The sequence below is a fragment of the Cinclus cinclus genome, chromosome 26 (genome assembly GCF_963662255.1).
Source record: "Cinclus cinclus chromosome 26, bCinCin1.1, whole genome shotgun sequence".
Classification (NCBI taxonomy): domain Eukaryota; kingdom Metazoa; phylum Chordata; class Aves; order Passeriformes; family Cinclidae; genus Cinclus; species Cinclus cinclus.
The window spans coordinates 4154806-4290265 of record NC_085071.1 but is presented as its reverse complement, the minus strand read 5'-3'; the positions used below and the strand labels follow the sequence as shown (position 1 = coordinate 4290265).

At 54.3% G+C, this 135460-nt stretch overlaps 11 protein-coding genes across 22 annotated transcripts; 4 read left to right on the top strand and 7 right to left on the bottom strand.

The window, feature by feature from the left end:
• Positions 1–8476: 8476 nt before the first annotated feature.
• Positions 8477–13941, bottom strand: TRAPPC3 (trafficking protein particle complex subunit 3). 4 transcript variants are annotated; one of them, XM_062509177.1, is made up of 6 exons: positions 13810–13936; positions 12327–12374; positions 11279–11376; positions 10983–11082; positions 10543–10725; positions 8477–10079 (listed from the first exon to the last, which is right to left on the bottom strand). In XM_062509177.1, exons 1-6 carry the CDS (start codon positions 13849–13851, stop codon positions 9960–9962), a joined length of 591 nt encoding a protein of 196 aa, XP_062365161.1. In that variant the 5' UTR covers positions 13852–13936; the 3' UTR covers positions 8477–9959. The 4 variants fall into 4 exon arrangements, with proteins under 4 accessions (XP_062365161.1, XP_062365162.1, XP_062365163.1 ...); XM_062509178.1 differs by lacking the exon at positions 12327–12374 and having other exon boundaries at positions 10983–11106; positions 13810–13941; XM_062509179.1 differs by lacking the exon at positions 12327–12374 and having other exon boundaries at positions 13810–13940.
• Positions 13942–15944: 2003 nt separating this feature from the next.
• LOC134053917 (uncharacterized) lies at positions 15945–20043 on the top strand. Its single transcript, XM_062509268.1, is given in 16 exon segments — positions 15945–15971; positions 15973–16233; positions 16236–16490; positions 16558–16718; positions 16822–16981; positions 17124–17294; positions 17379–17470; positions 17562–17719; positions 17800–17903; positions 17998–18222; positions 18331–18416; positions 18604–18740; positions 18898–18987; positions 19101–19309; positions 19443–19649; positions 19756–20043. Coding segments are annotated over 16 exon segments (2631 nt in total).
• A 3386-nt stretch (positions 20044–23429) lies between these two features.
• MAP7D1 (MAP7 domain containing 1) lies at positions 23430–37774 on the top strand. The gene is made up of 18 exons (XM_062508951.1): positions 23430–23481; positions 29269–29928; positions 30034–30102; positions 30837–31000; positions 31360–31474; positions 33199–33309; positions 34731–34853; positions 34983–35125; positions 35246–35379; positions 35470–35819; positions 35896–36070; positions 36136–36295; positions 36562–36666; positions 36789–36842; positions 36918–37002; positions 37085–37202; positions 37277–37467; positions 37541–37774. Exons 1-18 carry the CDS (start codon positions 23430–23432, stop codon positions 37549–37551), a joined length of 2820 nt encoding a protein of 939 aa, XP_062364935.1. The 3' UTR covers positions 37552–37774.
• Positions 37775–38658: 884 nt separating this feature from the next.
• On the top strand, positions 38659–65084 carry THRAP3 (thyroid hormone receptor associated protein 3). 7 transcript variants are annotated; one of them, XM_062509298.1, is made up of 14 exons: positions 38675–38715; positions 43829–43887; positions 47455–47682; positions 47966–48049; positions 51589–51749; positions 54670–55575; positions 56964–57704; positions 58252–58424; positions 58838–58949; positions 59226–59310; positions 61600–61784; positions 62377–62569; positions 63199–63348; positions 63599–65084. In XM_062509298.1, exons 5-14 carry the CDS (start codon positions 51613–51615, stop codon positions 63818–63820), a joined length of 2904 nt encoding a protein of 967 aa, XP_062365282.1. In that variant the 5' UTR covers positions 38675–38715; positions 43829–43887; positions 47455–47682; positions 47966–48049; positions 51589–51612; the 3' UTR covers positions 63821–65084. The 7 variants fall into 7 exon arrangements, with proteins under 7 accessions (XP_062365283.1, XP_062365281.1, XP_062365282.1 ...); XM_062509297.1 differs by lacking the exon at positions 47455–47682 and having other exon boundaries at positions 38672–38715; XM_062509302.1 differs by lacking the exon at positions 47455–47682 and having other exon boundaries at positions 38683–38715; positions 63967–65084.
• A 2213-nt stretch (positions 65085–67297) lies between these two features.
• On the top strand, positions 67298–68555 carry LOC134053699 (SH3 domain-containing kinase-binding protein 1-like). Its single transcript, XM_062508840.1, has 5 exons — positions 67298–67567; positions 67704–67765; positions 67840–68155; positions 68250–68313; positions 68387–68555. The coding sequence occupies exons 1-5, from the start codon at positions 67359–67361 to the stop codon at positions 68423–68425; spliced, it is 690 nt and encodes a 229-aa protein (XP_062364824.1). The 5' UTR covers positions 67298–67358; the 3' UTR covers positions 68426–68555.
• A 1060-nt stretch (positions 68556–69615) lies between these two features.
• Positions 69616–71601, bottom strand: EVA1B (eva-1 homolog B). The gene is made up of 3 exons (XM_062509242.1): positions 71523–71601; positions 70112–70228; positions 69616–70028 (listed from the first exon to the last, which is right to left on the bottom strand). The coding sequence occupies exons 1-3, from the start codon at positions 71599–71601 to the stop codon at positions 69616–69618; spliced, it is 609 nt and encodes a 202-aa protein (XP_062365226.1).
• A 349-nt stretch (positions 71602–71950) lies between these two features.
• STK40 (serine/threonine kinase 40) lies at positions 71951–95081 on the bottom strand. 2 transcript variants are annotated; one of them, XM_062509083.1, is made up of 12 exons: positions 95021–95081; positions 89167–89279; positions 87113–87232; positions 86030–86115; positions 85408–85551; positions 84015–84242; positions 83198–83250; positions 80218–80333; positions 75987–76131; positions 75603–75722; positions 75244–75328; positions 71951–74579 (listed from the first exon to the last, which is right to left on the bottom strand). In XM_062509083.1, the coding sequence occupies exons 3-12, from the start codon at positions 87222–87224 to the stop codon at positions 74361–74363; spliced, it is 1308 nt and encodes a 435-aa protein (XP_062365067.1). In that variant the 5' UTR covers positions 87225–87232; positions 89167–89279; positions 95021–95081; the 3' UTR covers positions 71951–74360. The 2 variants fall into 2 exon arrangements, with proteins under 2 accessions (XP_062365067.1, XP_062365068.1); XM_062509084.1 differs by lacking the exons at positions 89167–89279; positions 95021–95081 and adding an exon at positions 87345–87361.
• Positions 95082–96084: 1003 nt separating this feature from the next.
• Positions 96085–97192, bottom strand: LSM10 (LSM10, U7 small nuclear RNA associated). Its single transcript, XM_062509217.1, has 2 exons — positions 97159–97192; positions 96085–96625 (listed from the first exon to the last, which is right to left on the bottom strand). Exon 2 carries the CDS (start codon positions 96618–96620, stop codon positions 96249–96251), a length of 372 nt encoding a protein of 123 aa, XP_062365201.1. The 5' UTR covers positions 96621–96625; positions 97159–97192; the 3' UTR covers positions 96085–96248.
• A 454-nt stretch (positions 97193–97646) lies between these two features.
• OSCP1 (organic solute carrier partner 1) lies at positions 97647–108153 on the bottom strand. 2 transcript variants are annotated; one of them, XM_062509118.1, is made up of 11 exons: positions 108042–108153; positions 106290–106319; positions 102737–102891; positions 101430–101597; positions 100991–101071; positions 100349–100452; positions 99877–100005; positions 99297–99366; positions 98677–98816; positions 98071–98134; positions 97647–97763 (listed from the first exon to the last, which is right to left on the bottom strand). In XM_062509118.1, the coding sequence occupies exons 1-11, from the start codon at positions 108151–108153 to the stop codon at positions 97647–97649; spliced, it is 1170 nt and encodes a 389-aa protein (XP_062365102.1). The 2 variants fall into 2 exon arrangements, with proteins under 2 accessions (XP_062365102.1, XP_062365103.1); XM_062509119.1 differs by lacking the exon at positions 106290–106319.
• Positions 108154–110283: 2130 nt separating this feature from the next.
• MRPS15 (mitochondrial ribosomal protein S15) lies at positions 110284–116601 on the bottom strand. Its single transcript, XM_062509182.1, has 8 exons — positions 116471–116601; positions 115586–115648; positions 114897–114972; positions 114101–114149; positions 113475–113559; positions 112503–112561; positions 111165–111356; positions 110284–110429 (listed from the first exon to the last, which is right to left on the bottom strand). Exons 1-8 carry the CDS (start codon positions 116544–116546, stop codon positions 110289–110291), a joined length of 741 nt encoding a protein of 246 aa, XP_062365166.1. The 5' UTR covers positions 116547–116601; the 3' UTR covers positions 110284–110288.
• Positions 116602–117213: 612 nt separating this feature from the next.
• Positions 117214–123380, bottom strand: CSF3R (colony stimulating factor 3 receptor). Its single transcript, XM_062508961.1, has 16 exons — positions 123309–123380; positions 122397–122492; positions 121798–122097; positions 121589–121712; positions 121327–121496; positions 120477–120631; positions 120138–120297; positions 119928–120010; positions 119621–119834; positions 119255–119443; positions 118919–119020; positions 118517–118663; positions 118176–118316; positions 117950–118040; positions 117709–117790; positions 117214–117598 (listed from the first exon to the last, which is right to left on the bottom strand). The coding sequence occupies exons 2-16, from the start codon at positions 122464–122466 to the stop codon at positions 117215–117217; spliced, it is 2412 nt and encodes an 803-aa protein (XP_062364945.1). The 5' UTR covers positions 122467–122492; positions 123309–123380; the 3' UTR covers position 117214.
• Between the last annotated feature and the right edge of the window lie 12080 nt (positions 123381–135460).

The following is a 135460-nucleotide window of genomic DNA, read 5'->3' as shown; positions in this document are numbered from 1 at the left end:
GGAACCCTGGGACATGGCTTGTGCCAGCATTGGGGAGGGGGTCTGGGGGCCTGTGCCTGCCCCAGTGCAGCACCATGGCCCAAGAGCTCCCGGCAGTTCCAGCCCCTATGAAATAATTTGTTATTTTAGTTGTAAAACAGTAAGTGGCCCCTTTCCAGGAGGAGAAGGGAAAAGCCAAACAGCCCCACTCCTGCTAATGACTGAACCAGTCAGTCAGCATGGGCAGGACTGGCATGGGAGCAGGACCTGCCTCTCCTGTGCCCCCTCTGACACTCCTGTCTCCTCTCTGACGCTCCTGTGTCCTCTGACACCCCCGTGCCCTTTCCATTACCCTGGAGGGGCATAAGGGCTGAGCTCAAGATTAATTAGCAGGGCTGCCGCTTCTCAGAGGAGCTGGTGTTCAGGGCCATGCTGCCACAGTGCTGCAGTGCCATGGTCTGCAAGGATACAGCCTGCCTCACCATGGTGTTCATCACAGGCTGCAGGCGATCCTCTGTTCCAGAGGTGACAGTGGAAGTCCAGTGTGCCCAGTGTAGCATCAGTGCCCAAGTCATTTCCCAGCCATATTCCCAGGCACAGCAGTGAGGTGACAGCAGCACAGCATAAGCCAACCAAAGCTGTCACAATCTCAAACCCTTTATGCCCCATGTTTGGTGCAAAGTTTCCCCATTTGAGCTTCAAAGAGAATGGAAAGCCCCAGGAGGGAGGTGGGGATAGATGGGACCGTGTTGTTCCCTAGGCCAGGTGTGGGTGTAATTTGCTCTGCTCAGGGATTTGACACCACAGCAAAAACAGTGCCTGCTCCGAGTGCTGGGTACAGACAAAGAACCCAACACCATTTCCTCATGGTCATTCCCAGCAGCCCAGGGATCTTGCAGCACTGCCAGGGCAGCCAAGGCATCACTTCCAGAATCTGGCAGCATCGTGCAGAGGGCTCCAGGGCTGTGCAGGCAACACCCCTCCCGCTGTCAGGTTATAGACTCGAGTCCTCAAAAATGCAAAAAATGCACCGGGAATCAAGGTTGGTCTGAAGAGTTTTGATCTTTCCGCAATTGCTGCAGTATTGCTGTAAGTGCATCCAGATGGCTCAGACCACACAGACGCAGCGCCCACCGCCACCGTCACCTTCAGTCACCCTGTCCCACCCCCCTGCCCCGCTCTGTCACCTCAGAGGCTGGGGGGATGTACCAAGGGGCAGTGCTTAGGACACACAGCAGGTCGAGCTGCATGTCATTAGGGTCAACCTGAAGGGGTGGCAGTGAGGTAGTTGGTTCCTTAGGGCTGGTGGCTTGTCATATGGCTCCCAGGGTGGCAGGGCCATCGCCCCAGCTGGTACCTGGAGTGAGGGATGTGACCTCCCATTTTTTGCTAGATGTAACAGAGACCTGAGCACCCTGCAGACAAACTTTAGAGTGGCTGCTGAGAGGTGATGCCGAACTTGTCTCAAAGCCACTGGCTTTGAGAGGCTTTGTCCCCTTGGCTCCAGGGCAATCCCTGCACAGCCCTGATGGGGCTCAGGTCTCTCAGTGTGTCAGGTCCCTGCCTGGCTCTGTGACTTCATCATTTCAGTGAGCGTTGCCATTGCCAAACCTTCCAAGATGAGGGAAGATGGTCGTGGTAGTTTATAGCAGGTGAGTGTTGTGCCTACAGTAAGCTGGGGCAAGGCAGACCTGAGCTTATTTTGGTGCTTTTACTGCATCTCAGAGCAGTAAGGAGGGAGGGATGGAGGGATGGAAGGATAGATGAAAGCTGGCAGACACCCTGGCCTCGAGTTGTTCCCCAGGAATGCCTGGTTCCAGCTCAGTGCATCTGTTCTGGCCTCACTGAGGGCACTGCTGCCCATCCTCCTCTTCCTGCTCCCCAAGATCTGATAAGCAGGTGATGCTAAATCAGACAAAGGCTCATTCTGACCCGCCAATCACATTACTCATGCTCAGAGCCACAGTGGGAAAAGGGCTGGCAAAACAGCACAGGTGCTTGGACTTGGCCAGGGGTGCTGGAATGGGCAGAGAGGCACAGGCAGGGCTGGGGGTCCCTCCTGCCCATGTGGGGGCCTTCAGAGCACCCTGGTGCTACCAGTGCTGACTCCCGGTCTTGTTCCTTGCAGAAGTGGGAATGTGTTTTTCCCAGAGCTTGCCCCTGAGGGAACAAACCCGCAGTGGCTTTTGTCAAAAAGCAAGAGCATTTCTAGGGAGTTTGGAATTTCCTTTCCTGAAAGCCAGTTCCCAGGAAGGAAAACATGTTTTGACCAAAAACTGATTCCCAGTTCTGTGTGGTTTTTAGCCAAGTACACAAGATACAGTGTCAGCAGTGAGAGTGCCTTGCCCAGTTCTGGTCCTCCCCACCAAGGACACCAGGTCCCCCCGTGCAGGAGACAAGAGGATGCCAGCCCAGCTGCCAGCATGAGGCTCATGTGGTACCTGGTGGGGATGCTCCCAGCATCCAGCACGTTCCTCTCCCATCACCTCCCATCACCTGGAGCAAGGTCCTGGTCCCATCCCTGCTGGCCTCCTCGCCCCTGGTCTCAGTTGAGCCCCCGCAGGCCGGTGGCCGTGCTCCCCCTCCCCTGCACTGCCCACCAAACCGAGGAAGTCGCAACCGCAGAGCTCTTGAAAGCATTTTTTTGGTGGAGACCACCGGTACTGAGAGATTAAAATTGCTGTTGTTTCTTCCATTACTCAGCTTTCCTGAATTATGGGGTGTAATACTCAGGGAGTGGGAATAATTAGGGGAGAACAATGGCAGGCTTGAAGGCTTAACTACGCCTGTGTGGTACTGCCGGCCAGGCCAGCCTGCTGTCACATTTCTCTAGGCCTCCATTTTCCACAACCCGTGCCAAGCCCTTTCCACTACGGTACCCACTCCGGCTTCCTCATTCCTGGGGCTCCGCTCCCCGGCCCGGCTGTCCCGGTTAACACTCGGTTCCCCGGCTCCTGGCACAGTGCTCTGTGCCCTGCCCAGCCAGGATGAGGGAGCCTGGGGGGTGCAGGACAGAGGGATGCTGAACCCTGGAGGAACGGGATGAGGGAGTTCAGGGGATGTGTGGGAGGCTGGGGGGATGCAAGAGGCCAACGCAGCCCCATTGCCTTTCTGTCCCCTCCAGGCTCCTCAGCACGAGGCAGGCAGAGGTCCCACCAGGTCATTTCAGTGTTCCACGCTCAAGGAAACCGCTGAATTTCTCCCCTTGGCAGGGAACACCCTCCAGCTCCTCGGTGGCATCTTGCTCAAGAGCCTTCCCAGCAATGGCTCAGCGCTGCGGGGCCTGGGGAGCAGTGACAGCCCTGGCCGAGAGCTTGGGCAAGGAGCCACAATGCTGGTCCCAGCCCCGGGCAGCCGCTGGCTCCAGCCGGGGCACGCGGGCAGCTGTGGGGGGCTCTGTGCCTGCAATGGGACAGGGACAAGGAGACACAGCCCAAAGCAGAGCCAGCCCAGTGCCTGGCAACTTCTCCCTGAGCTCTTGGATGTCAGCGCTAGCACTAATTAAAATAAAATCAATATTTTTTTGCTGTAGAAAGAGACATTGTTCTGGCAAGCACTTTCCCCGAGTCAGCTCCTGTGTCTGTGTGACAGGCAGGGAGAAGCCAACGGGATCCTGGGGCTGCAAGGAACGTCTGGGCCTTCACTTCATTTGGGGAGGGGATTGGTTTTAAATTTTCGATTTGTTTTCTCGTTTCTCTGTTAACTGAACTGTATGGAGTTTGGAACCAGGAATGACTGCAGCCATTCCTGGTCATTCAGGTATCTGGTTCAGTCCTGCTTGTGGTAAGCCACTTGCCGTGGCAGGGACAGGATGGGGCTGTGGATGGGATCAGGGCTGTGGGACAGGATTTGGATTGTCCCTGCTGCCAGGGACAGCTTGACTAATTAGGCCTCCACTTTAATTAATGTTTTCTGGGCAGGTGGCTCCCCTTGAGCTTATCAGAAACTCGCTCTGATCCCAGAATTCCTGGTGTCTCAGGAGCTCCTGTTTTCTCTCACAAACAGCCTCAAGATCTTGTTTTTCTGCTCAAAAACAGCCTGAGTGGAATCATATTTTAGTTACTGGACACTTCGAAGAAAATTCCCATAGCTACCAACTGGGATTGTGGCTAGGATGGGAATTCACTGATGCCTGAAATCAGTCATCTCACAACCCTGTAACCAGTGGTCCTGAGTGACACCCTTTGAACTCTCCTGTGGCTGTGCCAGGATCTCACTCAGAGCAGAACTGTTCTTGGAGTTCATCCCCTCTGTGGTACCCAGAGGACCTGAGCTGATATTGCCCACCCCATTGGGCTCTTCCCTTCACCATTGAGAAGATGCATCAATGTGAGTATTTTGCTGAACTCGAGGGGAATTTCTCACAGGTCTCTCCCTTTGTTCGGGCTCTTTATGCCCATGTGTGCACGTTATGGATGTCTCTAGATTTATAATTCAATTAGACTGATGGTTATAGAAATTCCCATTTGAGTCATTTTGTATGAGTTAAATTATTCAATTGATCAAGTGCTGCTATTGCTGTGTTAATGAGGTATTGTTATGATTAAGTGTTGGTAAATCCTTTAGACTTAATCCACTGATCCAATCTGAGGCTAAATTTAGTAACGGGATCCTCTCTGTGCCTGGTGACTCAGCTTGGGAGTGTCCCTTACCCCCTTGCTTTCCTGAATTTTTCCTCCCTTCCTTTTTCTCTCCCCATTTCCACCTAAACCATTGTAGACTGGTTTTAATCCTATTTTTCTTGGTGTGATTTATCTACATGATAGGGAATAGAGTGACAAAACTATATCAAACCTGCTTTTGCCAGCAATTCAACCCCAAACCCCTCATTCACCACAGGCTCAGGGAAAGAGCCACCATTCCAGAGGCTCCCTTACTCAGAAGCCACAATTAAAACTATTTTAAAAGAAAACAAACATTTCTCATCGAAATTCCTGCCTGTTTCTGGCTCTCGTTGTGGGCCAAGGCCACTCAGCACCAGGAGCTTCCCGAGCTGCCTCTGGGCAAATCCACCATGCTGGGCTCTTGGAGTCCTGGCTGCAGCTGGGAAGATTGAAATTTTCCTGTGGAAATTCGGGAAGGCTGGAGCAGCACCCCTGAGGTTCCAAAGGTCCAGTGAGCTCACGGCTTCGGTGTTTATGGTGCAAAGCTGAAGCCGGAGCTGTTCCGAAGCCCACAGGCACTCCAGCGCAGTTTTGGGTGGATCCCAGTGCCACAGGACGCTGTGTCCCCGTGCCACACCCTGCGCCACCTGCAGCTGAGGGTGGCTTCCAGCGGGGAATGGAGGTGCTGCTGGTGGGACAGCGGTGCCGTGGTTTGGGTTATTGGGGTTTGGGGGTACGGGGGGACTGGACTGACCCATGCGGGGAGAACACCGGCGTTCTCACTGGGTCATGCCGTGGGGCTGGGAATGGTGGCGTGGCCGATGTCACCCTCCCTACCTGCGACCGGATCGCCCCGTCTCAGCTGCCGCTGCCTAAATGGCTGCATAGAGGAACAAAGCACCAGGGAGACCAGTGTCCCTGCCGCAGCCACTCGTCATCCCTGCACGTGTTCCTGGTGGCCTGTCTGTGCTGGAGCAAGGACGATTCTCCCTGAATTTCGCTTGCCCGGGACTCAGCAGCCGCCTCCGGCACAGCAGCGTTGGCTTTCACGGGGCTGGATCCGCTCGGCAGCCGGGCAGAGCGTGGGAGGAGGGTGCCGATCCCGCTTAGGAAACACAAAACAATAAAAGAGGAACAATGGAGCTTCCTTCCCGTCACCCCAAATACCAAACGCCACCAAAATGTGGCTCGGCTCCGAGCAGCGCTGCCGGGGCTGCTCCTGTGTCCCCTGACCCGAGGGAGGAACTGCAGACTCCTCTTCCTCTTCCTCGCCCTGGCAAGGGATGCTGAGGGAGGGCGGGTGCCAAGGAGCATCGCCAAAGGCCTGCCCTGACCCGGCGCTGCTGCCAGAGGCATTCCCAGCTTTGCAAACTGCGTTTGGGTCAGGGCAGGGGGGTGCAGCGTGGCTGTGCCTTGCGAGAGGATTTTGTCAAGCTGCCTACGTTTCCAGGGTAGCCAAACACATGCTGCAGCGGGCCCAGGGGCCCAGGAAGGGTGATTAAAACATCCAGGTACCCAAATTCGCCAGATCATTATCAGCTAGAGAACATGTTCTGGTGGATTTGGTGCCCATGTGGTGCCAAGCATGGGGAGACGCTCGGCCAGGTCGGGGCAAGATGTGGCCAGATGGGCAAGTGTGGGGAGCAGGATCTGTACTTGAGTGATATCCACACCCCGAGTATCCCACAGCTGGATGTGACAGGTGCTTGGGGACATGGGGCCTGAGCTCCCTGAGGGGCTGGTACCCACCTGCCCTGCTGGCTCCACCCTCACCTTGGCTGCTTGGGGCCACCAGCACCATGCCAGCCATGCCAAAAAACCCCGTCCCCAGCGCACGAGCCCTTGTGGGTGAGACATCCTTTGCACGGCCTCTGTGAGTGCCCTGGCCAAGCACATCTGGCTGAAAGCTGTAGGAGCTGCCCCAGCAATGAGGACACCAGCCCGGAAACACTTTTTTCCCAGAGAGATTCTCTTGTCCCATCCAGGATCCTCTCCCACACCATCCCTGCCCCTTCAGCTAGTGCTGGATTCTGCAGGCTGGATAGTGCCCAGGGAGATCACTCACCCTGTTTTGGGTGACAGGAGCAGGGCTCGGAGCTCTGCTTCCCACTGGAGAGTAGAGAAAGGACAACCTGGCTCATGACTGGTGCAAGAGTGGGGAGTGTGGCTGGGGCTCTCCACCAGCCAGGAGCAGCAGCCTGGTTGCCCAGGTTTTCCAACACTGGCCAAGTTGCCCCCACGCTGGAGACATGAACTGTTTTAAACCCTCACACTGGACCCTGTGAGTCACAAATTGACCTTCAGCTCCTGCCAGCATGCTCCATCAGGACACCAGCCAATGTCCCACTTTCCTGAAGGAGGGGGACAAAGGCTGGAAACCTCCTTCTACCTCTGCAGGCACTCCACCAACCAAAGCTTTTGCAGCCTGCTGCTCTGGGAGCCTGGGATGTCGTTGGGATAGGGTGCTGTGGCCGATGCCATCATAGGGTGCTCAGGCTGGTGGGAGGCTCACCCCAGGCACGGGGGTCCCACAGCATCGCTCTCCGGCACCGCTCCCACCCCATGTCCCACATCCTCCCTCCCTTGACTTGTTGCTATTGTCATCTCCGATATCACGCAGGGATGTGAGAGGCTGGAAGTCGCCTCTTTTCCTGCCAGGTTAAATCGCTCACTAGGAATGTCTATTATTCCCACAAGTCAACTTTCCCCTCCGCGGTATGTGTCAGGGGTCAGGGCTGGCACCACATGAAAGCAACGGGTATTCAATAACCAAGAGCTGTGGAAAGGCTTCAGTCCAAGCCCAGCCACGTTGGGGTTTATTGATGCAGATGCCTTTCCCCATTTGTTTCCTATAAACAGCACATGGTAATATTTAGTAGGTTTCAAACAGAGCTTTTTGCATATTCTCCCTGGTCTGCAGCAAGCTGCTCAGTAGTAGACAGTTTTAATTTACTTAATGCAATTTCTGCTTTTTGTTCTTCCAGAAGGTCTGGGCTGGTTTTGACCCTGTCGCCCCAGCAAATTACTGTAATTCCCGAGGGGCTGGGAGCAGGAGTCCAGGATCCACTCTCTGCAGGGGTGAGGACAAGGGATCTCACTCCCCCCAAAACCCTCTGGGACACAGCCTCAACAGCTGGGTACGTGTTAGGGCTTGGGACTGCCCTGCTGGCTCCCACTCCTGGCCAGGCAGGCAGCACGTGGTGCATGCAAGCTCGAGAGAAAAAAAACCCAACACTTTATTGCAAAGGCTGCCACTTCCCCATCCTCAGGATTGGCAGAGGTCGGGGCACAGCCCTGGGCACTCTGTGCCCGGGATGGAGCGTGACTGCCGGGTGACCCCAGAGCAGGGAATGTCTGTGAGCAGAGATCCCACCAGAGCAGGGCTCCTGGGGAGCACTTACACAAAAAGGGAAGCATGAACTGCTCCTGGAGAGCAGCTGCTGCTGTTCCTTGTCTCCACGCTGCTGGCAGCAGCACTACATGGCCGATGCCATGAAGCAGCACAGAGCTGGCAGCAGAGGAGGCTCAGATGCTTCTCCAGGTGATTTTTTGCCACTCCAAATGCCCATAGAGAGTCTTGGCTCTGCAACAGCTGCCTTGGGCTGGCAACAGAGTCCCAGCCACTGAGCGCACAGTGGACTCACAGAGCCCAAGCCAGCCTCACTGAGTGCCTACCCCGAGTCCCTCCGTGTGTGGAATACTGGGCAGGTTCCTCCAGGCAGCAGCTTCCAGGCCCACTGGCAGCCAGGAATTCTTGGTGTAGTGCTACCGTCACCCTGCCAGCCCTGGGCACCCTGTCACCACTGTCACCTTGCCACCTCAGGGGTTGAGTCCCTGCTAGCACTCCCCACCAGCACCCGCCACCAGAACACAGGCAAGAGGAGACCAAAGAATTGACACCGCGATTCTTTTAATGCAATTGCTTCTAAAATGCAGTTTTAAAGTGACTTGGAATGGTCAACAATGAGAAATAAGGGATGGTTTTGAGCTCTGCAACATGACCATGTGGCACCTCTGCCACCAACACCCACCTGCCACCGCTGGGCCACCACCACACCTCTGACTGCTCTTACAGCCACTCACTGTCCCTTCACAGGGCACATGTCACACAGGGCATCCAAAGGGACTCTTAGGGGCCGAAAAAGAGAGAGGGCAAGCCATCCAGTGTCAGATGATCCAACATTCCTCCAGAAAAGCCAAAAAAGAGCAGCACAAGCAGTGGGTTGCTCCCTCTCACCTCACATTCGGGCACCAACCAACACAAACTCTGGAGCTCACAAAGACCTCGAGGGGCTGTGCCTTCATGCTATGTAGTGATTTGGGAATCCAATGCTTGACTGTGCTCTCTGGCTCCGGGTGGCAGACGAAGCTGATGTTCCAATCTCTTGCTTTTTGCTATCTAATACTTCCTTATGTATTAATTTTTCAGACCAGCAAGTGCCAGAGGTCAAGTAACTGGGAAATTCTGCTGTAGCCTGAACACTGGTGAGAACAAACCCTGGCACTGCCCTCACACCATACAGCCTTTACATCCCCCAACAGCAGAACAGAGCCTGAAATGTCTTTAACACCTCCCAGGCTTCAGCCTGAGTTTGGCTCTCACTCCATTACTCCCTCCCATGCAGCCCTGGGCTGTGTCCACTGAGGAGCACCAATCCCATTTTAGCCCACTCTTTTTCCACGTAAAACAGTTCCTACTGCTCCACTGCAGTTTGGCCTCCTCCCCTCCTGAGAGGGGAGTGAGTGATGCTTCTGGAAAGGCCATGGGACTCCCAGATTTCTGTGGTGCCACGGCCCCTGAGCAGAGCAACCCCTGTCCTGGTGCCAGCACTCCAACAGCTCTCCCCAGTCACCCCTTTGGGTCAAGCCTGCATTTGCCAGTGATTTCAGAATCAAGTGCAGGAAGCCAGTTTGATCTACAGAAACACTACACACATCTCCAAATAGATTTTAAACACCTCATTTAAGGAAGGACAGGGTTTAGCAGGGAATCAGTGGGCTCTTGCAGCTTGGTCTCCAATTCTGGCCATCCCACACCGATGCAGATGTGAAGAGATCAGAGCTCTCCTGGAGTCTGAGCAGTTGTTCTCACACAACTCGGGTCACAATTGGAAACTGAGCATAGGAAGCCTCCAAGGGGAGGGAAAAAAGGACAGCACCTGATGAACAAGCTTCAGAATGAATCTGGGAAATAAACACCAACCAGACAATCATCTTCTACAAAGGATGGAAGTGAGAGTAGAAGAAAATAACATCTGAGACAGTCAGTGAGTCAGTCTGAGTGTGCAGGGGCAGGAGATCCCTATGGATCTGTGAGAAAAGCTAATGGCCAAACCCAGCTGGTCCCTCCAGTCCCCACAGAGATGGGGCTGTGGTTCACTCTTCCCCAGCTGGAAGGTTGTCTTCAATCCTCCTGATGAACTTCATCCGTATTTCTGTGACGTTGTCACCCTTCAGCGTGTCCTGAACAAACTTCACATCAACAGCCATCTGCACCTAAGTGAGGGAAGAACAGAGAGGAGCTTGTAACTCCCTCTTCACAGCAGCTTCTCCAGGGACTGAGGGATCCCAGCATCAGCGTAAGGGCTCTAAGGGCATGGCATGACATGGCTCTACATAGTCCTAAATCTGAGACACAACTGTTCTCTTCTTCCAACCAATTCCCAGCTAGGGCTCACGGCAGTTGCAGAGTGAGGATCTTGGAGCTTCATACAAACTCAGGGAGATCCAAGTCCTTGAACTTGGGTTGTGAGCTGAAGGGGCTCAGTGTCACAGACCTCTGGGCCTCAGCTGCCACACATGACAGCAGCCAAGTGCTCCTGCAGCTCTGCCCTTCTCCTGGGAATGCCTTTCAAGTCCAAAGCAAACCCAGAAGTCATGAACAGTGACCAGAATTCAAGTATCTGCTGATACCTGGCTGTCCATAAACCCATCTGAAGGGAAGAGAGTTGTGGCTCACCATTTCCAGGGCACCTCGCAGCACCCCACAGAGCAGGTTGGAGTAGATGAGGGTTGAGTGATTGTCAGGGAGCTCCACAAAGTCCACCAAGGGGTTGTTTTCCAAGATCAGGGAGAACTCATCACCCCCAGGACTCCAGTTGGTGATGCTTGGAGTGATGCCCAGGTACATCTTAAATGCAATCTGTTGTGGCAAACAGGAGGAACAAGAACAGGTGAGGCAACAGCACAGGTTTGATACTTTTAGAATTATTCAAGGAGTTCGCAAACATCTCTCCTTTCTTACAGTTCCCACCAACCAGCAGTACTTGTGCTAAGGCTTTTTTTTCCCTTCCCCAAAATGTTCATCAAACTCTCAGAACAGCCCTATGAGTAGCAAATATTCCATCCTCACATGCAAAACCCCCAAAAAATCTGACAAAGCTGTGCTTGGACATTTACCTTTGCAATAACATCTGCAGTTTCACGGAAATCGTGGCATCTCCCAACATTGGAACGGGCCAGGAAGTCCTCGATGAGCCGGACACCAATGTTGTAACCCCTGTGAAGGGACCAGAGCAACAATTTTAGAAAGACAACAAATATTTATAAAAGAAGACAGCGAAGAAGCAAAATCTAATCTGAGAAATGTCTCAGCCTGCCAGGATTTTGCTCCTGGAGCAGCGCACAGGGACGTGGCCGTGATCCCTGCTGTGATCCCAGCTCCCACACAGCTCTGGCATGGCAGATCCACTCACATTTTGTCCAGCTGCTTGTTGACATCGTCGTCGTTCTCGTAGTCCTTGCAGAGCTGGGTCACCAGGGCACCGTAGGTCAGTGTGAACAGCTCCGAGTTCTGTGCACAGGAAAAGGGATTCACCCAAAAGAACCCACCCAGGCTCCGCTGCCTCCGTGTCCAGCGCCGCCACCCTCGGCACGGAGAGGGGAACAGGGACCTGCTGTCTCAAAGGAATCTGGTGCTTAACAAGGAGAGATCCCAGATCCAATTCTGGCAACAACTGCATTCTCCTCGGAGCAGGGCCTGGAGGAACCTGGTCTACTGGATGGTGTCCCTGCCCTTGGCAGGGGGTGGAACTAGCTGAGTTTTAAGATCTCTTTCAACCCAAACCATTCTGGGATTTTGGGAAAGAGACCAACACCTCCTGGATAGCTGGAGGTGCCATGCCAGGGCCTTGAATTTACCTCTACCACTGGCCTAGAGCTGAGATCTGACTCAAACTCTTCCCTCTGTTTCAGGAACACATTACAGTGCCCGTGAGGCTCCAGCTCTGGTCATTCCAACAGGCCCAAAATGCTCCTCCAGTCAGGGATTTATGAAATTCTGTACCAAGAAAAGGAGCTCATCTGGTCCTAGAAAGTTGTTCAGGCACAGAATTTGCTTCACAGATTGAAATCAGCTCCTCAGACCCAGAACAGGCCCAGGGAGGCCAAACCCAGGCCAGCTCAGCACTCAGGTGCTGTGCATGTCCTCTCTGGGACTGGCCAGGACCAAAGTCACTAATATTTTCTTTGCACAATTGTCAGATTTGCAGAAATTTTGCAAAAAAAAGGGAAAAAGTTCTCTCCCATCCACCACCTTCAAACCTCACACTTAAATGATGTCAAAGGGCATTTTTTGGGAGCCAATAAGCCAGACCAGTGATTAACGAGGTCATTACAGGCTGCAGAACAAAACTCTGCAAAAGGAAGTGTTTTGGGGAACAAACAAACCCCCAGCATTAGTTTCTGCTGTCAGTTTTGGCATGCAGAGGGATCACAGGGGCTGACCTGGGATCTGTCACCTACCATGAGCTGCAGAGAGGCAGAAGGTGAAATGAATGGCAAATACCAATACTAGAGAATGAAAGCAGCAGCAGGCAGGGAGGGAAAAGAGACAAGATCAGAGTTAAGTGACAACACAGATCACCATAAGTTCACATAAAGCCACAACACAGAGGAAACACCCCCAAACAAATAGAAATTGGGTTTGTAGAGGACACAGGGAATTCCACCTTGTCTTATTCCTGGATTAGGAAAAAATTCTTCCCTGTGAGGGTGGTGAGGTCCTGGAACAGGGTGCCCAGAGAAGCTGTAGCTCCCCCTGGATCCCTGGAAGTGTCTAAGGCCACGCTGGACAGGGCTTGGAGCAACCTGGGATAGTGGGAGGTGTCCATGGCCATGCCAGAGGGTGGAATGAGATGAATTTTAAAGCTTCAGGTATGAAAACAACTAGTCAGGCTGGCTGGAGCGATTGCCCCACTTTGGATCTAAAGAACTGACACATTCTTTGAGGGTTCAATTTAAAAATTTGCTTTCCCCTCTGAAAACTAAAGGTTGGGCGATTCACATCACCAGAAGGACAAGGTGGAAGTTCCTTTGGCTCAGCTGGAATCAGAGACTTGGCAGAGAATTTAACAGACATGCAGAACAGGTAGTGTTGGTTTTAGGGGTTTCAGTCGTTTTAGTAAAGACAGAGGTGGAGAGGGGATGGGGATGGATGGAGGGAATCCAGTTGTCCCCAGCCAGAGGTGCTGTCACCATGTGAGGCCATGGTGGTGTCACCTGCCACCATCAGCCCCAACACACCCAGAGTTGATCACACTTATTGCTGAGACATTGTTATTAAATACAACTTAAGCTGTTACAATAAGGCTAACTCCTAAATTCAGATTTGGACCAATTGTTTTCGTTTTCAGCCAATCTGATGTAAATGAAGTGCCCAAGGCTTTCCCATTATTTTTATTATTTGACACAGCAGAGCAGTCTACAGTCTTCACGCTGTGCATCTGTTCAATGGCTACGGAAGTGTCAGAATTCCAGTGAATTAACAAAATTCTTCAGATAATCGCTGTATTTAAGGAGCTAAATCCCTAGAAAAGAATCGCCTGGGGCGTGGAAAGGCAGGAGGGAGCAGATAAGCCCGACCAGCCCCTCCTCACGGCCAAAGAGGGAGAAAATCCCCAGGTTTTATTTTTTATTACTTATTTTGCATTAAAAATTAATGAATTCGACCTGGTTTGACCCAGCATTAGAGCTCAGCTTTGGGCTCCATCTCTCAGTTCCTGATTCAGCCGGGCTGATAACGCGGAATGTGTTGGAGAGGGGAAGCGAGACACGCCAGGGAAGCGTTTTGGGGGTGAACTTCCCATAAAGGAGAGCGGTCGGTGCCGCTGATGGCTGCCCGGCCCCGCCGCACCGGGCGCCGCGGGCCGGGCCCGATCACCGCCGCCCCCGGCCGGTTCCCCGGGTGTCCCACGCCATGCGCTCGCCGCGCCGACCCCGCCGTTACCATTTTCTTGCTCTCGGTGCCGCGCCCGCCCTGTCGCGACATCGTGTCCGCCCGGCCCGGCCCGTCCCGGCCCGGCCGCTCCGTCCGACGCGGAGCACCAAGGGACCTCCGGGACACCGCGGGGCACCACGGGACACGCAGTCCCCGCCGCGCCTCCGTCCGCACCCTGCCTGCCCGGATGAACTACAAATCCCTGAGGGCATCGCGCGCCCGCAGGGAGCGCCTGTTCCGCATCACGTGATCTCCAGGCACCGACCAATCCCGGAGTGTAGGGTGGGTCAGGTGATGGCCGCGGTCGCCGCCAGGGGGCGCTACCGCCCGCTGCAATGGCGGGGCCACCGCTGTCGAGGCCGCGCTGGGCCCGGCCCGGGGCCGCCGCTCCTGCTCCCCCCGGCCTCACGTTCCGGGGTGTCCGCCGGCAGCGTGCGGCCCCTGCCCGGCCTGTTATGGAGTGGTGGCCCCGGTGCTGCTCCCTACGGTGCTGTCTGTTTCCTGTAGGCCTCCCCGCGGCCTCCCAGCCCCGGCTGATGTTGCGGGGTGAATAACTCCTCATGAGCCGTCGGCAGAGCAAGGGTCTCTCCACGGGAAGCGTGCCTTTCCCGGTGCACCTTGCCTGGGCTTCTGCCCCCGCCTTGGTCCCACACTGCCACCTTGGAATCGGAATAGACTCGTGGAATATCCTGAGCTGGAAGGGACCAGATCAAGTCCATCTCCTGGCCCTGCACAGGACGTCCCAACAATCCCACCATGTCCATGAGAGCATTGTCTGAAAGCTCCTCGAGCTCTGCCAGGGCCAGGCCCTGGGAAGACTGTTCCTGTGCCTCCCTTGCCCATCTCCAGGGGCTCAGCAGAGGCTGATTCCTGGGGAAAGAGCAGTTGGTGTCTGTGGGTGGATGAAGCAAGCCCTGTGCTGGCAGGATTGGGCAGGCTCAGAGCCTTAAGACAGCGGCTCAATGTGGAACACAAGCAGGTTTCCACCCTGTGAGGCCTGCAAATGGCCCCACAAGAACAAGGCAAAGGTGTCATAGAAACCAGCCTGGCTTGAGGCTTCAGGAACTGCAGGGAATATCCTCTGGAATAACCCAGCCTACCTTAACCCTCCCCAAGCCAGCATGGCCCCCGGTGCACCAGGTTCTGCTCCCAGACAGACTGGCGTTGTTTACTTATTTATTTAATCTCCTGTGGTTTATTTATTTATGCCATTATATCCCTCTCCCAGACTTGTCACTGAGTGAGTGCTGAGCCCTGACCCAGCTGGGTTGGTGTGCCGGGGGCAAGACACGCTCTGGGCACAAGGGAACTCCCCCACTCCTGCTGGCTGCTCAGGAATCCAGCAGCTGGGAGCTGGCTCACTGTCACAGGCCGAGCAGGAGCGTGGGGACCGCAGCCGGGCTGCGGTGACCTGCTGGCATTGCCTTACAAGGCTGCATCCCCAGGACACTGCCAGCTGCGAGGCACCGGGCCTGGCACTGGGGCGTGGTGTGGTTGTCCCGGGCTGGGGGACTGCCAGCAGCACCTCCATTGTGCCAGTGAGCTGATGGGATGTCTGTGCTCCCTGTCTCCAGCTCTGCAGTGCCAGGTCCTCTCCTGCTCCAAGTCCTAAATGTTACCTTGTGCTCTCCGCCACAGTGGCTTCAGTGTGCTGGTGGGCGATGGAGATCATTGAATCCTACAACACTTTGAGTTGGAAGAGACCCACAAGGACCACGGTGTCCAGCTCCTAGCCCTGCAAAGGACACTCCAACAATCCCACCATGTTTCTGAGAGTGTTGTCCAAACACTCCTGGAGCTCTGGCAGCCTTGGAGCTGTGACCATTCCCTGGGGACCCTGGTCAGTGCCTAGCACCCTCTGGGGCAACAGCCTCAGACACATCTCAAGACACCGTGTCCCTGATCACTGCAGTGTCCCTCCGTGCTGATCTGGAGGGCAGGAGTGGCACATAAGGTACCCGCACTGGCATCACTCCGTGTCCTGCCATAACGCTGAGTGAGTGAGCACACGGAGATCCCGGGTGGAGCCGTTACTGCTCCCCGGCCCCGGGCAGGGGCCGAGCCGGCCCCGCTGCAGCCGAGGGCACCGAGAGCCGGTCTGACGGCGCCGGGCGGCTCTGCCAGTTCACGCCCGCACAAGGGAGATGTTCCGGGAGGCGGGTGGAACCGAAACGCCGCGACCTGTCCCCGCGGCGGAGCCGAGTTGCACGGGGCTCGGGGCTCGCCGACCCTCGAATACAGACCCCGGTGCACGGGGTGAATCTCGCAAATCCGCCCGGGGAGCTGCAGGGACTTGGAAAAGCCTCGAGACCCGCTTACCCGTCCCGTCCTACCGCGCTCCGCCCCGTTCGGTGAGCGCAGGACCGACTGCAGCGCGCTCCGCCCCGCCGCGCCCACCGCGGGGGTTTCGGAGCGCCGGGGCCGGGCCGTGCCCAGCCACCCTGAGCAGATCGGGGGAGCCTGGCTAGGCCATGCCGTGCGGATCGAGAGGGCCGAGCCGTGCCGTGCTGCGCGGGGCTCTCCCAGCAGCGGCGCTGGGGTTGCGCGTCCTGGTGCTCAGCGCGGCGCTGGGCGCGGGGGCGGTCCGGGCTCAGTCGCCCCCCTTCCCTTTCTGGGACCCCTCGCTGCCCTGGCACCGCCGCCTCGACGACCTGCTGGGCCGACTGAGCCCCGCCGAGCTGGTGCTGCAGGTGAGGGGGCGGCGGGACCCCCCCGGGGGCCCCCCGGGACTCCCCGCTCAGCGCCGCTGCCCCGCAGGTAGCGAGGGGGGGAGCGATGGGGAACGGTCCCGCGCCCCCCATCCCGCGGTTGGGCATCGCGCCCTACAACTGGAACACGGAGTGTCTGCGGGGGGACGGCGAAGCACCCGGATGGGCCACAGCTTTTCCGCAGGCGTTGGGGCTTGCCGCCGCCTTTAGGTACCAGCACCGGGGACCGGGAGCCGGCGGTGTGGGATGGGACCTTGTGAGACAGGTTCCGCCTTGCCTACGCCGTCCTGACACCCCTGTGCTGTCCCCACAGCCCCGAGCTCATCTACCGTGTGGCCAATGCCACGGCCACCGAGGTGAGAGCAAAGCACAACAGCTTTGCTGCTGCTGGCCGCTACAGTGACCACACCGGGCTCAGCTGCTTCAGCCCTGTTCTGAACATCATGAGGCACCCACTGTGGGGAAGGAACCAGGTGCCAGCTTGGGCGGGTGATCCCTCGCTGGGATCAGGCCACAAAGGACCGTGGCTGACCAGCTGGATGTGGCCATGGCTTGCAAAGCTGTGGGGATGTGGGGATGGGGCTCCCAGAGGTGACCTGCCTGTGCCCCGGACAGGAGACCTATGGGGAGGACCCATTCCTGAGTGGGGAGCTGGCCCGCAGCTTTGTGCAGGGGCTGCAGGGTCAGCACCCTCGTTATGTCAAGGCCAGCGCTGGCTGCAAACACTTCAGTGTGCATGGAGGCCCTGAGAACATCCCTGTCTCCAGGCTAAGCTTCAATGCCAAGGTGAGCGCAGCAGGGCAGGGGGTGTTAAGAGGGCAGGGGACAGACACTCCAGGTGCTGAGCCCACTCTGTCATGGTGCTTGCAGGTGCTGGAGCGGGACTGGCGCATGACCTTCCTGCCCCAGTTCCAGGCATGTGTGCGTGCTGGCTCCTACAGCTTCATGTGCAGCTACAACAGGTGTGCAGCGTGGCGGGGGCCACGTGGGCCAGGCTGCCCTTGGCATGGCCAGTGCCCTGCTCTCCTGGCTGCCCCATCCCCTCTCCAACAGGATCAACGGCGTTCCCGCTTGTGCCAACAAGAAGCTGCTGACGGACATCCTGCGTGGCGAGTGGGGGTTTGATGGGTACGTGGTGAGCGACGAGGGGGCTGTGGAGCTCATCATGCTAGGGCACCACTACACACACAGCTTCCTGGAGACGGCGATTGGTGAGCTCATGGGCTGTGCATGGGGTCAGTCCCGAGGCGTTGTGCAGCCATGATGTTCTTCCTTCTCTCTGGCATGGCAGCGTCAGTGAATGCTGGCTGCAACCTGGAGCTCTCCTATGGCATGAGGAACAACGTCTTCATGCACATCCCTCAGGCTCTGGCCATGGGCAACATCACGCTGCAGGTGAGCTGAGGGGAGTGGGACCAGGGGTGTGAGCAGAGAGCCTGAGCTGTCCCTGCCAAGCACAGCTGAGATGTTTGGGTCGGGGTCTCCACAGATGCTGCGTGACCGAGTCCGACCTCTCTTCTACACACGGATGCGGCTGGGGGAGTTTGACCCCCCAGCCATGAACCCCTATAGCTCCCTGGACCTGAGTGTGGTGCAGAGCCCCGAGCACCGCAACCTCTCGCTGGAAGCCGCTGTCAAGAGTTTTGTGCTGCTGAAGAATGTGCGGGGGACACTGCCCTTGCGGGCCCAGGACCTGTCCAGCCAGCACCTCGCGGTGAGCCCCTGCAAGGTGGTGGGCAGAGGGATATGCTGGCTCCTCACCCATGGCACACAGGTGTCATAGGGCTGCTGGTGCCCATCCTCACCTGTCTGCCCTCTGCAGGTTGTGGGTCCCTTTGCTGACAATACCCGGGTACTGTTTGGAGACTATGCACCAGTGCCAGAGCCTCAGTACATCTACACTCCACGGTGAGAGCATGGCTGCACCTCATTGTCCTCTTCTCCTGGTCACTGTTCCCTTCTTCTGGGCACTGTCCAGGGCTGCTGCTGGAGCTGCTTGGCCTTTGGCTGGTGGCCAGGGCAAGGGGGCTGTCCCCATTGTGCCCTGACCCTGGGGCACAGCTGCCCCTGTGTCCTCTGCTTTCCCCTGGTGCAGGAGGGGGCTGGAGATGCTGGGAGCCAATGTCAGCTTCACAGCGGGCTGCAGCGAGCCACGGTGCCGGCAGTACTCACGGGCAGAGCTGGTGAGGGTGGTGGGGGCAGCTGATGTGGTGCTGGTCTGCCTGGGGACAGGTAGGTGGGAGTGGGAGGGCACTGGGTGGGCACTGCCAGGGGAAGGGGAGTGCTCTGGGATGGGAGGGGTGCCCATGAGCCACCTCTGAGGTGGTTGGTACCCCTCTGCCATGTCTGCCCACAGGGGTGTAAGGGGCTCTCTCTTGGCTGTCCCCAGGGGTAGATGTGGAGACAGAGGCGAAAGACCGAAGTGACCTGTCCCTGCCAGGGCACCAGCTGCAGCTGCTGCAGGATGCTGTGCAGGCGGGTAGGGGCTCTGTGGGACCTCAACCTGCCCATGTGTTCCCCATCCATGGGACACCCCAGGGCCATCCCAGCAGTGCCACTACAGGGCTCTCAGTAACAGCCACCTCCCTGCAGCCGCTGGGCGCCCTGTCATTCTGCTGCTGTTCAACGCGGGGCCCTTGGATGTGAGCTGGGCACAGGCACACGACAGCGTGGGGGCCATCCTGGCCTGCTTCTTCCCTGCCCAGGCCACCGGCTTGGCCATTGCCAGGGTCCTGCTGGGCGAGGCAGGAGCCAGCCCAGCTGGCCGGCTGCCAGCCACTTGGCCTGCAGGCATGCACCAGGTAAGGCCAAGGCTGCTGGTCGCACTCTTAGCCTTTCCCTGCCTTGGTGGCTGGAGCAGCTATGGGATGCAGGGCTGGTTCTTGCACATGCCTGCCCAGCCCTGCCCTGTTCCACTGGCCCCTTGTCTCACAGGTGCCACCGATGGAGAACTACACCATGGAGGGACGGACATACCGGTACTATGGGCAGGAGGCCCCGCTCTACCCTTTTGGGTATGGGCTGTCCTACACGACCTTCCGCTATCGGGACCTGGTGCTGAGCCCCCCAGTACTGCCCATCTGTGCCAACCTCTCTGTGTCTGTGGTGCTGGAGAACACAGGCCTGCGGGACAGTGAGGAGGTGGGCACAGCTCCTCTGCACTGAGCTGGCTGGAGGGGGTACAGATGTGCGCGAGCTCTTCCCTGCCGTGGAGTCCCATTGTGCTGACTCCCGTCCCTCTGCTCAGGTGGTGCAGCTGTACCTGCGCTGGGAGCAGTCATCTGTGCCGGTGCCCCGCTGGCAGCTGGTGGCTTTCCGCCGTGTGGCTGTGCTGGCGGGCCGGGAGGCCAAGCTGTCCTTCCAGGTGCTGGCTGAGCAGCGCGCGGTCTGGGTGCAGGACTGGCGCCTGGAGTCCGGCGCCTTCACCCTCTTTGCTGGTGGGCAGCAGCCGGGCCAGAAGACGCGGGCGCCGTCGGAGGTGCTGAGCGCACGGTTCAGTGTCACTGGCATGGCCCGGCCCTTACGCAGCTGTTAATGGCAGCGGTGGCTGCGGGGTGCTGGCAGAGGGAAAGAGATGTGAGGTTCTCTGTGTCCCGTGGGCAATGTGGTGCATCTCTGCCCTGCAATAAAGTGTTGGTGCTCCGTGGCAGCTGTGTTGGGGCCTCCACTCCATCCTCTGCGGAGCAGGACAGCGCTTTGCTCGCCCTGCTCAGTGCTTTCACCCTTCTCCCGTTGCTGTCCCACCCCGAGGCACTGCTGCAGCCCCACACCCTGCCTGTGCCCCATACCGGCCACAGGACAGCGGCCGCTGGGACCCGCGTGTGCTGCGGCCACACGTTCCTGCGCCTCCTGCTCTATTTATAGCTGCTGGGCTGCTCCAGCGCATTCCCTGCGCCGAGGGAGAGGGTGACTGGCAGCCCTGGGAGGCTCAGGAGGGCAGGGTCTGGCCCTTCTTCCCAGGCAGGATCCAGGGAGTGGGTGGGATGCTGCAGGGAAGGTGGCAGAGATGCAGTAGTTGGAATGACCAAGCCCTGCGCTGGCCCGAGGGACAGATCCAACCCTGCAGCAGCTCAGGGGCTGTGGAACAGCACTGGGATGTGATTCCAGCAGCAATGCTGGCAGGGAGCCGGAGCTGAGCAGAACTCCTCCGGATGGTGTTGGAAGACTGTGATTTCCTCCAGCCCAGAGGCTGGAGGCCAAGGTGGGGGTGGCGGGGAGCACGTGGGGCTGCCCAGGCCTGACCCCATGACATCAGGACACTAATTACAGATGCGGCTTGGGATAATTACAGAGCAGGCACGAGCTGTGGCAGGGCAGGGCACAGCCCGCTGTGGCTCAGCCCATTGCTGGCCCATTTGTCAGACACCCACAGGGGATTGTCCTGCAACAGCCGGGATTTGCCATGGGCTGTGGTGTAGCCCCACGGCAAGATGCTGGGGGTCTGGTTGCTATCTTGACATGCTGCTGGTGATGGGTACCTATTGCATCCATCCACCCCAAAACAGGAAACAGGGACAGACACTAGTCCTCAGGATCCTGTTGGGTCATTGCCCCACGGCTAGTGGGAATCAGCTGGAGTGATCTGGGGACAGGGATTCAGATCAGCCCTTTGCAGGCACCTTGTCACAGAGCAGCAGGGTGGGAGCAGCCTGGAGAGCAGCAGATCAAAGTCCTGGGGTTGAAGAGAGAGGTGGGAGCACAGGGATAGGGAGCAGGTGGAAACGGGTGGGATGGGGTGTCCCGCACGGTACTTTGCTCAGAGGTGCTGGTGGGGTTTGTTTGCTGTCCTTATCCCTGTTTACTCCCAGACTTGCATAGCATCTGCTCCTGCTGGCAGGGCTGAGCTGTGGCTGCAGTTATCCTTTGACTTTGGGTGCTGATCCCTTTGGGTCCCTACAATCAGTGTCAGTGCCAGGTGTTGGGCCTCGGGGTGCAGCCCCCTGCCCAGACTGGCCTGATGGAGCCATGGCACTGTTGAACACTACGCTGCAAGCCTGAGGAGCACAGGGAGTGCTGGGGCATGCAGCAGCCAGGGCTGGGTGCTGTGCTCATCATGAGCTCATCGGATTTTCCATCAGCACAGGGAGGGCAGCTGTTTCCAGCACCATGGGAATGGTGGGGCTGGACCCAGGAACCCCAACACAGCGGGGCTCTGCCTGCAGCAGAGTGATCGATCAATCTCTGCTTGTATAAGCCCATCGACTTGGGCTGGCATGGCATTCACAAGCTCTCTCATGTTGCGCTGTTGGAGCACGGCCAAAGGCCCTGTACACCCATGGTTGCCCCTTCCTCACCTTGCCTCCTGCTCCAGACCTCCAGACTGATCCCACTGTGGGGAGAAGGACCATGGATGTGGCTGGATCCAGTACCAGGCTGTCCCAGAGCCTTGAGATGCTCATCTGCTCCAGGTGATGCTGTGGGACCCACGGGCAAAGAGGCTTTGGAGCCGCCCACAGTCACCCTTGGAACATGTCATGGGGTGGCTCCAGTCCTGCTCTGCCAGATCCCTTGTGTGCCATGGAAGTACAGGGCTGGGGGGATGTTTGCAGCTCCTTGGAGGCTCAGCCATGCAACAATGTGTGGGGGGGCTGTTCCCCTTCCCTGTCTTTGTGAGTTTGCTGGACATTGCATCATCCATCCTCCTGGGGTGCCCACCTCCCAGAGCTGAGGCTTGGCTATGCAACATTCCCTGGTGGGGAGTCAGCTGACAGGTGAGTTCTGTCTCTGCGAGTTTCGGGAAGCCTCTGCTCTGTCTGAGCCGGGTGAGAGAGTGCAAGGCTGGAGGCTGTAGGAGGGTGATGACTTCAGGGTGATTTGGGGTGTAGGGCTACCCCTACAGCATCACAGAGTGGGGCCACCCTGTCTGCTGAGGAGCTCCCCATCCAAGTCAGGGGAATGCAATTCCAAGGGAAAGGGCTGGGATTTCGGTAAACCTGTTCGCCTGGTAGGTGAGGGAGAATGAGTGGCAGGGGATCTCCTGGCCTGCGGTGACATCATCCCCAAAACAGGCACCTCTGATGGGTGCTGCCCGCAGAAAACTTTGTTCATCCACACACCCAGAGCCGGGCACTCTGCGGGATGCCTGGAGCAGGCTGGCCACGTGGTGGACAAGGACACGTCCCTGCCTCCCGGTGCCCCTGCAGAGCCTGGAGCTGTGTTCCTCCCACTGCTAGTGCTGCCCACTTGTCCCCTACCCTGGCCGTGCCGCTACATTCCCGTCCAAGCAAGGCCGAAAGGGATTTCGTCGCTGAGCGGGGCCGAGCAGGGGCCGCTGCTCCTGCCTGGGGAGCGGGAGAGGCCTCTGTTGTCTGCCGGTTACCGGGGCAGGGTGGGATGCGGGGAGGGAGCCCCGCGAACGGGGGCGGCTGCTGGCGGTGACTAAGGCTCACGTGTGACGGGGAGCGGGGGAGCAGCAGCTCCAAGGCCTCTCCAACGGCTGAGGTGGGGCTCGGAAACGGGAAATCGGTGTCTTTTTGGGGTGCCTGAGGCTGGGGGAGCAGGTCCGGGTGGCGCTGGCTGTGCGTCGCGGTGCTGCTCGGGGCGGGGCGCGTTTGCTGCGGGGCCAGAGCTTCGCGCGTGACCGGAGCATCGTAAAATGTGCGTGCGAGCCCCAAAATCTGGGAGAGCGGGGTCTGGAGGCGGGCGAGTGGCCGAGCAGAGCTGGGGGATGCTGAGCACTGCAGGGACAGGCAGAGGGGCGGGCCCGACACGGAGGTGACGGGCGCGGGGTCCCAGCCGCGGCTGCGGGAGGAGCGGCGCCGGGTCCGGGCTGCGGGGCCGCGTCTGCAGCCGGGGCGAGGCGGAGCATCCCCCGGCCGCTCCCCCCGGCCGGGGCCGCGGGGCCGGGGCGGGGAGCGCTGAGCGTCCTCCCCCGCGGGCCGGGGGGAGCGGGGCTGGGCCAGCCCCTGCGCCTGCCGCGCCATGGAGCGGAGCTGCGCCGGGCGGGAGCCGCAGCCCCGACCCCAGCCCCTCGGTAAGGATCCGCTGCGGCACCGGCGCCGGTACCGGTTCCGGGGGGCGCCCGGACCCCCTCCCGCACCGCGGGGCTGCAGGGAGTCAGGGTGCGGGATGCGGCCGAGAGCTGCGGGATGCGGCCCGGGGGTGCGGGGTCTGCCGGGGGTGCGGGATGCGGCCCGCAGTGCCGGCGGAGATGCGGCGGCAGGGTCCGCGGAGTGCGGCGGAGCGGAGCGGGGCGGCGGCCGGGAGAGCCGGGGGGGGAGCAAGGGGGGTGGAAAGGCGCAGCCAGGGCCGGGGCGGCTTCCCGGGAGGGACAAAGCCCGGGCAGGGCCCTTCCATCTTGGGGAGGGCCGGAGCGGCCCCGGCCCCGCCGCCGTAGGGGGTGTAAGGGAACTGCCCTTGGGGAGCCCCGGGGGTGGCGGCGCCGGCTGGTGGGTTGGTGGGCTGTACCCCCTGTGGGAGGCACCCGCTTCCCCCCGCACCCCCGGAGCCGCCCCCTCCCCGCCGCGTGGACTCGGGGATTGTCCCGGCAGGGCCGGTCTCGCTGCCCCGGGATGAACCGGGGAGGGCGGCGGCGACGGGGCCGCGCTCGGGGTCGGGGTTGGCGCTGCCTCCCGGGGCTCCAGCGCAGCGCTCGCTGTGACTAAGCAGAGCTCGGTGGCGAAGCCGCTTCCCACCGCGGGAGGAAGAGAGGCGGCTCCCCTCCCCCTCGGCCCCAGTGCTCCGTCTCCCGGGCCCGCTGACAGGGAGGGATGTCTTCGGCTCCCGGCGATGCTGAAAACCGGCGGTTCCTGCACCAACCGGCCGCGGGTCCTGGCATCGCTGCCGAACGACGCGTTCTGCGCCAGACATGTTGTCTGAGTTCTGCTCTCTGCCTCTGCCGCCTTCCCGCCCGCTGTGGCTTGCCTGCTCGATGCTGTTGCTGCCCGGGGAGCAGGGTTGGCTGGTCCTGGGCACCCTGCACACCGGGTTGGGTCATTGGCTGCTCTACTGTGGGCACAGAATGGTGCTAAAGGAGCACGGGTGGTTTTGCACCATGTCCTTCTTCAGGGATCCTCCCTGACCTGTCTCATGTGGGTGACCTGTGTGACTGGGCAGCCCGGGCTGCTTCCTGTCTTGCTGCCTACAGCGGGTCGGAGCCACCATCAGGAACAGGATTTCACTCAAGGGGCCAGGAACCACCATGTGTGGGGCAGCCAGTGGCTCTGGATGCCAGAAACTCATGAAGGGCAGCCAGGTCAGGGTGTGACCTGCGGAGCTGCCCAGGTTGGCAGAGGGATGCAGTGAACAGAGGGATGAGGACCAAGGTAGGGAGCAGGCAGAGGTCTGTCCTTATCTAGCTTTCCCCCACCTTCTCCAGCTCTTTTCCCTTGGCACACCAGAGAGGGAGGGTGAGCTGGTTGCCCGCCAGTGCCTGTGTTTGGGAGCAGCAGCTTGGGAGTTCTCCCAGTGCAGGAGCTGCTGCTGTGAAACCGTCAGAGCAACGTGATGCGACGTGCAGAGTGGTGATGTGACAGTCCCGTGGTGCCATGTCCAAAATAGTTAGTACAGCTCTTGCTCCTTGGAGGGCTCTGAGCAGGGCTGGGCAGCCCCACAGGCAGCCTGCCGGGAAGCCCCAGCCCTGGTAGGTGCCACATCTGTGTTATGAGGCACAGGACCTGTTTTTTGGGGGTACTAACCTGCTCCCCCAAGGGGCTGGATGCTGGCAGGCGCAGAGCCCCATGCCCTGCCTTCCAGCCAGGTTTCTGTTTCCCAGCGTGATGCTAGCAGACAGGTTTTCAGGAACGCGGCTGGGCTGGCTGCCCTGGGCACTGGTGGCACCGCATGGGTCGCCCCAAGGACGAGGGCACCTCCTGTCGCCACTGCCAGTGCCAGATGGATGGTGGGCAGGTGTTCCTGCCTCTGCCCTCTGGCTGTTTGGGGTTGCACTGTGACCACAGTCACAGTTTGCTGTGGGGGTGCTGGGGCCAGCAGCAGCTCCAGCTCTTTCCTTCACATGTGTATTAAACTGTGGAAACCCACTGGCTCTGGCCTCTCTCTCTCCACAAGATCCCAAGTTCCTCTTGTTGCTCTCCAGCTCGGCACATCACTGCTGGCTTGGCAGTGCTGTGGGAAGTCAATGACCTCTGCCCTGGCTGAGGGGCTGGTGCAGTTCCCCCATGGCTGTCCCCCATACTCCTATCGCAGAGCCTTGGCAAGACATGAGCCCTGGCAAAGGAGGCTGGATATGCCTCTTTTTCCTTCCTGGCACCTGGTTGTGCCCTCCCAGGGGGCCCTGCTGCCTGCCCCCTCTTGCCCTGCTCCAGCCTGTCCCCAGAGGCCAGTCTCCCAGAGCGGGGCTGGGGGCAGTGGTGGGGCACTGTGGGCTGAAGCCCAGCCAGCTGTTTCAGTGTCTCCAAACTGGTGGGGAGAGGCGCCAGCCAGGGCTGACAGTGCCCGTGTGCCTGGGGACAGGCTGCAAATGGCTGTCCCCTTTGGGACAGGGTGTCATTGCTGATGGCGGCTGCCAGGGTGGCACTGGCCACCCCCGAGGCAGGAGCTGCTGGCATTGCCCATGTCTCCCTGCCCAGGCATGTGAGCCAGCACTGAGGGTGCGTGTCAGTGCTGTGCCGGCAGGCAGGACATAGTGGGGACGTGTTGGGAATGTGCTGTGGACGTTCCAGGGATGTGTCAGGAGCACTTGCTCATTGTCCCTGTCTCCAGGTGTGGGGGTTGCTGCGGCACAGGGGAATCCCAGGAGGTGGGTGGGACAGGGCAGGGCTCAGACCCAAGGTACATCTAAATATTGAGGTGGGGGTGGGATCAGGGGCAGCAGTGGGGCTTGGAGCAACCCCAGGGCTTGGAGCATCCCGGTGCATCCCACAGCGCTCGGGTGGCCTCAGGTAGAGTGAACACCCGCACCCACAGAGCAGTCCCTGCTCTGCGGCCACGGCTGCCTTCCTGCTCTGCACCAGGACCTGCTGGCAACAAGAGACCCAGGGACCCATCCCCGTGCGGCTGCTGTCAAGGCAGGGGAGGCAGCTGGGAACAGCTGCACCACGGAGGGTCTGAGGGTGTATTTCACACATGGATGTCCCCATGGGCTGTGGGGAGCAGCCTTGCCGGGGCAGCAGTGGCTCTTTGGGCTGGCCTCAGGGTCTTATACTTGGCAGAGCAGGGACTGATGCACAGTGACACCAGCACCTTTGGGTGGCTTTCCAGTGCTCACCAGTGACCTCCGCTGCACCATGAGCCCTGCTCTCCTGGTCCCCCGGGGCCAGGGACAGGCCCTGGTTGATGTCCCCTGCCCTGCTGAGCGCTGCACGCGGAGCAGCCTGTGGCTGCTCTGGCTGTGCTGCGGAGTGGGAACACGAGGATATAGAGCTGGGGCGAGCTGAGGTGACATCAGGAGGGTGCCCCCCCGCCCCCGATCTTATGGGCAGTGCCCTGCAGGGGTGTGCGACAGACAATTAACGAGGGCCGCTGGTCCAAGCAGCACCCGAGGGCCTTGATGTGCTCTCGCTTCACAGCACCAAGGATCTGCCTCTGCCTGGCTGAGCATCCCTGGCCATGTGCTGGACAAGGAACCGTGCTGCACCGGGCACTGGCGGGCCGGAGGTACCGCCGGTGCTCAGTGGCACAGGCAGCAGTGCCAAAGGGATCCATGGGAGGAGCAGGATGGACTGGGTGATGCGGCGTCGAGGGCAGCACCTCACCCTGTGCTGGGCACGGTGCTGTCCCGGTGGCAGCCGTGGGGCCGGTGCCATGTGGGCTTGCCTGGGCTGGGTGCTGCAGGACAGCCGTGCCTGCATGTCTGGGGGACGGGAGCTAATCCATGTGGAATGCCCTGGCCGGGGGAGAGGGGACACCCGCGCTGCCTGGGCGCAGGCAGCGTTGGGTTTCAGGGCAGCTGCCGTGCTGGAGCAGCGACAGGGACAGATGGCGGCAGGGCTGGACCTGCCCCACCTTGGGGGTCTTGGCTGGGCTTGGAGGTCTTGGCCAGTCCTCCCCTGGCCACAGGTGCTGTTGTCTCTCTGGCTAGTGGGGCAGGGCAGATCCTGCCCCAGGGCTCTGTGCCTTGCTGTGTGGGGTGCCAGGAGGCACCCACTGTCCCCTGCAAATGCTCCCCACATGTCCAGGGCTCTCCTGAGGTATTTCCATCTGCTCAGGGGATCAGCCTGGCCTTGACTTGACTGGCCTGGCTTTCATTTGGCCCTGTGGGCAGCACTTGGCTGTGCCACCACAGTGGTCACCCCTCCCAGCACGGTGACACTGTAGGTGCCATCCTGGGATCTGGCAACGGAGGGCTGCCAAGCCCTGCTGCCTATGGTTGCCCATCTGAGGCAGCCCTGGGGGGACAGAGCAGGGGCCCCCCTTAGTCCCAGTCCCTCATCAGACCGATGGCTGCCTCACAGGGCGCAGTGCTGGGGACATGGGATGTGCAGGATCGGGGCCAGGGGATGGGCCGGCTTCCTGCAGCAGAAAATACCCGGAAAGTCTGCGGGGGGGCCAGGGCTTGCTGTGTCCCCACAGAGTCCAGGGTGGGGGAATCCTGTTGGCACAGCCCTGGCCTGGGGTCTGCAGCAGCACCCCCAGCCCTTTTCTGAGAACCAGGGGACCTGGGGTGTGCCCATGCTGTCAGTGCAGGGGGCTGGCAATGCCTCTTTGGGTAGCCTGGGCTGACCTTGGCTCAGAGTGCTCCAGCATGGGGTGGACGAGGGCATGGGAAGGGAGAGGAGCCGTGGGGTGGGTGAGAAGCCATAGGGTGGGTGAGGAGCGGCGCCGGCTGTGTTTGCAGAGCCCACACTTTGCCCCTCGCTGAGGGCTGTGGAGAGCTCTGCAAATATGGCTGAGCCGGCGTGTGACATCAGCTGGTGGTGGGTGCTGGTCACTTGGGTTCTGCCATGGTCCCCCTGGAGCTGGGGGCTCACTCTGCAGTGGTGCCCATGGGGCTGGAGCTGTGTGTCCTGGGCTGGGTCTAGCACCATTCTGGCCAGGAGTGATGGTGCTGCTGCTGCGTGGGGGTTGGAGTTGGGATCCTGGCAAGTACTGAAGAGTTTGTTTGCAAAGGGCTGATAATGAGGGCCGGGGGAGTCAGCACCACTATCGTCACTGAGGACACTTCTGACACCACTTCTGCAGAGGGCACGTGCCATGGCATTGCCAGGCACTGGCACCGTGTCGGGGTGTGCTCAGGGCTCCCTCGGGGTGCCCAGTGGCCATCCAGAATGGGGGAGATCCCCTGGGCTGCCCCACGGCCGGCCCCACGCGGGGAGGGGGCTCTGTCTGGCAGCCTCGTGTGCATTCCTGGGCCATGAGTTCATGGCTGCGGGTCCGTGGCGCATGGGGGCCATGGGCTGTCACGGTGACGTCAGGCCACAGCCCGCGCCCATCCTGCCTCTGGCTGTGCCGACTGTGCCGCGGAAACTCTCGACATCCTCGTCCCCTCAGGGAGAGTGGCAGGGGAGTGTGTGGGTCCCTGTGCCCATGGGGGGGGTCTCTGGCCCTGTGTCCCCCCATGGCAGGGCCAGGCAGCAGCTGCCAGGGTATGAAGGGCAGCTTTGTGGTGGCAGTGCCTGGTGGAGCCCGGCTGTCCCTCTGTGCATTGTGTGCCCAGCGCCTGGCACCCACTGTGGGTGCCCCCCAGGATCGTGGCAGCAGCAGGGCTGAGGTGGGGGTCCCACTGCCCTACCCAGCCTTGCTCCTGAGGGCTGTGTTTGGGGGGACAGGGCTGTGCCCCCTGAGGACTGTGTTTGGGGAGGATGGATCTTCCACAGCCTTCCCCAACTGAGTGACCTTGTGTTCTGCTCTGCCTCTCTTGCAGGGAAGCCACCATCCCCGATGGGAGACAGCATCCCCCCACCCTCCGTGCCACCCCCTTCGCCTGGGGATGCCCTGCAAGGAGAGCACAGCCCACCCCAGCACAACCGACCTGTCCCTCCAGATGTCATCCCCTTGGAAAAGACCGTCCCACCTGTCCCTGCAGCCATAACCCCCTCTGGAAAGATCGTCTCGCCTGTCCCTGCAGCCATGCCCCCATCCCGGCAGCCCGTCTGCCCTCCGGCCGTGATGTGCCCCTCTGAGAGCAGCCCCCCACAGCGTGACCAACCCAGCCCTCCAGCCCTGGCACTGCCAGGACAGCCTGTGTCCCCCAGCCCTGCAACTGTGGTCCCCTCAGCACAGAGTGTTTCCCCCCGGTGTGACCGGTCCCCCTCCGGACCCCCCAAGCAGCCTGGGATGGAGCACCCCAAAGAAGAGTCATTGCCCCACACCACTGGCCAGCCTGTCCCCATCCACGCTGCTGCCCCTCGCTCTGTGGAGATGCTGCCCCATGGGAGCCAGCCCCCAGCCCCGGATGCCACTGAAGGGGCTCCTCCTGATGCCAAGAGCTCCCTGGGTGCCACAGCTGGGCCCTCAAAGGACGTGACCCCCCGGAGCAACCGCCCCTCACTGTCTCCTGCTGCCAGCACCCGGCCCAAGCAAGGTGGGTGCCAGGAGGTTGCAGTACTCCAGTGATGCTGCACCCTGTGGGCACCAGTCAATGCCCGGTGGGACCAGGCACTACCCTGTTGGTGTTTCCCCTCTGCAGATGCCCAGAAAGCCCAGGCAAGGCACAAGCAGGCGAAGGAGCGGCGCGAGGAACGGGCCAAGTACCTGGGTACGGGGCTGGGAGGGAAAGTGGATGTGGGGGGAGGCAGGGGCTAAGGAGCTTTGCTGGGTCATGGGCAATCCCATTAGCTGTGGTGAGCTGAGCCCAGGCGGGAACTGCAGTGCTGGCAGCTCTGCCCACCAGGCACTCACTGATTCCCCAGCACACTGCTAACTCCTGAGCACACCACTGACCCCTGGGCACACCGCTGACCCCTGGGCACATTGCTGACCCCTGGGCACACTGCTGACCCCTGAGCACACTGTGCTGACCCCTGAGCACACCGCTGACCCCTGGGCACACCGCTGACCCCTGGGCACACTGCTGACCCCCAGGCATGCTGTTGACCCCCCAGCACACTGTTGCTCCCTGCTTTGGACACTCCCCGGGTCTGTGCAGGTGTCACCAGCCCTGGTGCCCGGCTCTGCCATGTGCAGGCAGCCCCACAGTCGCTCAGGGCAGCGGGCGAGCGGGGCCCCTGCACTGCACATGGGGCCTCCTTGTCCCCGCTCTCTTTCCACCCTCATTCCCCCATTGTTCACTGCGCGGCTCGGCGGGCTCCCGGCCTTCCTTTTGTCCTGACCCAAACCCCTCCCTCGCCGTGATGCTGCAAGCCCCGCAAGCCCGGCCGCGTGTCCCGGCCACAGCCAGCCTGTGGCCCCACGCCGCCGGCATGGGCACGCATTCCCACCGTGGGGCTGCCCCGGGCTGTGCCTCCGGTGCGACCCCGCTGCCCCCCTCAGCTGCCAAGCGGGTGCTGTGGCTGGAGAAGGAGGAAAAGGCCCGGCTGCTGCGGGAGAAGCAGCTGGAGGAGCGGCGCAAGCGGCTGGAGGAGCAGCGGCTGCGGGCGGAGAAGCGCCGGGCGGTCCTGGAGGAGCGGCAGAGGCAGAAGCTGGAGAAGAATAAGGTGAGGATGAGGATGAGGATGGGTATGATGGGTGCAGTGGACTGGGGGCTGGGGCGGCACATGGGATGCAATTCCTGAGGAGTTCTCACGGCTCCAGCAGCCCTTCAGGAGATGCTTCATGAGCCGTTCAGGAGCTGCCCGCTCTGCCTGTCCTCTGCTGCCCCTTCTTCATGGTGCAGAGCCTGCGCTGTGCCTGTGCCCAGCTTCTTGGCATGTGTGCCCTGGCCAGGGCAGGCATCGTGTCCTGTCTCCCTCTAAGCACCCCCATTGCTGCGATGGCCTCATGCTGGGAGGCTCTGGCTGGCCCCAGCCTCACTCCCGCAGCCACCAGGCTGAGCCTGTCCCTCTCCCTCGGGCAGGAGCGCTATGAGGCAGCAATCCAGCGGTCGGTCAAGAAGACGTGGGCAGAGATCCGGCAGCAGCGGTGGTCCTGGGCTGGGGCCCTGCACCACGGCTCCCCCGCACACAAGGACGGTGAGTGCTGGGCTGGGCACAGGCACCTTGGGATCCTGTGGCTCTGACAGCGGTGGGGGCAGCTGGGCATCTCTCTGCCAACCCTCAAACCCAGCTCAGCCCCACTTGGTGGGGTCATGCTGCCATCACTCTGGGCTGTGCTGGGGACTGATGGGATCCTGTGGCTGTTCCTGCTCCTGTGGGGCTGGGTGTAAGCCAGAGGGTGTGCGTCACTGTCCCTGTTCCGCTCAGAGACCTGCCTGGGGGCAGCCCTTGGCTGCCTTGGCATGCCATGGCCACACTGCCAGGTCTCCAGCAGCCTCGAAGAGCCCCTGGCTCCTGGGGCTGTGGAGCTGCACGAGGCCTCTGCAAGCTCTGTTTGGGGTCTGTGCTGTGGCGTGTCCCCTTGTCTGCCAGCTGGGTGGGGACAGTGCTTGACCCCTCCAGGTCCAGTATGGAGGTGATCGTAGCTGTATGCGTGGCTGCAGAAGCTGGTCCTGCTCCTTGGGGGCTTCTTGGGGACACTGTGCACAGTTCAGCACTTGGACATGTGGAGGTCTCCACTGTCTCCTGACTGCTGTGCTGTGCTGGCAGGTGCTAGCACTGTCTGGCATGGATGGTGACACAGAAGAGAGCACTGTGTCCCTGGGAACTGTCTGGCCTTCGCATGCCATGGGGCAGCTGTGCTGGCCCCAGCTGTACCTGGCCAGACTGTGTACAGGTGTTGTGTTCCTGGCTGTACTTGACTGAGCTGTGTACAGGTGTTGTGTGCCAGGTTGTACGTACTGGCACCGTGTGCCCACTGCCATGTGCGTTCAGGTGTTGCGTGCCTGGCTCTACCTGGCTGGGCTGTGTGTACAGGCTCCCTGTTCTGGGTACGCCTGTCTCAGTGCTGTATGTGCCACTGTGGCTCATGGCACACTCGTGGTACAGCACCTGGCAGGGTCTGGCAAGAGGACACCTTCCCCTGCCACTTCCCATCAGGATGTGCTGCTGGAGCTGCTGCCAGCTGTCACTCACAAATCTGCCTCCACCAGCCCTAAGCTTCCCTGGCTGCTTTGTCCAGAGGAACCCAGCCACGGTGGGGAGATCCCAGCTACCTGTGGAGGTGCTGCCAGCCACCAGCACTGTCCTGGCAGTGCCATAGTGACCCAGCACCGGTGTGATGTTGTCTCGTGTGTGTCTGGACCTGCTACCCTCACCCTGCTCCCCCAGGGTGGATGCTCACCTGGTGCTGCTGAGGTCCCTGGCCAGCTGCTCCCGATTCCCAGGACTGCCTTTGGGAAGGCTGTTGTAGTGGGGCCTGGGAGCCACCCTGGCTCTCTGAGGATGAGATCCCTGCATGATCCCAGCATGACCCTGCAGGGTTCAGACACTGCTATACTGAATTTCAGTGCTGTGTATCGTGTCCCCAGACACCAGTATCTCCTCTGGCCCCACTCAGTGCTGTGTCACTGGATTCCAGCATCTCTTGTCCCACTCTGTGCCGTGTTCCCAGACTTCAGCGTCACCTGTCGCATTCTGTGTCGTGTCCCCGGATTCCAGCATCTCCTACCCCATTCTCTGTCGTGTCCCTGGATTCCAGTATCTCCTACCCCATTCTGTGCTGTGTCCCCGGACTCCATCATCTCCCCTGGTCCTTCCACTTCTGCCCCAGTGCCCTGGCACGGCCGTGCATGCTGCATGTGGGGGGCCCGGCCCCAGCCCCGGGACCTTAATGCCCTTGTGTCTTTTCCCTCCTCCAGGTGCGAGCCGGTGCTCGGTGTCCGCTGTAAACCTCCCCAAACACGTCGACTCTATAATCAACAAGCGGCTCTCCAAATCCTCCGCCACCCTCTGGAACTCTCCCAGTAGAAGTAAGAGCCCTTTGCATTTGCCCCAGCGCAGGGGGCACAGCCCGGCCCCCGCCCAGCGCTGGGGACTCCCGATGCCAGGGTCCCCCATCCCCAGGTGCCCGCGGAGAGAGGAGAAGCCGTTTGCTGTTTGCGGGAGGAGGCTGGAACCGGCCGGTGGCTCCTTGAGGCTGTGTGGGCTGGGAGGAGAAGGAAGAGGAGGAGGAATAGCTGGGTGGTGGCAGCCCCATGGGGCGCCAGGATAGGGATGGGAGCCTGGCTCCCTGCCCCAGGGCAGCTCCGGTGGGTGCTGGTGCAGCCACAGAGGGGCTGCCTGTTGCCAGCCCTCCTGGGGCTGGGCATGGTGCCAGCAGCCCCACAGGCTCCTGGGGCTGGGTGCCACCATGGAGCTCTGTGGTCGTGGTGCTGTAAGGTCATCCTGGCCCTGGGAGCACTGCCCAGGGCGGCAGCCATGCTGGAGGGATGTATCCAACAGAGGGATGTGTCCAACAGAGGGATGTGTCCAGTGCTGGGGCTGCTGTTGTGTTTCAGGGTTGCCTGGTGATGGGTGCCTTCCCGGACGGGTATAAATAGCCAGAGCAGCTGATGCTGGTGGCTGTGGTGACGCAGGCATCTCCCACCGCCCAGTGCTGGGGCTCAGCCCAGGGACAGGCACCTGGGGGCTGTCAGCACTGCCCAGGTGGGAGCAGCATCTCCCTGCGTCCGTGCCAGACCTGCCACCCTGTCCCCCTGCAGCACCCATGGCTCTGAGCTGTCCCCTCCCAGCAACCGGTGCTGCCCTTGGCCTGACACCCAGTGGAGAGGGGCAGAGGGGCCCTGTCTCCATGGGTGTTTCCCCTGCGCCATGGGGTGTTTGGTGACATGTGCTGCAGGGCAGCCATCGGGAGCTTGGTACCCAGCTGAGCCAGCTGTGTGGCCAGGCATCGCCGTTCTGTGAGTGCTGTGAGCTTGGCCTGGCTCCTGGGGCACGCTCGGTGGTTCAGCACAGCTCCCGTGTGATGAGGATACACTGTGGTGTCCCCCAGGCAGCTGGCACATGCCAGGGCCTCGGTCACACAGGGCAGGGACACAGAAGGGTGCCATTGCTGGCCACAAGGAGAGGGCAGGTTGGGGAGGCTACTGTCACCGGGGTGGCACCTGACACCACTGGATACGGTGACTGTGGTGTCCACAGGACACAAGGGCACCATTGTCGTCATGGCACAGCGCCGTCCACAGGCACCCAGGTGCCCACCCATGCCTTCATCCTGCTCAGCTGTGCAGGGCCGTGGGGACCCCTCCCCAGCAACGGCCAAGCTCTGGGCACTCCTGGAACTGTGCATGCGCCGTGGTATTGCTGCAGACACACGGCTGCTCCCTCCCAGTGGTGGCTGTGGGAGCAGGACTGGGGTTTGTGGTGCACTAATGGCCCTCTCCCTCCCCAGACCGGAGCTTGCAGCTGAGCCCATGGGAGAGCAGCATCGTGGACCGGCTGATGACGCCCACCCTGTCCTTCCTTGCGCGCAGCCGGAGCGCCGTGACGCTGGCTGGGAATGGCAAGGAGCAGGGTGAGCCCCCGGGGGCCAGGGACATGCGGGTCCTGGCACAGGCAGGGAACCAGGATGAGGGAGCCTGAAGTCACTGGGGAGCTGGTGTTGGTGCTGGCTCCATCCTGACCCTGGTCACTCGTCCCCCAGTGCCCGTGTGCCCACGGTCAGCCTCCGCCAGCCCCCTCAGCCCCTGCCACAACCACCGCCTGCCACACCGCTGCTGGGAGCGCCGGAAGGCGGCTACTGCCAGCCCTGATGTGACACCGCACCGCAAGACCGAGCCCTCACCCGTAAGTGCCATCTCCTGCAGGGGCCCTGGGTGCCAGGGCAGATGTGGGACACGGCGTGGCTTCTGGCCAAGCCCAGCACCCAGTGCTGACACCATCTCTGTCTGTCCTGGGCCGAAGCAGAAGAAGAAGGAGAAGAAGGAGAAGGATCGGGAGAATGCCAAGGAGCGCAGCGCCCTGTCCCGTGAGCGCAGCCTCAGGAAGCGGCAGTCACTGCCGGCGGCACAGCCCCGGCTCCTGCCTGCAGCTGACAGCAGGTTGGGACCCCCGTCCCTGAGGTGTCCCAGTCCCTGACCCCACCCACGGGCTGCCCCAGCCCCACTAACACAGTATCTTGCTGTTTGCAGCCCCGGCCCCAAGAACCGTCCCTCATCCCCTGCCGCTCCCAAGAACCGTCCTTCATCTCCTGCCACCCCCAAGAATCGTCCCTCATCCCCTGCCACTCCCAAGAACCGTCCCTCGTCCCCTGTCACCCCCAAGGCCCGCCCGGCATCCCCCAGCCTGGCCCTCGGCTCTCCCCACAAGCCACCTCTGCCTCGAAGCGTCCATTCCTCCCCCAAGGTGCGGGCCAGGACCCGGGAGGAGCGAGGGGAGCAGGAGGGCCAGGTGAAGGTGCGGGAGAGGAAGGAGGAGGAGCGGATTCCGGCACCCCCAGCCCTTCCTGAGCCCCCCAAGGTGCCCGCAGAGCCAACAGCAGGTGGGTATGGTGTGGTCGGGGAAGCCGCAGGGCTGGAAGAAGCCAGAGCAGCACTAATGCTGCCTGCCTCTCTCAGGCCCCCCAGTCCATGTGGCTCCTGGCCCTGTGCCAGCCAGCCCCCCAGCCAGACCCTCCGCCGGCACCACGGACCGGGAAGAGGCTGCCCGGCTGTTGGCAGAGAAGCGACGCCAGGCCCGGGAGCAGCGGGAGCGGGAGGAGCGGGAGCGCCGGGAGCAGGAGGAGCAGGAGAGGTGGGTGTTGTCCCCCTGGTCCCTGGCCCTGGTCTCCTGCCATGCTAAGCATCCCCTCCCCGCAGGCGGGTGCAGGAGGAGCGGGCGCAGCGGGCGGCCGAGGAGCAGAGGCAGCAGGAGGCCCTGGCGCAACGGCGGGAGGAGGAGCGGCGTCTGCAGGAGCAACGAGAGGCCCGGGAGAGAGCCCAGGCTGAGCGAGAGGAAGTGGAGCGGCTGCAGAGACAGGTTGGGGTGACAGAGTGTGGGGGAAAGGGGATGCAGGAGATGAGGGACAAAGCCAGGGATGGAGGAGGAAGGCAGGGATCTTCTCCTGTGATTCACTCTCCAGGGGGATGAAGGGGTGAGAACCAGCCTGGTGCCTCAAGGCCCAGAGTGGCAGGAGGGAACATGGGGCAGGGTTGCAGCACATCCCCACAGTCCCTGTCCTGGTCCCTGCCCCATCCCTTTCCTCCCTGTTGCATCTCATCCGTTCCTGCCCTGCTGTGACACAGAAGGAAGAGGCCGAGGCAAGGGCACGTGAAGAGGCTGAGCGGCAGCGCCTGGAGCGGGAGAAGCACTTCCAGCGGGAAGAGCAGGAGCGGCTGGAGAGGAAGAAGGTGAGGGTGGGGGCATCTCCAGCCATGGGGCACGGCAGGTTTTTCCCTGGATGGGATCCTGCCTGGCACCAGGAGCAGATCTGGGTGTCCAGGGCATTGTGTGAGTCCCTTTGTGACTGCAGCGCCTGGAGGAGATCATGAAGAGGACGCGCAAGTCGGATGCAGCAGACAGCAAGGTGGGAGCTTGTCCTCTGTCCTGAGGCACTGGGGACTTGGGGCACTCGACAGAGCCCTCCTGCCCCTGCCTGCAGACCCTCACAGCTCTCTTGTCCCTGCAGAAGAAGGACGACAAGAAGGTGGTGAACGGGAAACCAGCCGAGCAGGAAGATGTCCCAGGTGTGTGGGCACCCGGGGCCTGCTTCCCCCAGCCATGGTCTTGCCCGGACCACGGCTGAGCCAAGTTCCGCCATGTCCCCAGGCCGCGAGAAGCACCTGGGGCCGATCCCGAAGGCAGAGGAGCTCCCGGAGACGGAGACCCCAAGCGCAGGGACGCCGGGGGGAACGAAGGGCTTGGTGGGTGATGGGGTGCAGCCAAGGTGAGTGCGGGGACACCGCGGGGGGGCCGGGGGGCAGCGGGACCGAAGCTGATCCCAGCACTCCCATCCGGCAGCTCCAAGGAGGCAGCAGCCCTGGTGAATGGCATGCAGCCCGGCAAGCATGAGAACGGCTTCTCAGGCACCGAGGGCTCCAAGGAGCTGCGGGATCTCTCCCACCACAGTGGTAGCCCCAGCAGCATCATCCCCTTTGGCGACAAGGAGCCCTTCCTCAAGCAGGCCGTGGTGAAGCCCCCGCAGGTGACAGGTGAGCAGCGTGAGGGATGTGGGGGGACGGCGCTGTGTGCACCCCAGGCTCACACTGCTCTCCCCACCCACAGAGGTGCTGTGAGGGTCTGGCTGATGTTCCCAGGGGCCACTGCCCATGCCCTGATCCTGGCGGCCCATGCAGAACCGTAGCTGTCGTCAGAACACGACCCTTGCTGCTTCTCCCGGGTGCCCGGGGGCTGCAGGACCCCGGCAAGGACGCCTGGCTCCTCTCTTTGTTCTCGTTTTTATTTCGTTTTGTTGGTTTTTTTTAATTTTAAATATGCACCTTATCAGACTGACAGCCCACCCTCGCAGCCTGCCGGAGCCGCCCCAGACGTGTGGTGTAATGATGTAGTTATTTAACTCGCTGGGTACAACGTCTGTGAATACTGTAAATAGAGCCGGCCGAGCGTGGGGATGCTCTGGGGGGCTCGGGTGGGGGGGGTGGGGGGGGAACCTTGTCACAGCTCCCTGTCCCCACATTCCCCCGCATGTCCGTGTGTCCAGTGTCCCCGGGCCCGGCCGGCACCACGCTGCTCTGTGCCCTTGTGACAGTGTTATGCATCCAGACAACCTTTGACAACGATTAAAAGTGGACAATGCCCTCGGCGTGCCTCTCTGTGTCCGGGGAGGGGACTGGGCGGGTCTGTGCCCCCAGGGTTGGGCAGCGCCGGGCACTCTCTCGGCCCCCACAGCAGTGGGGCAGGTTCGTGCCCGTTCTCGGACTCGCTCCCCGGAGCCCCCCGCACTGCCCACTCCATCAGCTCCGTCCCGGCGGCCCCACCCACAAGCAGGGCCCTGTCCCTGGGCCAGGCCCTCAGGAGCCGCACGTGGGACAAACCGGGAGCCCGGGGCCCGCACCATTAGGGCTGGACGGGAGGGAACCCGCGAAGCCCCTGCGGTGAGGGCCGGCGGAGGAGGCGAGGCCGGGCCGGGCCCGGCCGGGTGGACGCGCCCCGTCACCGCCCCCGCCGCCATTTCCCGCCCGCGGTCCCGCTCCCCGCCGGAAAGGGCTGCGTGTAGTGCCGCGCCACGGACGGAGGCGGAAGTGACGGAATGACGCGCGCAGAGCCCGCTGGGAGCTGTAGTGCGGCGGAGCTGACGGGCAGGCGACGTGCTAAGTGGGCTGGACTACGGCTCCCGGCGGCCGCTGCGGGCGGGGCAGAGCGAGCGCGCGGGCCGGAAGTGCGTGAGGCGGAGGCGGAGGGGGCGCCTGGTGCGGAGGGGCCGCGGCGAAGTGGCGCCGGTGAGTGCAGGGGCCCTGGGGGTCCGCGGGGGCCCCGCTTCGCCCCGCCCGACGTTACCGGGAGCCTCTCTTACCCCTCCCTCCTCCCCGGGCCCTCCCCAGCCGCCTCGCCCCAACTATGCCCACTTTCCCCTCCCGCCCCTCCTGGGCCTTACCGCGGCGCTGCTTTGCCCGCCCCCCCCCCCCCCCCCCCCCCTTCCCGGTGTCCTGGCCCCGCATATCCCAGGGTGAGGCTCGTTTGCAGCTCTCGGGACCGCTCTAGCCCGGCCCCAGTGGCGCCTCGTGGTGGGCCTGGGCCCAGCCAGGCCTTGGCGCCTCCTCGCGGCCCCGGGGCTGGTTGGGCCTGCTCGGCCCTTTCCCGGAGCCGCTCGTGTTACACTGTAGTCTTCTCAGACTGTTCCTCAGTCCCATTCCCGGAGATCCCTGTTCCTCGCCCGCGCCTCTGGGCCGTGCCCCTTTGGTTCCCCGTCCCCCGCCGCGTCGGTCTGTCCCGGAGGTCCCATCCCGGTGTCCGGGACTCCGCGTGCTGTTGAGGCTCGGGAGGCGCTGCCAGGGCCGCCGAGGAGGCGGGCGGAGCCCGGCAGCCCGAGGGGTCCGCAGCCATGACCCCGCGTCCCAACCTTCGCTCCCGTACCGGCGCTCAGCACCGTTCGTTTCCCGGTGCAGCAGGAAGGATCGGTGCTCTCTTATTGCCTGCTTTGCGTCTTGCTTTAACGTGAAATTTGGCTGAACTTCAGACGATGTGACAGAAGAGGTGGTGCGGTGGCTCAGACCCACGTGTGAAGCCTGAGTCTTCATTTTCCTTGGACTGATAAAGGCTTTTTTTGCTAGTTCGTGTTGTTTTGGGGAAATGAACGTGTGTTTGAGTTTTCTACAGATGCATTTCAAAGCCCAGCCAAGGTGATTGTCACTGTATTTCCTCCTGAATGGGTATCTGGGTGTTTTTGTGGAAAGTGACATGGTAAGTCTGGAATAGGCAGTGCTCCATAGAATCACTGAATCGTGGGATGATTTCATAGGAAGGAACCATAAAAGCTCATCCCATCCCACCCCTTGCCATGTGCAGGGACACCTTCCGCTATCCCAGCTTGGACACTTCCAGGGATGGGGCAGCCACAGCTGCTCTGGGTAACCTGTGCCAGGGCCTCACCACCCTCATAGGGAGGAATTTCTCCCTAATCTTCAATCTTAACCCACTTCAGTGTGAAACCATTCCCTGTACCCTACTTTGGGAGGAGCAGATGAACTTGTGTGTGGTGTGTATGCAACAGCATCCTCTCAGGACCTGTCAGAGGTACTGGACTCCTTGATTTTTATGTGTACACTGATGTGCCAGGTGCTGTGGCACAAGAACAGGCTTGTTGCTTGGAGTTAACAATTTAAAACCATTTGGAAGATGGTTTGGGTTGTCTTGTAGCTGGTGTTGGAAGAGAATAGCCTTTATTGCTGCAGCAGCACAGAGGCTGCAGGGTCACATTGGCAAATGGACATTTTCAGGCTACTTTTCCTAAGAGTGCAATGAAATCATCCTTTTTACTCTCTGGAAGGACTCCTGAGAATTCCCTCTCGTGGGGAGCGAGAGCAGATGCTGTGTCAGTACTGATGGTGTGTGATATTTTGGGTGGGTTTTACTGTGCCTTTAGTGAGTGCTGGGCTGGGAGAGCTGCTCCCAGGGATTGGGTGTCACAGCCTTGGCTCCGCTCACACAAAAGGTGTTTCAAAGCTTTGCCTCTCAGGTTCTCTCAGGGGCAGTCAGCTGTAGACACGGGAAAGCAAGTGCTGGGACACAGCAGTGCCTTCTCCTGGAGTCTTCCCAGTTTGCTGTGTGTCCTGGTCTGGAACTTCACAGGTGCCCAGCATGGAGTGAGGAAATGGCTGGCTTTGTGACCTCTCTTAGGAGTTGCACAATCTCACAGCAGATGAGAGGATGAAACAAGATAGTTGCTGTAGAGAGCTTTTGCAAATATACATTTCTGTGTCACTGGATCCTCTGGAGGGTCTAGGGCCTTGTGATTTTTGTCTTAACATTTCTTTGGGTGCTGCTACATATTTTTGAATTGCATTCTTCCTTCTAGGAATTATTGCCCCTGCTGCAGCAGGAGCAGGGAGGGCAAGTAAGAACTCAAACTGAACAGTTTCCTCCAATGTCCTTAGGCAGCTGAAGGTTGGGAATGCTGCTCCTGAGGCAGTACTCATGGCAGTGGATGGACCTTGGTGTCTCTTCCACCTGAGTGTGATTTGGAAATGCTACAGTCTGGTTACAGGGGGTTGCAGAGTTCTGGGGTCTGAACCCTTCCCCTCCAGCTGGGGGTCCTGTCCATGGGATGAGGGAGCTGCACATCAGCTGAGGCCTGACTGTCCTTTATCTACATTTTCCCATTCTTTTTGTCCAGACATCCAAAGAGGAAAACTTCTGTCAGGTTATTGCAAAGGGTGGTCAGGCACTGGAAGGGAGAGGTTTGGAATCCCCATCCCTGGAAGTGTCCAAGGGATACCTGGATATGGCAGTCAGTGCTCTGGGCTGGGTGACAAGGTGGGGATTGGTCAGAGGCTGGATTTGATCTTGGAGGTCTTTTCCAACCTAAGTGAATCTGTAAAGAGATGAGCTGGCCCTGGGGAGGAGGTGGCTTTCCACAGTGCTGTAAGAGCAGTGGTGCTCTGGCTGCAGCCACGTGTTCACCCAGACTGTGTTGGCAGCAGCAGGTGAGAGCACTGATGGATGCCTGCCTGTGTTCTTTGTCTGCAGGAGTCCTGCCCCTGTCTCTGCTGAGCTATACCCTGGTAACTTCCTGCTATTTTCCATCCTTCCTAATTCCCAGCCTCTATGTGAGTTGTGTGTGTCTCTGGAAAAGAGTTCTGCTGTTAGTGCTTCTGGGAAGAGGCTTCCCTGGACTCCAGGGTTTTGGCCCAGCCATGTGCCCTGACCTTGAGTTCTAGTTCTTTTTCATGGAAGTAAGGCTTCATCATGTGTATTGTAAATAAAATGGGTATTCTACAGATGGGGTTATGATAGTATGATTTATCTGTCTGCTGCTTTCTGCAGCTCTTTTAAGTCAGGACGTGTGTAAAGTATTAAAGAAAACAGTCATTTGGGTCAGGCCAGGCACGTGGGCTCACTGTGAGCTGTTTGAGGCTGCAGGAAAACTGATGAACACCTTCTGACATGGGTCTTGCTATTAGAAAAAAAAAAAAGTTATGGTTATAAAACACCAGTATGTAGAGTAAGTGACAATCCATGCACATCAGCAATTCTAAATTTAGTTTACCTGCTCCCACTTTCTTTGCTGTCAAAGAAATGTTGCTTTGGGAGGCCTAATGAGTGCTGAGCTGGATTGGATAAGCCTGAAGATGCTTTTCATTGTAAGGCCATGGTGTTCCTTAGTTGTATCCCTGAAGGAATAGAGTGTTTTTTTCAGAAGTTTGAGTATTTTTCAGCTCACTTGGCTTTGTCTTTGTGAAATGACAGTTTGTCATGTTGGAACTCGTTAATTGTTTGATCGGCCATGGAGCCCTTGAAATTTTTCTCCATTCCTGGAAAAGTTTACAGTATCCTGAGCTGTGTTTAATGGCTGCACTTGTCAGGCCAGGGACGTGGGGTTTGGGTCGTGTGGTTTCCTCAGAATTATGATGGTACAAGGAGTTCTTTGGTGAGGCTGGAATTTCAGGATATTTAGCCACATACTTCAGGCCACGGGCATTGGAAGAGGGAGGAATGGTAGTGGTGGTTGCAGAAGCTGTTCTGACTCCTGAGGAGTTTGTGCCTGATGATGGTGTCAGGCTGTGTGACAGCCACTGGTGGCAGTGGGGCTTTGCCAGTGCCCCTTGAGCTGCCTCTGTCCCTGGATACGGTGGTGCCTGTGATGGACAGGCCTGGGAACCAGGCTTAAACTGCTCTGGGATTGTGTAGTGGGTCCCAAGATGAGGAAGTTGTTAAATTTGGCCCTAGTAGCTCATCAGGTCTTTGTTCCCACTGGTGCCAGGACAAATCAGTGCCTGGGAAGGAGCCGGTGCCATTTTGTTTCTGGATAACAAGCTGGGTGTGTGGGTCTGGAGTCTCCTAGTAAAGGAAACATCCTTCCCCTCCTCACAGAGAAACTGTGTTAGGAGAGCCTGAGCGCTGGGGGAGTCACTGCTGGGAGCTTGGAGAAGTGAAGAGTTCCTGCTTAATTTAGCTTTATCATGTCAGAGCTATGAATAGTGAAATCACGGGATCACATTTCATGCCAGCTGGGAATGGTGTTTGCGCTGCCTCACTCCATGGTAACCGGAAGCTGCCAGGCCATTAAAAAAAAAAGCGAAGCTAATGGCACACAGAGGTGTCACCCAGCTTCACTGGGGATTGTTTCCCACCAAAGAAGGGGTTTTCTGCCCATAATCTTGCTCCTGGCCCATGTGAACACAGCTTATGCCTCTCTGGTGTCCAGGAGTGAGGCCTGTGCACAGCTCTGCTCACGGCTCCAGTGATCCCAGAGCAAGTGCCCTGCTCACAATTTCACCTCCACATTCGTCACCCAGCCATTTTTAGCCTGCCATGATTTACAGGGTAAGGTGGGTGTGCAAATCCCAAAGAGCCCCTGCTGGGACTGCAGGGTGCAGAGCTGGCTCGGCTAGGCACTGCTCCTGCTGCTGCCTGGGCTCATTCCTACCTTTGGATGAGTGAAAGCTGCAGAGGACAGCAGGGTAAAGAGCTCCCCAGGAGTGTTTGCTCTGTTCTGGGAGCAGTAAAGGTGATGGGGGACTGTGGGGTGTCAGGCTGGAATTCAGTCCTCCAGGGACTGAGGCTCAGCATTAATGATGTTAACTAACCTGTGCCTTAACAGGGGGCTGGACGTATGATACCAGGTGGCATTGTGTACATCATAATTTACACCTGAAATAATTACAGTAATTGCTCCTGTGGGGCTGTGGGTGAGGTTGGTTTCCCGAGTTAAGACCTGTGTGTGCACTGTCTAATTAGATGAGGTTATTTTGGTGGCTTTTTTTTTTTTTTTTTTAACTGGGAAACGGTGCTGAGATGAATGGCTGAAATAAGATTCCTTTCATGTGCTACTAAAATAAGAGGCTTTGCCAGTGTCTGGTTTGGTTTAAATTTAATTTTCCCTTTTTTACTTAGGTGAATCGCTTCTAAAGAAGCAGTATTTATAACCAGATTTGATGGGACACTTGTACAAGGTATGTGAACACAGCACAGAAAATTGTTCAAATACGCCTATTCCATATGTATAGGATTCCTGTGGACAGGCATTTCCCTCTGTTTTGAAGTCTGGCAGAGTGTAGGGATGGCCTGGTCTGGTGCCTTGTCCTTTTAATAATGCCACAGTTTAAAAAAACAAATTGAAGAACTTCAAATGTTATCCCAGGTCATGGAAATACTTTTTTTTTGTTTTCCCCTGAGGTAGTGGGATTCCAGTTAAGGTAGAAATAAATGAAGTGCTGGCTTGAGAACATGTGAGTAGTTTTGCTTTTTTCAGCTTTATAAATGAAATTCGCTGGAGTTTGTGTTTTCATAGGTTAAATGTGTGGAGAGCTGTAATCCCTCAGGATATTCTGTTTTGGCTGTAACTGTACTGTGTGTTGCAGAAGAAATTCCAAAGAGCCCCTAATCAAAGAGTTTTTCCTGTTACTTGCTGTTTATTTGGAAGCAGAACTTCCACGTTTCTAAGCGTGCATGGAGGCTGCTGGGCTCCAGCTGGCAGACACCTGAGAGGATGGAAATGTCCTCAAGTTCATCCTCCCTTTGCTGAGAACTTCACTTACACACAAGTTTGCATTCTTTGAGTTAATTGATTTGTGAGTAGGTTTCTTAAGGAAAGTAAATTGGACCATTTCTTGGTTCTTTTGGGGATTCCAAAACTCCAGGCATGGATTCCCAGCCCCCTAGCAGTGTTGTCACAGCAGCAGTTCTTATCCAAAGCTGCTCAGAACTGTAGGGCTGTGCTGTGAGAAAGCCATCAGTTCGGGGAAAGACTTGATCTTTCTGCTTTTCCCAAGCTAATACAAAATTTGAATGGAAAAAGCTGATAAAATAGGTTTTTCATCTTTTTTTTTTTTTTTAATTATGGATGTTTTTTTTCTGTGTTTAGCAGAAATTCCAGCTGCCCAACTTCTGTAAGAAAAACACCCAGCTTTCTAATCAGCTTTTTCTTGGGTTGTTTCCTTGAGCTCCCTGTCATTAAACTGTGTAACAAGATAGAACTTTTTAAGATCAGATATTTGTAAAATAATGTCTCTCAAGTAGCCAGTTTCAGAAAAGTCACTGATGGGGGTTTGTCGCTGGTCAGATTATTTGGAAAAGGATTGTTCAGCACTACAATCTGCAGAATCAGTCCTTTCCAGAAGAGCCTGTAAATATTCTTCCAACCATTTCATAGAACCTGCTTCTAATTATATGAACCCAGGACTGGAGCTCAGGGTTAAAATTCTTTAGGGATTAGTTTATTGGTGTAAAAACCCAAATGTGCTTGAAGGAAAATCTTAGTTTTGATAGCACATAGACTAGAGAGAAATTGAAACTGCTGCTGACAAATTTGTGTTTCTCTTGGTGGCAGAATAATTCTGGCTCTTTTCCCCCAAGCGTATTTAGCACATGTTAGAGTATAACGCTCTGTTTTGTGGTTATGTTTTTGGTAATTTTTTTTTAGAAATTTTGTCTGGAAATTTTTTGCTGAGGAGGTTGGTATGTGTGGTTGTAGCTCTAGTTAATGTGTGTCATAAATCTTCTAAAAGCACGCTGACACTGGATCTGGGAAGAGAAGTAATTCTGCTTTTATTTCCCTCAGTGAAATTTGATTAGAATTAACATTTTAATTTGCTCCTCCCTGGCTGGTGGTAGAAACTGCAGGTGGCTCTTCCCTTTCCCTCCAAAGTTCCATTAATATCAAGAACATACTTAAGGTTTGCACCAAAAATCACCTTGAAAATTAAGAATCCAGTAGAAAGTGAGGTGTCAAGAGTTGGGTTCTGAGCTAACAAGGATGAGTGTGCTCTCTGCACTTGCTGCTGCACTTCAGGGACATGGAGAGAGCTGCAACTCTGTAAGCTTATTTTTGCAGTGATACTTATTGCCTCATCACACAGAGCACGCTTTGTAAGGTGTTTTGTGGGATTATTTCTTTTTTTTTTAGAATGAACTAATCTTGTTTGGGTTTTGGGGCTTGGGATTAGGAATTGTAGAGCTGGCAGAAGGAGAATTAATTTTTTTTTTCTTCCCTGATAATGAAGGGTGTTGAACAAATGAAGAAGCAGTTCAGCTGTTCCTCCTGAGCTGAATGTCTGTGCTGGTGACACCAAATGGATGCCAAGAGGCTTGGGCAGAAATGTGCTCTCTAATGAGATGCCACCTCATTTGCTTTGGGCCTCACAACAAAATAAACCACAACAGCTTTACTCAAATGCTGGCCAGTAAAAAGCAAATTTTTGTTTTCCTACCACTCTTCGAGAGAGCTTTCTTCAAATGCTTTTACAAAACATTTAATATTTATGAGCTGAGTGTTTGCAAAAACCACGTTAGAAATGAAAACCACTGTAAGGAATTTCACCACACTGTGCTTGTGTCTGAGGCATGTGCATAAGCCACGTGACTTGTTTCCAGGTGTTTTGGGGTTTATGCTCAGGTAATGAACACAAACAGCTGCCTTGGCAGGGAGGTGTGTGCTGTGTTCCCCTCTCCAGTCTAGCCAGCTGTAGTGCTCCGTGTGCAGGATCCTCCCTGACACCTGGGGATGGAGTGGGCTCAGCTGGAACTTGTGCCAGCTGGCTGCTCTGGGCAGGGCTGTCCTGCAGCAGCTGGGGAAGGGCTGAAATCCCAGTGGTGCTGCCTGAAAGACCTCCAACAAAGGAGGGCAAGATGGAAAGAGTCACAAAGTAACACAGGCCAGTTGGAAGCAGGGAACAAATTCCTGAAAAAAAGCTTTTCGACAACCAGCAATGTTTTTCATTTAACCCATGACTTGGCACGTGGAAATGTTCTTTACAGTGTTCTGGAATAAGAAACTCCTGCACTGTGATTTCCACTGCAGCACAGAGTGTTTAGCATGTTTCCCAATTTCCTTTCACTATCTGGAAGAAAGGTTTGTTACTCCTGCTTGTTGTGTGTTGGTTCCCTTTTCTGTAGTAGTGCTCTAAACACAAGAATAGTATTTTTCTCCAAAGGAGAATCCAGGTTTTGGTCTGGATGATACCTCTGGGTGTGGGATTGTAGCAGACCTTGGTGGCAACAGTAATGTTTGGGAAATAGGCAAAAAACCCCTAAAGCCCAAGTGTTCTGTCACAAAGCAAGAAATAATGGATATGGCAAACTCTTTCTGCCACTGTGAAAGGCTGAAAGTCAAAGGTGTTAGTAAGATAAAAGTTGAGATTTCTTTTTATGGACATTCAGATTGATGGACAAGGCAAAGTAAAAATAATAGAAAAAAGGATCGTGGCGTATTGTTCTTCATGGCTTTTCCCCAAGATTGGTAAGCAGGACTTAAAAATCACTTTACTTTGCAACACCATCTTCCCTCCTGGGTGAGAACAGGACTTAATCACCAGTTCAGAGAAAAGTTTCAAGGCTACTTGAAAACTGTGCTTTTTCAGTGAAGTAAGGACACGACATTAATATCTTTAAACAAGTCTATTTTATGTTTGAACACAGAGTAAGTGACATTCTTGCTGTTAGATCAGAGGTTTAATAACATGGAGCAATTTCTGAGGTTGTGTTTACTGTTGTTTTCTCTTCTAAAACCTCCACCCCTCCAGCAGTGCATGGAAGGATTCTGAAATGTAACTGTAGACCTGTCAGAAAAGCTCCCAGTGGACTGGTGGCTCCCTTGGATGACGGCGATATGCTGATGGATGAATTGTCAGGAAAAGAATTATTTCTGTTGGCTTGTGGATTCCTTTAACAGTATGGGAAAATCCTTAGTCCTGAGCCCAGTAAGACCATTCAAATGGGCTGAGAGAAATGACTCCAGCACGGCTGTACAGGTGCACTGACAGATGTGTGTCACAGCAGGTGGGATGGGGCAGGGGAGGTGGAGCAAGGAAGGAAGAAGACTTAAAATTTTGAAAGCATGAATGATCATTTTGAAACTTACATTTTCCATAAAAGTCCAAGAAAAAATTCCTGGTCAGCTGTGGTGTGTGTGCTCTCTGAAACACTGGGGATCTGATGAACCTTTTGGGTGCAGCAGGAGCTTAGGGCAGCCAGTTCACCTCTGGTGGCAGTACAGCAATGCATGTACAAAGGTGTATTTGCTTCTCATTTCAGGTTTTCTTCCTGATTTCATAATTGGAAAAGCTGAGACGGTGAAATCTGACAGAAGAGGGTGCAAGGTGTGGCCTGCTCAAGCAGGTAGGCAAAGCAAGAAAAGAGAGGTAAAACTGCCTGTCTTGTGATTTTTAATAGACCTTCTTATATCCCTTCTCTTCTGGACGTGCTAAAAGTTGGACTGATGGTAAAATTCTGCTGTCATTGATAGTGCTGCTGTGCAAAAAATATGGAGCAGGTTTAGGAGAAAAATATCAGCCTTTTGTCTTGGAATGTTTGGGCTTATCTTCTCAAGTAACTGCAAAATATAAGGGCAAAGTAGAAAAATTTAGTGAAAAAATCCTGGATGTTCTGGAAGAAGTGCTTCCAAACCTGTTTTTGTTTTTTTAATGCTGTATTGAGTAATCTTTAGATTTACGCCCTGGTGATTTTTGGGAGAAGAGCACTGCTTCCCCCAGATACTGTAACTGGCCAGATTGTTAAATTTCACACTGATTTAGCTGTTAAATCCCACCTATTGTCATGTGCCGTCCTCCAGCTTTTGTTCTTTTCTTGAGCATTGCAGTGGTTTCAGTCAGTGGCCTTAAAAGATTTCCTTCACTATTGTGAACATTTAAATTCCAGAGCTCTGGAAGCTCATGGAAGTGCATAGCTGTGAGAGACTCTGAACGGTGACCTTTTTTCATTGCTTCAGAGTGGAGCAGAGTTGTGCTTGGTTCTGTCAGGAGGTAAAACATTAACTTTGGTGCCAATATTTCCTGACAATAGTTTGCCTTCTGGGCAAAGTCCATTGTGGTGCTTTAGTTGGGAGCATTTGCTCCTCTATTGTTTCCATCAGTGATCTGCTGGATTACCCCGAGGATTTGGGAATGGAGAAGGCAAAGTTTGCTCTATACAGTGTGGTTTTATGACAGATAAACAAGCTGTCAGGTGTCTGTTTCCCAGGGGGTGATGCCTTAGCAGAACTTCTAAACTCAGCACACAGATCACATCCAAAAACAGCAAATGTTTTTGGATGGGAGACTGTGCTCTTTGGGAAGATCTGCTGGACAGCTTAGAACTGGGCTTGCAGAAGAAATGAACCAAAAAACAAAAGCTGAAAATCCCTGGCAGTGCTTCCAGCAGGACATGCTCTCTAGATGTGTGTAGTCATGTTTCCCTGCTGGAAGAGGAGATCTGGATCAGGCAGCAGCATCAACCTTGGCCCTTCCCAGGTGCAGGAGGAGCCGGTGCAGGGCATTCTGTAGCCGTGGGAAGGAAGTGGGACTCTGGCAGGGCAGATTAAGGATGACTTCCCATAGCATTGTGCAAATGCTTCTGCTTGCAGTCCCTGCTCAGGGCCACACACAGCATCTCCAGGAGCTGTGTGCTCTAGGCACAGCTCTGTGGGCAGGGGAAAAATAGGAATTGCAGGAGGGAAATGGGAGGTCAGCAGGAGCTGCTGTTCTCAGTTGGCTTTTGCTTCACTTACGGGCACCTCTTTATTAAAAAAAAATATAAAATCCTTTTTATAAGAACAGATGCTTTCAGAGCAGGGTGTTTTGCTGAACATTTTTTATCTGAGTCGGTTATTCTTAAAACTAAATGTGTATCACAGTAGGTTTACAAGTGCAGTTAACTCTGGGGAGCTGACGTGACTCCAGTGTGCAGTTTGTTTAACCTTTTGAGTGCTGATAGAGCATAGCAACTCTGTTTCTATCCTAGTAGAGGTTACTTCATATACTAGGAATGAATCAACTTTAAAATGTTGGCAAAGAATCCAGGACCTGAGTGTTTGGCACATGTTGCACACACCAGGGTGGTTTGGCTGGAAGTGCTGCAGATCAAAGTGAAAGGCAAAAGTTATTAAACAGATCAAAGTGGTATTTTTAAAATCTATTTTGGGGTCTTCTTGGGATTTTCTGAGAGTTGGTGCCACATCTTCTGTATCTTGCAGTAGTTCCTGCTACCATTTCTTTCTTCCATGTTTTGGTTTCCAGCGCTCAAGTATTGGATTGTTGTAGGCAGCAGAGTAGGAAGTGTTGCAGGAAGTGGTTCAACAGACATATTCAGTAAATTAAATGGAAATACTTAAAAATTATCCTTTCACACATTCTTTCCCTGAAAAATGACCAAGCACAAGAACAGTCCTTTGTTCTCAGAGGCAGTATCTTTTGATTCTCATCCCTGGGGCAACAGGGAATAAAACAACATCTATTGTTTCCTAATAGAACAGGAACAACAATTTTATTATTTTTCCTGCATGCTTTCTGATGGGAATACATTCACATACTTCAGTTGAGTTAATCTATCATCTTTAGTATAGTTAAAGGGAAGAACAGGAGAATGTAACTTTTTTTTTTTTTTTTAATAAAAGCCAACTTCCAATTTCTAGAAAGTCCCAGCTCTGGTGATGAACCACCACCCACTCTCCCAGCAGCTGCTCTTGTGCCGGGCATTGTGTTTTTCCTGGAAGTGCCTTGGCAGAAGTTGAAGCCTTTGGTAACCATATATGTAATTTTGGAGAGCCACTGGAAGTGAAGGCATTGCAAGTCAGTCCTCTGGAATTTCCTTAAAATGGATATAACAGCAGCAGCAGCACTTCATCAGTAGTGTTTATGTACCTGAATGTCTCTATTTTTAATCAATGGGTAAAAAAGAGATGAAGTTTGTACTAACATAGTTCCTTTTTTTTTCTGGCTCTTTTTCATTAGTCATTTTAGGTGGGAAGTTTGTTTATAACTTAGTGAATATGCAGTTAATGCAAATTTCACTCATTGGTCAAGGAGACCAGATCAGGGAGGGTGTAACCGAAATATTTGTGTGGTCACAGGATTCCCTGAATCATCTTCTAAGGGACTTTCTAACCTTTACCTGGATACATGCTTGAAAATAGCCCAGGTAATTAATAATAATGGCTATTTTGAGTCATTTAGTGCTACAGTGTAATCTCTTCTGTCTCTGAGTATTTGGAAGGACATCTGATTTATTTTGGCTGCTACAGAAATCCTGGCTGGGTGCTCCACGCTGGTGACTGATCACAGCAGCTGCAGGAACTGCACAAGCAGAGAGGACAGGATTGATCCTGAGCAGAGCTGTGCAAATAGGGTCACATTCCTATGTCTTGGAGTATCAAATCTTTTTTGATTGCCTCTGAAAGTTTAGATAAAAGTTTACGGGGTGGGTTTTTTGATGGTAAGCTTTTTTTATTATTTCTTCCTTGTCCTTTAAAGCAGTGTCAGCTGGCTGCACAGACAGGGATGTGGCTGCAATTACATGGAATTTTCACTTCCATGGGCCAGTTGGCCTCTGGAGGTGTCCTTGCCTCAGCCAGTAGCGTGGCCCTGCCTCTTCCAAGGTTTGCATTAACTTGGTGCTTTCAACTGTCCCACTCCCACTTGTGATTACTCTGGGTTTAGAGCCTTTTATTCTTTTAGCAGTTTTCCTTTTTAGACTGAAATAAACCTTCTATTCTGAGCCCAGCACCATTCATCTGTTCCTAGCAGGCACTTCAAACATTCCTATTTCCAGCCTTATCAAGCCCCACGTCCCTGGAGTCTGTCAGCCTGCCAGGTGCTGCCTGTCCTCTCCTATCAACCACATGCTTCATTTCTCAAATACTTCTGCTTCCCTATTTCCCTCAGGTGCCCTGACAGGTACTTGCAAAGATGTCTAAAACGAACAAATCCAAGTCTGGATCCCGTTCCTCCCGCTCGAGGTCTGGGTCGAGGTCCCGCTCCCGCTCCTTCTCCAAGTCCCGCTCCCGTTCCCGCTCTATCTCCCGGTCAAGGAAACGCAGACTGAGGTGAGTGTGTGCAGACAAAGGGTGGAACGGGCCTTTTCCTCCCTTGCAGGTGGTTTGTCACTTAGCTCCTTTCCAGAGAAAGACTTTGATTAGATCCCAAGACAGATAATGTCCTTATCCTCAGGCTGTTTCCTGCCAACCTGTGCTGTTTGGGTGTTTTCAGTCACTTAGGAGAATAAATTGCGAATAAATAAATACATTTGGAGAGTAAGATGTGTGTCAGCACAGTCAAGATCTTTCTTTTGAGACTTTGGCTTTTTAAAGGAGGCTTTTTTTTTACGGAGCTTTGGCTTTTTTTAAGGAGGCTTTTTTTTTTTTTTTTCAAATCCCAGACTTGAGGGATCTTTGCAGGTGTCATGTGCTTTTCCCCTCTTGAGACATGAGTTCAAGCAAGTTTTAATACCAATTTTAGATGTTGCTATGAAAGGTGGGGACAATTCTTGATATTCCTTTGCTCCTCTCCTCAGCACGCAGGAACCAGGTAACAGGAAAGCTCCTCCTGGAGGGATAAAGTGGATAATAGATAATTTTGCTGCAGTTAATTATAAGAAATGATTAATGTGTGTAATAGTTGTTCCTGTTTCCCTGAATTGCTTCTGAGGAGGCCAGTTACAGGCTTGTGTCTTCTCTGGATATAATTTTCTTTCCTTTTCTCTTGGCTAAGCATTCTGCATCTGGCAAAGCCATTCCAGTTGGATGGGGTGTAATGGTGTTCTCCTGCCTTTTCACTCATATGAATAACACGTATTCTGAAAACCACTGGGCTGTGAACACATGCAAATGTTACCAGTTAGAGATTTTAAAAATACAGAAGCTCTAATAAATGTACACTTGGAGAATGAAGGACATGACAAAACTAAATTAGAGGCGGAGACTGGAGTCCAACGAAGCCCTTTGCAGAAGGAAGCTGGAGTGCTGGAAGATCTGTGCTCATTTGGGAATTCTAGCTGTGAAGGAGCTTTGGCAGTTGAGAAAAAGGCACCCTGTACAAACATGATTGTTCCCTCTGTGCTGCTGAAGCTACTTTTGCTTTATAAATAACTCCCTTTTTTTAAGAGAAAGGGGTTTGAATGGAGGGGGTCAGCCCAGCCCACCCCCCCTGCCTGGCCGTGGGATGTGCTCCAAGGTAGGTCTGGTGGCATCTCAGCATAAAAGGATGCACCACAAATTTGTTTTATTCTTCTTTTGGTAGGTTTGCTGTTTCTTCTAAATTACAGTGCTGTGTTGGAGTCCGCCTAACATCTTCTGCTTTCTTTATGACATTATTTCTCACTTCTTGTAAATGGTGGGGATTTAGCCCTGGAGCAGTGTAGTGCTAAAAGTTCTGAGGGCTGGCAGACTTGGGGGAATTATCACTTTTGGTGTTTCTTTCACTACATAACTTTTACTGTATTTTTCTAAAAAGATTTCTCATAAATAGTCTCTGAAACTTTTGGAGTGAAATGTTCCTGCTGCAGCCTCTCTAAAGCACTAGAATAGATTTTGGAAGTGTCGTACGACAGGTCCATGCTGGTAATTGATCACAGATGCAGCAGTTGTCTGAAAATTGAGCATCTGTGTTCCTCATGCCTTGGACTAAAGCGTGCTGTAACTGGTCCTTGCCTCCTGTCTCTCTGCTTTTCCTTCTGGTTGCTGTTTGAATGAAGAAGTGTCTCAGATAAGTTTTTGGTTGTTTGAAGGATTGAAAAATCTGTTAAAATGGTCATTAAGCTGTTGGTTAGCAATGATTGGAGTACAAATAAGAATTTCCTGCTAAACTGTGACCTGTTTGGTAGGAGGAATAAATTTAAACATAACTAAAGGTCATCTCTGATTGCACATGTGCATAACCATGTAGTAATTCCAACAGCATGTTGTTCTCCCTTAGTTTTGGGGGTTTGAGATGTGAGAAGTGAGGAGCAGCACTGAGATCTGTGTGAGGAAGTTCATGTCCATTGGAGTACAACCAATATGTGTGTCAGAGCCAGGGCTTGGAATGTGAGAAAGGGCTGTGGAAAGCGTTCCAATGGATGTTATTTACTAAAATTCCATTTGGAAAAATCTCTTCTTCTATTTCAACTTTCTAGTTTGGCCAGTCCTTCCTGTAGCTCTGGCATCTGAGCTGCAGTGGGACCTTTAAACAGTTACACAACCACAGCAGTTTAATGGGAGAGACTGTTGGGACAATTAGCCGCTGGAATCTGCGTTTTCCCAGGGTTTGTGCGTTCCTGCATTCGGGTTTTGTGGATGCGGGCGGGGGTGTCCACAGCGGCACCTGGCGGCGCCCAGAGGAGATGTCCCTGCTCCATGGGATTGTGCCGTGGGATGCACCTTTGGGACCTTAAACCCCTAGGGCAGCGTGCCCTTCGCCCCACTGCTGCCCTGCTGCTGTTGGGGTGTAGCCATTTTTATTGAACTTGCCTGACAAAAGAAGTGAGGTTTCTTCTGGATTATCATCATTTTAAAGTGCATCTGAAGTTGGGACCAGAGAGGGAGATTTGGGATCTGTTCAAATAACAGTAGCATGATTTACACAAAAATATTTCTTTGTGGGTGAGTTATAAGCCTGACTTTGAGCTGTTAAGGGCTGGATGCTTGAGATCTGTCACTTTTTCTGAAGCTGAATAGCAGCCATTTTCATTCCAGCAAAACAGAGAGCAATGTGTTCTTATCATGGTCTCTACAATGATCCTGAAATCAAATATTTTGATAGTATCACAGGTAAAAGATACTTCCACTGCAATTTATTCATGGCAAAGTGTAATATCTCAATCACATAAGGGTAAACCAAAGGAATTTCTTTTAAAAGCTTAGAAATGAGTTTTTCAAAGTATTTTTAAAAAAAGTCTTCAAATAAAAAGTCGTGGCAGAAGAATAAACTCTAAAAATAAATTATAAAAAGAAACCATAACGTCAAATATTTGTGTATTTTTTTTATCAGTTCTAGGTCTCGTTCAAGATCCTATTCTCCATCTCACAACAGAGAAAGGAACCATCCAAGAGTCTATCAGAACCGGGATTTCAGAGGCCATAACAGAGGATACCGGAGACCGTATTATTTCCGTGGCCGAAACCGAGGGTTTTATCCCTGGGGCCAGTACAACCGAGGAGGATATGGCAATTACAGGTCCAACTGGCAAAACTACCGCCAGGCCTACAGCCCTCGCAGGGGGAGGTCACGCTCCCGCTCGCCCAAGAGAAGATCTCCTTCCCCACGGTCCAGAAGTCATTCCAGGAATTCTGATAAATCATCTTCCGACCGCTCGAGGAGGTCTTCCTCTTCCCGCTCCTCCTCGAATCATAGTCGGGTTGAGTCTTCCAAGCGTAAATCTGGGAAGGAGAAGAAATCATCCTCCAAGGATGCCCGGGCATCGCAGGCTGCGGGAGATAACCAAGGAGACGAGTCCAAGGAGCAGCAGTTTCCAGGAGCGGGGGCTCAAGATGCCAAGGCGTCCGAGGGATCAAAACCGTGGCAAGATGTGAGCAGCTATGGCACGGGCTCCACGTCCCGAGGGTCGGTGTCGGAGCTGAGCCCCCGGGAGCGCAGCCCTGCCCTCAAGAGCCCGCTGCAGTCGGTCGTGGTGCGGCGGCGCTCGCCCCGGCCCAGCCCCGTGCAGAAGCCGAGCCCGCCACGCTCCAGCCCTTCCCCGATGGGCTCTGCCGCCCAGAGCGGCTCCAGCTCCTTCCAGGGGGGCTCCCACCAGAGCCCCTTCGAGCACGGCTCGGCAGGAATGAGCCCCAGCAGAAAGAGCCCGGTGTGCAAAAGCCCCACACCCGTCAGTTCGCTGTATGGTGCCGCTCCGAAGGAGGAGGGCACAGCTCCCGGGGGAGGTGCCTTCTCCAAGAGGTAAGTGATGGCTTTTGTGGTGTTGGGTTATTTATTGGGTTACTTTGGAGGAGGCAGCTGCACATGTGAGCTCCTTGTGTGCAGGGTGAGGGGCTGGGGTAGGCTTCAGCTGGGAAGTTGTTCCAGCAGACTGCCAGCTCTGGGCCTGGTCCTTTCTGAATTATGGGAAAAAAGAGCCCAGAGTTGTAGGAAGTTGGAATTGGTTTTCCAACTTGGACACTTTACAGATTGTATATATTCCCTGCAAAAGTGCTCATAGCCTATGAACACTTGAAGTGAAGATTGCCCAAAGAGGTTTCTTGGCAGCTGGAAGCTCACGTTTTTCAGTTACATATGTGTTATTTATAGACATTTTTAGTGTTGCCTTCTGGAATTGTTAGGTACTGTAAATTAGAAGAAATTAATTAAATCCTACTGCATATCCTGCTGCAAGCAGCCCAGGGCAGGTGCAGCTGCAGTGCTGGTGCCTGTGTGTGTGGGTAGCATGAGAAACTAAAGCACCAAATACATCTCTGAAATGAAGACAGCATTCTGTGCAGAAGGCACCTGCTTCCATCATTCTCTTGATTAGTTCACTACAGATTTTGCCCAAAGGTGACACTGTTTTAAAAGACACAGCACATTCACAAAGTGCTTTCAAGTCTTTATTGTTATTAAAGATAGTTTGATCTGATTCTATATTAAGGATGTCTGAAATTTAAAAACTGAAACAACTCCTGTGACTCTTTGTTTGGGCTTTCCAAAGCACTGAGCTGGTGTCCATGGGTCTTCCTGCTGTCCCATAGAGCCAGGGTTTTGATTTGTGAATGCTTTAAAACTGTTCAGATGCTATAAACCAGCTGAATTGTTCTCACCAGAAGTGTTTTATCTCTCCCTGCAGCATATTCTCCTCTGTTAACCTGTTTGCTTTTATTTGTGTTTGCAGTCTGTCATGAAATATTTAGCTTACCTATGAAACTTGCATCCCAAATTTGAAGTAGCTTTTGAGGCTTTTATTTCCAGTGTGTTGTTTAAAGCAGAACAGCCCAATTTGAAAGGTTTGATGTGTTGTTCTCCTGAACCAGGTTTGTAAGTAAATAAATGGAGTGGGTAAGATGTTCCTCTTTTCCTTCCACTGCATCTGTGGGTCAGCTGGGTTTGATTTGTCCTTGAGTCTCATTCCATCAGTTCTGCATATCCATCTCCTTGTACATTTGCTGAATTTAGTGAGAACAAAAGTCTGAATTCAGGCTGAGTAATCTGCTTGACATTTTAATTAGTTTAGGGCCTAGAGGCAGCTTTCAGTACATGCATAGCTTGGTATTCTCTGAAGTTTGACTCTTTGAACTGAAGAATTGACCTTGTTGAGCTCTAATAAGAAACCTCCTGTAATGTCTGTTTATGATCAGGTATCTGGAAGACCAGAAGACTGAGAATGGGAAAGACAAAGACCAGAAAGTAACAAACACTGAGAAAGAAAAAAGTAAAGAAAAAGGGAATTTCTCTGAGTTGGGATCAACAGATGGAAAGGCAAAATCTGACTCATATGGATCGAAAACTGACTCAGAGAAGGGATACCGCGGCAGCCAGTCACCCAAGCGCTACAAGTTCAGGGATGACTTTGACAAGCTCAAGGTCCCAGAGTTCCACAAGGAGGGTCATTATGGGAAAGATGAAACAGATGAGCAGGACAAGAAAGACAAGGCAAAGGGCCGGAAAGATTCGGAATTTGATGATGAGCCCAAATTTATGTCTAAAGTCGTAGCGACTTCAAGTAAAAGCCAAGAAGAGGATAGGTCAGGAAAATGGGAAGGTGTGGTGTTCCTGCCACCTGGAAAAGAGAAGCAGAGGAAATCTGATGAAATGGAGGAGGAAAGCTATTCTGAAAGATCCAAAAAAGAAGAAAGATCAGGATCCAAGAGAGCTGAACCTGGTCACAGGGGTTTTGTACCTGAAAAGAATTTTAGAGTGACCACTTATAAGTCAAGCCAGGAAAAAAGCTCTTCCCCTCCACCAAGGAAGGCTTCTGAGGTGAAGGAGAAGCCAGGCACCAAAGTAGAGGGGCTAACTCCTGGCAAATCCTCCTTTTCCATTACTCGTGAGGCCCAGGTCAATATTCGAATGGATTCCTTCGATGAGGATCTTGCACGGTAAGGATCTGCCAGCTTTTGAGCAGTCTCTGTAGTGATGTTTTTTCCTGTTTCTCTTCCTGAAATCCCCATGTGCTTGCCAAGTGTGAGGAAGGCTAAGCAATATTGCATCACCATTTGTGGTTTTGGGAGCTAAAGATTAACTTTTTCCTAACCTTTGCTATGACTGGATGTAAGTTTAGTTTAGGATGCACCAGTCTCTGGGAAGAGCCCCAGATGGAGTCAGGTACTCAGTGGCTTCTGGTTGAGGGAAGCTGAGTTGTGCAGGGGAGCTACTGTGCTCCATAAATCCATGTGATTGTCTGCCATGTGTTTTACTATTCTTATTCTCCATGCAGCATTAGAATAATGACCTAAATTACCACAGTAACCTGGAGCATTGTGTTTAGGGATATTTAAAGGAGCTCCTTGTGCTTTTTAGTGTTCATGGGTGCCTCCCTAAGAACAATATAAACCATCCATGAGCTCCCTGCTCCTGCAGAATTAAACACCTTAAATTACTCCCTTTTACCCCATTCTTGTGTTTCACGGGCTCTACTTTTTCCAGTCCCAGTGGCATATTGGCTCAGGAGCGCAAGCTCTGCCGGGATCTCGTGCACAGCAACAAGAAAGAGCAGGAATTCCGCTCGATTTTCCATCATATCCAGTCGGCTCAGTCGCAGCGAAGCCCTTCTGAACTGTTTGCTCAGCACATAGTGACTATAGTCCATCATGTAAGAGGTGGGTCAGGAGTCATTTTGTCCTCGGGGAAGGTTCACTTCTTCCTTGCCCAAATAACTGAGGTTTGTCCACTCAAAATGCCAGGAGTTGTTTTCCAGCAGATATTCCAGAGATGAGAGCAGCAGCATGTTCGTGATCACCTTTGTTAACATAAATACTCTTCTGCACAAGCAGAAGGTGTTCTTATTTTTACCTGAGAAATTAGTCCCTGAGAGTCTGGGACTTAGAATTTTGTGTTCTGATGAATCTGTGACTTGCTCAAAGAAATTGTGTTTATTTCATTGAAAATGCAGTTTGTGATCAGCATTAGAGTTCATCCCCACAGTGCTCCACAATCTGTGGGATGGGTGGACTTTGTCTTTTTGCAAAACTGGCACTAATATTTTGGTATTGTTTGTTCAAAACCCTGACAGAGCATCACTTTGGGTCTTCAGCAATGACACTGAATGAACGTTTTACCAAATATCTAAAGAAAGGAATGGAACAAGATGCAGCTAAAAACAAAAAGAGCCCTGAAATCCACAGGTTGGTGCCATTTGACACTGTCTTAACATTGCAGAAGTATTCCAGATTTCATTTCTTAAACTCTGGAATAATGCCAGAATAATTTATGTGTATAATTGTATAACTAGCTTCAGCCAAAAAAGAAAAAAAAAAAAAAAAAAGAAAAATATGTGGAGTTTTAAATACCTTTGGAAATACTTGTCTGCTTTAAAGGACATTTGATTTAAAATCTTCAGGTTCTTCGTATGAGCAAGTTATATCTGTGTTTTTTTTGTTGTTGTTGTTTGTTTGTTTTAGGAGGATAGATATATCTCCCAGTACTTTTAGAAAACATGGATTCTCTCAAGAGGAATCAAAAAGTTCCAGAGATCCTGGCTTCAAGGTGAACTGTTACTCTGATTAGTTTAATTCAACAAAATGAGTGCATTGGGCATGAACTTAACAGTGATGTTTTTGTTTAAATTACTCTCTACTTAAGTTTGTGTTTTTCTTTTAAGGATGGGCATAATTCTAAAAATGAACTACAAAGGGTTAATTTTTATTAAAAATGTATCAACAACCTTTGTGAAGTGGTTAGACTATGGTAAATGACCCCAAAGTCAATTGAGGTGAGCTTGAGAAAAAAGAGAGGATTTTTGGAACAAGTGCCCATGATGAGAGAAGAGACTTTTTGTGATATTTTTCTGCTTGTAAGTATGATTAACTCCATTGTTACGTGCAATTTTCCCAACCATGTTTTCAAAGACATGCATGTCAAAAAGAGGAAAGTAAAACTAAATGCTGAGCTAAAGCAGATACACTATTAAGCAGATGATAAATTTTGTTCTAACAACTGACTGTACCGTTTCTGTTGATTGCTGTTACTTTAACATTCAGCACTTGTCTTAGATCCAGAGCATTTGGGATTGAGTGTTTTAGCTTTGCTGAGTAGATGAATGTTAAGCCATTGCACTCACTGTAAACAATCATAAAAAAGGCTTAACGTAAAGTGTTTGAAATTTTAACCTTTGTTTATTCACCTTCATACATATTTACATTGAAGAGATTTTAACCAGTCCTGCTGAAACCTTACTTGTTTCATATTTGTTTTCGATTTTTTCCAAACACACTTGTGGCTTGACATGGACGATGGTGAGATGGATTTGATGGGCCTGAACTCTGAGCATCAGCTTGGCAGAGTGTGTTATAAACGTGGTTTCCAAACAGCTCGCCAGCCTTCCGTGAAACAGACGTGCCCTCCCAAACCCAAATAGGTGTTTGCTGTGCCACATAAGGGAGCTGCTGCCGATTTTGTCACTTATCTGTCATCCATCGTGTTGGGAGCAGTTTTATTCTCAGAGTAGAAATTAAAGCTCTTTGCCTGGGGAAAGTAGAAGAGCAAAATACCAAAACAAAATGCCTGCTCTCACTCCTGCGTTATTTGACATATTTATTTAAACAAAAAAGTGTTTAGAAACTCATGTAAGTAAAAAATTTAACAGCTAGAGAATTACTAATCCTTTTGTGTTTAATTGAAGACGATTAATTTGATGTATGTTGCGTATCAAGTTGTACAGTTCCCAGGATGAGTGTTGTGTAAATGCAGTAGCAATGGCTGAGGCTGGGTGTTGGTACCAACATGGTGTAAGGCTTCCTGCAGCCCTCCTGCTACCCAGTTACCTGTTTGTCAAACCACAGCCACTGTCACTTTGGGCAGGCAGCAGAAATTCACCCAGGTGCCACCGGGCTCAAAGGAAGTGCAGGGAAAACAACTTCTCCTTTCCCAGAGAAACTCCTAATCCCTTCTTGAAGTACCAGTTTAAATACAGCTCAAAGCAAGCATTACCAGGTGTCTTTTATGCTTGTTTTTAATTAGCAATGTAAATTTAGTTTTAATTTTTCATGCAGCTGGTGGGTTTTTGCTGTCTGAGACACCAGCTTGCTGTAGCAGACTTGGCAGGACTGTGGGAGACACACAGAGTGTGTCGTGGGGCTTTGTGGCACCTGTCACACGGTGCCCTCCAGTCCAGGGGAAGGAGCTGTAGGTGGCATCTGCACAGAGTAAATCTTCCTGACAGATGTAACACCTCTCTCTCCATGAGATGTTGGCCTTCTCTTAGACCCCTTGGATGCTGCCTTTCACTGGCCTCCTCCTGCCCCTTGGATCACTAATCTTGGGTAGCTCCAAGCATCAAAGAGCTTTTGCCTCTGCCAGAGTGCCACTTCTAGACCTGGCGATTAAAATCCCTCTGGCCCCTGCCCAGGTGAGACTGTCAGCTGGACCTCAGGTGCACCCATGGGCTGTCAGAGAGCTCTCCCACACTGTACTTGTTATCCATAATCATCAGCTGGATGGGATTCCCAAGTTGTTTGCATCCTTGCTGGCTGTGGTGTACAAAAAATGTCAGCTTCCATGTCTCCCTCCCCTCTACCAGACTGTTTTAATGCTGTTTAAAGAGATTAAAAATTTAAAAAGCAGTGATTTTTAAGTGTAGGAAAATTGAATTCTGACAAAGGCAGACTTATTGTAATAGTGTTTGATTTGACTTCTTAAAGTGGAATATTTGTTAGTGCTCAGTTAAACTCCAGTTCTCCAGAAGTCTATGCAGTCAGTAGCAAAGTAAATGGTGCTGAGCTGGGGCACTGCAGACCTTGTGTTCAACTCTGCCCTCCCTCTCCCCTGCGTTTGTAGGCTGAAGGGAAATATAAGGACGACCCTGTTGATCTGCGCCTTGATATTGAACGCCGTAAAAAACATAAGGAAAGAGATCTTAAACGTGATAAATCCAGGGAGTCGGTGGACTCGAGAGATTCAAGTCACTCAAGGGAAAGATCAGCTGAGAAAACGGAGAAAAGTCACAAAGGCTCAAAGAAAAAGTATGTAAGAAACCCAGTAGGCATTTCCTTGTGCCTCTCGTGTCTCTGCTGCTCAGGTTGGAGATGACACCGTGTACAACAGCTGTGCACGCAGTTGTGCACCTGTGGCATAATTCCTCCAGTGGCCTGAGCTACCCCTCTGCGTGTGGGCTATCACTGTATCTCTCAGAAACACTAAATAATTGTAAAAGGTAGATGGGAAAGCTCCATGTGTCAGGATGGGTGAGTCATTTTTCCTTCTTGTTACTGTCTGTCAGAGAGAAACAGCCATGTTAAAATGACCTGGCTTTGATGTTCATTTAATTCCTATTAGCTTAATTTTTCATTTGACTAAAACTCCATGGATGCATGCTAAGCTGAGAGCAGATGGTGTAAACACCTTAGGAAGGAGCAGCAAATTCCTTCTGGAGAGATCTTGGATGCTGTGTTAAAGCCTGAGCTCTTATATATAAGCTTTTCCTCTTGGAGTAGGAAAAGGAGAGCATGGCATTGATAAGAAAGTGATAAAGAAGTGTTTTTGTATCAGATGGGTCACAGCTGAGTTCCTAATGCTGTTGTGTCCCATTCCCCTCCGTTCCCATCACTGGAACAGGAAACACCGACGGGTGCGTGAGAGATCCAGGTCCAGTTCATCGTCCTCATGGTCCTCTCATTCAGTCAAAGCAGAGGAGTATCCCGAGGAGACTGAGGAGAGGGAGGAAAGCTCCACAGGCTTTGACAAGTCCCGGCTTGGGACTAAGGAATTCACTGGTCCAAATGAGAGAGGAAGAGCGAGAGGAACCTTTGTAAGTGTTCTCCACCCCTGCCCCGAATAGTCTCCAGCTGTGCCCTGAGGGTTGATTCTCAAAGTGGGCAGGAAGTGGCCAGTGTGTGTTGCTCCTTCAGTTAAAGCTGGCCTGGAGGAGAAACCTCCAGGGTGATGAGCCCTAATGGAATCTCTCCAGGTCTGGAGCATAAACCAGGCTGCTGGGGGGTGTGCTGGGGGCAGCAAGCTCAGGTTGGGAGGAGCAGAAGAGAACCTGGAAGCTGCTGTGCATTAGTGATGCTGAGCATCCCAGTGGGCACACGCTGTGCTTCCTTTGGGGTTTGGCCACGGTCGTGTTTGCAGTCCATGTGCAGAGGGGTCTCACCTGCTTGGGGTTGCCCTGGGAATGCTTCTGCATGATCTTCATCAGCTTTACAGGAACTGTGATGTGCTGTGTGATCAGATGAACTAAAAACCCAAAACCACGAGTGCAGGGGGTTGGTGCGGCCACACTAAAGCTGTCCTCTTGCTTTAGGAATAGGTTTTAAAGGTGTTCTGGATGATGAGAGAAGGGATGTTGGATATCTTGGGACCCCTCCTACCTGGCTGGGGTGGGAGGATACTGCCTCTGCAGCCGTTCTATTTTTCTCCTGTGTGTTGCTATTGCAGCAGTTCAGAGCTCGAGGAAGAGGATGGGGCAGAGGCAACTTCTCAGGCAACAACAACAGCAACAGCGGCGGCAACACCGACTTCCAGAAGCGCAGCAGAGAGGAGGAGTGGGACCCTGAGTACACACCTAAGAGCAAGAAATACTACTTGGTACGTACCTGGGTGCTGAGACACCCGTGTGCTCCAGGTGTGTCTGGTCTCAGGTGCTTCAGAGGTGAAAGCACCCAGGTAAGGCTTCGGGTGACGCCTCACGGGAAGCTGCTGGCTCGTGCCTAAAGAGAGCTTGTTCCTGCTCCCTGTAGAGTGGTTTCCATTAAGTGGATCCCCAAGGGCGGTCGCAGAGGCGCGGTGCAGGGCGGTGCCAGCCTGTCTCACCTGCTGTCCTTGGCTTCCCGTGCAGCACGACGACCGCGAGGGCGAGGGCACGGACAAGTGGGTGAACAGGGGCCGCGGCCGTGGCGCCTTCCCCCGGGGAAGAGGCCGCTTCATGTTCCGCAAGTCCAGCACCAGCCCCAAGTGGGCTCATGACAAGTTCAGTGGGGAAGAGGGAGAAATCGAAGACGACGAAAGCGGAACGGAAAACCGGGAGGAAAAGGACGCCCTGCAGACGACGGCCGAGTAGCCGCGGGGTCCGCGCGGTTCTGGGAGCCCTGGCAGGAGGGGAGGGGTCAGGCTGGTGCTGGGGTGTCAGGGTGATCCCCACGTGCTGAGCAGAGCCCTGGAGAGCAGCTCGGAAACCATCCCGACGTTATTTAACTGCATTTCCAGAGTTCAGCCTCCCCAAGCACGGACTGGGACTGATCCATCATTTACGCTCGGATCCACTCCTGGAGTTTCTCTTCCCAAAGACTTCCCTTCTGGACTGGATACGGTCAAGCACTGGGTGAGACCCCAGATTTTCCCTTCTCTGTGACCTTACGGATGGTCGGTTATTTTTTGGTAACAAGCTTTGAGGACGATGTGGTTTTAGTTTGTGCCCACCTGACCCCACGTGTCCTGACATTTTGTTTCTCTTTTATAATTTGACCCAGTGACAGTCGGGGTTCACTCGCCTGCTCAAATTTTCCTCTCCTATTGTGTATTCAATTTTCTAAATTCTGCTTATTTTAGGCCTTTACATATGTAGTAGCATCAATTCAGAGATAATTTTGGAAACTATTTTTGGTTCTTATAAATAAGAAAACAATGAAGCATGTGAGTAAACATCTAAATGTTCACTTGTTGGGACCAAACTGCTATGACTTTTTTTTTTTTAACTTTTTTTTTTAATGTAACAGTTGAGTTTAGGGCCTTTTAAAAATTATCGTTTTCCTTTTATGTTTGAAGTTAACAAAATTAGCATGGTTTAAAAGACAAAAAAAAAAATTACGCCCTACTTCTGGCCACTTTTTGTGTTCACTGTTAGGCCTGGTGTGTGCTGGACCCCAAACTGCTTGTAGCATTTGTGTCTCCTCCCTGCAGCTGGTTGTGACCCGAGTGCCCTTTCCAAGGTGACACAGTTTTCTAAGGAACTTCTGAATTCTTCTTGGGGAAAAATATAAATGGAGATGAGAATTTTTCAATATTTTTTATTAATCTTTTTATAAAACCAAAAGGCAGATTCCTCCTGAGCTGGTTGAGGACGGCCCTTAGGATGCATTTCTTTTTATCTTCTACTTTAAAGATATTCTGGAGTAGTTTGTGGAGGGTTCCCGGCCAGGTCGTGAGCCTGGGCAGGGAGGCACAGCCATGCCTGTGCTCCCCCTGTCCCTCTCCCCAGGATTGCTGTGCTGTTCCCCACACACCAGCTAGAGTTTGGTTTGTTTTGACTTGAACAGTTCCTGTTTAGCAAAGCCCCAAAGTTTGTTTATGCAAATAAAATACAATAAAATAAGTCGTAGGTGTAACTCTGCTTGGTTTGTGTCCTGAGTTGCCAAGGGGTGGCCTGAAAGGACCAAGTGCCTGGAGCAGCAGGGGAGCAAAGCCCTGATGAGTTTTATGCATTAATAGATCATACAGCCCCTGTTTTGGCAGTAATTGCCTGGGGACAGTGGTGACACAGCCACAGGCCTTTCCCCCACCCACTGCCAGCAGAGATTGTGTCATCCATTCACAGGACCAGCTCCATCCTTCCCACACCTGAGCTCCTCCCAGGAGGTGACACAGGCTTATCCCAGTGCTGGGCAGCTGCAGTCCGTGCTCTGCCCTCACTGGTGCCCAGCAGCAGCAGCTTTTCCATCGCTGCCATCCCAAGGGAGGGTGCTGGGGGGCTGCTGGGTGTGCAGCCTTTGCAGGAGTTGAGCTTTCCTGGCTGCTGTGGGTCACAGTGTTGGCCAAGAGCTGTTGGGACAGCACTGGGTTAATGGCTGGTGTTTCCCTTCACACTCAGCCTTGAGCCAGCCTGAGGAAACGTGTGCCCAGTGTTCCCAGCTCCTTGGTCTGAGTGGCCACACCAGGGGAACACAGCCTCCTGGTCTGCAATGGAATCTCTCTTCTGCTGTCCTTCTCTTCCCCAGGGCTGATTCCCAGCCCCCCTCCCTGCTCCCAGTTTGGTACTGCTGGGTCAGATGCATTTAACTAAAAGTTATATCCGCGCTGTCTCCTGGACCAGGCACTGTCCAGGGCCGGCTGGGATCCCTGATGTCACATTGACCCTTCAGAGCTTGTGGAGGTTCAGCTGCAGTGTGGCTGCACCATCCCCTGCACCCTGTTCTGTGGGTTTTGGCCCCTGTGTGGCTGGGTTCCACTTCCCCTCCAGCCGAGGGTGACAGAAGTGCCGTGAGACCCGGGTGAGTGTGAGCTGTCACCCCGGGCTGGCTGTGGTCCTGGCCTGGTGCCTCTCCTGCAATTCACTGGCCCCAGCTCCCCCTGCACCCACAGCTCTGTCACACACGGATGCCAACAGCCAGCCCCCGTACTGTCACAGATGGCCCAGCCCTGCACAGGGCTGGAGATTGTAGGTGGGGGCTCCAAGCTGGGGGTGGCCAGAGGACACATGGCTCTGTGGGCCTTTGCTGTGCCCCAGTGCCCTCCAGTCCTACCTTCTCCCACAGCCGGAGCCGGCGCTGCCATCCCAGCACTGAAAGTCCCGTGAGTCTGGCCCTGGCGTCCAAGCCATGCTGAGAGCCTTGGTGTCCCACCGGGATGGCCGAGCAGCCCAGGGAAGGGCACGGGGTGGGTTCAGGGAGCAGGAGTCCCCCAGTGGGGCACGGGGATGCGGTGTGGACCGGCACCGAGATGCGCTCTGCCTCAACTTCCTTCCCAGCACGGAGCTGGTTTCCTCCAGCATCACGTGTACGTGTGGGGCCGGGACAGCCTGGCACGGCTCAGCACCGCTCAGCCTCGGAGTCAACCCCATCCTGGCAGGTAGGAGGGAGCAGCCGTGGTTCCGAGGGTCCTGTGCATGGGGATCATCCCAAGGGCAGCACCTGTGTGTGATCACACTGCTCCAGGGCTGAGCTGTGCCCTGGGCTCCAAGAGAGCTGCCCGTGAGGGGCTGGCAGGATGCTGGGCACTTCTGGGTGCCATCACCCCTGTGCCACCAGAGCAGAGGAGCACTGGGGCCTTGAATGGGGGTGTCCTCACCCCTGCAGCCCTCGGAGCTTCAGCCATATCTTTGGGGGGGTAATTCCAGCACCATTTTTGGTGTCTGCGAGGCCTCTGTGGCAAGGGCTGCGCTGGTGGCGGCAGCAGCAGGGACCAGGCAGCATCATGGTTCCTGGGCAACCACGGGGACGTGGCCATCCACCACAGGGACGGTGTGGCCAACCACGGTGATGGGGGGCCTGCCATGAGAACGGGGTGGTCCATGGCCTGATGTCCTGTATCTCACCGTGCCAATGAGCTTGTCCTGGTGTAACCCCCGGGTTCAGCGGTGCAGGGATGCTGCTGCGCCGTGGATGGTGGTGGGATGACATCTTGCCCGTGCTGCAGTGCTGCTGCTCAGGGGAACTTTGCAGCTGCCTGATCTGCAACACACAGAGGAAGCGCCAACCACAGCGGGGCTGGTGTGGGGCTGGTGCGGGGTTGGTGCGGGGCTGGGAGAGGCTGTGACAAGGATCCTTGCCCAGCACCTGACAAGCCCCTTTGCTTCCCAGCAGCTGCAACCACAGCGAAGGACAAGGAGGGTAAGGACAGGGAGCCCCCCCCGGGTGAGTCCTGGAGGACGGGGAAGCACAGGGATGTGCCTGGGCCAGGGCATGTCACGAGCAGGAAGCGCTTCCTGCCCCACTCTTGTCAGTGCTGCTCAGCCCCAGCCCTGCTCCTGCCTCTCCCCAGAGCTCCCAGCACTAGTGAGGATGGAGCCGACCAAGATCCCACTCACCAAGAGGGTGGCTCCTGCTCCTCCGGTTCCTGCCAAGACCAAACCAGCTCCTGTGCTCGCCACCAAGTAAGAAAAACGTGGCTGTGCTAGGGTTACCAGGGCCACTGCCATGTCCCAGTGCCAGCAATACGCTCATGGCTGGCCCTGGCATGGGGCTGGCAGCTCCCTGGCTGTGCCACTTCACACCTCTGCTGTCCCCCAGGCCCAGCGACCCCCAGCCCAGTGCCTCAGCTGATGTGGAGCAGGGCAGAGCCGGTGACCCAGGTAGGATGCAGGGGTCATGCAGGAGCCTGCAGGGATGGCTGGGCAGGTGCTGATTCCTGTTCTTTTTTTGGCAGATGCCCATGGCTTCAACATGGTGTCAGTTACCACAGCCAGGCTGAGCCACCCCACAGCCACGCGGCCACGAATACCCGGCCAGCGGCCACCCAGCATTGCCCTGGGGAGCACAGGGGGTCCCCTTGGGGAGGAACAGCCCCAGGGACTGCCCCGGGCTGCCCTCTGCGCCCCTGTCCCCAGCACGGGGCAGGCGCCTGTCCCACCATGGAGCACAGAAGGGCTGGAGGTGGAGGGGAGGTCACTGGCCCTGGAGGACCTAAAGGCTGAGGTCCGGACCCTGCACATCCTTGTGGACCTGATGCGTGTCCAGCACCTGTGAGTGGGGATGGGGGTGTCAGGGAGTCCCCAGTGACTCCTGGCCATTTGCTGCTTGTTCTGGCCCCAGCTGAGCCATCCTGGCATGTTGCAGGCGGGACCTGCAGGACCTGCGGCAGGAGCTGTGCCAGGAGCGGACTCAGCGCCAGGCACTGCAGGTGAGTCCCTGGTAGGGGTTGCTGTATCCTGGGGTCCCCTGTGCCCCCCAACAATCACAGCCTCTCCCCACAGGTGGAGATCGAGCGAATGAGGAAGGGGCTGCCCTGTTAGCACAGGGGGACTGCAGTGCCCACCCATGGCATGGGGCAGGTGGGTAGCACATGGTTCCGTGTGCCCCCCAGCCTCACTGCCCCCAGCCCGGTTCTGCATCCATCGGGTACAAATGCCCACTCTGCACCCAGACACTGCTCCTCAAAGCATAACAGCCCCTGGACTTACAGAAATTGTTTAAAATAAACTATTTTGGATACAGAGTGCTGTGTGGGGGTTGCTCAGGGCACTGCTGTTGGCTGCATGCCCCTGAAGGGCTGGTCTGGTCCTGCTGGGCACAAAGGGTCTGACAATGGCACAAGGGGTCCCACCAGGGCCCGTGGCAGGGCCTCCTCTTCCTCCTTCCCCTCCTCCTCTCCTCCACCCCCGCACAGTTTTCCAAGCCAGCTCCAGTCCCAGCACAAGCTGGCCTCCAGCCACTGGAGAACATCTGGAAAACATCTGGATCCTGCTGGCGCTGGCAGCGGGGGGGAACCAGCCTGGGAAGGAACTATTTTTATAAAGCTGCCGGGGAGGGGGCAGCGGGGCCCGGCTCCCCAAGGGGGTGGGCTGGGAGGGGAGCAGGATGCGGCTCAGCCCGGCGGGAGCTGCCGCATCCCTGGGGAGCAGCGGCCGGCTCAGAGTCCAGCGGGAACATCCGCCTTGGTCCGGCCGGAGGGCGTTGGGTCATGGCGGGCGGTGCCGGAAAAGACCCGGCTAATTTTAGTGGGGCCGGGAAAAGAATTGACTCGGGCAGGGGCCGAGACGGCCCCTGTGTCCAGGACCCCCAGAACACCGGACCCGCCACGCTGGGCTTTAGTTGGCGTACAACAGCACCATGTTTGTGGGGCGGGAGCCCACGTACAGCCCGGCCCTGCCTCGCGGGGTGAAACCCCCGTCAGATCCCGACTGAGCCGGGCAGCAGGGGCTGCCTGTCCTTGTCCCTCTCCCCGCGTGTCCCGGGGATGCTCGGCTGGTGCCAGCCGTCGTACCAGTGGCTCAAAGTGCAACGTGCCCCGCAGCGGCGGGGGCGAGTCCAGCCCCGGGGGTGCCCGTGACAGCGGGGTCTGGCTCTCCGCGGTGCAGGGACAGTTCAAGGCAGCTCCACCAGCTCAGGGGCAGCGAGCAGCCCCCCATCCTCCTGGTTCCTCCTGGCACGGTGTGGGATCATCTGTGGGCGAGCAGACACCGTGCCAGGGCAGCTGCCGGGCTCAGTAGTAGTGGACGCGGCCCAGGGTGCCCATGGTGCCGGATCCCAGGATGTCGGGCTGCCCGTTGCGCCAGATCTCGCGGATGATGCGCTCACGCTCCTCCAGCCGCTGCGCCCGCTCCAGCTCCTCGGCCGACGCAAACACATTGACGGCCAGCGCCCCGTCCCCGGGGCTGTGGCTTTCCAGCGGGATCTCGGTCACCGGCAGTAGCGACTCAGACGCTGCGCGGTCCACGGTGTCCTCTTCGTCCTCGTCCTCGTCGTCGTCCTCGTCATCCTCGCTGAGGTCGCCGGGGCGCGCCGGGGGCCGCGGGGAGGGCCGGCAGGACAAGCGCAGCACCAGGAGGCACAGGGTGAGCACCAGCCCGAAGCAAACGCCCAGCACGAAGTAGAGCCCGAAGCTCTCGGGGTTGGCTGCGGGAGGAACGGAGGGGGTGAGGGCCCTGCCCGCGCCTGCCGGCGACCCGCGGTGGCCACCCAGGCGCGTCCTGGCTCACCTCGGATGTGGGCGTAAGCGGCCATGCTGTTGCTGATCAGCTCCATGTCCCTCCGGCGACTCTCCATCCTGTGCCTGGCAGTTCTCAGCGGCTCCAGGGACGACACATGCTTGGCACCTGAGGGACACGAGCTGAGTAACGCTCTACAGGGGGCTGGGATCCCCCCCAAGTCCCCTGTCCCTGTCAAAGCTGTGCCTGGGCATCCCCTGCTCCTTGCTGAGCTCGAGCTGAGCAGGGGTTCGTGCCTGGGCTGGGCAGCTCCATCCAGGGCTGGAACCCCACAGATGCTGATCTGGAGCCGTCCCACTTCTACCGCCCTCCGTCCTTCCTGAGGGACCAGGACGGATACGGCTCCTCCTGGACACAGCATCAGGCAGATCTGTGGCACCGGGCCAGGCTTTCTGTCCCGTGCCCGGCCATGGGATGGGGCACGGGGCAGGAACGGGGGCAGAGCAGGGTCACAGCACCAGGCGGCGGTGCTGCCGCAGCTGCCCGTGCTCATGTGCACACACGTGTGCTCCACACACACTCTCGGGGCAGTGTCTCTGTCGCTGTCCCTGTCCCCCACATTGCTCTGGCCCAGCTCCAGCCTTGTCCCTTTGCCGTGGGGCCCTGCAGAGCAGAGACAAGGCCAGGCACAGTGCAAAGGCCACCAGGACAGGACAGCAGTCAGGATGAGAGGCAGGACAGCGGTCAGGATGGGCAGCAGGGCAGCGGGCAGGGCAGGACAGGGCGGGAGGAAATTTGGCCCTGGTGGGGGACGAGCTCATTCCCAGAAACGGCTCCAGGGAGGGAGGAATGAGGAAAGAAATGCAGAAAATGTGACACATCAGCAAAACCATCCCGGACAGTCCAGAGCTGAGGGTCCGCGGCACGTCCCGGGGCTGGGCAGCCCCTCCAGTGGGACACCCCAAAACAAGGCCAGCAGGGTCCCTAGGAGGGGCACGGTGCCCTCCCCGCGGAGAGGCCACGACCAGCCCCTGCCCCGGCTGCTGTGGGGCTGGAGGGGCACAGCCGAACCATGGACCCCCAGGGATCCCCTGTCGGTGGCAGGGGGCTGATGAGGGCCGGCCTGGCTGTAGGGCCTTGCGGGTCCCCAAGAGCCGAGCCCCGAATTCCTCAATGCTGCATCCCCGAGCATTATTACACTGTGTCCCGGAGCCTCCTGCTCCGCATCTCCAACCACTACATCCTCACAGCCCGGGGCTGTGTCACCGAGCCCTGTGCCCCCGTGTCCCTGCACTGCGCCCGTGTCCCCAGCCCCGCGTCCCCCAACGCCAGAGCACCTGAGCCGGGACGGGACCGAGCCTCGACAGCCGCCGTGGCCGTCGGGGCTGGGCGGTCGCGGGTGTCGAGGTCCCTCGGGGCGCCCTGGTCTGAGCCCCACGCGGTGCCCGGGGCTGGTACTCACCGGGGTGGGAAGGCGGCGGCGGCAGAACCGCTGCACTTTGGCTGGAGCGAGGGAAGAGAGAGCAAGGTCTGTTTAGCATTAACGCTGCAGCAACAGGAAATAGTTCGGAGGCGGCTGGCGGTCAGCGCTCCCGCCGGAGCCAATGGCAGCCCCGGCCGGTGCTGAGCGGGGCGCGGGCCCGGGGCTCGTCCCGCTCCCCCGGGACGCCACGCTCGGCCCTGCGGTGGAACCGCCCCGGAGCGGGGCCACAGGCGGCTCCAGGCCCCGTCCCAGCCTCGTCCAGCGCCCATCCGGCCAGGCCGGGCTTGGCTGTGCCCAGCCTAGGCTGGGCTGGCAGTGCCGGACCCAAGGTAAGTCCTCCGGGCAGGGGGAAGCTCAGCCTCGGCTCAGGCCCAGCGGTCACCATGGGTTTGAGGGAGCCATGGGGTTTGAGGAAGCCATGGATTTGGAGCCATGGGGTTTGAGGAAGCCATGGGTTTGGAGCCATGGGTTTGAGCTCCCACCGAGATGGGGGCACGCAGGGTGGCCCTGGCTCAGCCCCACTGGCCGAGGTGTGGGATATGCCGGGGCTCGGGGACACAAGGCTCCGCATTCCAGCACTGTCCCCATTGGCCACTCCAGGCTGGACTGGGAGGGACAAGCTCAGTGGCTGACTCAGAGCACTGAGCCTTTGGGCAGGATAGGGCTGGGGGGCCCAGGGGGCATTCAGGCCGCTGATCTGTGTCTGGATCCCCCTCTCCCCTCACTCCTGTACATCTCCCAGAGCGTATCAGTACACCAAAGTCCTCCATCCCACTCATCCCTCCCACCCCTTCCCTGTGGGGTCGCTGGGCTGGCATATGAAGTTTTATTGCCGACATGCAGGAGTAGTTTTGATGTAGTACAAAAATAACGTCTTTATACAAATTTTTTTCCTTTTTTTTTCCTTTTTTTTTTTTTTCGTTTTTTCCTTACAACAGGTTCTGTCCCGCCATGGCCCTGTGGCCCCCCCCATGCCCCCTGTACCACCCCCTTCCAGTCTGCCTTAGCACAAGTGGATTGACTGGTGCTGCCACTGCAAGATCCTGGTGTGATACAGCCTCAAGGAGTCCCAGAATATTGCTTTTTGCTTTAACATGGGGAAAAAAAACCCAGTAAAAATAAACAGGGAAGGAGGCAGGAGAACCAGGAGGAGAGAACAGGACCCTGGTGGGGTGCTTAGGGGATCCCTGCCCTGCTGCTGGTGGCACAGGGGGTGGTGGGCCCACGGGACAGACCCACCATCTTCAAAATAAATAAGGCGAAAGAGTTGGGGCTACTGGCTCAGCTGGGGTGGTGCAGGGAGCTGGTCTGTGTTAGTGTTCACAAGGCCCTGCCTGGCCACAGGGCCTTGGCGAGGCGCAGGCAGCACATAATGCCCGACGTGACCAGGGAGGTTCAGGCCCAGCCCCCTGTCCCCACAAAGCCACTGCTGGGGTGGCCCAGCTTAGACCCCGACCCCTTCCCCAGCCCGGGGCAAGAAAAGGCAACAACACGCTACAAACATCTGCGACTCACTCCCTGCCCACGCCCGCTGTGCAGTAAGAGCTGGGCCCAGAGAGCAGTACAGCCCCAAAAAGCAGGGGCTCAGCTCCAACCCTCCCTGCTCACGGGGCTGGCAGGAGGGTGATGCCAGGGCTGGGAGCAGCCAGGAGCAGGGAAGGAGACAGCTGAAGGTGCTGCCTTGAGCAGGAACCCTGGTGAGGGCACTGGGAGCCCTGGGAGCTCTGTGTGAGAGCAGTTCATCTGGCAAGACAGGCATCCAGTTCATAAATGAGGCTCAGAAACAATCATTCCTGTTCTCAGCACAGGCCAAAGCTCTTCCAGTGGTACGAGGTGACAAACCAGGATGTCCCTCCCCTGTCTTGGCATGAGGGCAGAGGCAGCCCCAGGTTTGGGCTGGGATGGCAAGAAAACCTGGGAACAAATACAGTAGAGACTTCAGCCAGCCCCTCCTATCTCTAGGCAGATTATTTTGGGAAGCTTTTCACATTATAACTCATATATTACATCTGTACCACAACTGAGGGGGGAAACACTAAATAAGAATTAATGCAACTGTAACTGCACCTGGGATATGCTACTGAAAAATAAGATTAAATCATAGATCCTTATAAACTAAAGGAATCAGTGAGAGGTGGGAGAGGGGGCAGGGGCCCGGGCAGGCCAAGTCCTGTGAAACCTTTGAAGTGAGGACAGGATCTGATCCCTGCAGGCGGTGCTGCCCAGAAGACTCCTCAACTCTTGCCTGAGGTGTTGGCTGGGCTCTCTGGTCACAGCAGTGACCCCACAGGACTGGCCAGCCTAGGTGGCACATAAGGACAGAAACAGATTTGCAGATGAAGGGAAGTGGGAGGTTTCAAGAAATTCTGCCTTTCCAGAAACCCTGATAAATCCAAGCTTATTCAAACCACATGGAGCAGGTGTCACGGGCCGGCTCCGTGCTGCACGGCCACAGCTCTGTGCCAGCAGCTTCACCCTTGGAAGTCTCCTCCTTTCCCATGGGCTTTGCTCAATCCAGAGAACAGCATGGTTAAAAAGACAAGAGAGGTAGATTACAGTCATGATTAAAAGCAGATTAGTCATCTAGGCTTCGATTTTAAAAAACAGATTCCAGAAGATGCCAAGAGGTTGCTGCTTCCAAAACTAGCTTTTCCAAAAGTCTTCTCCCTCCGGAGCAGGTGTGAGTGCATGTCCCCGGACAGAGCTTGGGATTGCTACATTATTCCCCGTCGTGGGACAGCGGTATTGCTGTAGGCTGGAGCAGGCGAGGTGAGGGCAGACTGCAGGGTGGTGCTCGTGCTCTTGGGGCATGGGAAGCTACTTCCGGAGGTACCTCTGGGCCAGGATGGCCGCGTCCAAAGGGTTCATGGGCTGCGCGTCGTGGCCCAGGCGCCGCACCGGCGGGATGTTCCCAAACTGCCGCTTCTGCAGGAAGCTCTTGGCCTCATGCAAGGTGTTCTTCTCCTCAGCCAAGAGCAGCTGCTGCCTCATGTAGTTCTCGAATTCGTACTGGGAGCACTCCTCTGTCACCTTCACCTGCAGAGACCGACCTGTCAGAGCTACGCATGGCAGCCTTATGGCTCCTCTGATAGGCCTGAGCTACCACGGGATAACTGGGGTCCTAACACAGGAAAGGGACCTGCTGCTGGGCACGCAGGCAGGACTCCTTGTGTGCTAGCAGTGCCACCCGGACACAGCTCTGGCCACCACAGCAGCTCTGTCCTGACATGGCTCATCCCAACCATGGCAGCACTGAGGCTGCGGCTGCCTGACCCCTGTCCCTACGGCACCATCACAGATCCTGCACGGCTGTCCCCAGGCAGCCCGGCCATGGCCAGCACTTCTAGCATGAAACAAACCAGCAGGAAAACAGGATGTTTGTTCCCATGGCAGAGCTCACTGGGAGCCAGAGCCAACACTGCTGCCTCCTCCCAGCATTCCCAGCTGTGTGTGAGGGAGTGAGCACTGCTGGGAGCGCAGCAAGCTGCTCTCATCAGCTCTGGGGCCGAGCTCACTTCCTGGCAGCTCAGCCAGCTGGATGTGCCTCCTGGTCCCAGCAGCATCAGCCTTTCCTTCCGTTGCACAACGTGAGGGACTCCCTGCCCTCCCTCTCTCAGCTTGGGGACACAATGGGTGCCATCACAGACAGACTGGCACAGTAGCACGTAAAAGCAGTTCTGTGGAAAGCAGGGAAACCTACCTCCTGGGGATTTTCGGGATTAGCCACTTGGTCATCTATGTCTGGCACCACTTGCAAAGGGCCACTCAGCGAGGACATGGACTGCCTGGAGGAGAGCACAGCACTGGGATCCACAGCATGGCACTGGCTCGCCCACCCTCACCCAACCCCAGGGTGATCCCACTGGGATGGCCATGGCTGCCACAAGCATTTGCACAAACCTCTCCAGCTGTATCCACCAGCACACAGTGGTGGACACATGGGATTTAAAGGCTTACTACAGTTCTCAGACCTTCCTCTGGTGAGGTGAGCCAGCCACAGCTGGAACAACACAGCCTGTGGCCAGAGAGAGCGTGGCCTGTCTCTCCCCTTGCACATACCAGGATGCTATGATGGAGCTGAGGGAATCCAGCACTTCAGAAGCCGTCAGCCGCTGCTGAGGGTCCAGGACCAGCAGTTTCCGGATCAAGCACACAGTGTTTTCTGAGACCCGGCCATCCCTGGCAGAGACAACATGTGGTGAGCCTGGGGTGGGCAGAGCAGTTGGCAGGATGGACGTGCTGGGAGCACAGGAGCCACCACTGCTCTGAGCTTGCCTCACCTTCCCACAAGCCGTCCCAGCCCTGCTCCTGCTTCCTGGTGTCTACTCACACAGCCTGCTGTCAGTACTGCTGTGACCCTTTGAGTGGTGATGGGAGCCCCTCCAGCTCCAGCTAGCCCAGTAAGCCCCCCCTGGCCAGGCAGGAAGGGCAGGCTGTACTCACTCAGGGATGGTGTACTCGGCAGCCTTGATTTTGCGGAAGAGCTCCTGAGGTATGCTGTCGTAGAAGGGGAACTGGCCATAGAGCATGGTGAACAGCACCACCCCCAATGCCCACATGTCACTGGGCTTCCCACGGTATGGCCGGCCTGCAGGGAGAGGGCACACAGCCTGAAAATCCTGGAAAGCACAGCACTGGCAACTTCCCTCACCTCCCACTGCAGAGGTGCTGAGTAACCCCCACATGGGACCCTTTTTCCTAAGCATTACCCAAAATAAAGCTTCCCATAATATGACACCAAAACTCTTTCCAAGGCACATCCTCTGTGAACGAGCAAATCGTCCATCTCCACACAAGGGTTGTTCTGTTTCCTATGGAGCAGGAATATCCCTGCTGTGAACCAAGGGCATCAGGTAATTGGACCTGCTGTGCTGGAGTTCCCAGGTCACCATCCCTCACACAGAGACACCCCGCTTGCAGGTCTGGGCCAAGGGAGAAGGAATTCAAAGACCACAGAGCAGAGGGTGGGAGGAGGCAGGAAAGAAGCCCAAGAAGGATAAGGCTGAGCTCATGGAGAAGGGACTCTGACTGTGGGATGGATCTAGCACACAGCCACTGAAGCCAGATGTAAAGCCACAGTGTGCAGGAAGATGCTTTTCTGCACAAAGACATTTAAACAAAGACACTAGACAAAACCTAACCCAAGGCTCTTGCAGCCCCAGGATTCACCTGATGGAAATGCTGCTTCTAAGCCCTTTTGGCCACAATAATCAGCACACAGCAGCATGGACAGGGTCACAAAATCAAACCCCAGTGCTACACCACAGCACAGGACTCAAAGAGAGACTTCCTCTGACTCACACAGTGAGTCACTGCTGCAGCATTTGGTATTTGTACTAATTATTCTTTGCTTTATATGCTCAGAAAAAGGCACCTCTCCCTCCTCCTCCAACTTTTCCTGCTGTGACATTTCAGCAGCCGTCCCTCAGCATAGACAGCTTCTCCTGGAGACCCACAACAATGATTAATTCCTCAGGCGCTCCAGCTTCCCCCTGCACAGGAGCACCGGCAATACAGAGGGATGCGCCGAGCCTGAAGGTGGTGGTGACGCCGGGAATGTCCTCAAGTAACTTCCCCCTTGATACTTGAAGGGGAATTGCACACTGAGCAATTTTGGGAGAGCATTTTGGAGAACAGGATGGGCCTCACGGGGAGGGCTGTTGGCAGACACTGGGGCTGGGGTGCAGCACAATGGCAGTGAGAGCCAGGCTGGGCAGAGCAGGATGAGTCCTGAGCTAAAGCTGCACTTTGCGGGGTCTCAAGCAGCCTCAGCTATCAGAGATCAAGACAGCCTGTTCAGTGCCCTTTGGCCAGTTACACCACAAGAGAACCCTTAGAAGAAACATGAGAAGGTAGCTGGAGGCCTTGATAGATCAGCACCCTGGAGCAGAAAGGAGCAGCTCCTCATACCCTTCTTCAGCCACCTGAGCCACAACTGCTCCAAGCTCTTGCAGAGCTGTTGGCTTCTATCATCCATCTGGTCACAAAGGCCTCAGGATATCCTGCAGAACAGGAAAGGCTTGCAAAAACCCCAGGATCCACCTCCTTGCCTGCCTTTGCTCCCTTCCTGGCCGGGAGGGAAGTGCCTCAAACCTGCCCAGCAGATCACAGAGGAAGAACACAGCAACATTTACTGCTGCTGCCTGCAAACCTGACAAAAAAATCTCCTGAGGGGAGTCCACTGGGGCTGGATCTTCCAAGATTGGCTCCCTCTGAGGGCATTTCTGCAATACAGTTGCTTGGGATACCAGGAACAAGTAACTCATGCGTTAATGCTCAATATCTGGTTCTACAAGAGGGAGAGGCCTTGTATGCACAGTCCCACCTGTATGTGCACCCTTCAACACTAATCTGGCTCACCTGCATGAGAAGAAAAAACCCCCAAAATGATGCCTGGGTTACTACACTGACAACCAGGACCACCCCTGCCTGCTCAAAGGCTAATACAGGAGTACAGAATCACCAGGTTGGAAGAGACCTTCAAGAACATCGAGTCCAACCCATGCCCTAACACCTCAACTAAACCATGGCACTGAGTGCCACATCCAGTCTTTTTAAACACGTCCAGGGATGGTGACTCCACCACCTCCCCAGATAGAGGACTGCAGCATTTTATTACTCTTTCTGTGAAAAACCTTTTCCTAATATCCAACCTGTATCTCCCCTGGCACAGCTTGAGGCTGTGTCCTCTGGTTCTGTCAGTGCTGCCTGGAGAAAGAGACCAACCCCACCTGAGCACAGGCACCTTTCAGGGAGCTGGAGAGAGTGATAAGGTCACCCCTGAGTCTCCTATTCTCCAGGATAAACAACCCCAGCTCCATCAGCCCTTCCTCACAGGGTTTGTGTTCCAAACCCCTCACCGGCCTCGTTGGCTCCTCTGGACACACTCAAGTGTCTCAATGTCCTCCCTAAACTGAGGGGCCAGAACTGGACACAGCACTCAAGGTGTGGCCTCACCAGCGGCAGGTACAGGGGAAGAATGACCTCCCTGCTCCTGCTGGCCACACCATTCCTGACACAGGCCAGGGGCCATTGGCCTTCTTGGCCACCAGGGCACAGTGCTGGCTCATGTCCAGCCTGCTGTCCATCAGTGCCCACAGGTCCCTTTCTGCCTGGGCACTGTCCAGCCACACTGACCCCAACCTGTAGCATTGCAGGGGGTTATTGTGGCCAAAATGCAGGACTGAGCACTTGGACTTATTAAACATCATCCCACTGGACTCTGCCCATCCATCCAACTGTTCCAGGTCTCTCTGCAGAGCCCTCCTACCTTCCAACAGATGGACACATACTAAGCTGGGAGCATCATCTGCAAATGTACTAGTGAAGGCCTCAACACCCTGATCCATGTCATCAATAAAAATAAATACTGAACAGGACTGGGCCCAGCACAGATCCCTGGGGCACACCACTGGTGACTGATCCCCAGCTGGATGCAGCACCATTCACCACTACTCTGGGTCCTGCCATTCAGCCAGTTCTTAACCCAGAAAAGAGTGCTCCTGTCCAAGCCATGGGTTGACAGCTTTTCCGGGGAATGCTGTGGGAGACAGTGTCAAAGGCCTTGCTGAAGTCCAGGTACACAACATCCACAGCCTTTCCTGCATCCACCAGGCAAGTCACCTGGTCATAAAAAGAGACCAGGTTGGTTAAAGACAACCTACCTCTCCAAAACTCATGCTGGCTGGGTCTGATGCCCTGGCCATCCTGTAAGTGCTGTGTGATGACACTCAGTATAAACAGTTCCATTACCTTACTGGGTACTGAGGTCAGGCTAACTGGCTTGTAATTACCAGCATCCTTCTTCCCACCCTTTTTGTGAATGGGTGTCACATTGGCCAGCTTCCAGTCATCTGGAACCTCACCAGTGAGCCAGGAGTGTTGGTAAATGATGGAGAGCAGCTTCACAAGCTCATCTGCCAGCTCCCTCATCACCCTGGGATGGATCCCATCCGGTCCCATATACTTAGAACAGAGATGAGAGCTCATGGAGAGAAACTTCCTGAAGCAACTGGACAGAAAGCACAGCTGTTTCCAACGGTCCTGTGCACTGGGAACAGTTAAAGGCAGGAGGACACCAGGGAAAGCTGCTCTGTGCTAGAGCCAGACTCTGCTGAAAGCCTCTGCTGGAGACAAGGCACAGGCCAGGCTGCTCGAGGGGAGATCCAACCCAGACTGCTCTGGCCTACTGGCATAATTCCTTACATTTTAAGTAATTCCTCTCTGTTGGTCCAGAAGCTGCCCAGAGGGTCACTAGTTCCCTCCTGGAAGTGAGCAGCAGCTGGAAGAACTGGTGCTCTTAGTGCACAGCTGGAATACACTGACATCCGGGGGGATCTGAACTGGCTGCCCTTTGGGCCCAGGGTTTTACCTGCAGCTTAAGGGAAGCCTCAGGAACTGAATTCTGACACTGGAAACAGAATATGTTGTCTGCAGTCAGACTCAGTTGGGAACAGCCAGATTTGAATTAGTTCTGAAGTTCAGACAAGCCTTAATTAAAAAGTTAGGTTTGCTCCTTCCCTCCAACTTTCTCAGCTGGAAAACCAGACCAAGTCTCCTAACTGAACCTTAGCTAAGAGGCTCTCATGAAGGTACATATGGGAACACAACAGGTGGTTTTATTTATTGTCAGGAGGCACAAATGAGTGAAATGAGTGTCAAGGGGAATTCCTACCGCTGAGCACGTCTGGGCTGATGTAGGCAGGGCTCCCACGCTGGTCCTTCAGCAGGTCGTCCTCGCTCACCAGGTGCTTCCCCAGGCAGAAGTTGGTGATGGTGATCCGGTGAGTCCTGGGGAAAAGCACAAGGTGTCAGGGAACACCTGCATCCTGCACAAGCCATGCAGCAGACAGCAAATTGACTCCAGAATAGGGACTGTGCCTATGGGGCTTTCTGGTGAACTTGAAGTGCTGGGAGAAGACACACAGTGTTGTAAAATGAACTCCCAAAGGGGAAGGATTCCATGCCTGCCAGCAAGGCTTGCAAGGCACTCACAGGGGCAGGAAAAAGGTCTCTGACAGCTGTGACAATGTCTGGGTTGCCTGTGTCAGCGTGGCTGTAAGCACAGGGTGTACCTGGCTCATCTTGTAGCCACACAGGTGCATTGGCCAATCTCCTGGGAGCATTTCAGCCTCAGCACCAGAGCTGCAGGATCTGCCCCAGGTGCTGCCTGACCACTGGAGGGCATGAGTGTCAACAAAGCTGAGGTTTATTTTAGCTGCTGATTCTGCCCTGCACTTCCCAGTTGCCATCTTCTCCACACAGCACTTTCTGGGAGCTAAGGGAAAACACCCTGTGGAAGCTGCCCCGTGCCTGGCCCCCGAGCACTATGTGTTTACAGGCACCAGAAGAGCTGCAGGAGCTGTGATCAGATTCAGCACAACCACATCTGTGTCACTCAAGAGTCCCACACAGAAGCCTGGTGGCAGTTCCACCTGATCCACAAGACGGCTCTCCACACACAGGTGTGCACAACACAAAGCCTGATCAACACCCAAAAACCTCACACAGAAAAGGGAGAGCTGCAGGTACACAAAATTTCTTTATTAGTTCACCCCTACTTCCCTATGGTACTGCCAGCTCCCATTAATGATTTTTTCCAGTGCAAGTGAGCTAATTACAAAACTATTGTTCCATTAATCTTCTCTGTCATTCAGATAATTTGGATTTTCACTTATAATGTAAAGGTGTGAGTACAAAAACACTGTCTGGAAGATTTCTTGGAAAGTATTTCACAACTAGAGCCTGAGAGAATGGATTAAGTCAGTCACAATAACCAAGAAACATTTCCAGCCAGTCTCAGAGACAAATGAAATACAACCAAGTGTGGGTTGGCCATGGAGAGATGGTTATTAAAACAGACAGACAGACTTGTGTTTAAGAAGTGTTAGCTTCAACTGCCAGGAGACTTCCCTGGCTGAATAACAATCTGCAGGATTTGTTAAGGATTTAAAAGACTAAGTGTTCTATAGGACACTAAAATGTTCAGGGTTGCTTGGTTCTATTTAGCCCCTGAAATTTGATCTACTCTGTAATCACCCAACTCCTGGTGCACTGGCTAATGGGGAAACCCGAGAGGCTTTAATCCCTGTAGGGAAGGAGGTCTGAGGGAGCCCCAGGTGGGAGGTGCCTGCCAGGTCCTTGCAGCGCCTCATTGTTCCCTTCATTCCCTGCCGTGAGAAGGGACCTGGCTCTTTGTGAGCACGGCTGGAGCAGAACAAACGGTTCTGCTCAGCCCCACCGGCTGCTCCTCTCCATGGAGATCTCTCTTACTCCTCTCCCACCCTTCCCCGTGACTCACTGCTGCACAGGCTGCAGCTTTCCCTCACCAACGCTGAGTAAAAAGGAAAAGCAGAGATGCAACACAAAGACTGACTCTGGCAAGTGTGTTCAAAGCTTCAAATACCTCCCCCTACTAGTGGGACCCTGGGTGTAGCCCCATTGCTGTGGTGCTCCCCTGCACTCACTGCCCAGAGAAAAGAAGGGAAGTTCTGCATGGATCCTTTAAAGCACCAACCTTTGTCTGCCTCTTCCAACAAGGAGGAGAATCAAAGCAGCAAGCAGAAGAGATTTATCTTACAGCAGCTCTACAGAAACAACTTGAAACAACTTAGAGGTGGGCCTGAGAAGCAGCAGCTGCTGTGTGTGTGTGTGGAGGGGGGGAGAACCAAGAAGTTCAAGCTCTGTAGATAAAACCTGTTTCCTTTCAGTCTTAGGGAGGAGAAAGCAGCAAGCTGTGAGCCCAGCAAACCTGCAAGCTTTGTAGACTCAAAGCCTGCAGAACTCCAGCCTTCCCGCTTTTTATTCATTCCACAGAAACCCAGACAGTGTGAAAAGGATGAATTCCACTCATTCTTCAAGTTAGTGCAAAATATTTAGTCAGTAATGTAATACTGGAGGAGAGAGCAGAGGATCTGAGTTGAACTAGGCTGCCAGCTAAAGAACACAGACCCCAAGGCACTGAGCAGCTCCAAAGAGCCACCAAGCAGAGCCAGGCCACCACCCCCTGCCCTGAGTTCCTGCTGAGCTCCTGCCCCTCTCTGGGCTGGTCCCTAGGGGTCTGCACCAGCATCCAGCACCTGCCAGGCTCTGGAGGCTCCTGTCAAACCAGCAATGGAACAAGGGAGCTATTTCACACACAAATACACACTGGACAGAAGTGCTTTTGTTTAGATGAGTCAATATTTCACTGCTAGCAAAAACACAGCAGTGCAGCAGTCAGATCTAACACTGCTGTGATTGTAGGATAGCCAGCAGGGCTGGGAATGCCTTTAGCATGATGAGGGTGAATGATGGGAACAGAACCAACAACCATGGTTTTTTTGCTCCTTTTAATATATATAAAATCAGTACTTCTCTTCCAGGTTACTAAATTACTATAAATTCAGTTTTCAGCAGTTAGAATCCAAACAGAAGTCCTGATAAGGGGCCACTAAGCTGGGTGGGATAAGTGAACTACCTAGGTGGGGCTAAATTAATTTTTGGAGATTAATTTATATAACTTTGAGCTGGATTTGTGTTTTTGCACAGCCTTTCCCTCACCCTCCTGCATAAGAGCACTCAAGTGCTGCCTTTGGCTCTGTGTTTGTATTAGAAATTTGCTTCAAGGAAGAAACAAGACTACTGCCAGGCCAGCAGCTCTCCAGCACACTTACCTTTTGTTTAGCACCATGTTTCCTAGTTTCAAGTCTCTGTGCACAATATTTTTCTGCAAAAAATATAGGAGTATTACACGAGCAAAGTAGAAATTTCATACTTGCACAAGAACACTAAAAAGAAATCATGACATCGGCACACTCTGAAATAACCCAGGTCAAGGTTTCAGGTCAGGTTCCACCCTGAGTACTTTCTCTGCTTCACTTTTGATTGTCATCAGGACAGAACAAACAAACTTGCTACTTTGAACACAAAGACAGACTTAGTGTACCTAAGAGACCTGAAACTGAAGTGCCCAGGCTTGGTTAGGGCCATCTGATGAAGATTCCTTTACCAGACCTACACTGCACTGCCCTGCCAAGGCAGGACATGTGTCCTGTGTCACAGGGGAACGAGACAAACATCAGCAGAATCCATTCCTATTACAAGAGTTTCCAGTTCATCGATCTCAAATAAATTCTTGCACTTATTTTGCCTCGAAAGGAAACAGTTTCAGTTTCCTGTGCTTGATCAGGCTCTGCTCTCCTCTTTGACTGCCCCTGTCTGAGGTTACCACACTGTGGTTCACCTGACATGCCCTCAGCCCAGCTGGCCCCTCTCCACAGCCCACAAACACCACATTATCATCCAGAAACGTGAGAAGCAGGGAGGGTAGCAAATGCACTTTAGGGCTTGAGGCACAAGATCTTATGCAGAACACTGTTAACATCCATGCCCTGTAAGCTGGTCACTGCCTGCCCCAGGAAGGTCTGAAGCATCAAGCATGGGAAAACTGCCTCCCAGCACGGGAAGGGAGCTCTCTTTCCAAGCTCTCACCTTGTGTAATGCTTCTACCACTCGTACCACGTCATAAAATATCACCACGGTCTCCCGCTCGCTGAGTCTCTTCTCTTTAATGACATAATGCTGCAGATTGATCAGATCTGCTGTTTTGTCACTGAAATCATGAGCACAGAGGCAGTCCAACACCAGGCAAATGCGCTTCTTCATCTTTCTGACCATCCTGTTGGCTTCGAGATCTTCTATGATTTCACAAGCTCGGTCCTGCAGGGAGGCAAACACAGCAGCAACCCCTCAGGGAAGCTCCAGGGCACACACACAGAGCCTGGCAGAATAAATAACTGCATAACTGGGAGGTGATCTCACAAGCAAATGCAATCACAGTGTTTGGTCTTTGTCCCGAGGCAGGATTTCAAAAAGATACAGGAGCTCTACTTAAGGAATCGCAGAATCCCAGACTGGTTTGGGTTGGAGGGAACTTAAAAGTTCATCTCACTCCATCCTTTGCCATGGCAGGGACACCTTCCACTATTCCAGACTGCTCCAAGCCCCATCCAACCCGGCCTTGAAAACTGACAGGGATGGGGCAGCCACAGCTTCTCTGAGCCAGGGCCTCCCCACCCTCAAATGGGAGGAACTTTTCCTAGGAGGAGGAGTGCAGAAGGCAGGGGAAGTCTCTGCTGTGTGACTCTGTGTGCACGCCAGCACTAATGCTCTTTATGTACACAGATACCCTGAGCTGAACCCAGGAGAGCTGTGCAGTGAAGCAGCCTCTGGGAACAAAGGGATCCAACACACCCTTCATAAGAACTGAAAGCTCAAGGCACAAATAACAATTCTTTCATGACAGTAAAGAAGACACAGCTGAGCTGGACATTGGGTTTATTTAAGATTTAGTATAGATGGTCTCAAGTAAAAAGTGCAGTGGCAAAATGCAACCACCAAGTCAGGCAATACCAACACCCAAAGCAGTAATTGCTATCAGCCCCTCACATCAGTGAACAGCCCTAAAGGCACCACCACCAACACAATCCACTCATAAAAAACACTGACCAGCACAGTGACTGGTTTAACTTGCTGAAACAGTTTCTTGGTTATTTGTCCCCTCTTACAAGTTATGAACAGTACAGAGACCAGAAAGCACAAATTTAATTCTAAAAGCTGCTAATGAATTTGTCAATGAAATAGCTGTTGTTCTGTCTGAAGGGGGAGTGCTGAGTGCCTGTCCCATCTGTGAATGTTCTCCCATATTTCCAAAATCCTAATGTACTCTCCAGAGCTCCTGTTTCAAGCAGAAGTGGTTAACCTCAGAGTGCTGCAACTTGGACACACAAGAGCAGGGTCAGCACAAACTGTACATTAAACAAAAGCAGCTCAATTTGTCAGCAGTCCCTGGCATTGCCCCAGCCTGGATGGTGAGCATGTGTACCTGGAAGAGCCCGTGATGATGGACCACTCCTTCCTGGTTGTGGAGCAGGGAAAGAAGAGAATACTCCGTGTGCAGCAGCATCTTGCCCTGTCGCTCCTCCTGGGTTTCTATTCCTTTATCACCTCTTTCTTCTAAGGTGAGAATCTTCAGGAAAAGGGAAAACGCCTTTACAGCTCCCAGAGGCAGACAAGTGCCCCCAGCCCTCTCATTTTTGGCATTCCCATGTCTTTAACAGCTGGTGGTACTGCTCTGATGGTTGTGTCCTTGCCACAGGCCTGTCTGAACTCAGCACTACTTGTGCAGAATGCACGGCAGCAGCTTAATTAACATGGAAAGGTATTAGGGGGCTGTTTGCAAATATCCCACGTGCTTTTCCCCTCCTGGAGCTGCCCCATTCAGGTACAGATCCAAGGGCTCTGGGAGAGCAGCACAACAGCAGAGGCCTAATCTCAGGGCTGATCTGGACACGGATCTGTGCCTGGCAGCACTGCCCTGCCATGGGAGAGCTGCAGCAGCCGTGTCCCACTGCACTGGTTCAGCCCACACCACTCACTCGCTGCCCAAGAGCTTCTGCACAAGAGCTGGAGAGCCCTGAAGGTCTGGGAGGCTGCAGTTTGCTTACCTTGAGCTGATAAAAGTCATCTGTCCCATCCTTTCTTGCCAAACACTGAACAATACTTGGCACAGGGGAGTTACCTAAACGTGGACCTACAGCACAAAGCAGAAACAAACTTGTTTTCCCTCCAGGAGCAGTGACTAACCCGGGTTACATCAGCTGTCACCTTTTTTGGTTTGCTTGCAACAAGTTCCCTTTTTCTGCAGGAGCTTGAGTGCATTTTCACAAATCTAAAGCCCCCCCCCCCCAAAAAAGGTCTTGAATTCTGAAACCTTTTGGGATGTTTCATTTGTTCCCCAGAGAAACATTTATCAAAGCCCACACATGGCCCAGCTGTTTGCAGAAATCCTAATTTCTGCATGCCTGAACCACACAGCTCTTACATTCACAGCAACACCCATGGAAACTGTAACTGCCACACCTGGGAACACAGCTGCCACCTCTGCAGGGATGGCTCAGGGGTGTCCAAATTAGCCCATATTTCAAGTTAACATAGTCTCCACTCCTCACTTTTAATCAGTCAGCTCCAATTGATTTCCCATTGGTTTCCAATGTGAAATCTATGATTTTTGACAATTTATATAAGCAGTTCTGAACCAACAGCTATTCTAGCAACTCCTCAGAGCTGGCAGAGTGGCCTTCCCTTGGCACATACTACTTTGAGTGGTCACTACTGTATTATTAAGTTGCTCCCATGCTGATGTGACAACACATTCCAGGTCAGCAGGGTCGAACAGCTCTAATCAAAACCCCCCCCCCCCCCCCCCCCAAAAAAAATTTGGTATTTAACAAAGTTTAAGAACAGAGTTAAAAAATAAAAAAAAAAAGAACAAAAAATACCCAAGGGGTAAAATCAAGATCTCACATTTCTCTCCCAAGCCCTGCCTGCCTTGCTGCATTGGCATCCCACATCTCCTCAGCCTGCCCAGCAGCAGGAGCTTCCAGGCTGCTGCTCTGCACGTGCAGTGACCTGCACTCTGAAGTAAGACACTGAGTTACACACCTGCTTCCCCTCATTCCACAGTGCCTTTTATTTTCAGTTTTGCCACCAGCAGCCACCTTGCCTTGCAGAGCCCCCTCTCTGCTTACCCAGGATGAAAGGACCTGCTCTCTTGGCGTTATTCCCAGAAATCCCTGCACACAGAGCCTTTGCTTTTGCAGATGTTTCCCCAGCTCCTCTGTCTGATGCTCGCCGCTTCATCCTTGGCTCTTGAAAGAGAAGAGAGATCACATCTGATAAGTCACCAAGTTATTTTCTCCTGTTATCCCTGATTTCTACTGGAAGGTTCTCACTTATAGATGCACTGGTGGCTCTACCTACTTGTGTGTTCTACACACAGCCTTGGCTCCCTGCTGACAGACCAGGGGTGGGCTGCAGGCTCAGAGCAATTCTCAAGGCATAAATCAGCTTCGTTATTCAGGGCAACATTTCCTACAACAGTTGTTTGAGAGACATAGTGGGAACAAGTCAAGATAATTAAAGCTTGTTTTACAGCAAAAACAAGTTTTGAAATTAACATATTCCAAAAGCTCTGAAAGAAGATGCCCAAGTTAGCCCTGTGTATGGGTGTCTGCTGCTGCTGCAGCCTTTTGGGGGTTCCACAGAGGATCCACACCAGGCATCACAGCCACCCACTGAGTCCCTCAGAGGCCCCAGTCTGTTCCTCAAACAGCCAAGAATGCACAAAACTGACCACAAAAATTAGAATCTTTCACCTTTCCTAACAAGGGCATAGAAAACAAGTACAGTAGTTATTGTGAGATTCAGTTCAGCTCACAGTGATTTTTCTAAAATGTATTTTTAGCCTTGAAATAAGTATCCTCTCTCTTTGTACCTTGTTAGGCTCTGATCTTATTACATCTCCCTCTAACTACATCCAGAGCAGCTGGATTTTGGAGTCCAGCACATAAATCCCCATCACCTCAGCCTCCATGTGCAGGAATCAATGCTGTGTTTAGAACTAACAGACTATTAAATGCTTCAATGGACATTCTAGTGAAAGGCAACACTGGTGACAACACGTGTGTTATCCTGCACAATCACTATGGGCAAAAACCTATTTGATCTATTAAATGTCAATCTCATGGTTTGCATCCAGGAATTTATTCAAGATCCACACACCACCAGTATTCAGCACCAACAACTAAAAACTCAGCTATCTCCTCCTTATTCAGGTAGTGCAGAAAGTCTGATTTCCAATGTCCATTTTCTGCTGCTCAGAAATCTAAAGAGAATTTGAGTCAGTATTACACAACCAATATCTAAAAGGCCAAATAAATTCAAGGTTTATGACTAAAACACTTCCTCCTTTAAAGAAAAGGCTTGTTTCAGTTTAGCTGGAAAAGCATTTCTCAGGTGAGCTGCTGGGTGTGGTGTGAGCTCTCCACATCCATCAGCTCCAGCCAATTGAAGCTTTGCTCCCCGTCCAACTCCTCTTCATCTCTAGCTTTTGGAAAATAGCTTCAAAGACTTTCACAAACATCTACACATTTAATGTCTGTGCTCTCCTTTTAAAGATACTTTTGGGGGTAGGTGAGAAGAGGAACCAAGCACAGATCCATTTCCTTACTCAAACCCAGTACCAGGAGTTCTTCCCTAAAAGATTACTGTACCAGGGGAAAATATTTTTTCAGTTGTACATATTTGTATTAGAAGATCCTGGGTGTTTCACCACATGAGAGATTGATAAATCACCTCCCTGTGAGTGAAGTTCACCCTCTGGCAGTCCCACCCTTTCTGTGGACACAGGCTGATCTCACTGCATTGATTCATCCAGCAGCACCTGTCCAGGAGCAGTGACAGCCAGGAGATGAAGGGAGGAGTCTTGCAGCAGACTTTGCATCCCTGCCCTCCTGACTCCCAGCACCTTCACACCTCCACAGAGCAGTGTCACCATCCCAGTGAGCTGAACAGGACACAGCTCTGACCCCCACACGCTCCTTGCTCTACTCATTCTGCTTCCCTGACCCAACATCTTTATGAACTCCTCCTCTCCTTGAACATCACTACCTCTGCTAGAAACATATGAGTAACATTTCCACTGGAGAAACCACCTGCACAGGAGCCTGAGATAAACTCATTGTGCAATCAGGCTTGCTGGTGCAAATAGAGTCACTGTAATCAAAACAAACTGAGGACTCACGTAGTTCAGCATCAACTGTATCGTTACTCTTCTTCCAAACTAGGTTTTCCAACGTCTCAGGAGGCAGGAGTCATCACCTTGGAGAAGGCTGGATGGGCAAAAGGTCGAGGACTCTGTAATGTGGAATGAGATACACCTGATGCTGCAGTTCTGGATTATTCTGATTGTGATAATACAGGAGGCACTGAAGCTTTAGGGCTCCCATTATCTCTGTTTGTTTGGGCTCGGAGAAGGACTGAAGCTCCTGTTATCAACCTGAGAAGACTCTGGAAGTTCAGTCCCTGCACTGCAGGACAAACTCCCATGTCACTCGTCTCCAAAGTGATGCAGGACAGGCTTTGGAGCAGGAACAAACACAAGGACAAACAGAGGCTCCACTTCAACCCCCGCCATGCTACACCTCCTTGGGCTTAACAGCATTTCAAACAACTGAGCACCAAGAGACTCCTTGTCACTACCAGCAGCTAAGAAGTGGAAATTCCCACCTGTTTGTGGACAGATGCATCCCTTCCCCCCCAAATCTAAACTGAAACAAAACACCCTCCTCCCTTGTCCTGCCATTGGAACAAAAATGGTCCCTCACACAGATAAAGTTACAAGTCAAGCACAGAAATTTATACTTAATTTTGATGTGACAGGTGGGATGTATCAAATACCACACTGGCTAAGTCAGTCCAAAGCCTCTCACTGTGCTAGCTATGACTTTAATAGGATTATGAATCAATTAATTTGGGGACCTAAATGTAATGTCTTTTAATTAGGTAGTTTAAGAAAATAGTTTAGTTCCTGAATTACTGCATGTCCCAGTGCCCAGTGTAACAACAATGAAAAACATGAGATAAGGAAACTGCCCTTTTCATCCCAGAATAAGGAACAAGCAGGTCCTGCAGTCCAGCAGCCAGAGCTCAGAGCTGGAGCTGGAAAAGGTACTTTTGGGGTGTGAGCAGGATTACTCAGCAGCACAGAAACCACTCATGGCTCCAGAACAGTTGATCCAGCTCCCACCACACTTTCAGGGGGCTTGTTTTGCACCAAGGATACAACACAAGCTTAGTGGTGGCTACACCTCCTGCATGAGGACTGGGAACCTCAAAAGTGCTCAACCCTGCTGCTGTGATGAGCTGACTGTGGTGAATAAGGCAGCGGATAAGCTGGGAACCAGCAGCAGGTGACAGAGCCCAAGAGCACCTGCTGGAAATTCAAGACTGCTGAATAGAAGCTCCTTCGAGGAGCTCACACCATTCCAGGGACCCAAATGGGAGCCATCCCTCCACCTGCTGCAGCAGCATTCCTGTCCAGTGTTCCCTCCTGAAGCCAAAAGCTGTAGCATTTGGGATAAAGCTGGAGAGCTGCTCCACAGGTTTTGTCCCTCTCTGTGCAGCCTTCACGTTTGCAAAAATGAAGCTAAAAAATGGAATCACATGAGCAGGCTGCACCTTTTCCCACACAAATAACCACAGCGGGCAGTATTTATCACTGGTAGTTAATACAAGGTCACATTTAAGCCTGGCTCATGGGAAGCTGTGTTGGACATGACCTAAAAGCTCCATGAACAAAACATTACATGGGTAAAAGCTGGAGCATGGCCCAGGTTCCCACATGGAACACCAGCAGGTCGGTGTCACTGCAAGGAGCAATGATCCCAGTGTTGCCTCACTCCTTCCCGGGCAAACCCGGCCAGGAACAGCTCAGACCCGAGTCATCAGCACTCCCAAGGACAGAGCCTCGGTTCTCATTGGAAAAGCTTCCCTGAGAACAGGCGGAGTTTGGATCAGGCAGGCCTGCGGAGGAGTCACTGGCTGGGGGATTAAAGGGAATGTTTGTGTGTCAGATCCCAAGGAAAGCAGGCTGTTGCATTAAGTGTATGAAATTTGCTCAAAAACACACCCCTTGTGTCCCAGCTAGTTCTCAGAGACCAGAAGCGCATCCAGAAACCTCAAAGACTAAGAAGACATCATCCCACCCTGGGAGCAGGGTGAGGAGTTACCCATCAAGTGTCTCCCGAGGGCGTTTTAGCTTTTCTTCCTCCTCAAAAGGTAGAATTTCTGCCCCCCTCACCCACAGCCCACTCTTATCCTCTTCTTCCCACGTCACACAGAGCATGATCTAGGGGGGAAATTGAGCAAGGGAGTCATGTGTGGTAGCATGTACTTCATTACACTGATGTGAATTTTGATATTTAAATGACCCTTAATGAGGCAAAAGTTACTTTCTGGACATAGTGTCCTTCAAAGTTTCAGTCACGGGACTTTTGTTTTGCTCTTCAGCATCAAACCAGGCCCATCCTGTCTGCACTGTACCTCCTCCTGCAGCCAGCTCAGCCTTCTTGACATCAGCCAGGAACAATTTCATCCCTAAAGACAATGTCGAATGCACAGGAGAAGCCTCAGCACTTCCCTGGCTCCTTGCTCATCATCTCACATGGGCATGTGAGGAGGAAGAGCGGGGCCATCAGGGTGGCCTCCACACCTCTCCCTCTGCAGAGCACACGGGGGAGATTTCCTATGCAGGAATGTTAACATTACCGATGGCTCTGGGAGTTGAACAGTTGTCTAAGAGAAGTAATAACATATATATAAAAAAAGCCCATTGGATGACTCAGTCCAGCCTGTGTTCCGCTGCGCTGCCCTTCCGGGAAGGGAAGCCTGCTCCCGAAACAGAGCCCTGACTCACAGGGTTCTTGGAAACGAGAGGAGACTCATTCAACTTCTTCCCTAAGCGAGAAGTTTGCTCAAAACCAGGCACAGAGTTTCTCTGCCCCCAGGAGCAGGAGGAATCCTGGGTCACTGGCGCAGCACGAGGGGCTGGGGCAGTCCTGTGCTGTCACAAGGCACCCAGGGAAGTCTGGACTCGCTGAGCTCTACAAGCTGGGAGACAGGAACACCTCTGGCAGCCTCTGCTGAACCACCCCACTGGAGATCCTCCTTCCTCAGCCCAACATGCAGATCAGCTGAATCCCAGACACATGAACAAGGCACAACCAGCACCTGGGAGTCCCTACAGGAGCTCAGCACACCTTACCTCCACCCGAATCCAGCTGTGGTCAGTCTCCAGCTCTTCAGGGACAAAAAAGGCTTCCACAGGCCAAGTCACACATCAGGGAAAGCAAATTCCATCCCGGCTGCAGCCCTGGCAGCCGGGGAAACTCTGAAGCACAGGGTTCCAGTGCGTAATTACAGCGCAAGCAACAAGCCAGGCTTTCTTCAAACCCTTCTGATGCATCAACACATGAGATAGCCAAGGACTCATCTCTGGGAGTTCCCTCTTTGGTTACATAAACACCAACCTCAGCTTAACCCTTTCGTGCTGAAGCACAGGCCACAACCAACAGGAAAAAATCCCCACTTCAGCCTGACACCCTCACAGCAGGAGCCTGGAAATGCAGCTGCTGCACTTGAGGCTGCACCACTGCCCCAGCACGAGTCCCTGACCCTGTCTGTGCCTGTGGTCAGGCTGTGCTCACCTTCCAAAGCCCACCAGGGGTGAGGGGCGGGTTGTATTACAAGGTTTTATTTCTCATTTATTGCTTCTGACATTATCAGTATGCCATAAGCCCCTGAGCAGGACTTTGGTGTGCACGGAGTACAGTGTGACCACGCACGTGCTGACACTTCCCAGCAAGGTGTGGCTGCAGTTTCTCACAGCAGTGACTCACCTGGCCCTACCTGGAGACAAACGTGCTGAAGTTACCTGCACACACTGCCAGGCCTATGCTACTGAGATTTGCAGTGTGACAGCACACTGACAGGAAATGCACACTCACAAAAAAATATTAACCAAAATAGCTTGTTTCACACAGGAAATGACCATGGACACACAGAGCCTACTCTGTCCAGCAAGAGCTCCCAGGCAGGAAGGAGACACACAGTGTACCTGCCTGGAGCCTCTACACAGGAAACAATCCCTGGAGTTCAGCGGGCAGCTCAGGCACAATCCCTAGTGCTGTCCCTATTCATAGTCACTGAATAGTTTGGGTTGGGAGGGACCTTAAAGACCCTTCCACCTTCCTGCTATGGGCAAAGAGACTTTTCACTATCCCAGGTTGCTCCAAGCCCTGTCCAACTTGGCCTGGAACATTTCCAGGGATGAGGAAGACACAGCTTCTCTGGGTAACCTGTGCCAGGGCATCCCCAACCTCACAGGAAAAAATTTCTCCCTAATACCCCATCTAACCCAGCCCTCTGTCAGTGTAAAGCCATTCCCTCTTGTCCTGTCACTTGAGGCTCTTGTAAACAGTCTCTGTCTATCTTTCTTGTAGCCCATTCAGGTACCGGATGGAGCAGTTATGTCACCCTGAAGGCTCTCCTCTCCAGGCTGAACAACTCCAATTCTCTCCTAGCAGAAGTGCTCCAGCCCTCTGATCATCTTGGTGCCTCCTCTGGATATGCTCCAACAGGTCGATGCCCTTTCTGTAGCACAGCTTGGTGGCTATGAGGCTTGCCTTGTCTGTTCCAATTTCTGTAACATCCTGAGGGTCACAGCCCACAGCTGAACTTTGCTTTTAAGGAATACAGTTATGTGATCAAATCCTCAGCATGGTTACCAAAGAGAAACAATCAAAGGATGCAGCATGAGCCCTCCAGCAGCAGGGAAATACATCCTGTATCCTGATTGCTGCTGGCCCAGGGCTCCATGCCAACAGGTGAGTGCTCCCGTGCTGTCCCTCGGGTCACGCCTCACCTGGGTGCAAGGCGCCTCACCTGTGCCCCATTGTGTCCCTGCTGCCTGTCCTGCAGCACATGGCAGAGGGATGGTGGCTCAGCCCCACCACATCGGGCAATGGCCTCTGCTCCAACTTCTCCAGCTCCCTCTGGACATGGTACTGCAGCTTGACACTCCCAGCACACCTGCTCATACCAGATGTTACTGACCCCATACATTAAGGCTCTAAACTAGCAAAGAACTGAATCCCCAACGCTGGTGCAGCACATTTCAGCACAGCCTGGGCAGGTGGGAGCAGCTGGATGGGCACATGAGTAACCCTAAACCCCTGTGTCAGGGGGTGGAGATGCTGTCCCATGGGGTCCCCACCAGCAGTGAGACCTTTCACACCCTCAATACTGCACAAAAGGGAAAAGGGCAAAAAGGGTTCCCAAAGGCCACAACCAGAGAGGAACAGCAGCCAGCTCTGGGGGTAGGAGGTCCCCCAGCCCCTTCAGTCCCTCAGGTGAGCTCCCACGGGAGTGTAGGGCAGGGTCCGTCCCTAATTCCAACACCTGCTGATGTTACTCATCCTCACTCAGAGGCACAGCCCTCACCTACTCACTGCTGAGGCGCACGAGGTTCCTCCTCGGCACAGAGGTCCCGAAAGTCTACATTCAAAGATTCCTGCCCAGACTGGAGGCAAAACCAGCCTCAGTCACGGGCTGTACCTCCTCAGCCCCCCGGACCTGCCACCGTGCTGGCAGCAGCGCTCCAGCCCCCGGAGCCACTGCCGGGCAGAAAGGGGCGAACGAGCCAATTACCAAGGCGTCTTTTCAAACCCAGGCCCCCAGCCTGGAGAACGCCGAGCCGAGCCGGACGGCCAAGCCTCCCCCTAGCCACCGGTACCTGGGGCGCTCCCACGGCCGGTCCCGTCGAACGATCGGTACCACCGGTGCGTCTCCCCGTAGCGCCCGGCCCGGCCCGGCCCGGCCCAACGCGGGGCTGCGGCGGCGCCTCCCGGATACAGTGCCGGACCACCCCCTCCCACAGTGGGACCGGGATGGTGACGGGTCCCGGGGCCATGTCCCCCACGCTCAACCCTGATCCCCGCTTCCCCCCTCATTCACCGACGACCTCCGTTCCCTCGTCTCTCACTCATATCCATAGCCCCAATCCTGATTCCCCCCGCTCTCTCACACCCCTCACTCACCCATGGCCCCGGGCCCGGCCCGGCCCGGCCTCGCTCCGCTCCGGCGGCCGCCAGGCACCGGAAGTGACGCGCCGCCACCGCCCCCCCGCCAACAGCCCGCCCCCTGCCGGCCGCCGCCGGGACGGCGAAACGGCGGCGCTGATTGGGCAATGGCGACAGCGGGGGCGGCGATTGGAGGAAAGGGCAGGGGCCGGACCGGGTTTTGCGGCGGGCTTTGATTGGTTGCGGCGCGCAGCACACAGGCTCACTCAGCGGAAGCTGATTGGCTGTGGTGAGACAAACCCGTCCCTGATTGGCTCAGGAGAGAGCCAGGAGCCCCTGGAGGATTGGTGAGCACGCGGGAGATTCGAACGCGCCATGATTGGCCAAGGGGCGGGGCCTGTTCAGATGACCCCGCCCACAGAGCCCTGCCCGGCGGCACTGGGAGACCCGGACTGGGACACCCTGGGTTTGGACCCCCGATCTGGGACACCCTGGGCTGGATCGGGCTGGGCCTCCCGCCCTGCCCTGCTTCCCACTCCCACGTCCCCAGGTCCCTGCAAACAAGCACCCCTGGGCACAGCCCCCATCTCTGCTCGCAAAGGCCACACAGCTCCGTGTCTCAAAGGGACCCTGTGGGAACAGGTCACGGTGGGCTGGAAGGGCAGGAAGCAGAGGAGCTGGCAGTACCAGCATTCTGTGTCCTGGGTGAAGCACATTTCTGCTTTTTGAGGCAGACGGTGCCATCCCTTCCCCTGCATGTTCATTCCCCTTCATCTCGCTCTCTTCTCCCTCAACACTTCCAGAATGGTGGCTCAGCAGGAAGCTGAGCACAGACCAGAACCAGCCCCTGCCCAGCTCAGCTCCCAGGGTAGCCATGCTGGTGAAAGCAAATCCTTTGCTCTGTGGGCAGGCAAAGGCTGAGCCAGGGCAGTGGGATGGCAGCTGAAGCCAAGGGTCCTTTGGTCATTGGAGGAGGGACATGAGTAGCTGCCAATGAAATATGAAATGAGCAGAGAGACCACAGAGCATTTAAGTGGTGTTATTCACTACAAAAAGCAGTCCTGCTCCTCTGCAGGCAACAGCTGGGGGAACAGCAGAGCCCCAAGTCCCTTGAGGAAAATGTTCCTAGGGTGATGACATTGGGCAGGATGGCTGGCATGGAGAGGGCTGGCAGTCCACCAAAGGGGCATGTCCATCCAAGCCCATTCTTGACTCCGTCCTTGCTGTTGTGGGCAGCACCAGGTTGTCACTTGTGCTTATCATGAAGGAACTCCCTGCGGCCCTTGTCACGACCCCCGAAGTACCGCACCCTGTGGATGGCCTGCAGCTGCTCCTCAATGGTGGCCCGGATGTCCACCTCGTCGGGGATGTGTACATAGCGGATGTTCCTGCCGGTCACAAAGAGCTCGTCCAGGTGGGACACGGTGCCCTGCCTGTCCGTGAAGGTCACCTCAGCCAGGCGCACGTTCATGAAGGCGTCCACGCTGGTGACACGCCCCGCGGCCGCGCTCTCGTCACGCAGCTCCACGGTGGTGACACGGCCACACAGGCCCTGCAGCAGGATCACCATGCTGTTCTCGGCGATGGTGCGCTCCTTCACCGAGTGGCTCACCTCCATGGCGGCTGTGGTGGGACAGGGTATGCCCTGGGGCTGGGGACACCCACCCGCTGTGCCTCACATGGACCAATCCCTTCCCACGGACCAACCCCCGCACATTCACCTGCCCACGGACCAACCCCTCCACATTTACCTGCCCATGGACCAACCCCTGCATGCCCACGTGCCCAGGGACCAACTCCTGCAGATGGACCAACCCTACACACACACCTGCACAATGTACCAAACCCCAAAGGCTCACCTGCACAGGCACGCATTGCCCCTTGCACTCTCACGTGCACACCTATCACCTGCCACACGCCCACCTGCACGCACACGATCCCTTTCACACTTACCTGCACATTCATCCGCACTCGTACCATTCCTTGCACTCCCACCATCCCCCGCACACGGACCGCACGCCGCCCCTCTCCCTAGTCACTCCCATTCTCCTCGCCACCCCCCCCACACGCACTCTCCCTGTCCTCCCCCCCTCCACACTCGCTGTCCCTCTCCCAGGTCCCCACAATGTCCCCGTACCCCCCTGCCCCCCACGCACTCACGGCCCGGCGCCTTCCCGCGCGCTCGCCCGCGTCGCCCCGCCCATCGCGCACGCGCGGCCACGCCCCTCGCCCCGCCCGCGGCTGGAAGGGGCGGGGCGACCTCGGGCGGCGTCCGCATGTCCAGGTGTCCGTGTGTCCAGGTATTTGCGTGTCCCGGTGTTCTCATGTCCAGCTGTCCGCGTGTCCCAATATCCGCATGTCCAGGTGTCCGTGTGTCCCAGTGTCCGCATGTCCAGCTGTCCGTGTGTCCAGGTGTCCGCATGTCCCGGTGTCCTCATGTCCAGCTGTCCGCGTGTCCCGGTGTCCACATGTCCCGGTGTCCTGGTGTCCCCATGTCCCACTGTCCGTGTGTCCCGGTGTCCGCGGGTCCAGCTGTCCCCATGTGTACTGTCCCCATGTTCTGCTGTCCATGTCTCCAGCTGTCCCCTTGTTCCGCTGTCCGAGTGTCCTGCTGTCCCCAGGTCCCGGTCTCTGCGTGTCCCGCTCAGAGCCCGTCCATCAGTGCCAGCAGATCCTCGCCCTTCTCGGCGCTGCCCGGGCGCGGCTCCTCCACCTCCAGCTCGCCCAGGATGCGGGACAGCTCCGCCCGCCGCCCCGGCTCCTGCGGGACAGACACCACGCTCAGCCCCTGCCGGTGCCCCCAGGCTGCTACCGCGGCCGGGACTGGGCTGGGCTGGGACGTGCCCCTTCTACACCCAAGTCGGCTAAACACTTGCTCTGGTAATTGTCAGGATTCAAGTTTTCTTAGCAAATGTTCACCAATTCCACTGTTTTGGCAGAAAATTGGCTATTACTTAGTTACGAGCTCGAGTGAAATGGGAAAAAAGTTTTAAATCGCTACTCTGGGTGAAACACAGTCCTTAGCAAGGCAGCAGGTGAGAACAAATGATAGGAAACACATTACGTACCTGTGTGGCTTCAATGCTGATAACCTTGTAGGACAACTCCTCTGGTCTGGTCTGTGCAGCATGCCTCAATTGAAAACATTAAAAGACTGGTTAATCCCATGAAGATGTATAAGGAAATTATAAAAATCAGGCTTCATGAGGCTCCTGTAGGCACAAATGACGCTCAGAGGATGCTCACAGGGCCAGACTGGATGGGGCTTGAAGCAATCTGGTCTACTGGAAGGTGTCCCTTCCCTTGGTAGAATAGAATCAGAGGACCTTTAAGGTCCCTTCCAACCCAAACCATTCTGGAATTCTATGAATTTTGGACAATGCCTCTGTTCCTACTTATCAAATTAATGTATTCACCCCAGTTTGGAGGCTTCTCCCTGTCCTAGATATTTTTGTAAAGTGTAGAAAAGCAGGAATATTGCTGTAGCTGAGATTAAAATGGCTGAAAGGATGTTTCTGTCTAGTGGCATTGGGAGCGAGGCTGCATCACAGGAAACATCCTGGAGGAGGATAACAATGTGCTGGGCTGACCCTAAAGCTGTTGAGGGCCAGCTTTGGTCTCCAGGGCTTCCCACAGGGCACCCCAAACCCAAACCAGGAAGGACTCCAGCGTACTCTTCCTCCTCATCAGTTGTGAACAAATTCAGCCGAAATCCCGTGTCACCACCAGCAGGTTTCTGGATGTCCAAACCTCCCAGCAGCCGGGCCAGAAAGTTCAGCTCTTCTTTAGCAAGAGGGTTGGGGGCTATGTTCTCCTGCAGGAAACAGCAATGAGTCATTACCTGGGAGACTGGGGCTGCAAGGAGCTTTGATATTCCAGATATGTCCTTCATATATTTCTGATATTCCATCCATGTCCTTCAGAGAGATATTAACACACTTCCCTGTTATTCCTGGGAGAGACTGCAGATAACTACTAATCACCAGCTTGATACTGGAAATAGTAGCTTGAATTTATAGACTCAGCACAAGATACTTTTCCAGCTAAACTGGGAAGATGAGAAATCTGTAAAGCAAACTTTCTGTTTTCTGAGGAGATTAAAATGAAAGCAAGCACATCCTTGCATGAGCATGTGGATTCTTATGGAAAATGTGCACTTCCCCTGGCTTCAAAGGACTGGGGAGGACTGGATGAGGCTCTGAGAACAACTGAAAAGTTTCCCTGAACTTATCCCATATCTAGAGACTAAGAATTTGGCCAGTTTAAACAGTGATAGGAACAGGACAACACTGACCTTTGCCTGGGATGCCAGGGTTTTGGATGATCCTGACATGTGTGTCTCCACTGGCCGGGTCACACTGTACCTAGAGGGAACAACAGCTTGTTCTGGGACAAGGTACAGCAACCAGAGGGAGCAGCACAGGATTCAAAATTTTAGGATATTTTTCTGAAGACTGAACAACTGCAGTGAGAAGTTACAGCTCAGTGTAGTGCAATACTGAGGCAATAAGGCATGTGAGGGACAAAGCTGTGAGAAGGAACACAGATCTCTTTGGATGGAAAATGTATATTAAAGCAAATGTGGAGAAGAGACAGGATTTCTTAATTATGGTTACATTAAACCACAATGCACATAAGATGCAGCACTATGTAAGAACACTCTTTCCTCAGCTCCACTGTGGACATAAATCAAAGTTTTGGTGTTTTCTGCAGCTCTTTATACTCTGTCCACACATGTCCTGGTGCAAGACAGCACCTTGTAACAAAGTAAACCTGATAATTAAAAACAAAAAAGGCCAAAACCACACCAGGCTGAAGATGTGCTTCTGAACAGCATTTGGTTCAGGTTTCCACATAGAACAAAAATTACTTACATATTTGTTCCAAGTTTGAGGACTCTGTCTCCATAAAGCTCAAAAGATCCTTCCCTTTGTGGAGTAATGTAATTTCCAGCAGTGGTGAACTCAGCCCTTTTAACTTCCACTCCTTTGTGATTGAATATCCTTAAAAACGAGGCATTATTAAAACATTTAGTAGTTTCAGTTCTTATTTTAGTACCTAGTTCCTCTGCGTTTTGCACGAGGGGAGTAAAACTCTATTCTGTACATTGTTAAATGTCTCTGTTATGGGATAAATTACTAATAGCTAATTTACTGGGATAGAAAACTCCAAAAGCAGCTCAGCATTTCATTGCTGGCTGACTTAGTTCCAAATTCTGCCCTTTAAATAGTATTTACTGGAGCTTCAGCTATCCATGCAACAGGAATGGCAGTTTGAGCTGGATTCCTGAGCCCTCTGGAGTGAAATGCTCCTCACTGAGCAGCCTCACATGTGGCACCAGCTCACCTGATGAGCCCTGGCACCTCTGTGCCCCACGGGACAGGCCCTGAGATTGGCAGCACAAAGTGACCGTTTGAGTTTTGCACTTTATCCTTCAGGAAGAGGGAGACCTGCAAAAGGACATCACAAACATCACACTCTGAGGAAATCCTCTATGGACCTTCCCATCCAAATTCCCTGAAATCTGAGCTTGAGCCTCTCTGCCTACACTGGGGAAGGTTTCCCGGAGCTCTTGATGTGTGTGTAGGGATGTATTTACAAAACCAGTGATGTGGAATTGTGGTCCACAGGATAGGCACACCGATCTAACATTAAAAAAATTAAGTTAAAAACTACATCCTGTTAGTGCATGTGAGCGTGACCAATTTGTTTTCACACTCAAGTTTCCTATCAAGTTTCTTCTAAAAGGAAAAGTGGATTTATCAATCAGTAAATCACACTAGTAGAGATTCCTTTTTCCATAATATTGTAGAATTATTCAGCATTATTGCAGTATATGTGCGTAATTTGTGAAATTTGAGTGCAATTACAAGCACATCAAAAGCACAAGCAACAATCCCAAACCTGTAGTGTTTATTAGCAGATCCATTCGTATTCCAGCCCCAAACTCCCTGTCATTCTCCCTGCCTAGTTGGATTGGGCTCTTACCCTGATGTGCATATCCTGGAAGAAAATGAGAAGTGTTTGCCTGATGAGCTGGAATTCACCATCAGAGAGACAGTTGTAGGTCTGGAAAAGGAAAATCATCATGCAAGGGTTTACAGGTCTGCCATTACCCACCCAGGGAAAGAGGGAACAAGTACAGCTGAATATTCTGCTCCACTTGCAGGGGGAGCAGAGATGCTCTAAGGGGGCTGCTGGTCATTATCAATAATTATTGTCTGCGACTAAATGTCTGATTTAATTTCTGCTGAAATCAGTGGAGACTTAAATCAGGCTGAATAAGCAATGTATTGATTTAAACTGGGCCAGTAGAAAAATACCACTTGACTCATAGCTCTCTTCAAAGTAGTAATTCATCTCTAAGAGGTAAAACCCCATAAAATCAAACCACAGTGTGTCCCATCCTTTTTCTGAGGATTCTTACTTCAATCAGCCTTCGGAAGGTCTCATCCACCTGGTTCAGAATGCCAGGGGAGTCGGAGATGAAATCCTTGATGGCATCCAGGTGGTTGAACGTGACCAGCATAACGTCCCTGGGCCGAGGGCACAGCAGCACTTGGTACTTGAAGGCCATGGTCATGAGGTCGTAGAGCTGAAAAGGAACACGGGAACATTGGTCTGGCCACAGAGGAAACCTCCTGGGCATGGAGGGAGGGATTCAGCCAGGCCAGCACCTGCCTACGGCACAAGGAGCCAAGCTTCGTTTCTTAAAACCACAAAACCTCTGCAGTCCCATCCCCAGCCTTCCTGCTGGGTCTCCAAGGTCACCAGTGCTCAGTGAGGTCACACCTCCAGTGCTGGGTCTAGTTCCCAGCCTCTCAGTGCAAGAGACTTTGAGGGTCTGGAGTGTGTCCAGAGAAGGGGGTGGAGCTGGGGAAGGGGCTGGAGCACCTAGAGCAGAGGAGGGGGCTCAGACTGGAGAAAAAGAGGCTCAGGGGGACCTTCAGGCTCTGCATAATTTATGACAGGAGTGGACAGCCAGGGTGGGTCGAGCTCTGTTCCCATGGAACAGGGACAGGAGGAGAAGGAATGGCCTCAGGCTGTGCCAGGGGAGGGTCAGGTTGGACATCAGGAGGAATTTCTACATGGAAATATTGATTAAACATTGGAAGGGGCTGCCCAGGGAGGAGGTGAAGGCCCCATCCCTGGAGGTGTCCAAGCAATGACTGGACGTGGCCCTCAGTGCTCTGGGCTGGGTGACAAGGTGGGAATTGAACTCCACGCTCTTGGAGAGCTTTTCCAATCTCACTGGTTCTATGAATTTCAGCAGCCCTGACACCTGGGTGGAGGGCTCTCTGGTAATCCTACTACTCCCACTCATTCCCACCATTTTTTCCTAAATTGGCCGTGGATACACTGTTTGCAGGCAATAACTCTTAACACCTGCAGCTGCAAGACAGTGGGTGTCAGTACAGAACTACAGACATTTATCCACACCCATATACCATAGATGTGTATCTTTTTAATATATACAAAAACACCTGATTAACTTAAGGAATGCTTAATGAACTTGTCCAAATCAAACATTTAGCTTTTCAAACAGAAATACTCAATAGTTCTAAAGCAGCTGAAACCACCATGGATTTTCTTGGCGGAGAACCATTTTCACAAGGAAAGTTGTTCCAAAATACTTCAGAATGGTAAAGCCATGGGTTCATTATTGCAACAGAAACTGGTGAAGGACAGCTGGGGAGTGCAGCAGAGGCAGGCTGGGCAGCAGGAGTGTGTTACCTTGTCCATGCTGGCCTGGTTCAGTCTCATGATGGAGGCGTGAGCCAGCCGGTCGTACACGGTGCGCAGGGCTTTCTTGGAATACAGATCCTGAGGTTTGAACAGCTCCTCCATGAATTTTTTGTTGAACATGGTGGTGATGATGTCGTTCATAACTGCAAAGACAAAGAGGCTCTGTGGTTTGCTCCAGAACAAGTGTGTTCCTGGTTCATCCCAGCTGGGGTTACCTGTGCAGAGCAGGGACAGAGCACAACATCAGAGAGGGAACATCTCCAGATCCAGCACTGCCTCAGTCCCACCTGGGCTGAGCCAGCTGATGTCCCCCAGGGCACAAATGCCACCTGAGCTGAAGGCAGCAATCCCTGTTTCCCAGTGGGAATAAGGCTGGCTTTGTTGCCCTGGTTTTACAGCTATAGTTGGCACTTTTCACTTTTAAATAATATTGCTTGTAGGCTGCTCTGATGTATTATTATCTAAAAAAGCTGCAGTTCTACTTCCTAAGGAGAGTGTTTTGCACTGTGGTAGATCTCTGCAGATTGCAGCTGCCTGGCTGTGTCTGCTCTTCAACACCCTCTGACACCATCAGTCTATTTTTTAACTTCTCAACAGAAGCTCCTGCTGGACTCTCTGTAATCTTTATTCCAAATGGATTAACACTGGCAGGTATTTAATAAAGCATTTATATCCCTGGGACCTATATCAACCCATTCAGAGCTCTCACAGCTGAAACATCTGCCGGCCCTACAGTTTCAAATGCAGAACTCCAAACTTCCATTTTTTTTAAGTGCAAATTTAGCCATGGACCTGTTTTATTACTGAGGAGTTCTTAGAGCTCAGAGGTGCTGAGTGTGAGAGCTGTGTCTGCTAATTGAGCTTTTAATGCAAATAGGATGGAAAACATTGTGCAATGGTTCAAGCAGATGCAGCATCTGAGCTTTTGTGCTGGATCTGCCACTTTTATTATCTCCCTGATACACTCTAAAGAGCTATCGTCAATAAACGTTTATTCCTCTATCAAAAAAAAAAAAGGTAAATGAATACATCAGGTCACAGATTACTGTACAAGTGTGGATTTTCCTAAGCAGATGACTCTTACGAAGCTCATAATGCCAGACAATTCTTGTGGATTATAAAAATCTCAGAATAAATAATTAAAAAAAAAAAGAGGAACAGGAGAAAAAGTAAACATACAGAGAGTGGTAGTGACTCATGGTTTGAATTATTGCCCTAATGATTCCCTGGGGGGGTCAGACACCTGGCTTTTCACACCTGTCCTACACCAACAGACAAAACAAAGGTAATTTCCCTGTCACTTCATCTCTTCCTAGAGGATAAACTCCCCGGGGACTGCTGGGACCCTGGGCAGGGAGAGCTGTGATCTCAAGGGCAGAGGCTTCCTGAAGTGATTCTCTCTCCTCTCAAAACCTGCTGGTTACAGGTTCCTCATGCACAGCTCACACACAGCTCAGCAGCCCCTGTGCTGAACCTGACAGGGCTCCCTAGTCCTGGTTTAAACACCCCAAAACCCCAGACAGATCTCAGCTCCTGAGCACGCTGGACCACCTAATTGCAAATAGGAAAAAAGTCCTTCCTTCCTTCCTCCCTTCCTTTCAAATAAACTGGCTACAAAACAATCCCTACTTGCAATCTCAGGCAGAAATCCCCTATTTTTGTGGAAAAAATAAAATATATTAGTACTAGTCGATATTAGTATCTAGTTAATTTTGCAGGTAATAAATCAATCAGTATGACAAAAATACTGCTATTAAGGAAAATATTTTTAAGCTGCTTGTGTGTGCTGCCCTGACAAAGACTTCTGTCATTGGAGAGTCACAAAGAACCCAAACCACCAGGAGACAGACAGCTCCCAGTACACTGATTTTTCAACAGAATCAAAGGTCTGTATGAACCACAGACATAAATTATTTTCTGAAATTAAAACCTCTTGTGTGGGCTATAAAAAGAACTGAGAAAGACATAAAAAAAAATCACGGTAAAGGGCAAACTGATAAAAAATCTCTCACATGTTTGGTAATGACACAGCAAAAGTCTCAAGGGGGCCCTGGAGTGGCCATGGCAGGTGACACAGGAGCATTGGCCCAGGGACATGCCACAAGCAACACAGAAAGAGCAACTGAGCAGAGAGGGGAGGTCATCAACTGGGATGAGAGGAGGGAAACCAGTACAGCCAGTGCTATGGACAGGACTAAAGCTGGGGGTGACAGGAGCTTCCATCTCCTCGTGCCAAGTCTGTGGTGACAAACAGCACATGTCACTGGCATGGCTGGGATGCATGACATGAGACTGGAGCTACACCTGGGTGATGCTGGTGCTTCCTGGAGGATGTTTGGGGCAGCAGGAGGAACATTCTGAGTTCTAGGCAGCCACCCTACGTGCCACAGGCTCGTGGTTCCTCAGGGAACCTCATCACAGCTCCACCAGTGACAGCCCCAGGTGGTGACTCCAGGACCCTCCTGAGATCCCCCGGAGCACTGAGCACAGGCAAAGTGTTCTCAGTCACAGGAGAAGTGATGGGTCAGCCTGGGACCTGCCCCTGAGCCACCCCTGTCTCGCTGTGTCACAGCTCTGGGCAGCTCCTTGTTTTGGATGGGATGGAATCTCTTCCTGCACTTCTGAGTTAAAGGCTGGGAAAAGGGTGTGCTTGCAAACAGGATTTAATGGTGAGAAAAAAGCTGGGGCAAACTCCAGGACATCAGCATTTACCTTCAGTAAATATTAAAACCTACTATAATGATGCTTATTCTGCAAAACATGAATTATAACCTTGATCCCTCTTTAAAAAGGGCTGCTCAGAAGGACCCTGTAGTTCTGCTCATGTTCACCGAGCAAAAACCTGAGATTCAAGAGATTCAATTCCTCATTCCTTAGCACAGCCCTTGCTAGAGACTCCCGTTCCAGGGCAAATTCCAGAGGGAAAGGCGTTCACACCTGGGCTCCTCCCCTGCAGTATCCAAGGTCTCAATCCCACCCTCAGGATTGCTCCAGTCAGGATGAGCTTGGCTGAGGTGTGGGCACCTGCTCCTTTGGCATCACTCTGCTAGGTGTGACCACCAGCACAGGTAGGTAAAGCAGCTGGGATGGGAATGCCTTCAATCATCCCTGGAGTTCACCTGTCCAAACCCTGAGCAATGAATTAGATAAAACCTTAGAAAAATGCAATATACCAAATATTCCTGTATTTAAGCAGAAAAACAACCTGCACAATGCTCACACAATTGCATGCTTGCATGAAAACAGTGGTAAAGAAACACAAATACCAATTTTGCAGGCAAGACCACCAGGATAAAAAGTCTTGATCCATTTATAGTCTTGATTAAATTAACAGCTGATTTTTGAAGCCATATGATTTTAAGATATGGTCTGGTTTTTCATTGATTTACAGTCAAAAGGGCATTTAAGGACCAGGTGAGCATTATTGTTCATTTGTGACACTGACTGAAGGCTGCAGGAACAGCCTCAGGTGTTCAGGCACGATGAGCCCCAGGTGTGCACGTGGGGTTGGACTGGTGCATGCAGCCAGCAGTTACTGTACCTCGTTTCCTGTCCACATCTGTCCATTCATCTACACGAAGCATATAAAACAAAACAGCAGTTCAAGATGTAAGAACAAGAGTTGTGAGGAGAAGAAAAGAAATATAAAGAAATAAACTTAAAAAAAAGATAACTAATGGATTTTGTCTCTTCTCATCAGCATTCAGCACTGAATGAGAACCTTACCTTCCCCTTGGATAAAATCCTGCTGCTTCAGTGCACATCAAATTTTACCCTTTGCATGAGCTTGGGTAATTTTCAGCTGCATTTTGCACTTACAAGTAACCAACATTTGAGTGAACAGCTTTAAGCATCAACAAACACCTCAGTGTGGATGAACCACATCTTGGTGAAATTAACACTGTTTTTTGGAAGGAAAAAAAAAGCCATGCATGGACAAACTTCAACAGTCCAACTCTCCTGCTGAGATACTCCACCAAGATTTAATTTAGCTAAAGATCTAAACTTGTCCCTGTATGAACAGCAGTAAACTTCTGTCAGATCATTCCCTCATCAGGACACACATAAATAATTAAGATTGCCCCCTCACAAACAATACATTAATTACACAGTGAACCCTTTGTTGTTTAGTACTTTATAAAGGACAGACAGAAGGGATAACAATACCAAGCTCATACCAAGTTGATTTTTTATTTAAACATCACAGAGGTTCCTGAGGCACATTCCTCACCCCCTGACAGAGAGGTGTAAGGACTTGAAAAGCAAAGCTTTAATTTGAAGTGGTAAATACAGAGGTGCTTGGCTGTGAGCTGGAGTTTCATGCCCCACGTGAAGGCATGAGGCTCTGTTTGTACAAGGATTTTCACCAAATGAGATCGTATAAAAGCCAGACAAGGGTTTCAGGAGCCGTACTGGTATCTGAATTTCACACAATTGCACGTGCTGTGTCTGCACAAGATTTACACATTTATTCCTGGAAACTCCTTCCCATTGCAAAGCAACCTGGTCTGCTCCAAACAGTCCAGGACCTGGGCTGACATAACCAAATACCGAGTTATTTTGAGTCCAAAAGTACATTTCTGAAGCTTTAGCCCCCAAACTGAGCACAGAAGCACCAACACAGACTCCACTTTCTCCTTCTGTGTGAGACCCTCCCAAACCAATCTCAGCAACATCTTTGGGCTGTTCTTACCACAGGAACGTTTAGTGGGGACCACAAAACAGTGAGGGCTGATTTCTGTGATAATTACTGAGATGGAGCCCTGAAATCGGGCCAAGGAAACTCCTAAACTCCTGCCCCAGGCCAGCACTGATGCCAGTTCACAGCATCCCCGGGTGACAGCACAGCGTGTCCCTGCGCCCGCCGGTGCAAGAACTCACAGGAGAGGACACAGCCTTAAACTGCACCAAGGGAAGTTTGGGCTAGATGTTAGAGAAACATTCTTCACTGAAAGAGTGACTGTGCAATGGAATCGTCTGCCCAGGGAGAGGGCGAAGTCACCCTCCCCGGACGTGTTTAAAAAAAGACCGGGCGTGGCACTCGGTGCCATGGTTTAGCTGGTGAGGAGGTGTTAGGTCATGGGTTGGACCCCAGGATCTCAAAAGTCTTTTCCAAACTTGTTCATTCTATCATTCTGTGGGAATCGGTACGGCCGCGGCGAGCAGCCCGAGCCGCTATGGGGTCAGAGCCCTGCCCGGGGACACGGGCAGTGCCACCAGCCCGACACCGGCAGCGGCTCCCCGGGACGCCGGGAGCGAAAGGACCCGTGCCCGGCCCCCGCCCGCCGCTCACCTTTGCGCGCCTTCTCTCCGGGGATGCTCTGGGCGCGCAGCCGCTGGTCCAGGATGTAGAGCATCTCCCCGCCCAGGTTCAGGAACAGCAGCGGCAGCGTCCGCGCCGACATGGCTCCGGCACGGCCCCGGTTCTCCCGCACGGCCCCGCTTCTCCGGCACGGCCCCGGTTCTCCCGCACGGCCCCGGCTCCCCGGCACGGCCTCGGTTCCCCGGCAGGGCCCCGGTTCTCCCGCACGGCCCCGGTTCTCCCGCACGGCCCCGGTTCTCCCGGCACGGCCCCGGTTCTCCCGCACGGCCCCGGTCCTCCCGCACGGCCCCGGCTCCCCGGCACGGCCCCGGTTCTCCCGGCACGGCCCCGGTTCTCCCGTACGGCCCCGCTTCTCCCGCACGGCCCCGGCTCCCCGGCACGGCCCCGGTTCTCCCGCTCCCGCTCCCCGCCGCCGTTCCCGAGCAACCGCGGAGCCAATCGGGGAGCGCCGTCTTGGCCGGCCGGGCCGCGCGTGCGCATCGTCCCGATCCCTGCACACATCATCCCGGTATAAGTGCACACGTTATCCTGATCCCTGCACACATTATCCCGGTCTAAGTGCACACATCATCCCGATCTAAGTGCACACATTATCCCGGTCTAAGTGCACACATCATCCCGATCCCTGCACACATTATCCCGGTCTAAGTGCACACATCATCCCGGTCTAAGTGCACACATTATCCTGATCCCTGCACACATTATCCCGGTCTAAGTGCACACATTATCCCGGTCTAAGTGCACACATCATCCCGATCCCTGCACACATAATCCCGGTCTAAGTGCACACATCATCCCGGTCTAAGTGCACACATTATCCCGGTCTAAGTGCACACATCATCCCGATCCCTGCACACATTATCCCGGTCTAAGTGCACACATCATCCCGATCCCTGCACACATTATCCCGGTCTAAGTGCACACATCATCGCGGTCTAACTGCGCTCATTGCCCCCGGGCTGTGTGTGCCTCATCCCAGTTTGAGTGTGCATGGTCCCGATCCATGTGCCCATCATCCTGGTCTGTGGAGGGCAATAAGCCCTCGGCGCAGAAACACCCTGAGCTCCCATGGAGGAACAAGACGTGAGGGCCAAAAAGGTCTACAGGACTCCCCAGGAGATACACCTCCCAAACGAGTCCCCTTACAGTTGGTGGCAAGAAGAAATGCACCTACTGTGCTGTTTCTTCACGTTAATAGCCTGTACCCCGTTGTTCTCTTTCCCTTGTTTTGGTTTTGAGCCCTCAGACTATTTGCCCTGTTGCTCTACCCCACCCACTGCCTTCCCCATATAATCCTGTTTCTCCCCAGTTCAGGGGACCTCTTGTCCCTGGCACCCTTCACGGAGTGGCCTCCTATAATAAAGGTTCTGCTCTCTGTGGAATGTTATATGAGGCTCCTGTCTTTTATCTCCATGTCACCTGAGAGTGGCTTCACAGGAGAGCTCGAAACTAGAGCTGAAGTCACTCACTGCTTAAGGGACATGCCTGTGTCCCTTTGGATGGTCCCTGCTGGACACCTCTCCAGGAAGGTCACAGCACCCTGGGAAGAATAACATGGGACCCCCAGACCACAGCATTGATCCATGTGTGCATCATCTCAGTCTGATTGTGCCATCATTCGTGTCTGTGTGCAGAGCATCCTGATCCATGTGCACATTGTCCCACTCCCTGTGTGGATCATCCCAGTGCACAAGCACAGCCCCAGCACATGTGAAAAATGGTTTAGGTTGGAAGGGACCGTAAAGCCCATCTCATCTCATATCACCCCCTGCCATGGGCAGGGACACCTTCCACTGTCCCAGGTTGCTCCAAGTCCTGTCCAGCCTGGTCTTGGACACTTCCAGGGATCCAGGGGCAGCCACAGCTTCTCTGGGCAACCTCTCCACCCTCACAGGGAAGAATGTATCCATAATGTCCGATCTAAATGTCTTAAATTTCAGTTTATAAATATCTAAGAAAATGGACAGCACTAACCTCTGGACTGGCTGTGCTGACACAATACAGACAGCCCTTGAGCTGTCCCCACTGACAGACTTGCTGGAGCCCCAGGTCCTCTCACAGACCAACCTGCCCAGCACATGGCCTGAAATTAAACTTCTAAACTGCTTAAAATACCTGCTGCCCTTCCCAGGTGCTCAGAACAGTACAGACCAGAGGACATGAGCAAAGAGGCTTGAGGTCTTTGGACAGGTGTTTATTGTCAGCCTGGCAGTGCCACTACACAGGTGTCCCCTCCTGTGCCTGCTTCTCCTGCACCTGTTTATCCTGCTGTTCCCATGCAGCCCTTGTTCTCGCCTGCTGCTCTCTCCTCTGCTTCAGTCTTTCAGCTGCTTTGAGCTTCTGCTTCTCCTGGAACACCTGTGGAAGCAGAAGGGCGAGATATAAAGCTGCCTGCGGAGCTGCTCCCCTGGCTGTCTGGTGCAGGCAGAGCAGTTCCAGCAGGAACCAGATCAAATCCTCCTTCTGTGCCTTCCTTGCTCCAGGGAACCATCTGAGATTATTCTGTTACAGCCACCCAGTCAATCACTGAATCATGCAGATTGGAAAAGATTTCTGATACCACAGAGTCCAACCTGTGACTGATCCCCATCTTGTCAACCAGACCAGAGCACTGAGTGCCATATCTATTCATTCCTTGGACATCTTTGGTACAGTCCTTTGGTTATAATTTAATTGGACTGGAATTTAACATTTACAAACCTAAGGCATGTCCAGTTTTTGGTTTCTGCTCGGTTATACCAATATCTACTGTACACAGCAGTTAAACTCTCATATTCTGAGCAAAGGAAGGAAGACAGTGGGTGCACCCCCATTTCTGTTCCGAACTGCCATTAAATTATCTCACGTACTGGTTCCCGTACCAGGATTTGAGAAAAACCTGGTTTGAATAACACATTTTTGAGCAAACCTGAAGTGCCTGAGTACAGCATGTGTCAACGCCCACGACATAAATATTCCCCATGGAGCTCTTGGCTGAGCTCAGGCAGTTCTCTATAGACAGGATCAAAGTCAAAACCTGGCTTAAGAGGACTCGCCTATCAGCCATTTCTAACTTTTACAGAGGGATTTTTCCCTGCCCAGCCTGCTCCATACCTTGATGCATAAAGCCTTTTTGACCAGCCAGCGCTTGGTGACACGGCGGGTGTAGGGCTGAGGGGGACTGTACTGGATGTCCAGCTCTTTGCAGGTGTTCTCAAAGGTGCTGTAGTTGACCCGGCGCAGGTACCCCAGCATCTTCCTCCGCCGGTCCAGATCCATCAGCAGGAACCGCCGGTTCTTTTTGTCCTGCAAAGCACCCCACGTTCACTCCACTGCAGACAGATCGTCCTGCCATTCCAATAAATTACTGAGAATAGACCAGATTTTGGCTGAAAGGGAACAATCAGGTTAAGGACAGAGCCTCAGAACAACTTCTGCTGGCAGATGCTGCGAGTACATCAGATCAGCACAAGCTGATCCAAGGAGATATAATTTACTTTGCACTGAAATTGCCTTCTCCCTTCCATGGCTGCACCTTTACCTTCCCTGAAGACTGTTTTCAGCTTGTGTACAGTTTCAGGCTGTGCCAAAGCTGCAGGGAAGGTCTTCTGATTACAACCTCCTTCTCTTGAACCTTCAGAATAACACAAGCATTTACCTTTGTCAGAAATTAAGTAGGAAAATGGTGTGTGGCTTGGCTCTGTCTGGTTGTTCTTTGGAAGGGCTCAAGCATAGCAATCCCTCATAGGAGACATCTCCCTGTCCTACTCGAGTGATTTTTCTAAAGAACAGGCTTCAGTCAAGGAATTCCAAAAGATCCAACTTCACTGTAACACTTAGTACAGCTTCTGGCTTGTCATAAAAAGCTCAGTTCTGTTCTCTTGTACCCTTCAAGTTTTCATGAGTAACAATTATGCACTTCTTTCAAATGTAGTTACCAATCCACTTCCCACCTTTTGCCCTGCATAAAGAATCCTTGATATCTGTTTTATGAACATAAATTCAGTTAAGATGTCTCAAATTTGGGCTTGAACCCAGGTAGCTGCAGGCAGAGGACTGGGACATTCACAGTGTTGTCCACCAAATACTGCCATGAGCAGAACAAGCAAAGACTTTGCTCTTTGTTTATTACTGCAGCAGCATTCATTAATTAGTGAAAACTAAGTGGTGAAGCCACATCTGCAGCGAGGAGAAATTGAGCTCAACTCTGCCCAAAGGAATCTGTTCAGCCATTTCCTCCACTACAGTAACAAACCAGAACATAGACCGGAGTCGGCGAGAATCCAGCTGTGCCCGAGCCAGCAGCTCCCCACAATGGCACCAGGGAACAGCTGTAATTCTTTTATAAACCTCCTTAGGAAAGCCATAATCCCCAGGATTAAAATCTTTTCGTTATAAACTGAGAAAACCACCTGAACAGCTGCTGTGTGTGGGCTCAGATCCCTGAGTTACCTTGGGATGCTTCTGGAGGTGCTCCTCGAGTGTGCGTATCCTGGCAGTCAAAACAGCAACTGTAAAGGACAGAGAGAGCAGCTGTGTGAGAGCAGCAGCTTCCCCAGGTGATCCAGGATCATCTGCCTTGTCTCAAGCTGCCATCTGAGCACTGCTGCCCCTGCAGGTACCCACAGCAGCACAGCAGGAACTGACCATAGCAAAACACTGTTTGTCCACAAGCAAACACTGCCCACAGCCCAGTGCATGGAGCACAACACAAAAGAACACACAACCTGCAGAGCTGTGACTGTTATGAGGCTGCTGAATTAGAAGATTTTAGTAACACATCATATAAATTTATCTGTGAATTTATTCCTCTTGCACTCATTCAATTCCCAGTGATTTGACACTTATTTCACCTCATGGGATTTAAACTCTGGGGTAGCAGACAGCAGTAAGGGTTTTTTGTTTTTTTTCCCAAGGGCAGTAGCCAGGTCTTTGGGGTTCTGGGCTCTGGAGGGAAGGGCAGGTGGCATCCTGAGGAACTGAAAGGCTTTACTGATGACAAAGGAGTTGCCAGTGTTGTTCACTGCAACATGGCCTTTGTCCCTGCACTGTCCCCACTGTGCTTCAGCCACAGCTCTCTGATGAAGAGAAAAATCTGGGTTCCGTGGCTGATTTGGTTCATTTTGTTAAGAGCTGCTGCTCAGTGCTTCATGTCACAGAAACACTCCAAGCAGAATGATGCACACACTGTCTTTGGAGGGTGGATGTGGAGCAGGAATTCGGAAGCACCCCAGCAGCCTCTGCAACACTTCCAGACCTGTAGCAGTCCTGCAGGGCATCCTGCAGGCTACCTGCCTCTCAGCAGCTCTCCTGGAGGAGATTCTCCAGAATTATACAGCAAACTGGAAGTGCTGGGGTGGGAACAGCTGAATAGAAGCACAGATGTTTCACCCGCCAACAATACCCTTTCCTTTTTTAACTTGCCTTGCACCTCAAAGGAGCCATTGTCACTGGGAGACCTCCTGACCTTCTCCACCAGCTGCTGTGTCTTTACCTTCATCTTCTCCTTCTGTGGGTCACAGAAAAGAGGTTGTCACTGTCTCAGAACACTAGAGGTCGGAGACACTCAGCTCTCTTCCCAAGCACCCAGATAAAGGCTTTGCAATTCAGACCTTTAGTAAGTGCTTTTGCTACTTTTTTATCTTTTTAAGCTGAAGTGGTAAGTGTAGAGGAATGGCATAGAGATCTTTGTGCCACTTTCCTATCTGTTTGTTTTCTGGGCATATGGAAAGGTAAAATAACTTGAAGGACATCTGCTGTCCAGTGCAATGGTTTCTAGAACACAGGGGGTCAGTCATGAGCAGCAACAGAACAGCTCATTGCCCTGTCACCCCTGAATACTTTCTTCTCTCATTTTAATATGTAATTGTTACCACTTTAGTGTGATAGATTTTAAGAGCAAACCAGATTTATCATTGTATTTCATCAGCCAAATATTTTCAGTCACTTAAAACACAGTAAGTGAAAGATATTTAATAACATAAGACAAATCTCACATAAAGATGTTCATTAAATCTATTTTTTTTTCAAGCAAGCTGAATGACACTGACCTGACTTGCCATTTCCAGGGACAGCAGCCGTTTCACTACATCATCCACACTGCAAGGAGATGACAAATTATCTTATAAACAAATTAGAAACAAGTCCATTTAACAACAGAAATAAATTCAGGTTCTCAGAACATATTCTCAGAACATACTCACTTTTCTCAGCTTTAATTTACTTTACAAATTTACAGGGACTCTCCTCCCCTCCCAAACCTGGCAGCCATAAACTGTTGCTCACTTTCCTAAGCAAAATCATGGCTCGGATTACAGGAGTATCAAGTAGTTCTACTGCAAAAATATTTAATTTTAAGACTGGTTCCTTCAGAGAGCAGTGAAAGTCACAGTCGGGCCACTGGGGGCCCTCCCTGCACCACACACGAGCAGCTCTGCATCAGAGCACAACAGTGCTGAGTCCCAGAGCCCAGATTTGGCAGCAGCTGAATTCATGTTGAGTTGTTTAATGACACTCTCCATCGCCCGAGTTCAAGACACAGAGGCACAGATGATTTGCAATATGACTGTTTCTAGTATTTCAATATTATTTCCTTGTTTTTTTTCTTGTGGACTTCAAAGCCCACAAAGGACGTGGGCAACCAGCACTTGACCTCACATGGAGTGAACAATCAAGCCCTGACCACTGCCTGTAGCTGTATATTTGCTTTCAAACTGACTTTGCAATTTTTGTACCCACAGAGCATTAATAATTAATTAGTGAGCAGGTGATAGCTTCTACATACCATGGTTATATGTAAGATACAAACCCCTGGAGTGAGCAGCCACTCCCTCTCCCTGTTCATACCTGTTCATTATTGGGAGTCTGGCATAATCCTTCTTCAGCATGCTGGGAGGAAGGTCATCCAGATGGCTGGGGATGTCTACAAAGACATAAATATTTGAGGAAGAGCAGGACAAAGTCAGAGCTCTGACCTTGCAAACCAGATCAGAGGAAACGTTCTGGCTCTATGCTCCAAACAAGAAGAACTGAGCAGACCCAGCCAAGAAGGCAGAAACTGAGTGAAAAAATAGGTTCAGTCTCTTCCCTTCAGCACTGTGGATTTACAATATGGTGTACATGTATTTACAACAATCTACCGAGCTCACAGATCACAGAATAAACAGTTTGAAACAGTTTGTGGTGGAAGGGACCTTAAAGCCCACCTGATTCCACTCCCTGCCATAGGCAGGGACACTTTTCACTATCCCAGGTTGCTCCAAACCCTGTCTAACCTGGCCTTGGACACTTCCAGGGATCCAGGGGCAGCCACAGCTTTTCTGGGCAACCTGTGCCAGGGCCTCACCATCCTCACAGATCTCCTGTCTCACAGACCTCCTGACAATTGTTCATTTCCCCACCTTCAGGAGGAGGGGAATCTCTTGAGTAACTCCTGAACTTGCAAGGAACTATTTCTAGAATGATTTCTATGCCATGAGAGTACAGCTCTAAGCATGTCAACAGCAAAACATTTGGTCCTGTGGATCCTGACATACCTTTTCTCTTCTTTGTTACAGCTTTGGCATAGCCCCTGGCTGCCTGGAGCACAGGACTGAAGGCTGGGTGGGAGAAACAGAAAGAAATCAGACTTGTGTGCACATCAAATACTGCTTAGTCTGTATGGGATCAGAGCATTGAGACTATGGGGTGACCAGGCAGATCTTTAGTCCCAGAGGAATGTGGGATAGTTCAGTGTGGCTCTCACATGGTGCTAAAACCAACCAAACTGTGCTGCTTGAGAGCGAGCAAATGCCGAGGCTAGAGCAGCAGAACAGACTGCACACACTGGGCAGTGTGAGGAAATGTGTTCATTTAGAGAGTTTAAACTGCTCAATTAGCTGATTAATTAACTCATTAGCGATGTGGAGAGGCTGCTCTGGACCACCCCAGTGTCAGAGCTCAGGGCAGTGACACCTGGGGACAACCCGGAGACAATCTTTGTCAGACACAGGTCAGTACAGACACGAATATTCACCAGCAGCCGGGACTTCGTCATTCTTTGACCTTTCAAGATCAAACTCTTCCAGCTGCTCTTTCAGGGCCGTGCTGCTGCAATCAGGATCTGTTTCAGGCCATACACCTGAGCCCGGCTCGGCCACCCCCGCTCGCCCCTGCTGCTCCGAGGGACCCCCGGCATCCTGCCCACACCCAGGTACCCCCAAAGGCCCCCGGCCCCCTGTCTCGCTCCAGGTGGGACAGATCATGAGGCCGGTGTGTGTCCCCCTGAGTGTCCCCGGCTCACCCCCGACCCCCACACCGCTCCTTTCCCCGCATCTTCAGCTCCCACCCCGGCCCCGGCCTCTCCTCAGCTCCTCCAGCGGGGTCCTCTTCCCTTTCCACCTTCCCTCCCAGCGGCCTCCCGAGCTCCCCGTGCCGCTCACCGGGCTCTGCCCTGCCCAGCACGGCGGCGCCGGAGCGGGCCGGCCCGGCCAGGCCGCGGCCCAGCAGCGCCAGCATGGCCCGCGCTCACCGCCACACCGCCATGGGCGCCGCCATCTTGCCCAGGCGTGACTGCCGAGTGCCGAGAGAGGGCGGAGGGAGCGAGCGCCGAGCGCGTCGATGACATCCCGGATCCCGGTCCTCCCTCCGGCTGCGCCCCGGTCCCGGACGCCTGACTGTCCCCATCCTCGTTCTGGTCCCCGTCCCCGCCCAGATCCCGTCCCGATATCCATCTCAGTCTCTGTTTCGTCCCCTACCTGTACCCCCGTCCTCATCCTTGTCCCCGTCTCGGTCCCGTCCCCATCTCCAACCCCGTCTAGGTCCCGGTCCTGTTACTGGCTCCCGTCCGTCCCTGTTCCCACCCCCTTCCAGCAGAGACACCCGGGTTGTTCTCAGCACGTCCGTTTATTTCGGAAGGAGACTGTCGGGAGGGGACACACGCACACACGCACATATACATACACACACACACACACACACATGCACACACACACACACACACACACACACACATGCACACACACACACACACACACACGCGCGCACACACACACACACACACACACACGCACAGAGCGGGATGGAGCCGGGCAGCGCCCCGGGGTGCGGCTGGAACCCGCGGGTGGACCCCGCATCCCGAGGCTCCCGCTGGCGGACCCGGTGTCGCTGCCCGGCTCCATCCCGCTCTAGTCCGCCCGGCACTCGTGCGGCTCCTCGGCCCCGCCGATGCGGAGCCCCTGCAGCAGCGGGAAGGTGGCGGGGGGCTCCTCGAGGAATCCCCACTCACCCGCGCCGTCCCCGCCGCCGCCGCCTCGCAGGTTCTCGTAGAACCGGGGACCAGGCTCAGGGAGCAGCCGCTGGCCCCGGTACCCCGCACCCCCAACCCGCGCGTACTGCACGGGCTCCTCGGGACCCTCCTGCCGCACGTACGGCCGGGGCAGCGCCGGGAGGGCGGTGGGCAGGGTGGGGGGTTCCTTCCCCGGCTGCTTGCCCGGTTCCCCTTCCAGCACAGTGACTGTGGAGATGGTGGCTGTACCGAGCTCCCTCGTGGCGAGGATCTGGAGCGGCTCCTGGGGACCAGCGGGAGGTCACAGCTAGTTCCATCTGCCCCTGCTGTCCCTCACAGGGGCCAAGTGCTGTTTGGGGACTGGGGGGCTGGGGAGCAGCCGCCCTGTCTCACCTGCGGCACCGCTGCCGGCACCCACTTGCCCAGGCTGCTGTTGGCGGGGTCAGGGACACTGGGCCAGAGCTGCTCCTTCATCCTGGGGACCATGGGGATGAGGGGACTCAGCGAGGCGGGCTGGAATGGGTGGCCTCAGTGCTGGACTGGCTCCCGCTAAGCTCCCGGCGGGATGTCAGCACCCCGCAAGCCCACCCTGTCCCACCGGCAACCCAGCCCAGGGCGAGGCTCTGGTACTCACCGCTCGTTCTTCTGGAAGCAGATGAGCAACACCATGAGCACGACAAAAACCAGCCCCAGGGTCAGGAAGAGGAACTGGATCTCGGTGTCATCTGGGAAATGGGATAGGGTCACAGGGAACTGCAGTGGGCACCGCCAGCTGTGCTGTGCCATGAGGCCATGGCAGGACAAGGGGCTGCACGTCCCCTCCCACTTCCCCCCTTGCCCCGGGTGGCTGCAGCCCTCACCCAGGACTCTGGTCACCAGGGTCAGGATGGTGCCATTGGTGCTGCCGGCAGCTGTGGATGCCATGATGTGCACCTTGTACAGGGTCGAGGGCTTCAGCCCCTGGATGACAAAGGAGCTGAGGGAAGGATTCACGGTGGCACCTGGGGACATATGGGGCTGATGGTGTGGCAGAATCCTGCCACCTGCACAGCCCCTCAGGTCTCTGCTGGCAGGGAGCCCTGTGACTGACCCATAAAACTCCCTGACCCTCTCTGAGAAGGGCACAGTCTCCTAATATCTCCACCCAGCACACTGAGATGGGACAGAGGGGGAGGTCAGTGGTGCTAACAGCAGGACTCACTGGCCCCGTTGGTGATGGTGTTAGCCCAGAAGATGGTGTAGCTAGTGATGAAGCCATTCTGCATCTCCACAGGCAGTGGGTCCCAGCACAGCTCAGCCTCTGACTTGCTGATCCTCTTCAGGTGAAGCTTCGGGGCATGGGATGGTGCTGGAAAGAGCAGGACAAGGGGGGGACCAAGCGCTGAGCAGAGCCACTACCTCGGGTGGGAACTGATGAGCGGGGTTCCCACTCCCAAGCTGTGGGTGTCAGGACCTGCCCATGCTGTAGGGGAGCTGAGAGCACATTCAGAGATGAGACAAATCCAGCTCCCCAAGCTGAGCTCTTTAGACAGCCCCTGGATTTGGGGTACATGGGGAAGGGGTCGTTCCTCCTTTTGGAAGGACAGTCTTCTTTCCCACGTACCCTTCTGCTGGGAGTAGGCTGTGGTGTGGACAGGCACTCCGACAGTGCCCTCATAGAGAGGGTACAGTGAGATGTTGTACTGCTGGAAAGGCTCGATGCCATCTACAATGGAGAGCAGAGAGGGCCAGGAGTTCAGGGCTGCTGAGACCCCCCAGCTGTGCTGCCCCTGCCCCATGGCACCAGCCCACCTACCCTGGGGATGGGTCTGGGGGAAGGAAGGAGGTAGGGTGGGGAGTGGGCTGGGGGAAGGGCTTGGTCCTGGTTTGGTCAGGATGGGTGCCAGCCCCCTGCGACAGCTGACCAGGGAGTCAGGGTCCCAGGGCAGCCCGCACTTACCCTGGATAAGGGCTGTAGTGGCTGCCCCGTCACGCTCCATCTGCCAGCACTTACTGCAGTGCTCAGGCTCTGTTGTCACCCGCTGCCACTCCAGGACGTAGGCAATCACTGGAGCCAGCGGTGCCTCCCAGTGCACCCAGAGGCTGTGCTCGCCCCCGGGCACGGCCCGGAGCCCGGCCAGGGGCTGACCTTCACGGAACAAGCAGCCGAGATGGAGGGAGAGGGGAACACCTCTCCCACATCACCCCCTGTGCGCCCGGGTTTGGAGTCCGCCCTCTCCTTGCCCTGGCTGTGCACTCCATGGCAGCCTGCTCGGGGGCAGCAGAGCCCTGGGGAGCACGCGGAGGTTTCGGGCACTGCCCTCACCTTTCCTCTCCAGGAGGATGACCTCGGTCGGTGCCGACTCGCCGGCGCTGTTGTAGGCTGAGAGATAGACCCTTCTGGTCCCCGCGGGCACCGAGAAGTTGCACTGGGTGTGGGTGGTGTTGCAGATGGTGGGGGGGTCCCTGCCCCTCCTCCGGGGGCTCAGGGTGACACGGTAGCCCAGCACTCGCCCGTTGGCCTCCCGCTGCCGTGGGGCCTGAGTGCGGGCAGGGTGTGCGGGTGTCAGTCCCTGTGGGGATCTCAGGCAATGCCCCCGCATCTCCAGCACCCCCTGCCCACCCCTGCTCACCTTCCAGCGCAGCTGCACTTCCAGCTGTCCCCCTGTCCCGGCCAGCTGAGACCCCCACCACGCGTCCAGCTTCCCTGTGGGGGCTGCATCGGGAGGGGGATGGGAGAACTGAGAGGGGCTGTGTGGCAGTGTCCCCAGCACTGTGCCGTGTGTCCCCAGCACTGTGCCACCTGCTCCGGCAGAGGGGACCCCCGAGTGAGTCACGCTCACCTTTCTCGTGGGTGGTGTAGTTCCTGCCTGGGCTCCACTCGCTCCAGTAGGCCAACGCCGATGCTGAGTTCCGCCGGCACCGCATCTGGAATTGGTACTGCGTGCCGAAGAGGAAGCCGCAGCGCTGAGCGGTGCCGGCCCGGCCGGTGATGCCGGTGACCTGGTGGCAGCCGGAACGAGGGCTGTGCCGGCTCCTGCCTCGGGCAGGGGCTCGCCCTGGTGTGGGCGCCGAGGGACACCTTGCTGTCCCGCTCACATGGGGACCCTCCCTCTCCCACTGCTTGGAGCAGAGGGAGGGTCCCGGCTCCTGCCTTGTCCCGCTGCCCCAGCAGCACTCACCAGGGCCCAGGCAGGGTCCTCGGGAGCCCGGTAGCGAAGCTCACACTGCAGCTCCATGTGCTCTGTGCCCCACGCTGCATCCCAGGCCAGGGCAATGCAGTCGGTCTGGAAAGGGATGGACTGGATGCTCTGCAGGGTTGGGGGGTCCAGCTTGGCTGTAGGAAGACCAGGAGAAAGTTGGAAGGGTGTGTGGCAGGCAGTGCACAGAACCATGACCTCTCATGTGCCTGTTAACACCAGGAGTTGCAGCCAGGGTGCTGCAGCAAGACAAGGGGGAAACCACCCCAAAACATTTCAGAGAATGGCTGGTGGCCAGTGGGTGTCCCTGCTTGGGATGGAGTAATGCTCATGAGCACAACAATGGCACAGCTTTTCATTAATGCCTATGCAGAGAAAACAGATTCCATGGGATCTGGTGTCTGGAACACCCCACATTTGGGTCTGCTTGGGGGTGAGAATGTGGCACAGCCATGGGAGGGCTCAGCTGGTTCCTGGCCAGCCCTTCCCCAGCCCCAGATCAGGGAGGATAAGTCTCTCCATCTGGGAAAGGCTCCTTTTATAAATAGTTTATAGGCACTGGATCCATTATTAATAGACCTGCTGAATAAATGGGTAATCAATTGCTGCAGGAGCTGTGGAGTGCAGCAGGTCAACTGGCAGCTCATAACCCGCTGCACACGCTGCTCACTCTGTAATGCAGCACAGGCAGCGATTCATCCCGGCAGGACATTCATCACGGCACCTGCCCGTAAAATGTGACCTCAAGGCCCGACATGCTTTAATGTCACTTTAATACCCCTGTCACTGCTGACGAGCTTCCCTGGCCCCTGACCTCTGTGTCATCACTCACCCACGTCCATGGGGTCGATGCAGAGATGTTCTGACTCAGCTGTGCCCAGGGCGTTGGTGGCAGACACCCAGATCTCCATTTGCCGGTACAGCTGGAGCAGCCGGCGTGGCACCGTGCAGTGGCTGTGCCCACCTCGTGGGGTACAGCCTGTCACTGCCTGGCCTTTGCTCCTACAGCAGACAGAGCAGTGGGCTTGGGGTCCCTCTGGCAGAGGATGAGGCTTGCTATGGGGTTTGATAGGGGACCATGGTCTGGGACTTACCCGGTGCACTTCAGTGTGACACTGGTGGGGAGGTGGCTGTCGGTTCCCTGCTCCCACTGGCACGTCAGCCCGTAGTCACTGAGGTTCAGGGCACAGCTGAGGTTGAGGGGCTTCGCAGGAGGGTCTGGGGAAGAACAGCCGGGAAAGAGCCTGAGCAAGTGCCCATCCCTGCTGGGGAGGAGGGTGATCCATAGTGGCATCAGACTTACAGCCCGCCCTGATCTCGGCCATGCTAAGGCGCTGCTTGGTCCCATTCCACTCCACACAGCACCACAGCCTGGCGTGCGTGTGGTTGAACCGGGGCAGGGTGAGGTTGGACACCTCTGTGCTCCCTGGACCCTGGTGCTGGCTCCCAGCCACAAGCTTGTTGTCCAGCATCCATCTGATCCGGACCTTCTCCTGCTCCAAGCCGCGGCAGAGCTCTCTCTGGATGGTGCAGGACGCTGTGACATCCGAGCCCAGGGGCACAACGTGGGAGCGCACAGTCACCGAGGCGCAGCCCAGTGTCCCTGCGGGCAGGAAAAACGTGTCACATCCTGGGCACAGCTGTGACAAAGCCATCTCAGCTCCTCAGTGCCCAGGCAGGACACAGGGACGAGCCTTTTCCCTTAGACGGGCCCCCCGTCTCTGGAGAGGAAGAATCGAGCGTTGGGCAAGCCACCGGTACATGCCAGGCCCCATCCTGCCCGTGCCTTCTGTGCTGCCGCCGCTCCTGCCTGCCCCGCGGCCACGGCCAGCCCAGGTAGGCGCAGGGTGCTGGGGATGTTGTGGCTGTGGTACAGGACAGGACAGGATGGAGCACACTCACCGCCCAAGTGGAGGAGCAGGAGCAGGGAGAGCTGCGGCAGGAAAGGTGTCCCAGCATCGCGCCTGGCCATGGTCTCCTCCGTGGCTTTGGCATCACCTGGAACGGAGAAAGCGGCTTGTCCTGGGGGTCAGCAAGGTCTGGGGACGAGGTGGGCTGAAGGAGCGGGGCTCCATTGTCACCGGCGCTTCCTGGAGCAGAATGTCCTTTCGCAGTCAGCGTCAGCCCTTCCCTCAGTCCTTCTGACACCTCCGCCCCCGGCTCGGCGCCCGCGCCTCCACGGCCGCCGGCGTTGGAAGCGCAGTGGAGAGACCCCGGAACGCGGGTCCCTCCACATCGCCATCACCGTCCTGGCCCCGCGCCCCATCGCGGGCACAGCACCCTGTGCCCGGCCGCAGGCACGGGCTGATTTTATCTCCACTATCTCCAGCCGCTGCCGGGCAGAGATTTGCGGTTTGAGGGCGGGTGAGGGCGGCGGAGGGCGATAAGCGGGGAGAGGGAAGCGAATGACCGACAGCAGCAGAGCGGGACTGGCCGGAGCTGCGGGGTCCTGCCCACGCCCCTCCTGGCTGCCCCCGTCAGCTGCATCCCCTGCCTGCTGCTGGGAATGGTCCTGGGAGCGCTGGCTGCTTCTGCCCGTGTCCGGATCCTCTGCCCCTGCTGGGTCCCAGACTCTTCGGTGGCCCAGGAGGGGCTGCCCGCAGTCTGCCCAGCTCCGGGCGTCCACAGCTTCTCACCCCCCAGGCCAACGCCCAGAGGGAGACAAAGCACTCGAGTGTGGGAAGTGGGACAGTGGCCACCCCTGAACACGTGCGGCTGTCCCAGGCAAGGGGACTGGGTAGAGCAGCCAGACCAGATGCTGCTCAGTGGGACCTGAGCACCACGCACCCACCCCTACCTCACCTCTCTCCCTACCTTGCCTCCATCCCTGCCTCTCCTGTGTCCGGTGTGTCCGGCTCACCGTCCGCTCCAAGTGCAGGGCTCCAGCTGCCGACGGCTGGTCGTGCTCAGTGTGTTTGCTAACATGCTGCTCTCCTCGTTAGTTCCTCAAAACCAGGGCCGTTAGTTGCTGTGACGCTCTGAAGAAGGCGATTGCAAAACACTTCCCTGAAGTCTGCGACCCCCTCGCTCGCCACAGGCAGGAAAGCTGAGGGGACGTGGACACCCCAAGCAGCGCCCAGCCTCCACCCTGCCTGCTGCAGGGCCGGCCTTGGAACAGCCGGGATGTGGCACAGACAATTCCTCACTGCAACTGCCCTGGGGCCGCCAGGCTGGGCTGGGGGACACGGCAGAAGAATGTGAGCTGAGGAAAGTGGCAGGAGGCCGTGGGCCAGGGAAAGAGCAACTCAAGGGGCAGGAGGCAAGCCCAGCTGTGGCTACCAGTGCAGTGGGATGACACCTGGGAGCAGCTCGCATTCCCGAGCCCGCATTTGTGTCCATGTCCACATAGTCCAGCTTGTCCCAGGGTGAGTGGCCAGCAAGGTGCCCGCAGGCAGCCTGTGACATAATGTTCCCACCAGTATCTCCCAGTACTGACCATTAACCCGTGTTCTTTCAACAGCTCCTTGCCTGGGACCGTGCCTGGCTGTTGTGCCCACCCGTGCCAGGCTGGAGCACAGCCCCGGCAAGGAATCCCGTGTCTGGTGGGATGGGGCTGACATGGGCGGTAAACAGAGGATTGCTCAACCCTCCACACACTCACAGCCTTCGCAACCATGACGGCTGTTGTGCAAAGAGCTGTTTACTCTTGGGGTTGGGGCAGCATTTCATCTCCACAGCACGCTACAGTGCTCACATGGCCCGCGCTGCCAAAATCTGGGGTGCTGGAGCAGCCCCCTGGGAGCAGGGTGTCTCGGCGTGGTGGGAGACCAGCATGGGGAGATTTGGCTTTGCCTCCTGCAGAGCTGGGCACTGGCCGGAGGGGATGGCTTGGGGCTCTCACCACTGACCTCACAGGCCCGACAGTCCAAGCAAAGGCACTTTCCCCCAAATCTGCCCTGCTTGTAACGGGTCAGGCTGCTGGCGGGAGAAGGGTGGGGGCTCGGCACCCTGGGCTGGGCCACGGGACCGATGCCCACTGCCCGCCCGGGCCGGGGGAGCTGCCCTCGCAACATTTCCCTGGGGTGTAGCAACCCGCAGTACTTCGGGACGGAAGGTGGTGCCGTGCGGGCTGTTTACCAGCCGAGCAGGAATATCCGTGGGTAGCCATGGCGACGTGGGCATCTCCGTGGGAACCGAGGGCGTAGCGCTGCAAACACCCAGCTGGACACCGACAAGCACCCGCCGCCGCTGGGGCCCCGCCACAGGCTGGGATCCGGGGTGGGGAGGGGACCTTGCACCCCACATCGGCGCACGCCTGTCATCGGGCTCACCTCGCCCGTGCTCCGCAGGGAAAGGGCTCGTCCCAGCCGGCTCCGAGCGTGCCAATCTGCCGGGACAGCCGCCTGCGAGCGGGGATGGAGCAGACGTGCCTCCTGACAGTGCTCTCGGTTCCCCTTCGGCTCTGAGTCACGCTCACAAGCTCACACATCCCATCCCTGGGATAGGACAGGAATACGAGGCAGGGTGTAGGGTGCCAACCCTGCAGAGATTCGGAGCCTGGGCTCCGGCCAGCCTGGCAGAGGGGCTGGGGCAGGATGCTTGGGGAGGGGGCTGCCGGGGTGCGAGAGCCAGCTGGGTGACAGAGGGTCCCAGGGTGCAGAGGCAGGTGGTGACACAGGCCGTGGTGCAGTAGAGCAAGTGGAGCACAGTTCAGAAAGAGAGTGGAAGCTCACGAAGCAGGTTTTGGGATGAGCGATGGGACTGTGGCTCCCAGTTTGTGACATAAGAGCTTCCCAAGCCTGAGGCCATCACGCAAGGGGGAAGGTGGAAAGGGGAAGCAGCTGCAGGGTTTTTCCTGGTTGCAGTGTGTAGGATGGGGACCGATGACATTGGGCAGCGGCCTGTGGACATGGCCAGACCCTGTGGGCAGCTCTGGTTGCAGTCCACAGGCAGTAGTCGCACATTCAGTGCCCAGGAGCTCTCAGCTACATCTCTGTTCCCAGTGCCTCTGTTTCCATCCCTTCTGGGTGGATCATTTCTCTTAAACAGAATAAAGTACATTCCTGGTGTGTATCAGCTCTGCAGGCAGCAAAACCCGGCTCCCCTAAAGGGATTTTCTGTTTCTTCTTTTCATTCCCTAAAAAATAGAATATTGCCAGTCACATAAGATGCAAGACCTACGTGCAAAATCTTCTGTGGTCTCTAATGGGTGAGGAGAGCTGGTTAATTGGCGCCCAATGTAATTAATTCAGACTACCCCCTTTCTCAGCCATCAGCAATGAGGAGGGAGCAGAGGGCTCCCCATCAAGTCACTCTGTAGGTGGGCAGAGGTGGTCAGGAGAGGACCCTTGGCTCCTGATGGTCTCCCCAGGGGACAGGAGGACATGGGCAGCCTGCCAGCATGGAGCCACTCCTGGGACAGAAGCCCATCCAGGACCCTCCTGGTCTGCAGGCTCTGGTCACCCAAACACCAGAGATGTCCCTGGTGCTTGTCCCTGCTGTGCCACTGCCAGCTCCTCCCCAGCGAGGCAGCTGCAAATTGGAGAGGATTGATGGCAGGGGTTCTAGAGGCTGACCTTGAACAGCTCCCGACACATTCCTGCAATTAATGAGGCAGGAGGATTAATTTCTGTGTGGCAGATCCGGGGAGGCCCTGATGGGCATGGGGAGGGGGAGAGGAGGGGTGGGGTGCACTGTCATTATTCATCTCTAGTCTTTAAATGCCAAAGTGGTGCCAAGGGGCCACAGCTCCAGCTCAGCAGAGGGTTTGACAGGGTGGATGGGCAAGAGGGAGAGATCCTCCATGGGACCACCTAGAACTTGCCTGTCCCTAAATTCCTGCCTCTGTTGCACACGCGTCTGTGGCAGAGGAACCTCCCCATATCCTTTGGCTGAGCCCTGTACCAGCCTCTCACCCCTCATATTCCTGGAAACTCCCGCTCTTTTCTGCTGATTCACTCCAGAGCTCAGACTTGTGAAGCATCTTCTCCTTGTGCCACTGCTGAAAAGAAATTTCCCTTTGATGCTGCTTCTCATCAAACCACCTGGGCAAGGGCTTTTCACCCACCCACCACAACCCCTCAACACGCTGTGCCCGTGGTGCCAGGCAGCACATCTGAGTCTGATCCCAGCTGCGTGGCCACTCCCGACACTTCCTGGCAATCAGGCTGCAAGCAAAGCACTATTATTTTTCTGCTCTAATAAGCACCTCTGACAATAATAGAAAAAAAACCCCAGCTTTTATCAGGAGAAAAGGATACCTGGGGATTATTTACTCAGAGTCAATAGTTGCAGGTAGGTGCTGCCAGCCCACTGACAGCTGCTCGTGGCTGGAGCAGCTGGAGCACATTTCATGGAAAAGGGGTAAAGCTCTCCCAGCTGCTCCCCACTTGCTCCTGCTGTATGAACCCCCCATCTCAGCTGTGCTGTCCAGGGTGACCCCCTTCATTCCCCACCCATATCACTCTGGAACATGCTGTCAGTGCCAGGCTCCTGAAGGCACTGGGGGTCTCCAGGTTCTTGAGCTGTGGGGCAGGAATGTGACTTGGAGTTGGCACTTCTCCTCTTCCAAGGGCTCAGATCTGTGAGAGCAAAAAGTCCTTGGTCAATTGAGCTAATCATAAAGGTAATGAAATGTCTTTGTGAGGTTATAAACATCCCCGCTTGAACCCAGTGACACAGGGAAATAGGAATCCAACCAAGCAGCCTTCAAAAGCTCTTTATTCCCCATTATTTTCATTAACTGCCTTGTAATTTGATTTGTCCCTCTCCTGCTGCTGGCTTTTTCCATGGCCAAGAGGAGTGACAAATGAAACACCCACAAATGAGCCTGACAGTGTCCAGGGGGGTCAGGAGTGACGCAGCTCCCATGGCTCCTGGGAAATGGCTGTGTCTGTGCCCTGTGAGATGGGACTGAAGGTTGGGGTGCCTGTGCCACCCTGATGGCTCTTGAAACTGCCTAAATCTCCTGGTCAAGACTCCCTGAGGCTCAGGCTGTGGTTCCCAGTGCCATCAGTGCCCTTCCTGGGGGGCACAGGGCGAGGGCCCCAGGGCTGGCTCTGTGTCAGCACCTCCACCTATCTCTGGGTGATCCTGTGCCCCCTGCTCCAGACAGGACTGACATCCTGTCCCCATTATCTGCAATTTCCTTGGGAGCCATCAGGCATCAAAGGGGGCCCCTTTGCAAATGAAGAGAGGAGGAAACAACCAGGTCTGCATTTATCCCACTAGAAATTAATCCCCCCTTCTTATTTAAAGGTATCAGTGAATGAGGCCAAGTTGTTAAGTGACAAAAGAAAAATGATTCTTGCCTTCCAGGGTTATTAAAATCATGTTCTACAATTTTAGCAGCCACAAGGAAGCCCAGATAATGACAGATGATGATAATCCATCTCCAGCACAGCCTGGTCTATAATGATACTGCCCATATCTCTTGTATTACCACCAATTACTCAGTGTATAATGAAAATGTACATCCATTCTGGGGAGCTGCATTTGCTGCCTCTGAATCCAATTTCTCCCTCTCCTTCCCTCGGTACTCTCCTGCTACATCTGGAGCCCCCACCATGCCTGGCTCTGGGATCTGGCTTGGGGGATCCAGCTGCCCCTGGCAGGGATTTGTGCCTGTGAGGGCTGTCAGTGTCCCTCACCTTGGCCTCGAGCTCCTGTGGCTGCACAAGGCCTTTTGGGGACACAGGTAGGACAGGAGAGGCTTTGAAATGCAAATTGCAGGGAGAACCTAAGGAGAAACAAAGCAAAGTGAATGCTCTCTGCTGGCCGAGGTAGCAGCTCACACAAACCCAGCCTGGGCTGCCCCGGCCGTGAGCTCCTGGCAGCCGCTCCTGTTGCCAAAATCCGGGTGAAAGTGCCTGTACAAATGCTGAGATGGCATCATCCTGCTCAGTACAGCATCATCCCACTGGGCAGAACAGAATCCTGCCCGGCACAGCACGATCCCACAGGGCACAGCACCATTCTGCCCAGCTAGCAGCAGCTGCGTGGCCCAGCCTGGAGCAGAACTTCTGTGACCACCCCACTGTCACCTTCTGATGTCTGGAGGTGACAGGGTCACACACCTCCCCTGCCATGGATGTTTCTCAGGGAAAATGTGCCCCTGAGCTCCTCCACTGCCCTGCCAGGGGGAAGCTGAGCTCCCTGCACCGGGACCAGCTGCATTTCACAGCACACATAATGCTGTTAAATCGGAGTGGGAATCACTCAGACTCAGGTGTGCATCTGATTGCAACTGGATCTGCTCCTGCCGCAGCACCTGGAAGCAGCACGAGGCTGTGTATGATTAATGTAGATATATATTTCATCTGGCTTCTACTGTCTTTCACTTTATTCGGGTCAAAAAGCAGGAGACAACGTCTGTTAAGATGAAAACATAATATTTTGGAAAATTGAAAATACAGACCATTGTTTGGGCAGCAAAGTGCTGAGCTGCCACCAGGGCCTCCAGTGCTGCTCCAGAGACCCTCAGCGTGCATTGGGGGCACCTGCATGGGGGTCCCTGGAGCAAAGGAGCATCTTGTGCTCATCGAGAGGAGCTGGCAGAAAACATCATGTGTGTGTATGCACATCATATGTGCACTGGGGTGGCCCTGCCTGCAGTTCCCAACACCCGCCCTGGTGAGCACTGGATCTCCCACATAAAGAAAGAGCTCACCACAACGGGACCAGACCCCTGTAAATGTTTTTCCTTGGAGCAGAGCTCCACAGCCAGTTGCCTCGTTAACATGGCTCTCCAGGTAGCAGAACTTGCCTCATTATTTCTTAAATTAAATGCCTTTATTTTTCATAACTTTGTGTAATAAATCTGTGTGTGTTTAATACATAATTAAAGGCTCCTCCTGCTCTGAGCTGCTCTGAGCAGGACGCCTGGTGCTGCCTTCACCAGCACAACTTTACATGAGTTATTAAAGAACAGAGGTGCATCTATTAATAATTTCATAAATATTAACAAGCCCTTAATGGCTGGAATCCTGGAATAACAAGTTCCTAGGGAGTTCAGTTTTAGAAAGGTTGTTAACTACAGTGACCACTGGGCTCTGGGAGCTCACAGGACCCCACACTGTGGGCAGTGGCAGCAGGAGCAGTGCCAGTGCCAGCTGCTGTGCTTGGATCCTTTGGCAAGTCAGCCCTGAACTGAGGATGGAGCTGGGGTCAACCAGAAATACGGTTTTAAATTGAAGGACAATAGGTTTAGACTAGCTATTGGGAAAAAATTCTTTCCTGGAAGGGTGCTGAAGCCCTGGCACGGCTTGCCCAGAGAAGCTGCGGCTGCCCCATTGCCCAAGGACAGGTTGGACAGGGCTTGGAGCACCCTGGGATAATGGAAGGTGTCCCTGCTCATGGCAAGGGGTGGAATGAGGTTGGCTTTAAGGCTCCTTCTGACCCAAACCAGTCTGCAGTCCTACAGACAATGCTTCAGGTGAGTGCCAGCTCCCATGTGAACAAAGTGAGTCCAGGCTCCCTCACCCAGCAGACTGGCACCTTTCAGAGAGCTCAGCTCAGGGCAGCCCCTGCACAGCTCCCTTAAACCACCGTGAGTCTGTTCTCACTTGTTACCACCCCTCTGCAGCAGCAGCAAATTATGGAATAGCTATCCCACGTTAGCAGCAGGTCTCATAGCCAGCAATGTCAGCGGTGTCCCAGGCTCTGCTCATCCTGTGCTTCCCTTCCTGGAGATACGGGGATCCTGCTCTTGGATCCAGGAGAAGTTATGGGGGCAAACTGGGGAGCCAGGGCTGGCCCTGCACAGGACTGAGGCTGCACTCACAGAAGTGGGAGAAAGGAGGAGGATCCACAGCTGCCTGTTTGGAAACACCTTTGGAAATACATCCCCAGCCCAGGCTGCCAACAGGGCTGATGTGCAGCGGGTGCAGTGGTGATGTCTTGGAAACCTGGGATGACACTGATTCATTGGGGTAATTAAAGCTCTTTCCGGCCTTCCCTTAGTGGCATTTTGGCATTTGATTCTTCATGAGTTACAGCGCCTTCCTCGCGTGGAGACATTTACAGCCGTGAATTTTTCAGAGCCCAGTAGAAGATAATTACCTTCTGAGGAGAGGCAGGAGATCCAGGGAGCCCCTCCAGGCACGAGCATTCCAGCCAGGAGCCCCTGTGAATTCCCACGGGCTGGCGCTTCTGAAAGCCAGAAACACCGAGCCAAAGCCAGGGGGTTTGGCACGTTTTCATTGCACCCTGAAAATTCTCTTTTGCTGAGAGAAGATCCCGTGGACCAAGAATGAATTCCCTAATGGAGCATCACTCCAGGGTGCAGGTCTGGCAACATCCCTGCCCTTCTTCATCCTGGGGGTAGAGAAGGAGATGCTCAGGCACTGCCTGGAGGGCAGCAACCCCCGGATCCGCTCCTGTATCCCGCGGCTGAGGCTGCTTCGTCTCCTCCGGGCCGTCAGGAAGCATGAGCCTGGCTCGGGCACACCCCGACATGAATATTGATGGTCGGCTGGATGCGGGGAACGCGCTAATTTAATCAGGGTGACAGGAGCGGGGCTCCCCGGAGGCGCCGCGCTGCCGCTTGCTGACATTAATGTTACTTTGTGTCACAAGGCATTTTTTAATGTATCTTGCCAGTAAAATAATCAGCCTTCTCCCGGGTACAGAGGCACTTGTTTCTCATCCATTATGATACGGACGTCGCTCCTCAGCCGTCATTAGCGCACAAGAGGAGAGTCGGGGCAACACGTCTGGTATTTTTAGAAGTATGACAAGGATGAGAAACATATTCTTGCCTTTCAAAGGCAATAAACAATCTCTGTCGTGCAACTTCCCTCGGGGCACACAGAGGTTCTGCAGAGCCCACCCAGACCCACGGTCTGTCCTTGGGGAGCAGAGGCTGATCCCAGGACTCAGCCCTGGGGGAGGAGTGGGATTTGGGGAGGTCTGGGGACCCCTCTTTGAGTCCCTGAGAGCTGAGTGACCTGTGGGAGGGCACTGGCAAAGACATCTTGGACCAGAGCAGCCCCAGCCCCAGGGGCATCTCAGGCAGTTCAGGGCTGGGGGTCAGTCCAAAGCACCCCCAGACACAGCCAGGTTTGCAGCCGGCTGCCCCTGCTCTCCTGACCAGAGATCTGAGGCAGTTTATCAATTTATGTAGTGAGCTTTCAGCTCACCTTCAAAGCCCCTGACTCCTCGGTGAGCAACCCTGCTCGTTCTGCTCATACATCTTTAATCTTGAGTGAAAAACGAGAAGGTTTTTTTCCCGTTTTCTTTTCACTATTCGGCTCCAGAGACTGGGATAACATCAAATCTCCTCAAGCAGACCCAGAGGGGCTTTCTGTTTCCCCAAAAGTACAACATTGCCCACCAGGTCCATACCCAGCAGCACAAGGGGGGCAGAGAATGACCAAAACCAGGAGAGCAGGAGCCAGGCAGCTCCTGAGGAGTGGGGATGAGCTCCCCCATCATGGCCATTTAGGCATGAAGCACTAAGAGGAGCCAGACAAGCACTTGAAGAGCATTAAACCCACTGATGGGTCAAAATGCAACTTCAGCTCCTGCCCCAGCAGGGTCCAGCTGAGGCTCTGGGATCAGCAGGAGAGCAGCAGCGCCTGGTGGGAGCACAGGGATGTGTCAGCTTGTTTTGAGTTTATTCTATTATCGTTTTATTTTCCAAGAGGAAAAAATCGCTATGGCAACTTGTGCAACCGCTGCGCTCCTGGGAGACTGGCTGCGAGTGAGACTTGCCACTCATCATCTGACAATGTTAATCTGCCGGATTTACATAGTAATTAATGTCAAGAGGCAATCTACGACTTGAGCAATCAGAGTTTCTGTGCATTAAGTCAGACTCCGAAGACAGCAATACATAATTGTGTGTAAGAAAGGCATTTAACCCCTGGTGGGCTTTCCCCAGGGAGCAGGAGGGTCGAGCCATCTCTCCTGTGTCCTGACACTGATGTGGTCCGTGGAAGATTTTTAGGCCTCCCCAGCCCTGACCCTGCTGAGCTCGGAGCTCTCTGGGCTGCACTGGCTGCACCTCCCAAATTCTGCCAAATCCTCTTTGCCCTTGAACTTCACCAGCTGTTCCAGGAGACAACTCCTGCTCAGGTCCAGCCTTTCCTGCCCAAGCCACACTGTGTTTTCCCTGGGTGCATCACTAATTCAGCACCTGCAGGACCAGTCTGTAACCCATCTGCCATCAGACCTCACTGCAATAATTCACCTCCCCCAGCAGCCCCAGAGTCACCCCCAGCTTTGTTGCCCCAGCCCCAAGGCAGTCACCTTGTATCCCCCTTCCCATCTACACCTCCAGACTCTCTGGGAAAGCCACAGTCAGTTTAGGGTAAAGGATTTTGGGAACTGGTGGTAGACCACCAGGAACTTGGCCCTGGAGGAGAGAATGAGGGGATTGAAGGAGGACAGGGAAGTTTTTCTGCCACAGAACCATCCTGGTGCTGAGGGGTTGCTTGCATCCTGCTCTGCATCCTGGGACAGGGCTCAGTTCCTGCCTCCCAAAACCCCTCCAAATCCCTGCCTCAAGCTGTTCCCACAACCTCCTCTGTAAAGAATAAAGCTCTACTGAATCCCAGTATCCTTTCTTCCTCCATCCTTTTGGCTGGATCCAAAAAACTTCAGAGGAGGAATAAAAAAAATCTAATTGATTTCTTCCGTATTAACAAGTCAATCATTAGGGTGGGTTTTTTTAATGACTCATAAGCAAGCTTGACGTGTCTGTTAATTAAATAGCCATCCTAGCTCTAATCTGCTGCAAGTTAATCATTTGGGGAGTTAAAAGGTGTCAGTGCTGAATACCTCATTATTGTAAGTGCTCGCCTGCCCTTGCTGCTGGGAGGAGCTGGAGTGAGGATACGACTGAGCCCTTGTCAGGTTTGAGCCCTAAACACCCCAAACATGCTTTCCTGCCCCCCTCAGCTGCCCACCTGCCCCAGACCACTCACCCACTGTTTCCTCCTCCCAAGCCCTCCCAGCTCCCCAACACCCACACACCCATTATCCCAAGGTGACTGAGCAATGCTCCTATCATGGGCTGATGGAATGGGACAATTTCAGGGGTCAAAAAATGGTCTGTTTTAATTTTGAGAGCAGGGTTGGTGCCTCTGGTCAGGCTCATTTTAGTATCATCAAAATTGATATTGATGAAGCCACCACAATTTAATTTATTGGCTCAGTGCACAATCCCGTGACCAGCCACGTGAAGCAGCTGATGGCTGAGTGATGGGATGGGGTGGAAGTGGGTCTTTCCCAGCCTCATGGGAGAACCTATGGTAAAAAAAAAATAACCAAAAACAGTGGAAAGCAATTTTAGAGAGACTCCTCCTTCTGTCTTGTTGCCTTTAGGTTTAAAATATTTTCTGTAGGGTGTCAGCAGGCCAGAGGCTGCACTGGTCACACAGAGGGGCAGAGGATTTACAAGGCCATTAGAGGCTCCTGTATTAAATCTTAATTACAGATTCCTCAAAGCCACTTCTCCCGCCTCCAGAAGATCCTGGCCCAGCCCTATTGCTCCTTTGCCTTCCCAGCTGCTCATCCAACAGTAAATGCTGATTCCCTGTGTTTCCTGACTTTCTCACTGCTTTATGAAGGTAAACAACAAGAGGGCAAACAGGATAACTCTGGTGGTGAATGAAGGATGCAGCTTCATGTTGTTGTGTGAACTGTATTAATCACTTGGTGACATGCTGGCTACTGGCCTGATGCGAGATAACGAGAGGTAATTAGTTACTAAAATTAGGAGGTGGGCAGGTTGCCAGTTGTTTACTGGTGCCATGGTGATGGGGGCAGTCAGGAGAATTGCCTTTTCCAAGGGATCAAAGCTTGTTTTAAAACATTTGGTTCAATTATGGACCAAATAATAAGCTGAACTCTGAGTGGCAGCAGAACATGAACCAAATGTCTGCAGGGTCTGTCTCTGCAGAGACTGGGAGTGGGAGTGTTGGAGCATGGATAGGATGTGCATCCACCAAGGAATATGGGAACACACCCTGAGCCCTCCCAGCCCCTCAGTGGGGCTGGAGCTGCTGCTCAGGGCCAGGCTGGAGCATTCCAGACACTCAGGTCAGGAAGGGGTATGCAGAGGAAAAGAGGTGGTGGCACAGTGTGGGCTTCTCACAGAACCCCAGGCACCACCCCCCCTCCTGCCCTCATCCCAAGGGGCAGTCCTGCTCCACTGACTGTCTGGAGGATGTTCCCACCTTCAGGAAGCATTTACTCCCCACATCCCCGTGCCCAGAACAAAGCACTCACAGGCACTGCAGCCTCCCTAGGCCTGGGGCAGGAAGAAGAGAAGGCAGCAAGAGCAGCTCAGGGGAAACCTTGAACCTCTTAGCAGCAGAATTTAATTCTTTTTCTTCCCACCCATTCAGGTATTTCACTGGTGTGAGCTGCAGCACCCTGTGCAGTGAGAGAGGTTGATGAGTGAGTGATGGCTTGAAGTGAGCATCCTGCATCCTGCTGTGGGTGGTTCTTGCTCTCAGTGATGTCCTTGTCCTTGTCACACCTACGTGAACGTGACAGGTTGCACTGGCCATTGGCTGGTGAAGTGGTGGCCGAAAAGCTGTGAACACATGGAGCTGGGCTCTTCTCTCTGGCCACCGGAGATCCCTGGGTGCCAGGTGGAGCAGAGCCCAGCTGGTCACCACACGCAAGGTGGCCGTGGTGCCCCTGGCCCTGGGGTGCAGGGCAGTGGCAGCGCCAGGCTTTGGCTGTGCCAGGAGCCACACGTGCCTGGCACACGTGGCATCACCACGGCCAGGAAACCTCCTCTCCCCTTCACACTGGAACAACAGCCACAGGAAGCATTCGATATTTTTCCCTTGTAGATACAGCTGATGTGGGCAGAAAATATCAGCTGCCACTTGGCGAGGGGTGCAGAGGCCAACTCCATTAAAGCTGCTGGAATTGGTACATTTGACACGACACTGGCTATAACTTAAAGCCAGAGTATGAATAATAGAGCTCTGCTCTCAGACCTGCAAGAGAAATATATCTGATTGTTGGATCGCCTGCTGCTCAGAAACAATCCCAAATCAATTCCTGCG

Coding starts and splice junctions, on each gene's coding strand:
- TRAPPC3 (XM_062509177.1), bottom strand. CDS start 13,851: ATGTCGCGACAGGGCGGGCGCGGCACCGAGAGCAAGAAAATG. Junction 11,377..12,326: donor CTGCCTCTCTGCAGCTCATG/GTAGGTGACAGA, acceptor TCCTGTGCACAG/AACTCGGAGCTGTTCACACT. Junction 10,080..10,542: donor TGCGAGGTGCCCTGGAAATG/GTGAGCCACAAC, acceptor TCCCTCACTTAG/GTGCAGATGGCTGTTGATGT.
- MAP7D1 (XM_062508951.1), top strand. CDS start 23,430: ATGGAGCGGAGCTGCGCCGGGCGGGAGCCGCAGCCCCGACCCCAGCCC. Junction 35,126..35,245: donor GCAAGACCGAGCCCTCACCC/GTAAGTGCCATC, acceptor GGGCCGAAGCAG/AAGAAGAAGGAGAAGAAGGA. Junction 36,071..36,135: donor GAGCAGGAGGAGCAGGAGAG/GTGGGTGTTGTC, acceptor CCCTCCCCGCAG/GCGGGTGCAGGAGGAGCGGG.
- THRAP3 (XM_062509299.1), top strand. CDS start 51,613: ATGTCTAAAACGAACAAATCCAAGTCTGGATCCCGTTCCTCCCGCTCG. Junction 58,425..58,837: donor TATAGTCCATCATGTAAGAG/GTGGGTCAGGAG, acceptor AAACCCTGACAG/AGCATCACTTTGGGTCTTCA. Junction 62,570..63,198: donor GAAGAGCGAGAGGAACCTTT/GTAAGTGTTCTC, acceptor TTGCTATTGCAG/CAGTTCAGAGCTCGAGGAAG.
- LOC134053699 (XM_062508840.1), top strand. CDS start 67,359: ATGTGCCTGGGCCAGGGCATGTCACGAGCAGGAAGCGCTTCCTGCCCC. Junction 67,568..67,703: donor GCTCCTGTGCTCGCCACCAA/GTAAGAAAAACG, acceptor GCTGTCCCCCAG/GCCCAGCGACCCCCAGCCCA. Junction 68,156..68,249: donor CTGATGCGTGTCCAGCACCT/GTGAGTGGGGAT, acceptor GGCATGTTGCAG/GCGGGACCTGCAGGACCTGC.
- EVA1B (XM_062509242.1), bottom strand. CDS start 71,601: ATGCTAAACAGACCTTGCTCTCTCTTCCCTCGCTCCAGCCAAAGTGCA. Junction 70,229..71,522: donor GCCGCCGCCTTCCCACCCCG/GTGAGTACCAGC, acceptor CGTGTCCCTCAG/GTGCCAAGCATGTGTCGTCC. Junction 70,029..70,111: donor CGCTTACGCCCACATCCGAG/GTGAGCCAGGAC, acceptor TTCCTCCCGCAG/CCAACCCCGAGAGCTTCGGG.
- STK40 (XM_062509083.1), bottom strand. CDS start 87,224: ATGAAGCGGCGAGCATCAGACAGAGGAGCTGGGGAAACATCTGCAAAA. Junction 83,251..84,014: donor TGGTAGAAGCATTACACAAG/GTGAGAGCTTGG, acceptor TATTTTTTGCAG/AAAAATATTGTGCACAGAGA. Junction 75,329..75,602: donor AGCTCCATCATAGCATCCTG/GTATGTGCAAGG, acceptor GCTCTCCTCCAG/GCAGTCCATGTCCTCGCTGA.
- LSM10 (XM_062509217.1), bottom strand. CDS start 96,620: ATGGAGGTGAGCCACTCGGTGAAGGAGCGCACCATCGCCGAGAACAGC.
- OSCP1 (XM_062509118.1), bottom strand. CDS start 108,153: ATGTCGGCGCGGACGCTGCCGCTGCTGTTCCTGAACCTGGGCGGGGAG. Junction 100,006..100,348: donor GAGGTGCCAGGGCTCATCAG/GTGAGCTGGTGC, acceptor CTCGTTTTTAAG/GATATTCAATCACAAAGGAG. Junction 97,764..98,070: donor TCAGCATTGAAGCCACACAG/GTACGTAATGTG, acceptor TCTGTCCCGCAG/GAGCCGGGGCGGCGGGCGGA.
- MRPS15 (XM_062509182.1), bottom strand. CDS start 116,546: ATGCTGGCGCTGCTGGGCCGCGGCCTGGCCGGGCCGGCCCGCTCCGGC. Junction 114,150..114,896: donor AGACTCCCAATAATGAACAG/GTATGAACAGGG, acceptor ATCTCCTTGCAG/TGTGGATGATGTAGTGAAAC. Junction 112,562..113,474: donor TGGCTCCTTTGAGGTGCAAG/GCAAGTTAAAAA, acceptor TGTCCTTTACAG/TTGCTGTTTTGACTGCCAGG.
- CSF3R (XM_062508961.1), bottom strand. CDS start 122,466: ATGGCCAGGCGCGATGCTGGGACACCTTTCCTGCCGCAGCTCTCCCTG. Junction 120,011..120,137: donor CTACACCACCCACGAGAAAG/GTGAGCGTGACT, acceptor CTCCCGATGCAG/CCCCCACAGGGAAGCTGGAC. Junction 118,664..118,918: donor AGCCTACTCCCAGCAGAAGG/GTACGTGGGAAA, acceptor TGCTCTTTCCAG/CACCATCCCATGCCCCGAAG.